This window comes from Ixodes scapularis, unplaced genomic scaffold, assembly GCF_016920785.2.
Source record: "Ixodes scapularis isolate PalLabHiFi unplaced genomic scaffold, ASM1692078v2 PGA_scaffold7__128_contigs__length_106722199, whole genome shotgun sequence".
Taxonomy (NCBI): Eukaryota; Metazoa; Arthropoda; class Arachnida; order Ixodida; family Ixodidae; genus Ixodes; species Ixodes scapularis.
The window spans coordinates 97,835,391-97,979,569 of record NW_024609882.1 but is presented as its reverse complement, the minus strand read 5'-3'; the positions used below and the strand labels follow the sequence as shown (position 1 = coordinate 97,979,569).

The following is a 144,179-nucleotide window of genomic DNA, read 5'->3' as shown; positions in this document are numbered from 1 at the left end:
GATAGCTTGATCTGGTGAAAACTGGCTGTAGCGTCGAGCTTGGAAAAGATCCGTGCAGGACCCAGACGTCCCAGGATGGGCTCCACCGATGGGAGGACGTGACGCTCCCGCTGGACCACCTGGTTAAGGCGTGTGAGATCGACACAGATCCGGTAACTTCCAGAGGACTTGGGGACGACAACGATAACAGAACACCAGTCCGTCGGATCGTCGACTTTACGGATCACACCGTCAGCTTCTAGCTTATCCAGTTCTTCGCGGACAATGTTATGAAGGGGGATCGGAATGCGGCGAGGAACGCTGAGGGAGAACGGCTGTGCTCCTGGCTGGAGTCGAATCACATACTCGTCCTTCAGCTCACCCAACCCTTCGAAGATGTCGCTGTGAAGAGGGCTCTGCTGGTTGAGACTGGAGAAGGCGTCAACGAACTTCACGACACCCAGCTTCTGGATGGCAGGAAACCCCAAAAGAGGCGGGTCTTGCGACGGCAGGACGTAAACCCGCTGCACTACCGACTTGCCTTTCCAAGTCAATGTGGCTTGGAAGGTACCGAGAACTGTCAATGGCTGATTGCCCGGTCCAGTGAGTTGCCCTTCAGGCTCTTGGAGACTGCGAGGTGCTCCGGGAAACGTGCTTGGCACCACCGTGACTTCGGCTCCGGAGTCGACTTTGAAGTCGACGTCGTACCCGTTGACGGCGACCTTGACAAACTTCGCTCGGCCCGCGGTCGAAACGGCATGTAGATGAACAGTGCTCAAACTTCGTTTCCGCTTCTCGCAGACATCTTCGAAGTGGCCCAGGCGTCGACAGTAGTGACACTTGGCTTGTCTAGCCGGGCACTCGTTGCGGGGGTGCGCTTGACGGCCGCAGAATCTGCAGTTCTTGCTGCCTTCTCTCGGCGACGACGCCGAGTCTCGCTTGAGAGACGTCTTGGGGGCCGGTTTCCTTCCTTTCTTCACACGTGCTTCATCCAGCTTGAGCTGCTCCGGTGCGACGGCAGCTGTCTCGTCCCGAAAAACGGTCGCCCGCGCCTTGACGGCGTCTTCGTGGATGCGTGCTTGTAGCCGGGCCTCGGCCATGGTGAGGGTCGGACAGCGGCAGAGCTTGTCAGAGAGTCTCGAGTCGAGAAGTCCTACGACGAAGCGGTCTCTAACGAGCCTGTCCTCGACCTCTGTGGACGGATAGTTGCACTTGCGGACGAGTGCTCGAAGGGCCGTGTAAAAACTGTCGACGGTTTCCCCTCGTTCCTGGACCCGCCGGTGAAAAAGCACGCTTTCGTACACTTCGTTCGGTGGATGTACGAAGTGCGCCTTGAACTTGTCTGTTACCGCAGCGAAGGACCGCCATTCCTCTGCGGTGAGGCCTAACGTCTCAAGAACACGCCGCGCCTCTTCGGATCCCATAGTGTACAGTAACGTCCGCACCTGAACTTCGTCCGACGCTTGGTAGAGGCCTGACGCAAAGCTGATGTCTTCGAATTGTAGAAACCATTGCGGCCACTTGTCGGGGTTTGCGAAGTCGAATTTGGGCGGTGGAACCAAGCTCGGGAGTGAGACGACGGGGGCGGTGGCGGCGGAAGCTTCCGTTATTCTCTCCTGCGACATGACGAGGAACGCAGCGACGGTGACGAGAAGACGGAAAGCGTAGCAGCGTGCGACGCGGAGACGACGAGAGGCAGGGCTAGCTGTGAGCATAGCAGTGATAGCAGCAGCATTAGGAGGACGTCAGACCGGGAGGCCGGCCACTTCTGACACCATGTTGTGACCGTGGGCGTCCGAGTGCGACCACATGGTCGCCAGGCAGAAGGAACACAACCACCCCGTGTGACAGCTCGCCAAAAAGTGTCTTTAATCTTAACTCAACAACCGGAAGAAGCTCCGCTTCCGGTAATCCCGCAGCACAACACATGTGGTGCCATCTATGGCCAGATGTCCTCACTACAGACAATATCATAAACGACCGCTTTTCATATATGACCAAGGGTCGTTTATAATATTAGCAAAGTTTCGAGATCAATTGTGCGTACTCTCTATGGATAGTACGCACATCTGGTCACGAAACTACCGGAAAAACCTTCGCTCTAATGAAATGCAGTTACAGGGCCATATCGTACGAGGGGCGTCCGTAAAGTTCGTTTTATTGTCACGAAGGAAAAGAGATTCAAGAATAAAACTTCAGTAGAAGTTTAGTCTTTCTCTACATGCAGTGCACTGTCCTGGGGAGTAATAAGTATTGTGAACCTGTTGTAGACGTGTCATAGAGTAAATGACTCGCACATCAGGATAAAAAGTGTCATCGCACCTGAAAGTACGCCCCGATGGTACACGATAGTTTAGATCCGTCAACAACTCTGCGCAGTCAAAACAGACCCGGACAACTTGGCGCAAACAATAAATATCTCTATCAATCCTTCGATAGTGCAGCGACAACAGACCGAGGTCCACCAATAGATTATTGCCGTAAAAGTGACGGCGGCCAATGTGCCTATCGTACAAAATTCGTAGAAACTTACGTTGAACATTTTCAATTACATTTCTGTGTGACATCACAACAGAGTTTCATACCACCGACGAGAATTCAAGGCGCGATCTAACAAGAGCACAATACAGGCTTAGAAGATATCCTTTATTACGAATTTTTTTCGTAAGCCGCGAAATACGCCCAGGTTGCGTAGTCCCTATATACCAATGCGCGGTAGAAGTTAGTAGGGCCTTTATATTAAGAAACCGTGGTAGGCGACCAAGAGAGTGTCACCATCGTGAGAAAAGAAGAGCGCCGGCGGCCACTCTCCGAACGACCTTTCGCGAACACATTTCGCGACGGCAAATTGTGCTTCGGTGAATGGCCGCTGCGGTATGGAGATAAAATTGAAGATTCTGATCTGTCATTGGCTTCTCCTTTCTTTCTTGCGGCGGAGCCCACTGATCTTCTGTGCGTGAAGTGCTACGCTTTTCTCGTAGAGAAGATTTAATAGGTAACACCGCAAGTAACGAAGGGGGACGCAAGATGGAAGTAGTTAATTCAAGTCCTATACGATTTCCGCGAGTCTTTATGGGATGTAAATTTGTGCGTTGACACTCTTTTTTCATGCGAAAGCATGAACTGTCCCATGGAGCGAGCCGACGTCATCAGTTTGAAGCGCACCAAACGGCACCTTAAATCCTTTCTGCAAGTAAAGTCAGCTCCCAGCTATGAAACCATGCGAAAAGCCTAGACAACGGTGCCGTGTATTGTGTGCGTGTTCGCCACGCACAGCGAACACGACCTTTGGTCCAGGCAACGGCGCGCGGGCTGGTGCAACCGGAGACGCCGGCGAGGGCGAGCGAGCCCCGGTAAAGAACGTGACGCCTGCGCGAAAGAACAGACTGGGCGCGGTCGCAGACCGAAGAAGACGTTGTCAACCGAATGTAATCTATCAGTTAAATAAATATATATCCTGCATTACCCTAAAATTACCGGTACACCACAATGGCGACGAGGATGGGATTTATGCAACAAAGACGGATATAAACAACTGAGCGACATCGGAACAAAGGAGACAGCGGTAACGTGAGTGACGCCCCATCTCAAACCTAAAGAATGCCTCGCATCGGGAAAATTGAAGAATTCGATCAGAAATCGGAATCATGGTCTTCGTACATCGAAAGGATCGAAGTGTTCTTCTCTGCGAACGACATTCCGGAATCAAAGCGAGCCGATGTTCTTCTCTCTATCGTCGGACGAGAAATGTACGGACTGATACGGAACTTGGCAGCACCTGCTAAACCAAGCACCAAGACATACGTACAGATTGTTCAACTAGTGCAGAACCACATCGACCCGACGCCCAATGAAACGGTCGAACGCTACAAATTTCATCACCGGAAGCAGCTGGAATCCGAAACCATCGCAGACTACGTAGCTGCGCTCAAACAGCTTTCACTGCAATGCAACTTCGGTGTTTCCCTCAACGACCGCCTTCGAGACAAGCTCATTGACGGCATTAAGGACAGAAACATTCTCGAAAAGCTGCTGGCTGAACCGACGCTGACATTCAAGGCAGCGGTGGATCTTGCCACTTCGATGGAGGTAGCCATCAAGGATGCGAAGGAAATAAGGAGCGAGACCGAAATCCAACAAGATGTCAATCGCTTGGTGCAAGGGCGGAAACACAAGACGTCACTTCCGAAAAAGGCCAGCGAAGAAAAAGGAAAATCTCGCACAAGCAGGACCTTATGTCATCGCTGCGGCAAAACCAATCACGACCCTGAAAACTGCTTTGCAAGGTACAAGACTTGTAAAAAATGCGGAAAAACAGGACACTTCCAATTGGTCTGTCGCGACAGGAAACGAGACCCACAAGACTCAAGAAAAAAGGACAAGCCAAACTTCACCAACCATGTCACTACACAGAACTTGGGAGACGAAACTCCGTTTTATTTCATCGACTCATGCTACCCGAAACCCATCACAGTAACTGTGGAGATTTGCAACAAACCTCTTCAGATGGAAATTGACACAGGCTCACCCGTGACTGTGATCAACCTGGAGACGTTTCAAGGAATTCTTCCAAACATCCAGTTGAAACCTTCGGGAATAACGCTGAAGCCGTACACCGGCAAGCCCATCGTTCCAGAGGGAATGGTTCAAGTGGAGATGCGGTACAACGCGCAAGTCAAGCGTCATGAAATCCAAGTGGTGAAGAATGGGGGACCTCCCATACTGGGAAGAGCATGGCTTCAGGATTTTCAAGTGAACTGGAAGGAAGTGCGCAACGTGCCTGCAGAAACCTTAACTCTCGCAGGTATGCTACAGAAACACAGTTCCATCTTTGAAGGTCCGGGAGAACTGAAGGACTACGCCGTGAAACTCTGCGTGAATGATGATGCTCAGCCAAAGTTTCTCAGACCAAGGTCAGTTCCATACGCCCTCCGACAAAAGATCGAAGAGGAGCTGGATCGTCTTGAGAAAGAGCACATAATCACTCCTGTGATGAGGAGTCAGTGGGCGACTCCAATCGTTCCAGTGATGAAGGCAAACGGACAAGTGCGCATATGCGGGGATTACAAGGTTACACTCAACCCAGCCTTGAAGCCAGATAGCTACCCACTACCAAAGACTGAAGACCTCTTTGTGAAGATTGCTCATGGGGAGAAGTTCACCAAGCTTGATTGTAAACAAGCCTACTTCCAGATCCCCTTAGCGGAAGAATCCAGAGACCTCACTGTGATCAGCACACACAAAGGGCTCTATCAGGTGAACAGAGTGCCATTTGGAATAACTCCAGCATCAGCTATCTTCCAACGCGTCATAGCAGAACTCGTTGGACACACAGGTGCATTTCAGGATGACATCGTGACATCGTTGGACATCGTGACATCGTTGGATGACATCGTTGGACACACAGGTGCATTTCAGGATGACATCGTGGTAACTGGCAAGAACGATCAACATCACCTGCGGAACCTTGACATCGTACTGCAAAAACTCAAGGAAAGTGGCCTTCGCTTGGGAAAAGAAAAATGCTGCTTCATGCAGGACTCCATCGAGTACCTAGGACATGTTGTAGACAAACAAGGAATCCACCCAAATCCCAAGAAGGTGGATGCGATCCTCCAAGCGAAGACGCCCAAAGACCAAAAAGAACTTAGAGCATTTCTAGGACTCCTGAATTACTACGGGAAGTTCATCAGCAACGCAGCCGACATCCTACATCCACTACATGAACTGCTGGGAAAAGATAAAAGGTGGGAGTGGTCGAGATCGTGCCAGAAAGCCTTCAACGAAGCGAAGAAGCAACTCACCAAGCAGAGTCTGCTAGTGCACTATGACCCTGCGCTTCCTCTGGAACTACACTGTGACGCATCGAGCCATGGCATTGGTGCAGTTCTTCAACACGTACTACCCAACAAGCAACGGAGGCCGATCGCCTTCATGTCAAGAACGCTTTCTCAAGGTGAGCGAAACTACTCTCAGATTGACAAAAACGCGTTGAGTCTAGTTGAGGGCGTAAAGAAATTTCACCAGTTTTGTTTGGACGCCACTTCACGCTGTGGACGGACCACAAACCCCTGGTATCGATTTTCAATCCCAGTAAGGGAATTCCAGGCACGGTCGCAGCAAGAATGCAGCGATGGGCAATCATCTTGTCAGGGTATGACTTCGGCATAAAGTACGTGTCGACTGATAAGAACGTAGTCGCAGACACGCTGTCGAGACTCCCAATGACTGACAAGGGCACTATAAAATCAGAAACTACAAGAATGGACGAAATCAAATGTCTCCATCTAGAAAAGTTTCAAGCACTACCACTGACACATAAGCAGATCAGCAGAGAGACACGAAAGGACACTGTGTTGTCTAAAGTTTTAGGACTCACCATGGATGGATGGCCGGAACAAGTGAATTCCGAAGACCTCAAGCCTTACTTCCATCGCAGAACCGAACTAACCATGGAGCTCGACTGCTTAATGTGGGGAACACGCGTCATCGTACCCTCGAGGTACCGAAAACACGTTTTGAACGACTTGCATCAAGGCCATGCGGGAATGACAAAGATGAAGGGACTGGCACGACACTACGTGTGGTGGCCGCTTTTGGATCATGACATCGAAACGATAGTCCGAAGTTGTCGGCCGTGCCAGGAAGTGAGCAACGAGGCACCCAAAGTTCCCATACACCCATGGGAATACCCAAAAAAGAAATGGCAACGCCTGCATGCAGACTTCGCAGGACCCTTTCAAGGAAGGAATTTCTTGCTGATCATTGATGCATATTCAAAATGGCCCGAAGTAGTGCCCATGACCTCGACGACTTCGGCAGCCACCATAAGAGTGTTTCTAACTCTCTTTGCAAGATATGGACTGCCAGAAAGGATTGTGACAGACAATGGCCCGCAATTCCGATCAAGCGAATTCCGGGATTTCATGACAAGAAACGGAGTGCAGCAGTCATTCTCACCCCCGAACCATCCCGCAACAAACGGTGCGGCAGAAAACTTCGTGGGAACATTCAAGAAGTCTGTCAACGCAAGCCTGAAGTCGGGGCTGACCATGGAACAGGCATGCCATAACTTCCTGGTGGCATACCGGACAACCCCGCGCACGACAACTGGCTCAACTCCTGCCAAGATGATGACAGGAGACGAATTTCGCACAAGGTTCGATCTTCTTAGACCATCAATAACGGATGTCGTGCGATCAAAACAGGCGAAGCAGCACGCCTCGCGCAACTCGAAAGAACGACACCTACATCAGAACGACCAGGTCTGGGCAAGAGACTACAGGAATGGCAAGAAATGGTCGAAAGGAGTCGTCGTACGAGTTCTGGGAAATCGAACATATGAGATTCGCACGAACGACGGAAATACCTGGAAACGGCACATTGAACAGCTGCGACATGTACCCAAGGAGGAGGAGGGAATATCTCCAAATCAAGACGATAGCCTCAAGGGCGGAAAAACATCGACAAAGTTCGCCCCTCCCCGCGGCATCAGCCAGCGAAACAGTTCATCGTCTCCGATTTCCAGTGACGACTTTCCAACCACGCAGAACGATCCTGCAACGCCGGAGGCAGGCACTCCAAGCTCGCCGCCCAGACCGCTTAATGGCACACGTGGCCAGAGGACGGAGGGCACCCCTCCTCTTCTCAGAAGATCATCACGGACGCGCCAGCCACCAACGCGGCTGGGCCTGTGAAAAAGTGAAGTTTGTTTTAAGGGGGAGATATTGCCGTGTATTGTGTGCGTGTTCGCCACGCACAGCGAACACGACCTTTGGTCCAGGCAACGGCGCGCGGGCTGGTGCAACCGGAGACGCCGGCGAGGGCGAGCGAGCCCCGGTAAAGAACGTGACGCCTGCGCGAAAGAACAGACTGGGCGCGGTCGCAGACCGAAGAAGACGTTGTCAACCGAATGTAATCTATCAGTTAAATAAATATATATCCTGCATTACCCTAAAATTACCGGTACACCACAAACGGCACCTAGTTTCCCCGTTCCCAAACGAGCGGAGTGTAGTAATCTCTTCTACATGACGGTACGGAAGGGGAGGACGCTAACAGCAAGTCACATGATGTGGCCGAGTAGGAAGCCGCGGCTGCCTGGTGGGTGTCCCGTAATTCTCTGGCTTCGCGTTGGTTTGCTCTGTATGTTTATACAGCCTTGATGGAGATACGCCACGACGGGTAATCGGTCTCTTAGCTTCTCTGGCGTCGCTCACGGACGGCGGCTCTTATATTAACATCTGTCACGTGACATGATAGATACATAAACACACCTAAAACAAGAGATGAGACAAACTCGATAGACCCACCATAAAAGCGTATGGGACAGGACACACGTTGCGCCATCTGGTGGCAAAATCCCTTACCGCCGATCACTACACGGAGTAAAGCTGATGGATTCCGCCTTCGGTCCCATTGGCTAGCGCCCGTCCACGAGGCACCTATTGGCCGCTGCGCGAACCAGTTTCAACGACCGCCGCCCCATGGCGTTGCGTGTCCGTGCCGCGAGCGCGCCTGGCTCGTTCACACACTTGTAACCAAGTACGACCGAGAGAGACAAAACCGGTTTTTAAACATAAAAAAAATAAAGCCGCTTACAACTCCCTGTAACGCCGAATTAGAGCGCAGCTCTTGAGGAGGAGGAGGGAAGGGCACGGGGGGGGGGGGGTAAACTAACCAGGGGGGGGTCACGTGACCTGACGATGCGGGTACCGACGACGTCATTAGTGACGTCACTGATGGCTTCACCAGTGATGATGACGATGACGATGCGAATGTCGGTGACGTCATCAGTGACGTCGCTGATGACGTCATCAGTAATGATGACGATGACGATGCGGATGCCGGTGACGACATCAGTGACGTCACTGATGACGTCATCAGTGATGATGACGATGACGATGCGGATGCCGGTGACGTCGTCAGTGATGATGACGATGACGATGTGGATGCCGGTGACGTCATCAGTGATGATGACGATGACAATGTGGATGCCGGTGACGTCATCAGTGATGATGACGATGACGATGTGGATGCCGGTGACATCAGTGATGATGACGATGACGATGGGGATGCCGGTGACGTCATCAGTGATGATGACGATGACGATGCGGATGCCGGTGACGTCATCAGTGATGATGACGATGACGATGTGGATGCCGGTGACGTCATCAGTGATGATGACGATGACGATGTGGATGCCGGTGACGTCATCAGTGATGATGACGATGACGATGTGGATGCCGGTGACGTCATCAGTAATGATGACGATGACGATGCGGATGCCGGTGACGTCATCAGTGATGATGACGATGACGATGTGGATGCCGGTGACGTCATCAGTGATGATGACGATAACGATGTGGATGCTGGTGACGTCATCAGTGATGATGACGATGACGATGTGGATGCCGGTGACGTCATCAGTGACGATGACGTCATCGGGGGGTCACGCGACATCGGCGGGGGTCACGTGACCTCGGGGGTCACGTGACCTCGAGGAGGGGGTCACGTGACCTTGAGGAGGGGGTCACGTGACCTCAGGGGAGTCACGTGACCTCGGGGGGGTCACGTGACCCCCCACGAGGTCACGTGACCCCGGTGGGGGGGCTCGCGCGGTGCATTATGGGACATTTCCCATGATGCACCGCGCGGTTACGCCGACGGCGACGCCGACGGCGACGGCGACGCCGCTCAAGCCGGAAACGGGCCCCTAAGAGCTGCGCTCTAAAACGAGCGTGTTGGTAAATACTTAAACAACCGGAAAGAATAAACACCAATTCGGGACGCAAACAGACGATACAACTGCAACGTCTTGGGACCGGATGCAATGCTGCGGAGCTGGTCCTAAGACGTCGAGAGAAGCTTAAAAGCCGGTCTTGTCTCTTTCCGTCCTACTCGGTTGCAAGTGTGTGAACTGCGCTTTTAACACGAAGCGTCCAAGGTCAGCACTGCGAGGAGAGCTGCGAAAACAGCTGGAAGAGCGCTCGAACGGCCCACGCAAATACGCCGCAAACAAAACAAGAACTGCACACATGCTTTCGCATTCACAACTCATAAGAAGTGCTTAGGTGTACCTCGAGCCTTTTTTTAAACATTTACATGTTACTAAAGAAAGTAACTAATTCCAGTTCATGATAATGTAAATAAATAGGCGAGCTGGTTTAGGTTACAAGTATATAGTTAAAACCGGAGACGACGGAAATAAGGGGGCAGGATGACAACACGTCCGAAACGCAGCTCAACCACAATTCAGACAGGGTGTTTCCTGTTCCCATATTTCCGTCGTCTCCGGTTTTAACTGTGTGTAATTGCCGTTACTCGTTGCTCACTCAAAAAAAAAAAAACTGAGTACGTTACTGGGTATGGTGATTCAAACGGAAGGCGTTACCTCAGCTTGAATGTAGCGCGTTATTTTCTCGTTACTTCGAATGTGTCGTTTCTATGAAGCAGTAGCCGCGCCGCTTCCGAAGGTTTGTCGTCGTTTATAAATCGTTACCTTTTTAACGCGATCATTCAGTGATAACTGTGGTTATACTTACATATATTCTACACACATATATATATATATATATATATATTTTTTTTAAGGTCTCCCTAGTTTTTTTCTCGTCGTGCAATTTACAGGCGCGAGCTGGCGTGAGTACGTGTCGCGATCCCTTCCAGGAGTAACTAAGTATTGATACTTGTTGCCTGATCAAAAGGTAGCGAAAAACACGTCACTTGTTACTTTTCTTAGAAATAAACTAGGTTGTTACTTCGTTATTAAAAAGTAAGTAGGTACCAGTAGCGCCTTACGTACAAAGTCTCCTTTTCTCGTCTCAGCTGTTGTACTCGGAGTGGGCTCGCCTGGAGGTCTGCTACAGGGAGCAGCCGATCCAGCTCATCAGGTGAACACGCGGCCACTTTTTCGCTTTCTGCTCTTCCCGCCCGCGTACAACAGCACCATAAATTTAATTTAAAAAAACGCGAAAAACTAAAAGAGAATATTTATCGAGTTTTTCCGTCCAGAACATCTAGAAACTGGTATTAATAACGGCCTTTGCCGGAATAAGTCTCGCAGTGCATCAGTTGCCGTTTTGTATGCCGCGAACCTTTATTAAGGCCCGTTCACACGATGCATTTTTCTCGCGCATCTAGTGTCGCGAAACGGTTGCGCCGTCTGAACGAGTCCGAAAAGGACGCGCGCATCTAAAAAAAGTTGCGCGCACACCTCGCTTCTGGAGTAAGCTTTTGCTGAAACTTTGCCGAGTCCTGTCAATCACTCTGAGGGTGCCGCCAATGGCCGCTCAGAAACGCTCTCACGTGGCCTTTGAGGGGGGAGCGAGCTGTTTGAGAAGACCACTTCACTGCCGGTGTTGTAGCCGAGCCAAATCCGAAAAAAACCGAAACCACGAACGATGGATACTGCCGGCGCTTCCGCAAGCACGTCAAGCACCACTGAAGGAAACGTGAGTAGCATATCGGAGAAAAATCCAGCGATGGACGAAGACGTAATTGGTGATGATGATAATTCGCGTCTATTTTTAGTCATCATTAAGAAATAAAACCTTGAGACAAGGAAACAAAAAGTGACGTACACAGTACCGTCTCAAAACCAGCACAGCGTACAGCTCTCATTTACTTCCACAACAGTCTTCTTCTTTGTCAACCTCCATCCAAATTATACATATTCAACAGTAAATAAAGTAAATGGCAGTAAATGACAATTCAACAACTAGTAAATGACAATTTAAGAACAAAGTAAATGGAAGTAAATGACAGCTGTATGCTGTGCTGGTTTTAAGACGGTGGTGTGTATGTCCCTTTTTGTTACCTTGCCTTAAGGTTTTATTTCTTAATTATGATTGTCCACCAGCTTGCCTGCGTTTTGACTCATGTGGCGGGAGATGGAGAACGGGACGCTGAATGGCTAGTGGTGATGATGATGATGATGGCTTTCAACTGAAGCGCCACTTTATGGTCAACACCCAAACTATTTTCGCGAGTCTAGACGTCATCGTTGTTGCACGTGTAGCGGTACGTGTGAACGAGCACATTTCGCGAAACTTGAGTGTCGCGAAACTGTTGTGCGCCTAAAAGATGCATCGTGTGAACAGACCTTTACACTTTTTAAAGAAACCAATCAGATCGCATGGGAAGAATTGGGGGAAATTAACAAGGGCGAAAAAAATAACCTCGGCATCTATATCGTTCACTACCAATCAAACAACCCCTGCATCCCCGTACCACTACCAATTACATTGCCAATGGTTTAAGTTGTTGTCGGGAGTCTTCGTAGTGCGTCCTTATCTAGGCTCAGAAACCTCAAATACAACGGCGTTTTTTTTTTTTTTGTTTTTTTTTTTCATGAGACGTGTTTACATATTTGGAAACAACGCAAATTGTGAAATAAGCAGATTACATTCCTTCGCCCTTTAGAAGCAAGCTTTGGAAGGTCCACCGTTGAATATGCAAGTCTAAATAAAAAAAAAAAAAAAAACTACAATTTAACTAAATTGTTCAAGTAACTTCTACTCGAACTACTAACTACTTTCGAAATCTAGTGCTAATTTTGCGCGTCACAAGAATTTGAGCACAGAAATAAATAAGACGCCGGCAGATGAAGCGGCATCCCCGAACAAGGGGCCCCATTACATTTACCGCTCACTGGGCGGCACCATTTTGCCATCTGCATTTTGCTTGAGAGCAGCGCCCTCTTCATACATCCAGGAAATTCAGCGGGTTCGGCGGGGTAAAACGAGAGAGAGAGGGCACGCGCCCGACTCTGCTAGCAGACGACAAACCGGGAAGTTGCCATTCTCCATCTTCGGGCTGTACCGGCGGGCTGTACTGAACATCGAACTCGCTCGTGACTGCCGTCGTGAAGTGGTTCGCGTTCTTAGAATAGTTATGGCTACTCCAAAATCAGCCTAGAACTTTCTGTTGTTCTATTTCGGTAAATGATCAACTAGCATATCTTTTTTCCGTTACTTAAATAGCATTTGAGTCAGCCGGCAGTACAACCCTCAACTACTGCGTGTATTGCGGCAGGAGAGCACGTTTTTATTTATTATTTCAGACTTCCACTCATGGTCGCTAAAGGCCTTACCAGTACAAACTTTGTATAGTAAAAAAGGTACAGCAACCGGATTTACTTTTCGCCGGAAAGACCGGCCAATCTGAAACAATTTTCCCCATTTTTTTTTATTTGCACGCAAGTAACAGTGCAATTGGACCCTGTTAGTCTTTTTATCTAGCATAGAATTGCACGATAACTGGCATACCGAAATCTGCGCATCTGCGCTTAAAATTTCTCAAATGACGCGATTGTTAACAGAGGTTGTACGCCAGCCGGATGCTAGGTACAGCCCCCTCGGTGGAGCAGACGACGCAAGGGTGAGAGGGGGAGGGCATTTTTTTCTCTTTTTACCCTCTCTGCTATGACCCGTAGAAACCGCATCACAGGCGTCCTTGGGCCAAGGTCACGAGCGGCGAGCCACGAGCCTTGGGTCAAGGTCAAGGCCACGAGCAGCCGAAACATTAACACCGGCGCGCACGAACGCCGGAAGGGATGCTTAACAAGTCTTGGTCGGGTATTGACCTAATCCGGTAATGCACGCAGGCGCCGCGACTCCAGCTGCAACCGCAAAAGACGGAAACACTCCGAGGATTGTTATTGTTTTCATGTTGTCTGCCTTTAGTGAGTTCTGTCTCAAGCGGTTTGGGGGTTACACGGGAGGCGCCACAAGAATGACCTCGCAGCTGGGTGCCTGTCCCCATGGTCGCCTCGTCGTCAGCGCATACTCCCTTGCAAAGCCGGACTCCCCCGCGCACAAACGCAGACACGAATAATCCGTTCATGGCAGCACGTTCTCGCTTCCAGCTGCAACTGTACGAGCAACGATGCTTGTTCACGTAGTTCAACTACGCGTCTTTCCGACCTTCCACTCCAGGGAGACCTCCTCTTTGTTGAAAACGATTTACTTGTCAGGCGCGTCAGGAAACCGTAGTCGCCGGCATGAATTGCGAGTCACCTTGGGAGATGATTCGTTAGACCCAGCGTCAGCGGCGAAGTACGTATACTTCGTTTCATCTTCTGTTAAACCAAACAATTTTTTTTTTTCAGTACTGTAGCACTGCACTAGCAATGTAACGAGACGCGCAGACGTCCGGATGATCTCGTCGTGGCGCGAGAACCTCGCGTTTGTCGAGAGAACACAGAATTTTTTTACTCGTCTGCTTAGTGCGATTGTTGTTGTCTTGCTTTCACGATTGCATATGCAGTGAGTGGGAGACAACCGTCTTCACTGAATGGACAACGGCGATGGTTATATATACGTTTACACTCCAGAATCCGGTTATATGCAGCAGTGGCGAAAGGCACGGACTTGAGCGGGCAGCTTCAGAAGGTGCTCTTTTGCCGCACTTTTGTGCAAACAAAGCACGGTGCTACGCCGGCACGTCCGTACACTGTTAGCAGAAATAACACGCCCAGACGTGTAAACCGTTGTCCCATAGCGGACACGTCGAAACGTAGTCGTTTTACACGAGGCCATCTGTGTTTTTCGTCTACACATGAGTTGCTGTGTAAACTTAACACGCTACACCGTGCCTGCCTTCCGCAGAACCGTTTCGAGCGTGTTCCTTATGAAGCATGGCGGCCAGCGGCCGAGAACAGGCGAGAGACTAGCCCAGCGAGCCGCGCGCCTTTCAGCCGAATTGAAAGCACACAGGGCGCGTTAGTTCTCGTTCGATGTCTTTTATACACAGTAAAGTCTCCAAGCGGCGGACGTAGCTACTTGCAAAGGTACGTACGTGTGTTGTCGGCGGTCGGCAATAGCTTCAACGAGCCGCTAGACAAAAGAAGAAAAAAACGAATGCCGAACTCACATGGATAAATAACTTGAGCAAACTATTTAGAATCGGGCGGTAACTTGCGCCACCTATCGAGATTTCTAGCAGCCTGTTTTTTTAAAAAAAGACGAGTCTGTTAACACTGGGAACGACCACGGACACACAGCAACCCTACATACAACTAGGGGTGTCGCGAACCGGCCGCGGTTCGAGTTCGACCAGGTTCGACTTTTTCGAACTTTTAGTGGAAATTTCGACGAACCTTCTATTGAGGTTCGACTCGTGTGCGCATGCGCGAAAGTCTGGCCAGTTGGCTTCGGATTGGATAATAATGGCTAAGAGATGAATTAAGTGCAGCGCTGATTGGTTATTTCAGTTAATACAGCACAAAACAATTAAGTTATTAACTTCTTCAGTGATTAGAATTGGTTTCTTTAATTGCAACTGTTCATAAATTTAAAAATAACCCTTCGCATAAAAAAAATTCTCCAAACTTAGACATGCTTCTATAAAAGTCTGGCCACACTGTCCACAAAGTCGAACCGGTCGAAATTTGGTTAAAAGTTCGAAGGTTCGTCGAACCGGTTCGACCCAGTCGAACCCCGAAAGTTCGACCAAAAAATCTGGTTCGACAAAAGTTCGCGACACCCCTACATACAACGCAGGCAACACAGCACACAGCTACACGGCACCGATATATACACAAACACAACAACCGACACAACGCCCGACACTTCCTACTCGATATCCATTTCTCCCCGCGGCGCATATAAGCTTGACATGTGCGGGTGAGCTCCTTGGTCACTGACCATTACAGATTTATAGAAGAATACACAAAACACGGCGCAATGGACAGCCGTGTGTTAGAACTGTTTGCATTTAAAAAGTATGGAGGCAAAATCTATAATGCTAGTCCGTTGCAATAAATAATTATATGTTAACAATAAATCTTAAACCGGTCATTAAAAAGTTCAAATTTTTGTTATTTTCTTGCTTGACCAGTGTTATGAGCAGTCCGAATAGCATGAATCAGATAGAAAAACAAATTATTGGGATTTTGTCATTACGTATACAATAATAAATGAAAATGATCCTTGCGCAAAGCATTTTTTATATATTTTTGTGAAGGACATCCGGACATCCGCTTAACACTTCATTTCCGCTAGTTGCAGCAGTTGCAGTACGGGAGCAGACGCCTTCACTCTTGGGGCGTTTTGATGCAGTTTGTTGTCGTATGTCGTGTCGGTGTCGAGAAGAGCGGTGGGGCTTGGGAGTTTGTGACCGGTGTTATTCGTGAACACTGGTGTGGGGCGCTGATGCGTCTTTTTTTTATACTGCCCCCACCCCGAACTTTGAAGATACACGGGCCCGTAGCAGTGTATTATACTGAATCGCGAGCTCCTTCTCTGTTGACGTCGCTTTCCTGGTACCACTCGTGGATACTGCAAGCGTTTAAACAGTGTGCACCGTCTCGCCTACATCCCCGGTGACGTACTCGACCTGTTGAAACTTATTGCTTCCGTCATTTTAGAGTACGCAAGGCAGTTATCTCGTTGTTCTGGTTTCGGTTATAAAAGCAGGGCAAAACGCTCGTAGTTCCCGCCCTCAGTACACGTTGGACATCTTCCACACTTTGACACCGGATAACTGAATGAACGAGGATTTACATTCACTTCCGAGGTTACTCTCGTCGCTTCCTCACCGTTGAGCAGCAGGATGAGCTGGCGACAAGCCGCGGATGAAAGGCTGGAGCATCAACAGCCCAAGCGCACTCGGTGCCGATGCGGGCGACACGGGTTCCTGTCAACCGGGAGGCCAGCACAAACCGTGACCATTCCAGCTCTTCGTCATGACACGGTGTTGCAGAGAGCAGGGTAAAATACAGCTACACAGATCACCGAAGCAAACGACTGCTATCTTAAATCTTGGCTTGTGATTGCGCCTTTGTAGTAGATCATCTTATTCGTTTTGCTGGAGAGACGCAAACGACGGGCGTAACAAAATCGCTTGCATATTCCGCATATCTCACAAAAGCATTTACCCTGTCACCTTGCGAAAAGCGCGAAACACGGAGTCCGCACCGTCCTAAGCTTCCCGTTTTTTACCTGCTTTAGAGCAGTTTGTACCTGCTAGTAGATATGCCTACTGAAACTGAAACAGGGCAGTGCCAGAGAGAAAGAGACAAAGTTGAGAAAGCTTGCTCGCTCTCTAATTTCTCAACTCTCAAGTGATTGTACCATAATAAATGCACCAACGCGTCTTCCAAAATAAAGAAAGAGCACTACGTTCACAACATAAAAAAATGGTCTCAGTACATGCATCTGTGGGCAGGTAGGAAACCTTGCCCTTATTTATTCACGCCGCATGATTGCCGCAACAAACTTGTTGCAGGACCGAATCATACTCGAGCAGTGTGCGTCGCTATGCAAACGCAGTCCAACACGAAGCATAAAAAACGGCAGATTTAAGACAACAATCCGGAGTCCATTATTCAATTAAAACAACGTAATTTTGTTGAAAACGCCCGCTGCTTCTTACTCACGGTATGTGTCGGGATACTTCCACAGTTCGAAACGGAACGAGGGAAGATTTACTTTTAAAAACGCTCGCTGCGTCCTCCCGGACCCGCTGGACCGGATCAGCTGACGACGACGGGACTGTACCCGTTGAACCTCCACCACGCAACAAACAATTTGCGCTCCGTGTTAAAAGCGTGGTTCAAACAGACCCGGAATACAAAGCGCCGCACCACACACGACGAATGTTTCAGCTCTTTTTCGCATCGCCGGGTTGCACCAAACAGAACGAGATCGCCGAAGTCAACGCCGCGCTGTCGTGAACCTTGGCTTGTGGTTGCGAACTCGTGGACCCTGTGACCCCCTTCGCTTTCAAAGCACACACGACGATTACGAATGCTACTTTCCGTCTTCCAGGAACATCACAGGGGCACTTCTCCGGTCACGTCTTCACTATGTGCTCGCAAACTCCGAAGCTCTATGCGAAGCTTCTCGCGTCCCGTCAAACCAAAACAGTAGCGACGCATGCGCACTTGCTAGATTTTCTCCGGTCAAACAAAAACAACGAAAGCCAACCGGCGCTTGCTTCAAGCGTACATCGGCGTTGCGCTTGCGCCGTGGCCAGATCGCCAGATCGCTTGCAGTTGAAGCAACCCCCGGTCACAGTCCCAGTTTCGCGGCGCTGACATTAGCGTCGCCACCATCAGCGGCGCTGTGCATAGCGTCGCCACCGGCAGCAGCGCTTAGGTGGTGGGGGGCTCTCATTAATACAAAAATACAAATATAAAACTTTGTCCGCTAACAGTAATTTCAACAAAACGTCTTCACCGCACCATGAAAATAAAATGCAATTTATTTTATATATTTATTTTTGTTCGTTCTGTTTTCGGTCTAAAACCAAAACTCTAAACCGACCCGCTGGCCTCGCCGGTGCCCTGGAAGGCCCCGCTGCCCCCCCCCCCCCCCCCCTTCGCTCTACCCTTGCCCAAATTTGAAACTTCGTAACGGCGGACGGCGGCGTCGCGTGGTTTTGTTTACCCAAGGGTCGTGCGAGCGTAGTTTCGCGCTCCGGCGTTCCGCGCGCCTGTCGAACTCGATAGATATTTTGGTGCGAACTTTCAGAGACTGTTGAGAGGTGCATTTTACGTGGCCATATCCCGATGGTGCACGAACAGCGCAAATGCCAAGACCACAAGTTTTTGTTTGTTCATTTTTTTTTTCAAGATAAGGCAGGTGAGTATGTATCTCCCGTACTCAGTTTTATTTGCTCAGCGAACTTACCATTAAACTTCTGCTGCCCATAGCTGTTAGTTTGCAGGCTCGTTCTCGCAGTAAAAACATATGCTTTCCCCCGAACAAGTACGGTTTTAATGAAGTTAATGGTATACACCTAGCTCCACTTCGATTTGTGCACAACTGCTTATTTAAAGTGTAACAATTGGGTTTAATCTTGAAAATGGTCTTTGGCGGTCCTCGAACAGACGGAGGATAATAAAACAAAAGAATGAGGCTTCCTATATATTAATTTGAAGTTTCATTTATTTCTGCATGGTTCCGGGTGCGACAATGGCATTATGTCATTAGTTTCTTCGCTGTAGATGGACATTTGTTTTGTTTTAAATCAGTTTAAAATTTTAAACATCATTTGAACGTCGTCTCAAGGAGGAAGAAAGCTTCGGACACTTCGTGGTTCCCAACAAGTTATCCAGCCTGTTGAGTGCCAACATTTTTCGAAGCTTTATTTCACATTTTCATCTTGCTTGCGTGAGAAGCTTTGAATATGTAAAAATGAAGGTAATGATTGCTGGGGGCCACCTAAGTAGCTTATATTTCTTAAATCAGTGAACAACTTTACTTTCAGTGAACAGCTGATCCAACTTGGCATGTTGAATGCGTAATTATGTGGGTCAATGTGTACACTTGTAAAGATATATGTTAGTGACCATTCCCAAGAAGTGATAGTGATAAAGTTAGTGATAAAGCCCATTCCCAAGAAGGTGTGCGGCCAAGCATGTAATAATGAAGTGATGAGATCGTGCACAGATGACAGAGAGGTGCTGGCGATGTGCAACTGCAGCTGTGGGCGAGGTTGACGAAATGATTTTGCCAATGTTTTATTTTTGCGCGTATGCAGGTGCAGTGCTGTACTTAATTCCGTTTTAGCATCTGTGCAATAAATGTGCCTCGAAATATTTCGGTCGCAGCTGTGGATTCCTTACTGGACGGCGGGACGCCTCGAAACAGAAGAACAACGAACACACATGACTACGCACCTTATACAGCTGAAAGCGAAATCGCACATCGTATATTACGTTAGGGACTTTTAACGAACTGTTACCGTGTTCCGCGTACTGCACTATCGGAGCCTTTGAAACATGCTTTATAGGCGCGCACCCGGAGTGATACCGTGACAGCGGGGCGCGCACTTAAAAGCATGCTTCAAAGGCTCCGATAGTGCGATACGCGGAACACGGTTTGTTAAAAGTCCCTATTATTACACTACCGGGACCGGGCGTGATGCTCAGGAGCCTGGATCCAGGCTCCAGCACGACCCCGAAGCGATCCATACGAGAACCACCCTACAAAAATAAAGAGACGCCATCTTGGATTCTTTACGGCTTGGCTTAGAAACGGCTTCAAAGTAGGCTACTACGTCCCAAACGTGTATATAGAAGTCGTTTTGAAAAGTAAGCCAGATATTTTATTATTAGCATGGTTAGCTCTTAATATAATTTTACAATTTACCGAATATAAAATAATAAGTTAACTCGTTCAAGTAATGAGAGCCCCCCACCACGGACGAGGAATTCGGCGCTACTGTACAAAACTCGACTCCATTGGCCCTATGGAATCCGTCCGGGGGTTGGTTGAAGGTTGAAGCAGAAACGAAACCAACTGCAATGTCACGTGTTCACATCGAGGATACGCTTTTTATATCCATTTTAACTGTTTGTAACGAATAATTAGACCCATAACTTTATTTGTGGTGTCTAAGAAACTGTTATCAGGACCCCTAAACTAATTACAAACATGGGCGACATGAAGCGAGCCGCATTGCCATCGACCAGAAGATGGCGGCGAGCCCGGTAAGTGTGGGTTTCGCCAACGTCCTGCGACATGGCGCAATTGCTTTTGGTGCATATCTGTCTCCGAGACATGTTTCTTTCCGCGGCATTTGTCTCGACGGTCCTTTCTAAGTGTGTCCCCAAGCATTCCGGTGCTTCGATAGCCGGCAATGCCGCGGTCGTCGCCGGGGGCGATGCGTGTTTTCGAGGTCGGCTACACGGTTATGCGTGTATGACCGAACCAAAACACGTTTTTTACAACCTCGCATGATTTCTGAACAAATTATCCGTTACTCATCGTGTAAATTTATGGTAATTTGTGTAAATGGCGTGTTTTTCACCCCAAATATTCGCCAAATACACGGGACTTGCTAACAGTGTACCTTTAACACTGCACGCAGCTTGTGCGAGAGTGTTCTCGATAGAGAACTGTTGTATCCCGTAGTGGTGGGTGCACACAAAAGACTACACGACACATTGGGAGTGATCGCTCCCGCACAGTCGGAGGTTGGAACATACTGCGAACTTCGGTGGCAGCTTCCGCGCAAACGATGAAGAGTCGTTTCACGTCGTCGTACACGCACATAAAAAACTGCTCACAGTCAGATGTTCCAATAGACCCTTTCCGAAATTCAGTGCCATCTGGTGGTTCGTAAAGCAGTTTAGGTTTTGCCATATCATGGCGGAAATGAACTTCTATCGGCACCGTCACTTTTGCAAGTCAACGGCACGCGAAGAATTCTTAAGTGCGAGTTCTTTCTCGATCACTCTCAGTTTGATGGTGACCAAGAACCTGCATTCAGAACAAAGCTCCAACCCACTGGGATGCCTGGGGAAAATTCTATACACCAAAATGCTTTAAAGCCGATTGTGTGCCGCCCGCAGATTGACTGAATCTGAGTTATTAGAAATAAACGCTTACGTAGCTCTTATGTTTCGTTATTACGTCGCGTCGTACCTACTCCCCAAATGTACAGGCCTCGCATCATCCGCTTAGAAGCACCTTCGACGTCTTCCTTCATAAGTCACTAGAAGGCCGCCGTTGGTATGGCACAGATGCCTTTCCAGAGATGATGATAACGATCAAAGTGGCCAGACTGAATTTTAGAAAGGGTCTATTGGCTTGCTTCTTTTTACGCTAAAATGCTTCCAGCCGCTTTTGGCGAGTGCACGAATCCCCCACCCCTCTGCCTTTTCGCCTTCATTGTGGGTCGAAAATAAAAAATGAAAGCCGTTTACAACTCCCTGTAACGCCGAATTTGAGCGCAGCTCTTGAGGAGGAGGAGGGAAGGGTACTGGGGGGATCAGTTGACCTCGGAAGGGGGGGGTCACGTGACCTCGGGGGTCACGTGACCTAGGAGATCACGTGACCTCGGAGGAAGGGGTCACGTGACCTGGGGGTCACGTGATGATGACGTCATCAGTGATGATGACGATGCGGATGCCGATTACGTCATTGGCATCCGCATCGCCATCGTCATCATGACTGATGACGTCAGCAGTGACGTCACTGATGACGTCATCGGGATCGTCATCGTCATCATCACTGATGACGTCATCGTCACGTGACCCCCCAGGTCACGTGACGCCCCCCTAGGTCCTCCCGAAGGAACCCGAGGTCCTCCTGAGGTCCTCCCGAAAGAGCCCGAGGACCTCCCGAGGTCCTCCCGAAGGAACCCGAGGTCCCGAGGTCCTTCCGAGGTCCTCCCGAAGGAACCCGAGGTCCTTCCGAGGTCCTCCCGAAAAAACCCGAGGTGCTTCCGAGGTCCTCCCGAAGGAACCCGAGGTCCTCGGGGGTCACGTGACGATGACGTCATCAGTGATGACGACGATGACGATGCGGATGCCGATGAAGCCATTGGCATCCGCATCGCCATCGTCATCGTCACTGATGACGTCCTCAGTGACGTCACTGATGACATCATCGGCATCCGCATCGTCATCGTCACTGATGACGTCATCGTCACGTGACCACCCCCCCCCCAAGTCCTCCCGAAGGAACCCGAGGTCCTCCCGAGGTCCTCCCGAAGGAGCCCGAGGTCCTCCCGAGGACCTCCCGAACGAACCCGAGGTCCTTCCGAGGTCCTCCCGAAGGAACCCGAGGTCCTCCCGAAGGACCTCGGGTTCCTTCGGGAGGACCTCGGGAGGACCTCGGGTTCCTTCGGGAAAATTTACCCATAATGCACCGCGCGGTTACGCCGACGGCGACGGCGACGCCGACGCTGCCGTCGCGTCGGCGGCGGAAACGGGCGCCGAGAGCTGCGCTCTAAAACAGCGAAAACATGTCCTAACCAGAAAACATAGAGATCATACATACTAACTCTAGAGGAAAAGGTCCGCCATTTTCCCATACATTCTGGCTGCCGCAAGCGGCGGAGCATGCAGGCAGACCCTCGGGGTCCCAAACACGATTACATCATCAGAGCAGTTTCGTGAACTTCAACAATCCACGAACTTACCGGTGGAAAGATATTCGCGTTCCTTTCGAAGCTTTCTTTTTGCATAGCGCGCAGATGTACGGCCTCGCGTTAACGCTAAACCGCTTAACTAAACCGTATACCCGGCTTCGCAGGTGGGACGCGGCTGGGCGCGGTTGAGAAATACGAAACTGCGCAACCCCCAGATTTCCGAGATTTCGACAGAAGGGAAGTTAATGCAGCGTAATGACTTTATTGCTTTTTATAAGCGTTAGAATAGCTCAGAATTTAGTTTACAACGTTAAATTATCACTGTTTATATTGCTGAGAGTTTTCACTCTTCGCGTTTACCATGGCAACGTTGCTTTCTTTCTCTCGTGTTCTCTCGCTCTCTTTTGCGATCGTTCACTCGGGACCCCGGGTGTCGGCGCACGGGATTCGCCACTCCTCCTCACCCACCTTTACCCCCCTGCCAGAAAAGGGCGACACGTCACGTACGGACGCTCTCTGATAGGCTTAAGCGCGCCCGTCGAGGGAAAAATTGGGTTCCGAGGCGTCGTCTCCCTGCGTCATCCTCCTCAGTCGGCGACTTTTTTCAATACAAATATAGGCAAAAAATTCACCCCACGACTTGCGTGTTTCCGCTGTGTGAATGCGCCTTTAGTGCGCTGAAAGCTATCACCGCTACGTTGCTCGCTCGACGCGTACGGCGCGAGGAAGCTAGTTGCTAGTAGCAGCTAGAGCGTGCGCTCAGCCAGTGCACTCTCTCCTCGCGCCGTCCGCACGCGTCGAGCGAGCACAGGGAAGCGTTGAGCGTGGGTCGTATGCACATCGGGATAGGCCACATACCCCCGCCCCTAGGCCGCGAGCTCCTCTGTTCGTATCTCATTTTCCCGCGACAGTACTAGAAAGAGAATATATATATATATATATATATATATATATATATATATATTTCGCAAGCTCTCTTTCCCTTTCCCTTACTTTAATAAAATAAATTCAATAATCACCCTTCTCCCCTCTTCGTTCACAATATTACTACGGCTGCACTTGTCAATCTTCACTCATTCCCATTATATATACGGTGCAGCCTGTCCCTATGGGGAGGGGTGGTTCCCTAGATATCTTGGAAGACGGGTCCTTCCCGACATTTGCAAGCTGAGATGACGTGCCACGTCACTGCCGCATGTCGGAAATAGCGCGGGCCTTAAATCAGCAACGGTTGTCGTCTACCCAGTTAAGCGAATTCAAAAATTCGAAACTAAACACTACGCAGAGAGCTGGTCAGAAATTGAGTCCGCCGAAACCAATGGCCGGGATGGTCTAACCAGTTAAAGGGGCCCTGCAACAACTTTTTGACTGATTCTTAATTTGCACTGATCCTGAGCGCACTGAACGTAGTAACTTAATGAAACTTTTCTTTTCACAAATTTCGCTTTATTTTAAAAGCTATAGGCAAATTACAATTACAAAAACAGGCAAAAAATAACCTCCTTCATGACGTCGTGGGTCCTGGCTTGAGTGGCCGTGAACTAGAGGAGGGATAGTGAGCTCAGCGAGCGCTCACGGCTGCGGAAATTCGTGTCGACGGCTCGAGAGGACGCCACTAAAGCACGTGTTGGATAGGCTGTATGAAGCGGGAGGTCAGGGCTGCTCGCATTGCATTTGCTGCACGATTATAGACTAGTTCGGCATAACACTTCATTGGCCACAAACGACAGCAAACAAGGGGCAACTATAAGTTCACAATGGGAGCCACTTCGCGCTGCCATACCGCCAAATGGCAAAATCGCCAGCAAAGCCCGCGCCGAAAGCCTTCGGAACGCTCGGAACCGGTCGGATCCTCGAGCCGGTATACGACCGCAGCGCCGCCGCGTATATCCGGGACTTTTCTACGCATGCTGTTCGTTGGCGCCTTATCCCACTAGCCCTTTCTAGTATGCGTCGTTTTTTTCGCCGCTTGGTGGTGGGTATGTCACAGGTCATTTCTTCCGTACTTTATAAACTGCATTTGTTTGTTTTCTGATCTAAAACACTGAACAAAAACTACTTTCATACATAATTCAAACGATTCGTGACACTTATATTTTGTATCTTGACTGAAAAAAAAAGAAGATTTTAGCAGTTCTGACCAGTAGTAAGCCCAGGACCAAAGACGTCACATATCGCGCGCTTTCACCAACGCGGGTCGCCTTCGTAGGTGGAGGAGGTTTCCGCGTCGTCCGGTTAAAATATGACGCACTAGTATTTAGTTACTCTCTCCGTGCCCGCTGGCTTGCCCGTACTCCAAGAGACCTGGAAACCGCAAAAAAGGCAGACAGTTAAATATGATTGCAGGGCCACTTTAAGGCTTCGCCCCGGACAGGCGAAGGTTGCGGGTTCAATCCCCGCTCCTGGCCCAATTTTTCGCCAGCTCCCTTTCCCTTTTCCTTTCTCTAACTTCAACGCAATAAATTCAATAATCACCTTCTCCCCTCTTGGTTCATAACATTACTACGGCTGCACTTGTCGATCTTCGCTCATTCCCATTATATATATTATATATATATATATATATATATATATATATATATATATAATCTCGTACCCGTTGCGTTCGAAAACCTACCCGCGTCCAGCGTTGCTGCATCTGTCTAGTCACGTGACTTGATCCGCCGGAATAACTCGGCGCCATTCGAGTAAGATTCGAACGCAGCCTCAGAGTGCCCATCTGCTGACCGCGATCTGGCCAATCCACTGATTTCTATTGTAGTAGGCTGGATCGCGGACCGCGGCCTCGGCAGCTGGGGCCGAGTGTCGCCACCGGCGGCCATTGATTGACACGAGCCAATGCGTGGGACTCTATGGGAAGAACGAGAAAAAGTGCCGTTTCCCCCGTTTCTAAGCTGTTCTCGGCACTGAAACTTTTTGGATGCTTTTCGATAAGCCCGTCAAATAGCTTGCTTACAAACATTAAAACTGACAGCCATCGCAGTTCTTCTAAATAAATATTTTGTGGTCGAGAGTGACTCCGCTGTAGTGCAGCTCATTAGGCGAGAGTTACCTGGAGTTGCCACCGAGTCGGTGGCGGTTTCGTTGAGTTGGGTTTAGCAGACGACAAGCTCGAAGGCTTTGCTCCGCGGAATTCGCTCTCTCCCGGAAAGCCGCTGTCGAGATGGAATTTCTTTGTCGTTCATCAACTTCTGGACTTCCCTGAGGACGGTCTTATTGACGGCAAGTTCCTTTGTTGACTCCACTACGAGGGCAAGCTCGCCAGCACAGCCGTTGGTGCTCCGGTACGTTTAATTTTTTTTTTATTCAGCGACCGGACGTTTGAGAAATACCGATTCGATCTCCAAACACCCGACATAAGGATCGCAGCGCACCATAATATACTCGCCTCCGAGCACAGCGTACATGCTTCAGTATGCTTACTTTTCTGCGTTTCTCCCATAGACCTGCGTGTGTGTATTGCCTGATGTAAAGCAATGGCCGCCGGTGGCGACACCGACGGGCTCTCGATTCGCGATCCAGCCTACTAAAATAGAGATCAGTGGGCCAATCTGATCCGGCCCACCTCTGGGCGCAACCATCTTAACGTCACGTGATCACTAATATGGCAAACAGGCAAGATGGCGGCAACCGGGGGGGGGGGGGGGGGGGGGGGGGAAGATGCCATTTTCGACCCCTGGTTTACCGCTCTATATATATATCTATTTGCCCTTTCAAATGCGAAACCACTGATCTCAATGACAATTGCTGGATCGGGCTTCTCCGCCTGCTCGCTGCAACGAGCTTGAGTAAACTTAGAGCAGGGGGGAGGGGGGGAGGGGAGGGAAAGGGAACGCGGCGCAAAGCGGAGGCTGCCATATTAAAACCGCTTACGGCGGACTGAGTTTTACTTTCTTTTTCGTTTTGGAACGACAATGTAATGTTGTTTTACATAAGTCCTCCTGCATACAGACAACGAAGTTTAATCATATTTGTCTTGTTTACTTGGTTTGAAACCCTAAAAACAGGTTTTTGACGACTTATTGCTTCCATCATTTTGGAGTACGCAAGGCAGTTATAGCGAGTTCGTTTCACACGCACTGGCACCGTTCGAGTTCTCCCCCGGAATGCATCGCACTCGCAGAGTGTTGCACGGAGAACTGGACTCAAACGAACTCGCCAAATGCACCGAGTGCAGAAGACTGATGCTGCCGCCATCTATGTTGTCAAAAGGTACCGACTTCAAACCGAAACTAGCGCCTTTCTGTTCAAAGTTATGGGTGTGAATGCGAGTGTGCAGTCGCTACCAACGTTTATCTTACAAACGTTGCTCGCTGCAACCTATAGTTTATAGTTGCGATGACTTCAAGCAACTCGGCTGTCGTAGAGATAGTTATACAGACGGCGTAAATTTTCGCAAACAGCAGTCTACAAAGCAAGCTGGTTGCAATCTTTCAACTCTTATAACCGTTTACACTGAAGAAAACCGATGACGCTGTCCGAGCAGAAGCTTGATACGTTTGAGCATGGTATTATGCGTGAACCTCTGAAAGGGTACGGCTTAAAACAACTCTGTTGGAACATCCAGCAAAACGTTTCGTGGGACTTTCGATTTCGATCGTCATTACAGGTGGATCAAATATTAGCCTTAGTGAGGGCGTCGAGAATGAGAGCTCTCTCGAACAAAATACGACGGGGCAAGTTAGCTGACGTAGGTAAATGTTAAACATGATGATGTTGCCCAATTCTCGGGTAAAGTCACCATCTTTAGCTTTCTCTGATGCTTATTGGGCAGTCAGAGGTGTCTGCTGGGGGAGTTTTATCGACAAATGTTAAATTTTTCACCCGCACACGGATGGTGATAGACATCTCGGGGGCCACTGTTGCGTTTGTTCTGAGCATTTCTTCACACACTGGTATATTTCAGCGTTTGTACGGCAACAGAGCGATTTAAAACCTGCAAATAAAGCACGGGTTGGCAATTGCATCCTTCATGAAATAGCAGACGCTCACAATTCAAGCTCGCGTTTGATTCCGTTGCCCGCGGGACGCGATTTCTCTGAGAAAATCTACTTCTTTCCCTTTCGGTTCCGCGACACATCGCAGCAGACGAACCCTCGTCGTCTGCTCCCGCTCCTTGCTGGCCTCGCCGGAGCGAGGCATGACGGGATTGCATTTCGGCGCACGCCCAATCTTCTCGGTGCAGCGAGTCGAGTGCATGCACGCGTGGGGTGCCGCAGCTGAAACGAACTCGGAGAGTGCAACCACTCGTGGAGTTCCCGCCGAAACGAACCCGCTTTACGCCGCGAGTGGGCACGCGTGGACACGAGTGCCGTGAAACGAACTCGCTATTAGTTATCTCGCTGTTCTGGTTTCGGTTACGAAAGCAAGGCAAACGCTCGTAGTTCCCGCCCTCAGTGCACGTTGGACAGCTTCCACACTTTGACACCGGATAACTGGATGAACAAGGATTTACATTTACTTCAGAGGTAACTTTCCCCGCTTCCTCACCGTCGAGCAGCCGGATCAGCTGGCGGCCAGCCGCGGATGAAAGGCTTGAGCATCAACAGCCTAGAGCCACTTCAACAGCCCAAGTGCACTCAGTGCCGATGCGGGCAACGCGGGCTCTGTCAACCCAGGGGCGGACCCAAGGGAAGAAAGGGGGGGGGGGGGGGGGGGGGGCGACGACCGCCCCCCCTCCAAACAGTCGACACCCTCCCCCCCCCCCCCCCCCTGCCCCCTTCTCGAAGGCCGATTTGACATGGGTGGATCCACCGAAATAAAACCAACTACCGGCCTGCCAGGTGGTAGGAGGCTCGGTACGCAAGGACGAGGGTTCGAAATAGGGTAGGTCGCACCCTAGCAGGCACACTTGTACTCTGAACTTGGGGGCCACTCCGTCGCTTCAACCGAGACTGAAGTCCGCGACGGCGGTTTCAAAGCACGGCTTAGAACCAAAAGTCGGCGCAGCGGCGCTCATCTAGGGGCCGTCGGCGCAGTGTGGTTCTGCGGCGGTTAAAAAAAAAAAAAAAAAGCAACCCGAGTCCTGTTTATCTTGCTTTAAATTTTCCCTCCCCCACCCCCCAAAAAAAAAAAAAAAAGCGGAGCTCTGGATCTGTTTTTGGGTCAACCGGTAGTCCAGCACAATCCGTGAACGTTCCAGCTCTTCGCCATGACACGGCGTTGCAGAAAGCAGGGTAAAATACAACTATACGGACCACCGAATCAAATGCACTGTTATCGTAAATACTGGCTTGTGATTGCGCCTTTGCAGATCATCTTATTCGTTTTGCTGGAGAGACGCAACCGACGGCATAACAAAATCGTTTGCGTATTCGGCATACCTCGCAAAAGCGCTTACCGAGTCACCTTGCGAAAAGCGCAAAACACGGAGTCCGCACCGCCCTGACTTAATACCAGTCTTTTACCTGCTTTAGAGCAGTTTGTACTTGCTAGTAGGTATGTCTACTGAAACTGCAACTTGAAACTAGGGGCAATGCCAGAGAGAAAAGAGACAAAGTTGGGAAAGCATGCTCGCTCTCTCCAACTTCTAAACTCTCAAGTGATTGTATACCATGATAAATTCCACAACACCTCTTTCCAAAATAAAGAAAAAACGCTATGTTCACTACGTAAAAAAATGGTCTCAGTTCAGGCATCCGCAGGCAGGTAGGAAACGTTGCCCTAGTTTATTCACACCGCATGACGAGCGCAACAAACTCACACGAGATTTACAAGAAAATATCGGTGGTGACTTAAGTTTCCCTGAAATTCGGCATGAACGGTCGTTTGCAGGACCGAATCATCTACTCAGGCGGTGTGCGTCGCTGTGCAAACGCAGCCCAACACGAAGCATAAAAACTGCAGATTTAGGACAACAATCCGAAGTCCATTGTAAAATTAAAACGACGTAATTTTTTTTTAAAACGCCGGCAGCTTTTTACTTACGGTATGCGTCGAGAATCTTCCACATTTTGAAACGGAACGAAGGAAGATTTTCTTTTAAAAGCGCTAGCTGGCGTCCTCCCGGACCAGCTGGACCGGATCAGCTGACGACGACGAGACTGAACTCGTTGAATTTTAACCCCACAATAACCAATTTGCGCTTCGTATTAGTATGGGCTTCTACCTCCAAGCACCGCACCACACACCACGAACGTTTCCACTCTTTGTCGCCATCGCCGTGTTGCACCAAACCTATCTCTACGCACCAAACAGAACGAGATCGCCGAAATCAACGGAGCGCTGTCGTGAACCTTGGCTTGTGGTTGAGCACTCGTGGACCCTGTGACTCCCTTCGCTTTCAAAGGACACCCGACGATTACGAATGATACTTTCCGTCTTCCGGTACCATCACAGAGCACTTCTCCGGTCACGTCTTCGCTACATGTGCCCGTAAACCGCGTCAAACGGGGTCAAACCGAAGCTGCCGAAGCAATCCCGGCGCCATGTTGAACGTGCGCTGTTGCTAAATTTCCTCCCACCAAACAAAAACAACGAAAGCAAACCGGCTCTAGCTTCCAGCGTACATCGGCGTTGCGCCGTGGCCAGATTTTCTCCGTCAGCTCTAACTTAAAGATGACCTACAGATACAGCAACACTGGCATCAAGTTTTACATGGCGGCCCTCACAGAGCGCCGTAAATCCTGAGGAGGGTGCACTGGAAGCGGCGGCACCACCTCCCCCCCCCCCCCCCCCCCCCCCCGACTTAGAGCGGTAAACGGCCAAAAATGGCACCTCCCCGGTTACCGCTAGGGAGCCTACATGCAGACTCCTGGTTTCCGCCATATTGCCTGTTTGCCACAGTAGTGATCACGTGACGTTGAGATGGCTGCGCCCATCTCTGAGGCATTCCGGCGGATCAAGTCACATGACAAGACAGATACAGCAATGCTGGACGCGGGTTTTCGAACGCAACGGGTACGAGCCCTTCACCCAAGAGTGAGATAGACGCTGCGTTCAATTTACTTGCACCTCCTGCACCGGTGCAAAAAAGTCAACACTTTTCTGAACCGGTGCAGGAGGTGCAAGCAAATCGAACGCAGCGTCTATCCCACTCCTGGGTCTATGCTCCTGGGTGAAGGGCTCGTACCCGTTGCGTTCGAAAACCTACCCGCATCCGGCATTGCTGTATCTTTCTTGACACGTGACTTCATCCGCCGGAATGCCTCGGATCTATTCGAGTAAGATTGGAACGCAGCCCCAGAGTGCCCATCTGCTGACCGTGATCTGGCCAATCTGATCTGACCAACCTCTAGGCGCACACATTTCAACGTCACGTGATCACTAATGTGGCAAACAGGCAAGATGGCGGCAACCGGGGGGGTGCCATTTCCGTTGCAGGCAATGGGTTCCGGCAGAGCCGTATATGTAGAGAGTTTGGCCATTCGTTGGGAAGTATAGGAGACAAATGAGGAGGCGCCATTGGCCGAAAGCGGGCTGGGCGTGTTCCAGCGCGGCTTAGGAAATTCAAATGTGACCAACCAGAAGCCGGAAATAATACCCTGGTGGTGGTCGCGAGAAACAAACCTGATAACTGCATTGGAGTAACTCTCGATGGCTGAAAATATGGTACACGTGATGTTTCAATCACGCTCATCCAAAATAATGGCGGAAGAGCGCGACCCAACGTTATTAGAACCAACTCAGTTCTGAAACTCCGCTCCGGAGGGGGGTCCCTTTGCGTGGCGCCTGCTAGAGGGCGCGTGCTCCGCATTAATACTCGCTATCATCATCATTGACGGCGCGCTTGTGACCGTTGCCATAGAGATCGTACATGGCCGTTGCATCTGGCCTACTGAGCTTACGGATGTTCGTGGCGCTTTTTCTGACAGTAGCAGACGACTTTCAGATTGTTTCTGCTGCAGTTGGTAGTCATCGGCACATCTACTATTACAGTATGTACAAACTTGCCCTGATTGTAGCCACCGGATTGTGGCGCCGACGAATTTTTGTTGTTCGAAACGCTTCGCGCTGTCAGCACAGCTAAGGCAGCAGCATTTCACAATAATGCAAAGCGTATGCCAAAACGGTCGTAGCGCTTTTCATGCTCAAATTGTAAATTTTACTGGCGAGAGGGCAAAAATTAACCAAAAACCATGCTGAACCTCGAAAAGACTTTTGGACTCGCAAGCAGCCGCGGAGCAGTAGCAGACGAAAACGCGTGGAATAATGCGCCGGCAGCGCCACCTAGCTGCGAAAAAAATCGGACACGGTTTCGGACCCCCTCCAATGTACAGCGTCTATGGGAAGTTCCACAACTGAGTTGATCTAGTAACGTTGAGTGCGACCAGCGGAACGATCGACATAATCCGTACGCCAAACGCCGATGGCCGGGAATTTGCCGTCCGAGCGGTCACACTCTGTCCGCGCAAAAGAGAGTTGAGCGGCGTATTGCTTTCTTACATCTTTCTGCATGACCATGATCAAAACGACACGTGAACCCTATTTTCAACCCCGAAGAGTTACTACACTTCACTCTTACGCACTTATTAAAACTATATATGAACATAGACCTTCGATCAGAACTGTTTCTCGCTACCACCACTAGGGGATTCTTTTCGGCTTCTGGTTGGTCAAAAGGGCATGCCAAGCCCTCTTTCCGAGTCTGCCGCACGCCCTGGCGCTGCCAACACCACCTGCCCGCGCCTCCCATTGACCAAACTCTCTACATATACACGAACTCATCTCTGTGACGTCACGGCGCGGTGGTGGCGCGTCGGTCGCACTTCCGGTCTGGGGCTGTGGGCAGAAGTCCCCATGCCAGACGTGTATTCCTGCGTTGTTTTGAAAGGAATCAGACTAAAACCTAACTTCTCGTCAAAACGCCGCGACTGGAACCGTACCAAAAGTGTCGAGAAAAGTTTGAAGGTCAGTTTTCACGTGCTCGGTTCGTCCGAGAATCTGGATATGTGCCGTGAAAAGGGAAAAGCAGACGCCGTCGGACAACGATTGCTTGGGCGGGAAGCACTTTGGGTTGAATTCACGGATACTTGTGGCCATCAGATTTATTTGTTTTGTTCCAACATGAACGCCAGAAAACTCTCAAGTTGTGCGGACCACCTGTGGACTACGTTCAGTGCGTCTTCAAGTTCAAACGGCCGCCTGATTGTTCGAATTGTCGTCTGCTCTTTCAAACGTTTCTGGTTGTCGTCTGCTCTTTTAGACGACGCCGGTCCGTAGACCAAATGTTGGCGCGGTACTTGCGATAAGAAGTGAGTGCAGGCCTCAAAAGACTTAAATTTGAAGGTTGGTAAGCCGGCTGGATGTAAACAGTAAATACGACGAGATGTTGGTCATTGTTACCAGTGACCAACACCGACTTGTTATGCCTAATTCAGTTGGTCCGATTTTGCTTGCGATTTTCAGTATTGTCGTCGACCATCTCAGCTACGGTTCACGCTTTTGCCGCCCTAGCGGCGTCGCGACTGAAAATTCTGAGCGAAATCTGATCATGCGAATCAGGCCTTAGCGTACAATCTGCGGCGTCCACGCGGAATGAATCGCCGCATGTCACATTAATCACGCGAATTTTTGCGGTGTAATGGGCCTCGGTAATTTCGCTTACGCCGCTCAAGTAGTCAGACATCGCCAGGAAGACGTAGAATCAACAATTCGAACGCGAAAAAGAGCAGGGGGACTCACACCGACCCCGACAACATCGCATTTCAATGGTTTGTTTATGGGCGACGGCGAGCGTCTTGCCCACACCCCCATCGCGCATGCCCGGCGCCGGTGGCGTCCGCTAGGGGCACTCCGGGCGCTCCGGTTTGTTTGTAAACATGAGTTGGTGTATACGGCTCTGGGTTCCGGTCACGGTGTAAGATACACTCTTTAGGTGAGGACACGGCGGGGTTGAACGCGCGGCGCGAGGAATCAGAGAGTGTTCGTTCGACGGGCATCCGAAAGGCTGCATTATTCCGCGGTCACCGTGCCCGCGGCTGACAGTGTCGTCGGCGGCCAGACGGCGAAACTGTGTGAGAGCGAGAAACATTATCTCGTTGCCATGACTACCCCGGTACACCGTGGTCTTTCTGCACGAACGACAACCTCGCTGGAGCTCTGCGCGTGTCATAGAGATCATAAATACTAACTCTAGAGGAAAAGGTCCGCCATTTTCTCATGTATTCTGGCTGCCGCAAGCGGCGGAGCTTGCAGGCAGACCCCCGGGGTCCCACACATGGTTACCAACCTGCCTACGATTTCACGAATATAATTATATCATCAGAGCAGTGTCATGAACTTCAACAATCCACGAACTTACCGGTGAAAAGATATTCGCGTTCCTTTCGAAGCTTTCTTTTTGCATAGCGCGCACATGTACGGCCTTCCGTCAAAACTAAACTGAACCAGATAACCGACTTCGCGGGTGGCCGCGCCCCAGGAATACGAAACCGAGCAACCACCAGATTTCCGAGATTTCAACAGAAGGAAAGTTAATGCAGCATAATGAGTATACTGCTTTTTATAAGCGTTAAAACAGCTCATAATTCAGTTTCCAACGTTAAATTATCACAGTTTATATTGCTGAGAGTTTTCAGTCTTCGCGATTACCATTGCGACTGTCGTTCTTCAGCTGGCAACATTGGTTTCTTTCTCTCGTGTTCTGTCGCTCTCTTTTGCGATCGTTCACTCGAGACCCAGGATGTCGGCGCACGGGATTCGCCACTCCTCCTCACCCACCTTTACCCCCCTGGCGCGTGTGGAGCCAACACCACCTAGAGCTGAAGGCCGCAGCGCTCCTCCGGTGACGTCACACGAGTCGGCGGGCGAGCGCAGCGGAAAGGTGCTGCACTGCAGAAGGCGTCGCGCATAGATTTATTGACGTAGGTGGCATTGATTGACCCAAACGCTTGTTAATCGCTCAAACAGGCTTTATAAATATCTATATATATGACTGGGAAACATAATTTGGTACACAGGCAGCATATTAGGACGTACCATTATTGCTATAATATGAAAGAACAAGGTTAACAACGTTTTGAGAGAGATGGGTTTTCCTTTTAGGCATCCAAATCTTGGGTGCTTGAATTATCTCTAGGAGTGAGAAGACACAAAGAAACAAAAAATAAATGCCCTGAATTGTTATTGTAAGTGATGGGACCCGCCAAAATGCATAACAGCATCAATCAAGTTGGTGATGACATGTGTGCTTAATGAATTCGTAAGTGAAGCTAATGAAAAGAAGATTATTAAAAAAATGTGGACTTTTGGAGCACGAAAAAATGCAACGAGTTGAAATGTACTTTTTACCAGAAGTAAACATATGATAATAGAAACAACTGCAAGCGAACTGGAAAATGTTTATCATAAAGTAAGTAATCCGAGACTGAGACACGAAGTCGAAAAATTATACGCAGAAAAGACACAACAGAGGGAAAGACATCCATAATAACCCTGAGACGAAGAAAAAATAAAAAAAAACGGACAGTACTTTGTTGTACTGTCCGTTTTTTTTTTATTTTTCCTTCGTCTCAGGGTTGTTATGGATAGCATTCACCAGCTCGCCTGTGTTTTTTACCTTTCTTCAGAGGGAAAGACGCCGCCTAAATTGAAGTGCACAAGTTTTGATTTAACCGAGTGCAGGAAAACTTAGCAAACGTAAAGCATAATTTTCAGTAAGGGACACATGCAGCTGTGGGAGCTTCATGCGCACATCTACCCGCGTTCATTCACACTACGAATAGATGCTTGTGAATATAAGTTCTCTCACCTTTGAAATCTTCAAATTGTATATCCTCGTGTATCCACACTTTCTTCTTGTATCCATCTTGACACAATTCAAACACAAGCAACTTAGATGCCGCTCTGTAGCGTTCGCGACACTAAGACACAGCACACGTACGGCATGTAGACTTTAATGCCGCTTCCCAATAATAATGCTATGACAAATGTTGCAATGAATATAAAATAATTATTTAGATTTTAGGATTTCATATTTTCTTTTCTTTGACTTGGAATCAGCTAGCCTCATAACCTTTTCGTTCACCCTTCCACAATAGTTTTTCATCACAATGTTCGTGCTGCACCAGAACAAGTTCTTCAGCACGAGCTCAATTGTGTGTCTTTCTTCACATGCGTCGAAGTCACAAGTCTCGTTGGTAGACAGCAGTTCCATTGTAAGGTCATTGACGAACTGACGCTGGATCGGAATTTTCAGAAACTCTGCCTGCTTGGAAAGTTCTTGAGCAACAACGTAATTGTGTGTCACGGCATTAACGGCGAACATAGTTGGATGAAAGAGCCCCCTCGATCCAATTTCTTGAGAAGAGTAGTTCTCCTGCGCAAGTAAGACTGTTGCCGTCTTATCTTCTTCAGTAAGCGCCGCCCTGCATTTTTGACATTTCGGCTTTTTCGAAGCGGCATAAACTGCGTACCCTGCCACGAAGACTAAAACTGGGAGGGTCTAATTTATCGCTTGTGACACAACTTCTTCTGTAACTATACTATGTTTCAGCTCGGTCGTGGCGTGTCTACTTGTTTTTCAAACTCCTCCCATCGCTCGCTTTCACACGGGATTTTCGGTAACGTACTCTGCAGTCTCAGCTTATTTTCACCTTCATAAAGCTGTTTTATAGATATGTGACATTGCGAGGCCAGCCTGCTGCCTGTACTTCCCGAAACAGTCTTCCAAGCTATCAGTCTGAAGCCTTCCCAGCAGGACATATCTCAGCCCGAGTCCAGTGAAGCAGTATTCGGCGATCTCTACAAATGCACGGGTTGTTTGACGGAGTGCTTCGTGCGTCTCCTTGGTTAGCGTGCCACTGGTAAGGTTCTCGCTCTCCCATACGTCAAGCCAGGCGTCCAGCCAGTCAAAAAGGCTGCACAAAAAATGTACATTGGAATAGTCCTCTGCAGAAGTCACTGGTTCTTGAAAGTCTTCTTTGAATCGCGTTCCTTTGTTCGGCGTCCATGTTAAAATTTTCTTCAGATTTCGAGACCTCGACGATTCAATTGATTCCTTTAATAATATGCGCCACAGATGTGGGAACAAGATGGGGACATAGAGAGAAGGCTACAGGCTCCTGACCGTGGTTTTGAAAACGTGAGCTTGCGCTACAAAGATACGTTTCTAAAATTAAAAGCGAGAGCTAGCTTGTGCTTGTCGCCTTCGCTGCCACGTCAGTGTAACATTCAACAAAATACATTCAATAATTAAAAAAAGAAGTGAAAAGATGTGAGAGTTCTCACCCTGGTATGCGTCGATAGAACCAGGTTTTTTTCGAGGAATCGCCCGCACCCATACTTTTCGCAGTTCTTCATCCTCCGGGAACTAAACACAGCACAAACACTTTCTTCGACGACGTTTCATAGTTCCCATGGCACCCAGGGACACAGCATTTATGAGGCATGGCTAGCCCGAAAGCTGCCCGTAACTTCACAACCACCTCGCTTTAACCGCCAAGCACACCAAACGCAAAAGACAAAAGAGACGGTTAGACAACGAGGTAGAGGGGCTTAGAGCGATAAACCGGGGTTCCGGTCTGCACTGGAAAGTGACCCCCATAAGGCCGCTGCCATTGTACGCAAATTTGACCACTCGTCACGTGACAAAACCAAATACGTGATGTCACAGGAAAGATGGCAGCGCCCAGGCAGCCGCTGGTCCCAGCTGGGCCGGAGCTTGTCGGACGCTTTGTTCCTTGTCGTTCGTGTCGGCGAGTTGATTTCAGACGCGGAAGCCGTCGCATGAGGTCGGTCGAAAGCGACTTCAGTGATCAGCGTGGTGTCTGACGTAGATATAACGTGAAAATAAGGAGGAACGGTGTGCGTTTCGCTGGTGACCGATGGGGATATTGCCACGAAAGAGACAATCGGCCCTACGTTGCTCGGACCTCGGACTTAATCGGATACCGCTAGGATAAGTTTTAAGGCGGCGTCTCTGTGTTCTGGTTGACCATGGGAATCTTCTAGGTTTGCAGTGAAGCGTGTGCAATATATTTGGATACACAGTTTAGTGACGGTAATTGCGTGAGTTGTGCTTGGCAGTGTGCAATCGTGGTGCCGCTTCGTTCAATTGACCGAAGGCTCACTTTGGTTGTGCGGCGCACCGGAGAGCTGCCTTCAAGCAGGTAGTTGCTGTCCTGAGCTTTAGGTGATGCTGTGGTGCTTCGTAAATTGTTGTGGCGTAGACGTGCACTTTCACGGAGCACAGGTGTTGCAGTTAGTATTGATTCCGCGTGTCTGTCGCACGTTTCGTCGACACACGTTTCATCAACACTCGGTACGCGAATTGCAAGCTGCATGGACATTTCATCACGGGTGTTACCTACCCAGTCCACCCGTTCACGCCGCTTTGCGACGACAGTCTGCAGCGGCTCATTAACAGAAAGGTGGTTCCACATTTATATCATTTCAGTTCGTCCACGGCAGTCGCCAAAGGAAAGGATTTATTCGGACGGAATGCCACTGAAGCAGTTCAGCTTCTTTAGTGGTCAGGATAGACACTCTTCTGTCAGTTTTGTTATATTGTCATGAATGCTTGCTCTAGTCCTATCTTCTTTCAATAAATATTTACTATTCTGGAAAGTTTCAGGGCCATGCTCAGCTGTCATCGTATGTTCTGGTGGAGGTGCTGGGTACTTTACCCATAGCCGTTCACTCTGTGTGCACCCTGGCGGCTCCTCAGCCGAGTTGCCCCATAACGGGACACGTGTGGCAGACTATCCCGCTTCTTAAACCCCAGGCGAGCTGTGTACCAAGTCCTAACCCGAGCTTGGCAGAAAAGCCGCAAAACGAGCGAGTACCACAAGGACGAGCCTTGAAAATACACCACGAAGAACCCGAAATCCGAGCCAGTCGCTGCTACCAGCAAGAACCACCGGAATTCTGTCTTTTGCAAGAAAAACCGAAGCTGACTAAGACAACAATAACAAACCTGTAGCAGCAAACCGTGTCCGCTCCCACCATTGTTTGCATACCTATCGCACCTCACACTCCGACGCCATTTCACGCAAGGTGTACACTCTAAAAACTATCACGCTGAACCTCACGCTAACCGCGAGTTTCAAGCGTGGAACCGCTGTCAATACGACGGGAACGACGTTTTAAGCACCACGTGATCAAGAATAAGCGTTTGTTTTCTTTATCTAAGCGTTAGACCAGTTCGAGAAATCCCGCTCGGCCTTTTTTTCGGACGTGATCAACAACGTTAGCGTGACGACCGCAAAACACACGCTTAGATTTTCAGAAACACGCGCGCGCCTCCATTCATCGTCACGCTAATATATATCCGAATGGATTGACCCTCCCGAAGATGCTCTTGCGCGTGCTTTTTTGTTGATTTTTTGTTGATGCGAGCTTTTCTGGGAACACAGAGAGCGCATGCGTCCTCTTTTTTGGCGGGAAGAGCGAGAAAGCCGTTGCGCTGTTCCCGTTGCTGCCATGGCTTGCCCGCTAAGTCAGTTCCCCACAGGCTTTGTTTGTGGCTGGGGCTGGACCAGCTTGACTGACTGCGACTGGCGAGACTTAGACGGTGCGTGAGTTCGGGCACAGTGTGCCATGTTTACCGCACTTGACGTGCGTGGAGTGCAGCGGGGTCGCTGCAAGCACAGCGAGTGCGAATGCCCCGAATTCCTGCGGGAGACGGATCTCAATGCAAGCCAAGGAAAGGGCTTTCCATTTGGCTGGTGCCTTTACTGCGGCCATTAGCCAGCAATTCGTGGAAGAGTGCAATATTTGGGTAAGAAGCCTGTTTTCGTTTATCCCCCATTACTGTCTTAATCCGCCGTTTTTTTTTTGTTTTTTTTTTTTTTGCTTTTTTGTGAAAGCGCAAGTATCAAGTTGCACAATCTCCGCCGTATTGCTTTTCTCGAAGCGATGTGCTCTTCAGCATAACCGTCACATCTAGGAAACAGTTTTTGCTGCTTGTGATTGAGCGCGGAGCTGAGACAAATGTTGTTTATTCGGAAAGGTGAAGGGGTGTGATTGAGCTACTCGGGGGAGTTTGTTCTCTGCTGTAGACACTGCAGTACATAGGTGAGCTTGTTATTACAAGTGTTGCATTGCTGTAGCAAAATCTTCGAAAGCATATTTTGCCTGAAGTCGCGCCTCTGCGTCGGTCTCCTGTGTTGGAAGTTTACGGTTTGGAATCGACGAACACCCAGAATATGGGTGAAGGAGGGAATGGGTACGTGGCAATGTGGCAAGGGAAAAAAGGTGGCAGCAAGAAAGAAGGGAAAGGGTACACAACGTTGCATCGTTGGAGGAAAAGGGTCGCAGCGGTGAAGGAGGCGCAAAGAATCACGGTAACATCAGAGGCAGCCGCGTGAATCTTTGCATGTTCCGGTGCTTGCAGGCATGTTTCATTTTGGTTTTGATCGGCCTCAAACCAATCGTTTCTTTGATATAAGCTTTGCAGAAATATCGAGTTTTTAGAGCGTAAGCGCCCTTTTCCAGCTTGAGCGGCGTCGCCGTCGCCGTCGGCGTAACCGTAACCGTAACGGTAACGCATCGGCGTAACGCTTTTTCGTGACGCGTCGCTGACGCCGTCGCCGTCGGTGTAGCCGTAACGCATCGGCGTAAGCGCGCGGTGCATTGTGGGAAACGTCACATAATGCACCGCGGTGACTTGCGCGTTGCATTATGGGACGTTTCCCATAATGCGCCGCGCGGGAGGGAGAAGGAGGAGGAGGGAGGGGGATGGTGGAGGACGGAGGAGGAAGAGAAAAGGTGGAGCAGGCGAGGAGCAAAGGAGTAGATGAGCAGTGAGGAGAGGCATACCGTCCCCTCCGTACCCTTCCCTCCTCCTCCTCAAGAGCTGCGCTCTAATTCGGCGTTACAGGGAGTTGTAGACGTCTTTCATTTTTTTTCGGCCGAGTTTTATAACACCTATTTTGTCGGCAGTTCTGGCATGCCTCGTTCGCAATAAATGACCACAGCATTGACAGCTCGCTCCATATTGGCGCAAGCATTGATGTGATAGGAATTTTCATTGCAATTGGTGTGCGATTTACATTTACTCTGAAAAAAAGCGAGGCAAGTGATGACACTGCATTTGGCGTTCATCGAAAAACAAGCTATAAAATCCAGTGCACAGTTTGTGTAGTGACAGAAAATAAAGATGTGATCGTGCTCCCTTTTGAGCAAGATAAATTTGGAAAAAGCAAATGTGCTGATGTGACCCCCCCCCCCCCCCCCCCCTTCGTAGCTCAAGATCCTTCGATGCCTGGTCAGCAGACTGGGACAGGACCACAATCTTGCGGCGAAGAACGGGAAGTCCAGACGGCAATGCATTGCGATGTCCCAACCACCGTGGATTGCGAAGGTAAAACTTTTGTGAACGAGAAATTTGCTTCATTTAAATCGTCGTTATTTACGCCGAGCACTTTTTAATTACACTGTTTGTGTCCTGCAACCAATTGGAAAAAAGAGCACATATCTGTTAAACTGCCATCTTCCACGGGGATGTTAATGTCCCAATTAAGAAATCATCATAATTTGAACAAGGAGATACAAGCTCGGAAGAGGCTGCTTGCAAGGCGCTATCAAAATAAAGTGTTTCCAGCTTAATGAAGTAAAATCTTGCTGCATGGCTGAACTCGCATTCACAACCCCATAAAAGAGGTTTAGTTTTTAAGTGTTAGCTTGCGCCGTTTCGATAAATAAAGTTTTGAAAATGTGCCTGATTAGCTAGAGTGACTGTCACCTGAAAAACCACAAAATCTTGGCACCTATCTTTTGTAGGGAGGTGCTTGGCCCCTGACGCTGGTCCATGTTTCTTGTAACTCTTCAAGTGCCATTGCTATTGCTTCTAAAAGTGTTTCGGGATGTTGCCATTGATCAAGTAAAAAATAGATGGACGATTCGGGATCCATGATTGCATCCTACCCCATGCTTCATACTTACTGAACGATATTCCGTCGAACACTTGACATCGTCATATCAAATATATAATTCTCATAGGAGCTCTATTTTTCGCAGTGTTTACTCAGCTGAAAGTTAGAAAAAATCTTAAAATGCAGTGCACTAAATTTTTTTGAAATGGTTAACAATACACTATTATTGTCCCATAAACGCAGGCCCTGGAGAACGTCTTTCTGATCTGGGGCAATCGTCGCTGCAGGGCATGGAATACTCGAAGGGCCACATAGCCGCCACACACATCCCAGCGAGCTCCAGGAAGAAGGGCTGAATGTAACCGAATGCGAAAACGAAGCGGTCAGTCACGTTCGTTGCCGTCAGTGCCATATTAAAACAAGTGAGCCAGGTATTCCTGCCGACAAAGAAAGCACGTTTTTGAAGCACTCATGTAATATTTGTGGTTCTAGGTTTAGATTTTTTTAAAGCATATAGTCGCCACCTTTCTCAGTGCAAATCAGTTCCGGACGAAGGCACTCATCCATGTCATGTCGAGGAAGCAAGCACTTCAGTACCGTCTTGCGTCACGGATGAATCCATAGATCTAGATTCATCTCAACCGAGACCAAAAAATGCAAGGTTAAGCGACCTGTGCCGAGAGCTTGAAGGGCGTCACAGGTGCTGTAAAGCAACAGTAGATGCAGTTGTACATGGTGTAAACAGCATACTTGTGGAACATGGTGTTTCATTGAACACTGACTGCTTGGCATCTGACCGCGAGAGGAAAGCTCACTACACGAAAGCGGGAATTTACGTGCCCCCAAAGCAGGTAACGCTTTCCTCGGGCCACAACGCGTATTTCGTGCCGCTTCAAAATCTTTTGACAAACTTGTTAAAACATCCCGAAATTGCCACACATGTTAAGGCACGCCTTGAACCGTCGGAAGACGGTGTCATGTACGACTATAAAGATGGTGCATACTTTTCGTCGCATCCAGTTGTTGAATGCCACCGGAAGAAAGTCCTTGCGCTGAATATCTACTGCGATGACTTAGAAATTGCCAATCCTATCGGAGCTAAACGAGGTAATAAAGGGAAGCTGACAGTCTTTTATATCTCCATCTTGAACCTTCCAACGCATTTGCGTTCTGGTTTAAATCAAATATTCTTGCTGGCTGTTGGGCACGCACGTTACTTGAAGTCATCCGCTGCCAAGGCGGAGCTTCTTGAGGATGCCATTGAAGTTTTGAAGAGACTAGCAACCAGTGGCATTGAGTTCCATACGCCAAGTGGCAATGAGATGTTTTATGGGTTTGTAGCATGCTTCACTGGTGATGCGCTCGCAGCCAACAACATGGCTGGATTTAAGGAATCTTTTGGTTCCAATGTTCTTCGTTGCTGCAGGACATGTAAGGCACTGACAAAAGAGATATCTACCTACAAGTACCATTCACAGTGCCCTCTAAGAAGCGACCATGAAATTGATATGCAGTTGAACGAGATCAAAGCTGCTAGAGACCTGAAGGAAAAAAAGAAGTTGTCTAGCGAATACGGTTTAAATGGAGACTCGGTGCTGAAGCAGTTTCCACACTTCGAACTTACGAAGGCAGTCTTGTATGATCCTATGCATGTCCTACTCGAAGGTCTCGTCCCGAGGGAGGTCGCTCTGTTCTTGCACGTTGCAGTGAAGCGGGAAAAGTGGTTTTCTCGCAAACAACTGAATGATGTCATACGAGAGTTCAAGTTTCACTCTTCCATCTCAAAAAGTGACTACCCTCGGATGTTTGAATGCGACCTGCAGCTAATTGCCTCAGCAAGTGGGGCTCTGGTTTTAATTTTGCATTTTCCATTTATTTTGCTCCCATTGTTGCCACCGCAGTCCGAGAAGTTTGTGAGATGCCTGGTATTTTTAGGCCAGATCACACAAATGTGCCTATCACCAGTTGTGCATGCCGACACAGTCTGTGACCTTGAAGAGCTGATTGCAGAGCATCAGCGCCTATATTGCTTGTGTTATGGCTCTGATGCGCTCTTGCCAAAGCACCATATGTTAGTTCACATTCCTGATCAAATTAAGCATTTTGGTCCCGGGAGACATCACTGGACGATGAGGATGGAGAGCAAAAACTCTTTGCCTAAAATGAAGAAGTTCTTTAACTTCAAGAATATTCCGTACTCAGTAGCAAATTACTATCAATTCAATCAGTCTTTTGGGCTGTGGCATGGGCATGGCGAGCCGAAGTCGCTTTGCTCGCAAGAAAAGCTGTCTTTGAGCATAGGAGGACCATTTGTTATTGATAACAGGTTTTTAGATGTCGGCTTACAGGACCAAGTTGGACAATCTGGCTTCTGGCTTGAGAGTGTCCACGTGAACAATGTAAAAATTCAGCCGCTCGACACTCTCCTCATCACATCGTCCAGTGGAGCTCTTTTATTTGCAAGAGTTAAAAACATTGTCACGTACCAAAATGCTTCATTCTTTGTGTGCATGATTATGTCGATTGTAAGACACAACAACGCAACAAACGTGTTTGTTCTCGAGGAAACAGGTATCACAAAGGTTGTTTGTGCCAAAGAGCTTTTACACCCATGGCCTGCATATACATACTCCACAGATGATGGATTGTGCGCCATACCTCCCTCCATTCACTTCTCTTCGCACATCTCTTTGGATTATGGCTGCTAAGTAGTATATGTTTTCAGAATGTCACTGAACGCTGGTATAAAAATTAAAATGTTTATTTTGGGCCGAAAATTGTGCCCGCGTTTTATAGCAGTAAAATACCTGATTATTGTTGTTTCATCTGCTTGAGGAACGGGTAGATATCAGGACGTATTTTGTTTCGATGTTTTGTCTATATGTAAACTGACTGCTAACATTCAAGTGCTATGATGTCCAGGTGAACAACGTCAGCTAAAAGTGTAAGTTCCGAGCTCATGTGATATACTGTTATTGCAGAAACAATAAACTGAATTATATAACAGGCTCCATGCGCCACGTGTTTATCACTAGTGTCTCAAAAAATGCTTGAAATTTACAGCTCTCCTTCGTCTCAAAGAAAAGTGTTGAAAAAAACGCATGGAGCACAACGCATGAACTGCAGAACTTTTCGCATGCCTTACGACCACTTTTAGAGGGAGAGATACTTCAAGAAACAGCACAGTACAGACAGTTGTGCAGGCAGATGCGTCATGAAGTTATTGCTTTCCTCGAGTAAGTACGCAAGCTGTCATGTAGGCTTTTTAATCTGGCAGGATAGGCGAGATTTTGTTCTAGAAAAAACATATGCTGCCTTTTCCAGTGCCCATAATCTGATCAGTGACGCCTCTGTTGCTGTTCGTCGTTGGAAATACAACGATCTTGGGCGCTGTCTTGCCGATGCGTACCCCGCCATGAAATGGGAATCTGCAAACCCAGGAACCCGTCTACGCTACACTGGAAATCAAGATTGGGCATGTTTCTGACACGGTGCTAAATAGTGTAGTGCACAGGCCTTGTTTTATCGTCACAGAGTATCTTCATCGCTTGACTGTCTGAGGCGAGAAGGGGCCTTAAGTACAGGAGACGCCGGAGCACGCTCAAACAACAGTCAACTCCATCTGATGCCGAGATGGTCGAAGAGTATACACCAGAATCGGCACTCGCTACTCTCAAGGTGAGCCACCCTTGGCAGAAGTTGCGCAGGCATTTGGTATTTCAATGCAATATTACAGAAAAATATTTTCTGTATCTTCAGTTTATTGATAAGCGGAAATCAATGCTGTAAATATTTGACTCGGACATTTACATCATTGTTTGTATTCTTCGTCCCTTACATACTTACATCCATGTTCGAACCGCAGGTGTTACTGCTCTCAAAAAGAATTAAAATGCGCTGCTCAAAAAAAAAAAAATTTATTTCCCGATGTAATTTGCAAAATTATGACAGTATTTCGCATCATTGCTGCTGGTGGCTGGCATGCAGTGGTGCGCTAAGTTATTTTTGCAAGAAAAAAAATGCTTTCAACGTTTTTGTTTTGAAACGGCCGCCGTGGGCCTAACATTCCTCCCCCCGCCCTCCCCCAAACCCATGCTGAAACACTGTCTGGCTAAATTGTACGCACAGGCACCGCCAGGAGACATTGCGATGGGTTGTGGAAATAACCCAACGTATGAAACAGTGCTTGGCTGAAATAAAACTATGCAAGAACAATGCTTCTCAAGCAGGCAGTGAGAAGCACGCGATGGTAGGCGAATCCGATGTAGCAAGTGCTTATCCTCTTCGAACGGTCTTTCGTGCTACTTGAGCTATCTTTGAAGCCGTGCCAGTTAAGCTTTCTTAACATTTTTTTCCGAACCACCAAAGCTGATATAGTCTTGCTTTTGTGCAATACAAAAACGTACTTAATAACCAAAGCAGTACTTAAATGCACTAAAGATGTGGTCGCTATAAAGTTACCAAGCTTTCCGAAGCATTATGGAGTGTTCATCATTATCTGACGAACCACGCCTTATAGGAACACATATGGAACTGCGCCAGTTTTTAACACTTTTAGAGACGTCAATAAATGACATGCTATGCTGCTACCTGTTAACGTTTTATCGAGAAAAAAAGAAATGCATAAAAAAGCATTTTCTTATTTCCGCAGACCATGCATAGACGAGGAGGCTGACTCACATGCGCAGCTTAGTGTTCCACATACAAAGGGACTCCTGAAGGCTTCGTTTCAGCTAAGATGCAATGTTCCGCTGACTGCACTTCCCTTCTACATGCTGAACGAAGAACTGGTAAGAAAAATATTTAAGGCATTTAAAGCGTGCTACAAATTTACAAACAAAAAATGAGCGTACAAACAAGCTCGTGCAGGTCAAGCATGGTGAATTTACCGGAAATAGGAGTTTTCGAAAGGACGAGAACACAATGTCATTCTGAGACTTCTTTGAGCTTGTGTCTTTCTTCGGTAAAACCCAGTCTCTGGGAAATCCACGATTTTTACGAATTTAGCACGCAGCTATTCTCTTATCTGAGGCCAGTACAGCATGTAAAAATAAATTAAAGAGTATGTGTCTGGGTACTTTAAATTGTGACTATTATTGACGCAACGAAAGAAAATTATTTACGATCATGCAGATTATCTATGTTTGCGTTAGCTACTGTCGACGTGTTGCACAGTTATTTGCTTAGAAATAATTCATGTAACAAAATAGTGAACTGCTAAACACGGAGAGGAAGTTTACGTGACTTGTCTAGTTGCTTACGCACGCAGCATGCGCTGACTATTTGTGACTTAATCACTATATATATGAGCGTGTTTCTGCAATAATTGTCTTTTGTACAAGTTGGCGCTAATTCACCCACCCATGCAGCTGAAACAACCTGCTTGGGGCGACCCTAGCTGTTCTTTAACTTACCCTGATATGCGCAGAAAGTGCAAGTCTCAAGAATCAAGTCTGCTGAGCTCCCATAACGAACATCTATAAGCATAACGCCACGATTTATGTGAACATATAAACTAGAAATTGCACAAATAAGTTAAATGAAAGCTGGAATTATGACTTTGTTATCACTCACACTGAAGGGAACACGTTATCGCGATTTTCATTTACATTTTGAAATAAGCCTTTTGTTTGATGTTTTCAGAAATAGCTTTCATTTTTGGTCCTTGCTGTAATTAACAGAAAAATTTATAAGAGCTGTGCTTAATGGTGGCATGATAGGGGAGCTTGCATATATGGTGCCAAACCAAAAGCACCCAGTAGCTGATAAATAAATAAAAAGCCTCCAAAATGTTTTTGATAACTCGGAGATATAGCGTTCACTTTCGAGGCAAGACTCTAACAAGAACACTAATGCTCACAGCCAATTTCGCTTTGCATTTACCTGACCTTATGCAAAAAAAAATTTAATACAAGTATATTGTTATGTGCACACTCCAACATGGGCCTGGGAAGCTACAAAACATATTATCTTTCAGCTTGCTTTTGAAAGTGAACTGAGGTTTGAAGCAGACATTGAAGAAAACGAAAGACGCCTGAAGAAGGTTCTCCTAGCGGCAACAAAGTTGGCAACCTTGGAGCAACAATCGTTCGTCGGCCTTGACATATACCTGCGGCCGAGGCTCGCAAAAAACGCTCTGATTTCAGCGGTGAGTAGAGCACTTTCACAATAAAGAGAATGCTTAAAGCACGCTCAAAGCGCACCTAATGTTACGCAGCTTTACGAACTAAAAACAGCCTGTTATGAGCGCCTCAGTTAGTGCAACGTGGACACTGTTAACATTGAAGTGTTTATTCTCATTTTTTGTAAAACTAAGTGTTTTTAGGCCATAATATCTTAATCTTATTGTTAACAGGTTGCACCGACGGATATTCTTGGACCCTGCATTGTGTGGGGCGAAACGAGACGGCTAATCTGCGGCCGAACCACGAAACGAAATCGACCTGCAACCAGACACGTCTCTCGAGAAAGCGCTGGTGCTATGCCTCTGTGTTTACTACTTAAAGAACGTAACATACCCAACAGCATTTGGGCAGCTGCTTGGTTTTGTACAGACAGTAGTCAAACCAGCAAGCAGGTCTGAGGTCGCGTGGGGCCAGAAAAGGTTGCGTGATCTTCTCTCGAAGTTGCACATTGTTCAAAAGCACAAGTAAACTTTTATCGCGCAAGGTTGTTTTTTTTTTTTTTTTTTCATACTCGTCTTTGAGGAATGGTTGGAGGGGAGGTTGGTACACCAAAACATTAAGAGCTCTAGTCAAAAAGTGAACGAAAGTGTTCTTAATCATGAAAAATCTAACGTATGTAGAAAAAATGGCAAGTGCCACGTGGTCGAATGTGCCAAAACTAAATCTAATCATTACGCCAATTCAATTTTTGTTAGCAAATGTTAATGTTCCTAACGAAGTCAACACTTTGCTCAATATAACTCCTTTAATTTTTATGCCAGTTTGACCTTTGTTAGTGAAGTGTTGACGTTGTTTAAACTGGCCGTGTTTCGTTACGAACCAATTTTATAAGGAAAGAGCTCCTTCTTATTCTGTGAGTAATTTCTTCTACAAAATCGCAGACTTGCCACCAAGCACAATTTTCTAATATACCGATTGTTCTAGAAAATGAACCGCAAAAAAGTACGACACGACACAATTATCACTGCGTTGCTGAAAAACATATGGTAACGAATTATATATTGATCTTGTTGCTAACATTTACTGAAAAAAATATATCCTGATTCAAATCCGCTAAAAACTCAAAATATTGGCATTCGTTCATAGTTGTTTCATGACACTCATAATTATTGCAGTTCTTAGCAGTTAATATGCTTTATACTTTTAACGGCCTATTTGTACAAACAAAAATAGATTTTTAATAAAGAATTTAACCCCGAAGCTGAAATTTGTTTGCCTTTTTCTATTTAGTTCCTTTTGGACTGTTCCTTCTTGTAACTGGAGCCTAACGATATTTCTCTCTCCCTTTGAGTTTTTAGACGGCAAAGATAAATTTTCTAAACTCTTTATACAAGTTGCACGGTTGTAAACAGCTTGCAGCTAATTAGCGCAATGTACCAGGCGTAACATGCATTATCTACGTGATGCATCGGGACAATTTCCTTTGACTCACAACTGACATTTGTATATGTGCGTAATTATACATTAAGCAGCACGTTGATCTTCCTTGCACTACTCCATTCGCCTAAAGGAGTAACTAGGGAGATACAGTAGATCGTTTTTGAGCTCCTATAACAATATCCGATAAGAGTATGATGTGTGTTCATACGCTTATAACGGCGTGCGTTTTCTCCACTCTTAAATAATGACGCCTTCTAGGTGCGTGAAATGTGCGTCGTGGTTGAAACCTCTGGCCGTGGACATTGGGCTTTCTTCCATTTAGTATGTCGTACCAATAATCTTAGTTATTGGGACGATATACTAAATGCGTGACAGCCAAATGCCCACGGCCAGAGGTATCCACCGCGACGTGCATTTCACACGCCTAGGAGGCGCCATTATCTAAGCGTGGAGAAAACGCACGCCGTGATAAGCGTGTAAACACAAGGGCTCCCTAACGCCTGCCAAGCGTTAAACCATAGCACAGTTCATGCTTAGGGAGCGTGAATTCTAAGCGTTGAAAAACAGCACGCTTAGAACAAGCGTGTAAAAAATCGCTTTGCGTCACGCCTGCAAGCGCTAAACCTATGCGCAGTTCACGCTTAGGGAGCGTGAATTCTAAGCGTTGAAAAGCACCACGCTTAGAAGAAGCGTGCAAAAAATCGCTTTGCGTCACGCTTGCTCTGCGTGACCATTTTTAGAGTGTATGAAGACGTTGTGGGCTGGATTGAACAACATGGCTGTGTCGCCCGCCACAGTGGGTGGACAGACAACCAGCTCCTGCAGAACTTAATTATACTTCTTGTGGAAGCAACTGTCAGGCACTGGTTTGAGAACCACAAATCTTCCTTAACATTGTGGGAAGTTGGCAAAATCGAGGTGAAGTGCACGGTCATTAGCCAACATGAACGAGAGAGAGCCGAATTCCTGATTTTGTCCTGGACACGACCCAACGAGAGCGTCATTGCCTTCGTGGAGGATGTTTTGCGCCTGATCGAGCGCCCACGCCGACCGGGAGGCTACAGAAAACAAGAAGGCAAGAATCCCTTGTCCCTCATGTGGGGGCCAACGCCCTCGGCAGCCTTGTCCGCAACCCCACAACAACAGTCAAAGGGTTCATATAACCGACGCTTCCAACATTAAACGTGTATTGCACGCCCGAGCCTGTCATATTCAACAGCTCCCCAGCATCTCGACACTTTAGTCGTCCACCTGCAACTTCGACGCCAGCCTCCCAGGCATCCGCGACATCATCCACGACATTGTCCTGGAGGAGATCAGGAAGCTACTTCCTGCCATCAGTTGCCCGGCTTGTATTTTGACATTGTTTCGAAAAAAGTTCGATAGGAGTTTCAACCGCAGACTTCTGCGAGCGAAGCGTCATCTGACGAACCGAAACTGACTTACACCACAATGGCACGATGACCGCCACCGGCTGCCCCTTAGTATTCAGTGCCAATTCAGTGAAACACCCAAACGCCGAAGCATTCTCGACATCGGGTGTAGGTCTGCGCTGAACAAAGTACACCGAGGAAAAGGTGTTGCGAATGGCCAACCGCAAACCACTCTGCTACCGCTGCATGAGGCCGACCATGTCCATTGGAGCTGCTTATAAAAATGATTTTGCTTGCAAGGGTTTGTGCCGAACGACCCTCGACCACGTCTCGAGGAGCGACCGCAGGACATTGAGGATTATGTTTGGCAGCCTTTGGCCTTGGTGCCGACATTACCCCGAAGCTCCTGATCCCCATCACCTCGACGGGAGGTAAGCATGACAAAGCAGGTGAGCGAGAACGCAATGACAGCTGATTTGGTGTCAGTTGTCATCCAAGGACAATCCATAATATTTTCTGGCACCAATTATCTGTGTCCACGCCACGAAGCACACAATTTCCAACTTTGAGGGAGAATGCCGCTGAGTGACTTGAAGAAATAGAATGGTTGTTTGCTCTCAAAAGTGGACACCAAGGACCACCCGACTTCATTTCGCCACACAAAGACTCACACAAGTTGCAGTGGTGGCAGGATGCAGAAAAAATCGCCATTACGAAATGGAAGTGAAAATCTCTTGGATAGCAAGCTAACAATTTTGCGAGCCATCAAGACAACGGTATAGCAAAAGGCACATCCACGTAAGCCATACATGCCCGAGCTTGCTGCATTGACGCAGAAAACTACCAGGAAAATTCGCGGATTAGAAGCCAGCCCTGCAGCTTCAGTGCATCAGATGTCAGTGGCCGCACATGACGTATGGTTACAAGACGGCATCAGTCAGTCAAAGTTGACACTCGACCAAACTGAACACCGACGTGCCAGGGGCGTCATCTGACAACAGGGAGCACAGGTACTACGACTGAACGCCTGGCACGAGACTGTCGCAGAAAGAACTTGTTATAGAACCATTTGCTAAAAATCAATGATTATGTAATCAAGTGGAAATTAACCTATTTGATACACTAATTAAATTAACATCTTTCCGCTTGCCTTTACGCCCAGAGTCTACACACCAAGAATTGTGTTCCCGGCATGCGGCGGAGCTTTTGAGGACACTTGCATCTCTCATTCTCTAATATTAATAAATGGGACAAACCAGACTGGCAGACTTGTTGCACTGGGCTGCACTCGTTCCACCTCTCCTGAACATGTGTACACCGAAAGCAAACTCCAGTGATGTGAAAATGTTATTTATTAATTTGCTCCCCTCAAAGACCCCTGGAAGCATTGCAAAAAAGGATATTTAATACTATACACACACTATAATACCATCATAGCACACTGACGTTAATGAGCACAGAACGGGCCCAGCTGCTGAAAATAAATATTACACTCATAAGAAATAATTATTGCTGTAACCTGTTAATTACAAAGATGAACACACCTCCGAGCTTCTAGTTTAATAGTATGTGTTGATGCATTCTTATATAGCAGGACACTTTCTACACATATGACACAATAGACCCTTTGCAAAACCCCACTAAGCAACACACAACTTCTTTTTTCGGTGTAAAGCACACGATTGGCCCTCGATTCATGTCGAACGCTAAAGCATCCTTCGAGTCCAATAGGCACAGAGCCGAGTTCACAGTGATGGCTGGCATAACATTCTTGTCGAGCAAATGCCCGAAGTATGAAGGCCTTGGCTAATTAGAGTAGTAGCTACTATAATTTGTTTCATCAGAATTTGGCAAACGGCAAAGGCTACAGTCTCGGTGAGTCAATGCGCACGTTGGAGAGAGGCATGTGACAACATATCAGCAGAATGCTCGTCTGCACAGATTTGTCACACACCTTCGCCCCGTCTCTCTGATTGGCTCGAAGGGGCTGTGGCGGTTCCCCTTTTCTAAGTTGCGGCAAAACGCAGTAGAGGCAGCCTATACTTTTGAAAAAAGTCTATTGAAGAGACTGAAAGGAATGGCAGTAAACATTTTTCAACAAGACTGCTCTTCGGGCAAGGGATGAACACAAATAATCATGTTGTCCAGCTAATCAGAACAAGTAAACAATTGACACACTAATACAATGCACTTTTGATGAAAAAACGTATTGCTGCAATAAATCCCACAAAAGAGAAAAATAAGCAGTTAATCTCCTATTTCTGAGTTGCATTACATTTAACGAATTGCCGACATGTGTGGTCCTATCTCTGGAGCTCTAAAAAGTGGGGCTGCATTTTTTTTTTTTTTTTAAGATTCTAGATGTTAGAATGATGGATTAGACAGCCATCTAAAAGGAGTATGATTGTACACATAGAGCTGACTGTGGAACATTCATAACGATCGGCAGGGTAAAGAGCAGAGCTGGCAGTAATGTAATTACTGTAATGAAATTACAGTAATTTAATTACTTGTTCCAGTAATTAGTAATGTAATTCATTACTTTTTGTAGCAGGTAATTTAGTAATGTAATGAATTACTCCAGCGACGGTAATTGTAATTAAATTACCTAATTACTTTTTCGCACCAGGCATATATTTTTTGTGTCCACAATACACAAGAGCGCTTTTCTTTTTATTTTACTTTTTTTTTTCCTCTACACCTTTCCAAAAAACGCTCTTTGGCCGCCGCTATGTTGCTGATGCTAATGCGGCTGGTGCGACTCTCGCGCCCGCTATCAGCTAGACATTTTCTGCCACTCTCTTGAACTGTGAAAACCCGCTCAGCGCGATTCTCTACCTATGTTTTGCGGTTTTGCATTCGACGTTTTCTGGCCCCTCTTGAAAGTTTCCGCTTACTTTTTCTCATGCATACTGCGTACCCTCTCTGTGTTATCGTCCACTGTGAGAAATAGGGCTGGTAAGTGCCTTCCATTCAAGCTTTTCTGCTTGACATTCTCGGGAAACGAAGGAGGGGAAGTAGGTCGAACCAAGGCCCCTGGTGGAACGGCCCTCGACGCGATTTTGCGAACAATGACAAGTGTTCTCCCCCTCCCAGAGATAATCCGCGTATGGTCCTCAGTCATTTCCAAAAATAGTTGTCCGGGTTGGAGTGAGAAACGGATCAGTCGCGTGCGTTCCTCTGTCCATCGGTAAACATGCAACAGAGAGTTCTAGCTGTGTGCCATGAACTGTGTAAACAATGTAAATAAAGTTATCTGTAAAAGGAAGTTATCAATAGCTCCTTTATATTTAAAAGTATTCAAAAGTAATGCAAAAGTAATGTCATTACTTTTAAAAGTAATTTGTAATGGTAATTAATTACTTTCTGGCTGTGGTAATTTGTAATGTAATTTAAGTACATTTCAGCAATTTTCAGCAAAGTAATTAGTAATGTAATTTAATTACAAAATATGAGTAATTTGGCCAGCTCTGGTAAAGAGCCTACTAATACTAATATCTAAGGGACATCGGATGCAACGATTTGTGCACTGATCAATCAAGAATGTGAAGACTTGCTGTGTTCCGAGTTCCAAGGGGACAAATAAACGGTTTTATGAACATAAGTAATGAACGTTTTTCCGAATGATTGGTACGAATGCTTTGTAAGAGTTCGCATGCAAATAAATTAAGCAAACGCCAGGTTTTCACTTAAAACAAAAAAGTGAAAGCCGTTTACAACTCCCTGTAACGCCGAATTGGAGCGCAGCTCTTGAGGAGGAGGTAAGAAGGGTATTGAGGGGAGGGTAGATCCCTCCTCCTCCTCCTTCTCCTCCTCCCCTCATTCTTTAATATGCTCCGAGGTCACGTGATCTCAGGGGGTCACGTGACCTCGGGGGTCACGAGACCTTGGGGGTCACGAGACCTTGGGGTCACGTGACTTGGGAATCACGTGACTTGGGGGTAACGTGGCCTGGGGGTCACGTGACCTTGGAGTGACCTTGAGAGGGGTCACGTGACCTTGGGGGATCACGTGTCCTGGGGGTCACGTGACCTTGGGGTGACCTTGGTTACGCCGACGGCGACGCCGACGCCGCTCAAGCCGGAAATGGACCCCTAAGAGCTGCGTTCTAAAAGTATTGCAATCGAATGTAAAATCGTCGATTAGCACAAAAGGTTAAAGATCGTAGGAGCTTCCTCCCTAAAAGTTGCTATGGTTATTCGGTGACGCAGGCCTGAAACAACTTTCCATAGGTCCTAACGCGACGTACACCTTTCGCTTCGATTCTCAAACATTCCAACGTTCAAACGAAGCTAGAAAAACGCGAATATTTTATGCTAGAAGTTATATCGTAAGATTGCTGATAAGTACAAAACGTAAACGCTAAAAGTTGCTGTGATTATGCAGTTACCCATGGCTGAAACGAATTCCCCTAGGCCTTACGTCCGACGCATACATTTCGTGTCGATTATCAGACATTCCAACGTTCAAACAAATCTAAGAGAATGCGAAAATTGCATGCTAAAAGCACTCAAAGTTCTATCGATCCTTGAACACATCCGGGAATCCGAACACCGGTACGGCGATGCGAAGCTGATGCTGTCTTACAGGCGTTAATATCCAGATTATCCAGAGCGATCTTCCGCAAAAACGGTATCAAGTCTCATTCCTTCATATTTTCACATTATACCTGCGTCAGCGAGCACGAAGAAGCCCGAAGACGCCGGAAAGCAGCTGCGCATCACGGCTATCGCGCACCGAACAAACTGGCATCCGCCAGCTCTGGGCGCTGCCATCTTACCTGTGACGTCACGGCTCTTGTGAGGTCACGTGACGAGTGGTCCCATTTGCGTAAAATATGGCGGCCACCGGGGGGGTGCGCCACTTCCGAACTTCCGGTTTATCACTCTAAAGCCCTCTTCTCTGCCTTGTTGCGGTTATAGCAGTTCGCGTACTCCCGCCGCGAGGCTTGCTCAAGCCACCGTGCGCAAAGGAGACTAAAATTGTCACTGCGCAACTGCCCCGGAAGAACCCTGGCGCCCTGGATTCGGAGAAATCTAAAAAAAAAACAAAAAAAGGCGGGAGCATGCGCCGCTTGGCGTCCTCGGGAAAACACGTATAAGAAAAAGAAAAAGAGAGCGTGTGTTCCGGAGAAGCTTTCCTCTCAGGTCGGCCCACTCGTCGTGAATCTGTGACGTCACAACTCCGAGCGCTGCGGCCTTTGCTCTAGGTGGTGTTGGTGGAGCATGAGGCGGCACGAGCCGTCTTTGCCGTGCACACGGATCGACGAGCCATCTTCTGGCGCCGCTTGAAAGCATAGTGAGAGAGAGAAAGAGAGAGAGTGAAAAGCGAACTTTATCTGCACTGCGCGAGGAGCGTGCTGTCCTCACCTGAGGAGTATTAGAGTGTTTTAGTAGATCGTTCAGTCACTCCCGCTGTGCTATCCGCTAGCCGCTATGACCTCCGCTATATGTAGCGTAGCGGAACTACCATTTTAAGTTTTAGTAGAACGATCGTAACCCGCTACGGATTACAACGTTACGAGAGCTAACGCAACGCCACTAGCGGCTCTTTCGTACACAAGGGCTCGCGTAAAACAGATTTGTAAAGCAATCCTTCGCAATTGTTTTTATTAACGTCGTTATCTTAATAAAGTATTGTTTTTTTATTGAATAACGTGCTAATCGTTGCTTCTTTTGTAAGTAGGTGACTATTATGTTTGTAATTGAATACAACTGTCAGCCAAGCTGTCCAAGCCAATCCGATATGAGTCAAGTGCCAAAGCCACCGAGAAAAATCTTCAAAAATAAAGGACAACCACTGTAGCTCATCTGTTGCGTCGTTGTTCACCGAAAATGAAGCGCCACAGAAATCCCTCATATCCGCCTGCTCGCTCCGCTTCCTTAGTCGGTTTTGTCTTCACGACAAAGCGGCCGAGCAGGGGGCTGCACCTTTCGCTCACAGCACCAAAAACTGCGAAGCTTTTTCTTTTCTCTTTTTTTTTCTCCTTTCCGTGGCCGCGTTTAGTATATCCGCCATGAATCGCTACCTGTTGCAGTCGTGGAACGGCTTTGTCGCGGGTACTTCTCGCAGCAGCAAGGTATAATCCACCCCTTAGAACGACGATTGCGAAATGCACAGACCGAGTAGACGCGGCGTGGCGGCCATCTTGAACAGCGTCCCTCGCTGGGTCTCCCTTATCTCGCCAAGACTCGTTCTCGCGAGAGCCACGCTAGCACGCCGCGCTACGCCCCTCGCTATTTTGGCCCGCTAGCGCGCCTCCGCTAGCCTCCGCAGCTCCGCAATGTTTCCGCTAGCAGCGCGCATGCGCAGTAGCGTCGTCGCTCTAGCATATAGCGTAGCGGGAGAGTCAAAACGATCTACTAAAACTCTCTATTAGGGAGTTTTCGTAGATCGTTTTCGCCGTCCCGCAAGGCCCTCCGCAACCCGCTACGATAGCGGGAACTCCACAGTCAAGGCTATCGGCGCGCAGGCGCAGTAGCAACTTCTTCGCTGCGTAACGCTTAGCGGAGGGGGCAACGCGGTCTACGAAAACTCCCTATTATCTTACACCGTGGTTCCGGTTGACCGCTTTAAGGAGGTGGTGTTGTCTAAGGTAAGACTCAAGCTCGTTGATTCGCTGCAGCGCGAGTGAAGCCACCGGACTTCAGTCGCTTGGGATATGATTCGCGAGTTTGCTAGCCTTTGCTGCGGTTTTCCAGCGTGCTGTAGACACATTTTCTACTCGTTCGTCGTCATTCGGCGAAGAAGTTTTTTAAGACTCTGTGTATTGTTGAGAGTTGTTGTTGTGAACACACGGAAAATTTTACGAAAGCGCAGTGTCGCAGTGGCACAACTCGTTGCAAGCAAGGGTCTGGCGGCGTGTTCAAAGCTTCCTTGGCACGCCGAAGTGCCGTGTCTCTGTGCCTTTGCACGCTTGGATACCGACCAAGAATCGACGCCGTGTGAATGTTTTTAGCGAGTGCAATGTGCGTGAAGCTTTATGTGACTCTGGATCAGCGTCTTACTTCACTCTAACGTGCTTAGCGTCCGCTTGCGACGGAAGATGGGGGAAGGTACGTCTTTTTTTCGTCCATAGACGATTTACACAACACCGTGCACAACAGCTCCTCATCACTGATTAGTGCTGATTTATTATCAACCTACTTAATTGCACTTGACGTTTGAGCGCGGCTCGCCTAGTTGTAATTGGTCAACAGATTGCACACGACCATATCGGCCGTGCTTCAAAGCTTTTCATTCTCGCCGTCTTGTACTTTTGCTTTTGAAAACCCTCCTTGCTCCACAGTGTTGCCCTATTCGTGCTCCCACGTAATCCATCAGAGTAGTTAGATTTGGAACATAGCCATGGTTAAGTACATAAGAACACGTAGATCTGCCCCCTTCCCCCCCTTCTATTAATAGTAACTCACCGGAACAGCTGGACGATCCAGAACTCCGTGAGTATAAATGATCTAAAGGCATCTACGCGCGACACACGTTCAGAACTTTGGTGTGGCGTCAATTCTTGACCGGTATCCAAGCGTGCGAAGGCACAAAGATGCATCACTCGGCGTGACAAGGAAGCTTTGTTCACGCCGCGAGACGGGCGACACTTGTTTTCGACGAGTTGTACCTTTTGATACGGCTTCACGCACATTGCACTCGCAAAACACATCCACACGGCGTCGATTCTTGATCGATATCCAAGCGCGCGAAGGCACAGAGACACGGCACTTCGGCGTGCCATGGAAGCTTTGAACACGCCGCCAGACCCTTCTTTCGACGAGTTGTTCCTTTTTCCTGCGACACTGCGCTTTCGTAAAATTTTCCACGTGTTCACAACGGCAAGTCTTAACAATACACAGAGTCTCAGAAAACATCTTCGGCGAATGACGACGCACGAGTAGAAAACGCGTCAACAGCACGCTGGAAAACCGCAGCAAAACGCTAGCAAAACCGCAAATCGCATCCCAGCGAGGTTGCGTCCGGTGGTTTCACTTGCGGGAGCGGGAAGCGCGATCCAGCAATTGTCATTGAGATCAGCGTGCGAAACAAGTGTCTACAAATGCTTTTTTTTTTCGCCGTTTATAAATGAATAGACTGCCAAGCGATATTGTGGAAACCACAATGTCCGACCTGCTTTTTCACGAGGTTCAAGACCACTACAGATTTCCTTCCCTTTGCTGCTTTTATTTTTCAATGTTGCATATTACTTCATATAAATTTTTATTTTCATTTGCTGTGTAAATTTCGTCCGTAGCTTCCTACTAAAGCTTCTTCGATCGATGTAGGTATTCTAATAAATAACGTTAGACCAACCAGTTAGGCTAAAGCCTCCTTTTTACGACACATAAAAAAAACTGAATTTTCCTCACTGGACCCACATTTGTCCGAAATGTTTCACAGCTTCCTATCCTGAACACTGAAGTGGCGGTTTGTTTGCCCAGTCACGGGGTGGTTGAATGTTGCAGTCTCGTTGCAGATTAATCCTTTGTTCAGGGGAAGCTCCTCCCACCCCTTTAGCAAACCGAATGCTTGATAGGAGGCTACCTCCTCTCCAGCGTTCACTCGGTTAAAGTAAGAGCAGTTTCCACTTAACCCTTAACCTGTGACGGACTGTAAATTCAATAGGCCACGTTACATTGGTTTCCACCTGCTAAAGTCAGGGGTGTTCAGGCCACGAAACGTGAATTTTCTTGCTAAACTAAGCAAAGAAAATTATCTGATGTATAGGTCTCAGGACATTGATTTCTCCACGTGAGAATAATTTCCTCGTGTGCCATATTTAACAGAAGACACACGGAAGAACAGACAAAATGCTTAGTTATGTTTTAAGAAGGAAGCAAAGCATTGGAACACTGCAGTGCTCCAACTGTTTAAAAAAACGAAACAAACAGAATTTAAGTGGTTTATTTAACATGACGATGATGAAATCTCCAGTTGTTCAGAGTCTGGTGGCTGCGACTGGTAGTGGATCAGAACAGCATCCCCAGCTACATTGATGAGACACTGGCCCTGAAGGAGAACAAAAAACACCAAAAGCAGCAGAGTTATTAATGCAGAACCGATAAAAAAAATTGGTGGACTTAGGAACGGCCATGAAGGATCCAGCAACAAAGCTGAACCCATCTGAGCCATAGCCCGGCAAGAATGAATGGAGGCACAAAGTGTGTGTGTGTGTGGGGGGGGGGGGGGGGGAGGGGGGGGGGGCGGTGAATTCCCTCAGAGGGTTGCACCTAGTTCAATGACATCAGATAGGGATCTATGGGTCAGCCACAATGAAGAGTGAGATTGTGTCAGATCGTGAGTTAATCTGCGTGCTATAAAGTTTGTGGCGTTCATTACTTTTCTTTTTTTCTAACCTGCGCGTTAGATTTTTGTGGAATGGTAGGACCAAGAGCTGTTTTTCGCATGGTGTGTCTAACATCACGGCGCTTACATCGGGAGAAAGAACGGATTTTTGTCAGCTCCGCGCCCACCTTTGGCCGTCTTTGGCCGAATATGTCGAATATTCAAGTGACCGAATACTAGGAATTTGATTCGCGAATCGAATTATTCGGGAACTTTCTATTCGATTCGAATTTGTGTATTCGAGCGTTCGCACACCCCTAATATTTACATTTGTAAATTTCTAGAGGGTATTCCCCGAAAGCTTCATTTGTTTACACTTCATAGTTATTTTTCCATAAATTATTTTCAGTCCACCGACGCTAAAGAAAAAGTAGAGGTTCAAGCACTTTAAACACGTTTTTCTCGGTTCCACTTTTTAGTGTAAATTTCACTTAAAGGGACCATGAAATGACCTTTTTACTTTTTCCAGATAACTTTTACATTAAACCGTCAATGTTCACTGAATGCCGAACAGGCATCCGTTTTCGTCTCCGTTTATTAACTTCTACACAAAAAATTATTGAAATATCGACTTTTTCATTCTCTCCAACTGACCGCAAAACAAGCCGTGACGTAGGCCGTTTCCGGAACCGGAAATTCTCTCGGCAGTAGGAGAATGGGAGTGTTAGCGGCAACGAGTTGGGGTGTGCCGGTAGGTTTTACTGCGCTGATGTCACCGACGTATTTCCTGAATCGGCGCCTCTCATCGCCGCATCGCAGCTGAGCGAAATTCAATGAGATATGTTGCGCTACAGCGACAGCATGGGACTAGTCCCATACGCCGGTATGCCTGTTGGGAAGTGCAGCGAGTCTTCCGGTGAAGACTCCAGAAGTCAACCACCCAGTCTTTGTTGGCAGAGGGGCCGGCCCGTGTCAGTCGTTTGCAAAGCGACGTAGATGGCGTTTTTCGCGGCCTCGGAGATGCAGGAGCGAGCCGACGTTAAAAAAGATACGTTTGAACTACGAGGGTCAGCAAGAGCCACGTAAATACCTGTCTACACTCGGAGCGGACGCGCGCGCTTGATGGAAGTGCTGTATTCGCGCTGTTTGTAAGCGCTTCGGGACCGTTCTTTTACGATTGCAACTCGATACTGACGCGACACTCGGCAAAGAAAGGTTGGACCGGTATTGCACGTATACCTCCCACGAACTGTTACAGCTCGACAGTGACGTGCAGTCTGTCAGAATAAAAATGGCATACCAATAACAAAGTGTACATACCGTGTTACGAAGGTAATCCATACGGCGTTTATTTCAGCTCTATATCACACGAAACAAGAAGATAGAATCGACGAGAGTCCCTTTTCGACGAGTGTTTGTCAACACTGCCTCGGAAAACAAGGGGAAGAGATTGACCTCACCTCTTAATCTAGAATTTAGGTCAGTGATCAAACTATAATACGGGAAGGGTCCACAAGGGTCGCGCGGGCATATTCCATTTAGCACGCCAGCCGGTCGTAGGCAGACGGTCTTACGACGAAGCAACGCAGCGCCGAGTCGGAATGCCTGCTAGGCCTATATTCTGAACAGCTCGCTTCGTCGGAGTCGGTGGATCCAGCGTTCTTGTTCGTCGTGGTCTGTTTTAAGTACTGTTTTCTTGCTGCTTGAAGTCGGCACGCGCGGGAAGAACACGCAGAAAAATAAACGTTCAGTCAGTCAGAGTTTTGAGAGGAAGGAAAACAAAGAAAATAAATGTTCGTCCGGTCGCCGTCACCCAAGTAACTGTCGGCCCTGCCCTACTGCGCACGCGCAGTAGTTGCTTCGTTTACCACACGATAGATGGCGCTTGGCTCTCAGCATTATCAAATTTGGCAATTTTCGCCACACATCTCTAATTATGCTACAAAATGTGGATCTGAATATTATTTAACAAAACTTTTAGGAAACATTCGCCGGCTATTTATTGTTTACGATCGCGGTGCTGGTGAGGTAGGCTCTTACCCAATAGGCGACCTGGATTTGGCTGACGTGCTCCATTTCCGCGGATGCATCGTAGTGAACAGGCGAAGGAAGGAAGGCGCAAAAGAGTCCAGTTTTCTTTTAAAAGTTCTATAGCAAATAATTTTTTTTGGCTCCCTATTTTTGTGTTTTTGTGTTTCTTTTCACACCTTTTACGACGTGCGGTGGATGAAACTCGATTTTAAAATCATTTCATGGTCCCTTTAAAAGACACATGCTAAGGAAAAAGGCTTTTTTTTTTTAAACAGGTTAGATGGAAATTGAACATTATAAAGCAAATTTACAACGAAGAAAAAAAATTAGAGCTATATTCACGGCGCAAAACAAATTTGTAGTTGGCGCCCACGGGAGCCACCGCTGGTCACGAGATGGGCCCGTGCGCCGCCGCGCTGCGTCGTTGCCGCCGCACAGTCACGCCGCCGCCGCACGCTGCGCGTTGTCTGACGCAGCTTCAACGCGTTTCTCAACGCCGCCGTCGCCGCCGCCGCACAAGTTCGTCTGCTTCGGCGCGTCGCCGCCGTCATCTGACCGGCGCACAGGTCTATCAGGTTTCCTTTCGGCTGTAAAAGTTACTTATTAATCTTAGTTTTTTGTTATATACTTCAAACAAAGATGAATAAGTTACTTTTAGAGGCCATAGGAAGCTTCCGAAAGAGCGCAAGCACCACGTGATAAATAAGGGCCACTTTTCCGCGGTGCCCGCGGGGCCAACTACAAATTCGTAAGGGGCCGTAAATATAGGTATAAAAATGTTTTTCTTCGTGGTAAAGTCGTTTTATGACATCCTCTCTCCAAATAAGCTGTTTAAAAAAATGTTTTTTTTTCCTTTGCATGTGTCCTTCAATAAATCTACCGTTTCAGCATGAAACAAGCGAGACTTAATTTTTGCGGCTAATATACCAAAATCTTATGGAGCCGGATACTATGAACTTATATTTTGCATTTTCATGTTCCTTTATCATGAAAACTGCATTTTTCAAACCTTAATAAACGAAAAAACAATTTTTTCATAACTTTTTTTTTAAATTTTGATAATGCATGTCTTCTGAATTTTTTTATTACAGCAACCGGCAACAGGTATTCCAGTATGTATTCCACCAGAAAAATATATTGTGTTCAACACCATTTCTCAATGATAGATTCATTGGGCAGATTCCATGCAAAGCTACGCTTTACTTCGTTCTGGGAGTATACTACCTCATAAAACTGGTTCACACGGCTAAAACTTTGCATGCACTCCTTCTAGTATATGGTTACAAAAACCATCTGCAGATATCACGCCGATTGAGTGAGCGGTTCAAAGGTTGAAGCGGTTCAAGCGGTTCAAGTGCAAGCGGAATGGCCGGGCGTGTTGCCCGGCCATTCCACTTCCACTTCCGACGACTAGAGTTCCTGTATCGGCTCCCTACGGGAGCCAGAGTTGTGCATTTGTTTTACCCGCGCCGCCACGCCGCTATTCGCCGAGATCCATCACGTGAAGAGCAAAGCATCCGTTGGCGTGCAAGAAAGCCACCTTTACGGTCGCTCCGCCGACGTTTCTCTTGCCCCGTCGTATGTTTCCCTGCTTTCCGCCTCCTTTTCCTCCTCTCCTCTTTTCCACGCGCGGCGGCGCGCGCAGCGCCGCTATTCGCCAAATTTAGTCACGTGAGGAGCAAAGCATCCTGCTCGTGCGGCAAAGCCGGCGCTACGGCCACGCGCCGAGGCTGAATGCGCAACTCTGCTAACTCTACCGACGACTAGAGTTCCTGTATATGCTACCTCCGGCAGCAGAGTTGCGCATTCAGCCTCGGCGCGTGGCCGTAAAGCCGGCTTTCCCGCACGAGATGGATGCTTTGCTCCTCACGTGACTAAATTTGGCGAATAGCGGCGCCGCGCATGGAAGAAAGGAGGGGAGGAAAAGGAGGCGGAAAGCAGGGAAACATACGCCGGGGCGCGAGACACGTCGGCGGAGCGACCGTAAAGGTGGCTTTCTTGCACGCCACTGGATGCTTTGCTCCTCACGTGATGGATCTCGGCGAATAGCGGCGTGGCGGCGCGGGGAAAACAAATGCGCAACTCTGGCTCCCGTAGGGAGCCTATACAGGAACTCTACCGACGACGGCACTTCGGTGCCCTCTGGCGGAAGAAACCTCGCCGATCGACCGATGACGCGCCAGGGGTGCGGTTTTTTCTCCCCGGGAAGTTGGCGCGGGACTCGGGAAAGTGTGAGGTTGCACAAAGGTGGCGTGTCGATGGCCGACGGGTCTGGCTCTGAGACGCAAGACAATCGTCCCGCTTCCAAAGTTAGCGCGTGCATTATCGCTAGACGTAGCTGACATTTATTGAACGTTCGACGAACAGGAGAGCGACTGCGCTCCCCGGTGGTTCCGCGTGTTTATGCGTTACGGTTTAAACGCGTAGTCTACAAAAAGGCCCAGTTCGGTGTGCTCAATCATAGACCATGTGGAAGCCGGCTCGTTGGCAGGTGCACTTCCCCTCAAAGGTGAGCGGGAAGGAGCTTCGGTCGCCCCGCAGCGCAAGCTTCCTACCTTCAACGACGTCTCGCGCACCTCGAGTGTGCGTGCGTGGCCCAAGCTGGGCAGAGGCCATAGAGAGCGTGCTGGAGGCATTCCCCCGAAGACGTGCCCCGTTGTTCTCAATCTCTCGGCGACTACCAGAGTGATACGGGCTTCTTGCAGTCAAACTGGGAAAGAAAGCAGGCAGTGAGGACGGCCAAGGATCTTTGGAGTAAAAATGACAACCCATCTTTGTCGCAGTTGATCTACGAAGCTACTCTCTGTCTTTCCGGGTTCGAGCCTTGCCCGGTCGCTTGTGGCTCGACGGCCGAGAGCGCGAGTGTCCGAGCACACCGGCAAGTCCTGAGTCTCCCCGGAGGGAGAGAGTGCAACGATCTGAGAGCTCAACTCGAGTCCATGTCGTGGAGACTCGAGCAACTCGCTCGGGGTGTTCGTCAGGGCGCAACGACCACCTTCGCGTGTGGCGTGCCGCGGAAAAATTGATGCAGTGATGTGATTGGCAATGCAAAACATTAAGCAATGCAAAACGTCACGCTTGCATTGCTTAATAGAGAGTTTTAGAATAGGGGGCCCCAACGCTTTGGGTAACCCAAAGCTTTGGGGTACCCAACGCAACGACACCTCACGCAGCGTGCTTATAGAATAGGGTTTGTGACGACGCAACGCGGCACGCTCGCCTTTTTCGCATGCAGCGCCATTGTGGACAACGAACGAACTTCTTAACAGTGAAAAATTATTAAAACGCAAAACATTTGCGCCGAAACGACACTTTATTGTGGCTTGCGGTTCAAATAATAGGGAGGGTAACACCAGTTGGAACGGCACAGCAAGGCCCATCTGCCGACCGTCTCTGAATCAGAAGATTTACTTCTCTGGTCACCAAGAGAGTGCACGCCCTCAAATACCTGGCTATCATGTGAGCCAATGGAATTATCTGAGAACTGGACGGGCCATTCCACGGTCACAGGCACGACGCTGGTAGGTGTAGCTTGCTGTTAGCTCATCCTGTAGCTGAAGCAGCACGACAGTTATACACCAACTCATGTTTACAAACAAACCGGAGCGCCCCTAGCGGACGCCACCGGCGCCGCGCATGCGCGGTGGATGGTGGGCAAGAAGCCCGCCGTCGCCCATAAACAAACCATTGAATTGCGTTGTTGTCGGCGTCGGTGGGAGTCCCCGTGCTCTTTTTCGCGTTGGAATTCTTGATTTTACGTCCTCCTAACAATGTCTGACTACTTGAGCGGCTTCAGCAAAACTATCGAGGCAAAACTTTGCGTGAATAATGTGACGTGCGGCGATTCATTTCACGTGGACGCCGCAGAATGGGCGCTAAAGCCTGACTCCCACGATGAGATTCCGCTCGCTATTTTCAGTCGCGACGTCGCTCGGACTGCAAAAGCGTGGACCGTAGGTGGGATGGTGGATATCGATACTGAAAACCGCAAGTAGAATCGGGCATTACAAGTTGGTGATGGCCACTGGTAACAATGATCAACAACTTCTTGTATCTGTTTACACTTAGCCGACTTACCCCAACCAACCTTCAAAAGTGTTTTGAGGCCTGCACTTAGTTCTTATCGCAATTGCCGGGTCAACGTTTGGTTTACGGGCCGCTGTCGTTTGAACGAACTGACGACAAAAAGCAGCCAAGTTTGAAAGAGCAGACGACAGTTCGAACGCACGCGCAATGGAGTACGGGCAAGAAACACCGCGTCCCGCGTCAACAAACCATTCGAATGTCACGTTGTCGGCGTCTGTGTGAGTCTGCATACTCTTTTTCGCGTTGGAATTGTCGATTCTACGTCGTCATCGCAATGTCTTACCACTTCAATCGCCACAGCGAAATTATCAAGGCTCGTTACGCCGCTTAACTTTCCATAAATAGTTTGACGTGCGGCGATTCATTCGCATGAACGCTGCAGAATGGACGCCAAAACCATGATGAAATTCTTGTACTATTTTCGGTCGCGACGTCGCTCGTGCTGCAAAAGTGTAAAAGGTAGCGGCGATGATCGACGTCGATACTGAAAATCGGAAGCGGGAACAGACCAAGCGTAACAAGTAGGCGATGGCCAACGGTACCAATAATTAACATCTTGTATCGACTGTTTACACCGAGCCTACTTAAGTCTTTTGAGGCCTTCAATTACTTCTTATTGCAATCACCGGGTCAAAGTTTGGTCTACGGGCCGCTTTTGTTTGAACGAGCAGACGACAAAAAGCACACAAGTTTGAAAGAGCAGACGAAAGTTCGAACGATCAGGCGGCCATGTGAATTTGAAGACGCACTGAATCCGTGAGTGGTCCGGACAACTTGGGGGTTTTCTCTCGTTCATGTTGGAACAAAGCAAATACATCTGGCGACCACAAATTGTGGCCCGCACACGCAATCGTAGTTCGATAGCGTCTGGTTTGCCCTTTTCACGGCTGCTATCCACGTTCTCGGAAGAACGGAGGGTGCAAAAACACATGAAAACTGATCTTCAAACCTTTCCAGACTCTCTTGGTAAAGCCCCCATCGCAGCATTTTGACGAGAAGGCAGGTTTTTTGTCTCGTTTCTTCCGAAGGAACACAGGAATGCATGTCTGGCACGGCGACTTCTGCCCACCGCCCCAGACCGGAAGAGCGTCCGGCGCGCCACCACCGCGGCGTGACGTAGGAGAGTTGAGTTGGTGTATAGAGAGTTTTATAATCGGGGGTCCCAAAGCTTTGTGGCCCCAAAGAAATAGGGGCTCAGCACTGCGCATGCGTAGAACCCAAACTCCGTTTGGGGTTTTGGGTTGGCTCGCGCCCCCAACGTGAAATTCGAGAAATAACGTGGGGCCCCCAATTGCTTGGGGCCGGGTTGTATATCGGCAAACATGGCGGCGCCCTTTTCGCTCGCTTCGGTGCAAATTGGTCATGGTCGCTGCAGTATTAGCCAATTTCATTGCCAATGAATAGTGCAACCGGCTTGCGCTTTGCTTAATCTCGCTCCAGTCACAAAGAATGAGGGGTGGGCTCGCCCCATTTTAAAGATCGTACCTGATTCTGGCCGCTCCTAAGCCTAAACATACGTCGTAACTGTTGACATGGTGACGTATTGCTACTCCGCGGCTAAAGGCTCGTTCACACAGACCCGTTTCTTTCTTTTTCTTTTTTTTACGTTAAGTTACGAAAAGTAACCGGGAAATCTGTGCTTCGTATTAAACTGTGCCAGCAGCAGGTCGACCCGGTCGCGGTTGGCCCGCGTGGGGAAATTTCTTCCGATTGCTTCGGGGACCCTTTCGGCCATTCAAGTCCATCTCCTGGAATCCTGGAATGAGTTAGTGGCATACTCTTCGCGTAGCACATAAATGTCATCGTCGATCGAGAAGCGAACGCGCGCGGGAGCCTTCTCTTCCTCCATTTTCTTTGGGCCTTGGATCGGCCTCGATTCGTTCGGCCATCCCATTTCGGGTGTAGCCGAAACAATCCAATCCGTAGCGCTCTAATTTGGCGCTTGTTCTCGTAGTAACATAGAGAGTTGAGCTAGCTTGTACATAGAAGACATACCTAAAACAGCGCACAAGCACAGGAGGAAGATAACAAAACACAGGCAGGGGCGCTGACTCCCAACTTATGTATTGTGAAAGAAAGAGAAAAAGGAAGCTTCAGATATGAAGCCAGTGTTGCCAGATGGAGAAAAAAAAAGTCAGCAGATTGATCCCCAAAAAGTCAGTAGATTTGCACAAAAATCAGTAGATTCCACGAAATATGTGTTTTGCCATGTTTTGCTATCTCCATTAATACGCACTTCAAAGAAATAGTATAGAGTAACAAATAACATGGTAATAAACACAAATAAAAATGAAAGAAAAAAACAAGACCAGTTCTCAAGTAACTTTATATGAAGGACAAATTAAAATGACACCATAAATGTTTTTGTTTTAGTCATTATTGACTGTTTCGAGGATTATTCTTTAGAATCGAGACTGAGGCACTTTTGGGATCACAGATGAAGGCGACAGTGCGACGTTCACCTGTCGCTATTATTGAAACAAAACCGAAACAAGACGCTCCGGCAAGTGCGCGCGAACATGTCCAATGGAAGTCCTCTGCATGCTGCCATCTTTCCTCACTGGGCTGTGGAAGGTTTTTGAAGCAACGCTGTTGGTCCGGAGCACTGTTGAGGCTACGCGTTGTCTGCTACGTTCTTATTTCTTTTTCGCCTGACCCAAAGTTTGCGTTCAAACGTGGCGAAACTTCATTCGTTAGCTTTTTAAGCCACCGAGGAATAGGATTATATCATTTTCTTGCCACAGCCTGCCAAATAAAAGAAAATAACTGAAATTTGGATGTCGATCCCATGCATTCCGCCGAACGAATGAATGAAAATTGCGGCTCTCTCCGCTCAACTTGAAGCTATTCTAGTAGAGTTCAGGCGCATGCGCAAACACCTCTCGCTCTGCGCCGCGGGCTGATCGGCTCACTCGGGAGAGGGACGTTACGGCGAGATCATAGACTAGCCAAACTCTCTCCATATATGGCTCTGGCCCGGATGTCACCATCGAACCTGCCGAACCTGCTCTGGGTGAATAGATAGATAAATATACGACTACGTCACTCGAATAGAACGGGCTTCTGGGCCATCTTGCCAGTGCTTCGTTCTTAATTCTGGGACATTATGAGTTTCCTTTGATGGGCTGCACTGGGAACTGAAGGGGCCATATAATAAATTTTTAATATGTTTACTAAAAAAAAAGTCAGTACATTTTCTTGTTTTTCAGTGAATCAGTAGACCCAGAACGAAATCAGTAGATCTACTGATAAATCAGTAGACCTGGCAACACTGTATGAAGCCCACGTTGTTGTTATTTTTCCTTCTTTTTTCTCATCTTTTTTTTCTTCGTGACCTTATAATGTCAGTTTTCTCCTTTTCTACTGCAACTTAGTAATTTATATGTTTTTATTCTTTCTTCTTTATACCTTGTTTGTGCGCGTGGGCTTCATGTCTGAAGCTTCCTCTTTCTCTTTCTTTCACAATACATAAGTTGGGAGTCAGCGCTCTTTCCTGTGTTCTATTTTTTTCCTCCTTTGCTTGCGGGCCGTTTTAGGTATGGCTCGTTCTCGATATTTTTGGGTGTGCGCTTTGAGTTGACCATATGCAGCCGAAGATTTTGGCCTTCAACTATGCCGAGACTGAGACGAACGCGAGCGCGCATACTCTGCGGGCAGTTGCACTATTTAGATCTGAGCTGGAGCGACTTTGAAGCCTTGAAATACTTGTTTTCAAGATGCAGGTGTCGTGCCACCGAGTAGCAATACGTTGCCATGTCAACGGTTACCGCGTATGTTTAGGCTTAGAAACGGCCAAAATCGGGGACGATCTTTAAAATGGGGCGAGCCCACCGCTCATTCTTTGTGATTTGAGCCAGATCAAGCAAAGCGAAAGCCGGTAGCACTATTCACTGGCATTTAAATGGGCTAATACTGCAGCGACCATGACGAATTCGCTCCGAAGCGAGCAGAAAGGGCGCCGCCATGTTTGCCGACGCAACCCGAACCCAAGCGCCAACCCAAAGCCCCAAACAGATTTTGGGTCCTGCGCATGCACAGTGGTGAGCCCCTATTTCTTTGGGGCCCCCAAGCTTTGGGGGCCCCTATTCTAAAACTCTCTAATGTCACAACTCGGACTTCGTTTTTTGGTCTAAGCATATGTTTCGGCATAGTCATTCGCTGAGCCGCCTCCGTAAGTTGCGGTGATTGGCTCTCCGAGTGTTGTGCGGGAAAGCAGACGCACGGGCTTTTTTTAGAGTGCATAGCGGCTAAAAGTCGAATTCCGCGTGGTGCGTAATAAAAGAAAAAAACAAGTTCCGTGCCGGCCGCTGGGTACCGGCGCAAGACGTGCATGCATCGCTCTATATCTGTTCCTTGCTCGTGCAACAAGTCGTGCTCGACATCGCGCGAGTCGGACACCGAGGTTGACGAGGCTGGCCTCTCCGGCACCACAATTCACGTGAGCGGACGGCGAGTCGGTCGGGGAAACCGGACTTCGGACTGTTCTACGGGAACGCGCGGGAGCAGTAATATTCCAAAAAGGATACACTACAGGCTCACGCAAACCGATAAAACGAAACAAAAAGACAGCACAATGAGAGAACCAGCTCTAGTCTCTACTCTACATAACGAAGGCCAGTCACGGTAGAAGATGCAACGCCACGGTGACGGCGTTGCATCTTCTACCGTGAAACACTCGGGAAACTCGCCGTCGAAGCCTGCAGGCCGCTGGCGTCCACCGAGACCGAGCTAAATACGACAACAGCGCCACTCTTTATCATTTGTCTGTACTGTGGTCACCTTGAGCTTTTACAAAGCCTGTTTTTGTGTAAAAACAAACGGAAAATACTCTTTTTGTATGAAATTTGTTGGAGTTTAGTACAAAATAAAGGGCGCGCGATGTTTTTTTGTTTTTTTTTAATCTTTAGTTTGCAAGGTGCGTCGGCTGGGGAGACGGGGGTGGCACCGCAGTAGCCTCTTCCTGCTTCGGCGCCAAAATGGCCGATTAAAGCCATAATAGAAGTAAAGTGCAGTTCCTCGAGTGGCCGCTGCTGGAGAAATGGCGGCGCTGTGTTCGCCATTAGCTCGGGTCCGGAGGACAGATCGGGGCCGCTTTTTCAGAGCAGTCTCTATGGCAGTTTCCCAACTGAGTGGTTCTAGTAACGTTGCGTCAGGTTACGTCATCGCCCAGCGTTGCTTGACTAAAAGCAAATTGCTCGCTACCTGCTAAACAGCATCTGGTAGCGTCTTTAAAATCCCTTTCAGTGGAGTATGCGGCTTCACTTTGACGTAATATTTAGGCTGGCATCGTAATTCGCGCACCCACTGAAAAAAGTCGTTTATTTTTTTCTCGTTTTCGACCGGCGTTGCCCTTTAAACCTAGCACCTGCATAAAAGCATAAACAAAATTTAAAAAAAACAACTCACCTAAGGAACGCTGCAAGCAGTAGAACCAAGACCGCTGTAAACCCGAAAGCAGCCAACATTTCTACTTCTCTCTTCAACTGGCCGGAGGACTAAGACACACTGCTTGAGCAGCACTCACCTACCCATGTTGAAATACAAACTTCTTGTCGTCCAAGACCGAATCAGTGCTGTCAAAGCAGAGTGCCGTATGGTTCCATATTTTCCACTGGACATCTGAAGAAAAGAACGCTTAACTCTGAGACATACGTGTGACATCCGACTCAAAACGCCAGCTTTCGCTTTTCAAGCCTCCGGCGATAGAATTCGCTGTACCGCAACAGCTACCACGGGAGCCACTCACTTGATCAGATGACGTTTTAGCGAACGCCCACGTTTCAGTGAATGAAACTTTAGCGAATAGTCGGCCGCCGGGAGGCTGTGTTTAGGGGTGGGCCATGTGGGCTCCCATTTTTTTTTTTTTTTTAAATCAGCCGTTACAGACTGTCGCCGCGAAGCGGCGTAAACGCAGCGCGTGGAGGGAGGTTGAACGCGCGCCACCATTATTCTCTAAAACTTTGATTCGCTCAAATGTTGCTGTTCGTGAAAACGTCATCCGATAATGTGATATCGACCCAGCCACCCCAATGTCAAAGGAGAATGATAGTTAGCAGCAGTCAAAGGCGAAGTAAATAAACAATCAACAGCCGCGAAAACCTGGCCAGAGAACAGTGAGGTAATGGTATCTGCTTCATTTTATGTCCGATATCTATAAAATCCTATAAAATAATTAAAAAAAATCTTCACATAATGTCAAGATTGTTTTATTCTGTAACGTTGGATATATTTGCAAAACTTCGCGTGCGTTGTGGCGTTAGAAATTCACGCGGCTACCACGCGGAGGTAAACGGTTTCAATCTCGCCAGCCTAGTTCTATTATTAGCAATTACTCTCCTTCGTGAACTGCCTGGTTCATCATTTAGAGCATTTCTCAGCATAGCGCAGGTAGAAAACAAGTCGTAGCAGGTTGCTTCGAAATAGTTACCCTACTGTCGCCAAAGGAGCGAGGTCGTTGTACTCGTTGCATGCACAAGCTATCCTTATTGAAATCTCGATTTTAATTTCTTAGTTTCATTTGTGGCAGTATTCGCAATTTGTAATGTCGACAAATGACCTCATGCCCCAAATATATATAAAGTAAACATGTACCCGTCCCGATCGTGCCCGTTGCATGTTTAGGGAAAAAACAGCGGCGACCGCCTGACGTGACTCTTTAATACTATAGATCAGAAAGACAATACGATAGGGTGTTGGAGCGGGTCTGCAACTGGTGTGTCCCGTTCCGCCCATTCATAAAAGCTGGTCCCGAAGTGGCAAGAAATGACATCACAGAAGCAGGAGTGCCATATTGTCGGACGTCGCGATCCTGGCGGTTGGTTGAAGAAGTGCTGGCGAAAGGCACGAGTTTAACGCGAGGGTCGCTGTCGTCGCGGCGTCCCAACTCCTAGCTGCCGAAGCTTCCGTGGAGTCACACTGGAGAGAGAACTGCTGCAAAACAGGCATCCGCCACACCCACCATCGCTGCTGGGACACCGCCAGGATCGCGACCGGCGACAGCATGGCGCTTTTATGACGTCATCCGACAGAAATTAAGGAACTACTCTTTGGGACGAGAGGTGAGTGCAACAGACGAAAGCGCGTCTGAGGCACCGAACTATTACGCACGCCTTTCTCATGCGGTGCAACTCTTTAGATTCATATATAACGCAGTTGGGTGCTTTTCGAATAAAATGGCGGTCCAAGGACCATTTTGGCTTAATTATTTTGCAGACGCTAAACAAGGTGTTGGCGTACCTTCATAGTAAACCAAAACAAAACAAAAATGCAGAAAATCCTGTTGTGAAGGAAGTTGAGATCAAGGAACCATGTGGAATGCCGTTCACACTCGCAACATCAGAACAAAAGCAGAGAGGTTCCGTACGGCAGCTCCGCTATTTGCCGACTAACAGGAAGGAACAGGAGGGTTTCAGAAATGTTTTCAAGAAAAGGGTTTCGACCTTTTTTTAATAAACATGATATGTCACATAGATTTCAGCTGTATATTACAAACAAATTTATCGCGGGAAAATATCTTGTGGGATCTCATTCTGACTGAACACGCTGATTTATAATTTTTTTTTTATAATTTGATTTATAATTTCCGGCTTGAACGGCGTCGCCGTCGGCGTAACCGTGCGGTGCCTTATGGGAAATGTCACAAAATGCTCCGGAATCGGGTCACGTGACCAGGGTCATGTGACCTCACGAGGGTCACGTGACGTCACCAGGATCAAGTGATCTCACGAGGGTCACGTGACTCACGAGGGTCACGTGACGTCACGTGATGCCAAGGAAAAGCGAGGAGGACACGAGGAGGAGAGGGTACGGACGACGAGGAGGGACATACAAAGTCTTTGGACATACCGTCGATCCCCTCCGTACCCTCCCCTCCTTCTCCTCAAGGGCTCCGCTCTAATTCGGCGTTACAGGAAGTTGTAAACGTCTCACTTTTTTCGTTCCAAATTCATCGGCTCCTTTTATTGATGACAGCACTGCACCAGGCGGAAAGTGTATATAAATCAACGCGTAAAAAAGTATCCGCTTAAAATACATAACCTGACAATCCATCCTCAGATACGTCTACGAAATCAACCAGAAATAATAGCGTACGTTTTATGCCCTAAACTCACAACAGTTATTTCTGAAGGCACCTAACTGTATCGCACTCCAAGTCAAATATAAGAACTATATAAATCTGCGAAATGACTTCTGCCATATCAGTGAAAAGTTCCGCTGTGCTTTCTTTGTTCGCATAATCGCCATTAAATGGTAAGGAAGATGATAAAGTTATCAGTACGTTGCAACCGCATGGCACTCTTTATCTTATTCTTTTGTTATATATGAAGTTACCGACTTCTTTTTTCACTCGTCACACACAACACATCGGCGGGAATTCGCACATAGCGCATATGTTTAAGGTGGTTACGCCGGGTGGAGACAGATAAGTGAACTAAAAGCGCCTGTAGCCAATTTCCGGCCATAAGAAAACTGAAGCGGTTCTGTACATAAGGAAAAAAACTTAAGGTCGTTTTCCTTTGGCCTCCAGAATCACACACATCAAGATTACATTTTTGTTTTAAATTTAATTCACGGAGCTTGCAACAAAATCATTTCTTTTTACATACTGCAGCCCCGAAGGGGCTATTGCAGGAGTCTGTGTGTGTGTGTGTGTGTGTGGGGGGGGGGGGGGGGGGGGAGGGGGGGGGGGGAAGGGGGGATCACAGTTAATATTGAATAAGACAGAAAAAAACATAAAACATCGCAAAATAAGATCAACGACTGTCAACCGCACAGAGAAACTCGCCTGGAGGTAATGAAGGGATGTTACTGAGTAGCAGATTTCAATGTTCACTTAATATCTAGGGAAAAAACTGAATTTAAACATGTCAGTACGTGCATAAAACTGGGAAAAATTTAGATCATGGTGGCTCCTTGTTGATGACGCTATGTGAGACCTTATGTATGCGTGTAATGAGTTGAAACGTGTCGAGTTAACCAGACCATATAAGACTTTAGGGCTCTCAGTGTTTATTGGAAAGAGGACTTTCCAAGAGACGACCCTATAGGACTTTAGGGCTCTCAGTGTGACGTCTATTGGAAAGAAGTCTGTCGTAGCGACGGAAAATATGACGTGTTGCTTTCTTTTGGGCTGATTCAATTTTGTTTATATCACATTGTTTCCAGGGATTCCAAATGATTGATCCGTACTCGAGGAATACAGTTTCAACGTACCCCCGAAGCCCCTCCTTCTCCGAACGTGACGTCTCATCCAGATTGTTCGGAATCGCCGCTTTCTTGCAACTACAGCGCCTATCAAATCTATGCACGCGCACTCCCGCTATTTTCAAAAATGTCCGAAAAAGACTTCACGATTGGTTTCAGTGCGGGAGAATATACCTGGCAAAGGCTTGTTATACACCTTTCTCGAAAGTCCGCGCCAAGGCCTGTCCGCCTTTGCCTGCTCACCTACTCTGAGCACGTATTGGACACGAGTGCTGACGTCAGCGTTCGGCGGGGACTCGGATCTAATCACGCTCGTCGAGTCCAAACAATGGCGACCGCCAATGTTGCTCGATGAACTTAAAAAAAGGACTATTGCACGCGCTACTCACACGAGCGACACCCGTTTGGCGGCAGAAAGGCCTGCGAATGACGTGACGACTGGTCAGTGGCTTTTCCTGTTTTCTCGCGTTTAGTTACATCTTCGTTGAAAGCAAACGTAATATTCAGAATCAAGGGATTAAAATATTTTCTAAAATTCACCTCCAACTCGTGTTTTCTTCTTTAAAAGCCTTCTCAGGTTCTTTTTTAAGCTGCCAGAGAATTTTTTCGGGGAAGTACGTTTAGTATGTTGTACATAAGCTTACGGTGTCATGTGCCACCCTAGAAGCATATACGGCAAGCAAGTGCTCCGAAATACTGTCTTTGGAGCGTCGGAACCCAAGGAGGCATCAAAGGCGCTCCGTCATTGTTTGAGGCCGGTGGGAACGAAAACCACGTGGGCGCATTTATCGAGTGAACAAACGCACGAGGCGAACAAGAAGCAGATGAACTTGCACGCCGTATAGTGTGCTCTGAAGTTTATGTACCCGGTTCCTATGTTTGCAACTTTTGCGAAGTTATAGAGGGCGTCTATTCGCAATTTAAACTGTTTTTGTTTGTTTTTAAGTGGGTAAAAATTAGATTAATATCGTTTTTACCATGTGTTTATCAGGCTCGGCGGATATTGGATGAGGGGATAATCGTTGCAGTAAGTTGGCTAGTCAAATCAAATGAGTCGATTAACTTTTCAATTATTGGCTTAACAGGGAATGCTGCAGTTTCAGTATGGACGGCAGTTACTATTAGAGGCAAAACAATTTAAAATATTTTGCGAAGATGTAACAGGTTTGGAGATATCATTTCATAAATGTTTCGCGTTTTTTAGAGTGAGATACGCAGCTCATGTTTGACCAAGAAGGTCAAACATGAGCTACGTATTATGGAAATGTATTATTGTTTTTTACTTTTGCTTGCATATGTTTTTCTTATTGTTTTAAAGGTGAATTATGGGCAAGGATTTTTTTTCCTGACCATTTTTTATTTGTCACTGTTTTAGATTGTCCTTTTGACTGACGACCATACAATATATGGTATTTTTTTAATCGGGTAATTCTTGCCATACACAAGCATTATACTCATTTTTACACTATGTAGTTCATGCTTATACTCATTTTTACATAGTGTACATTATAGGTCTTTTTTTTCTGTCTTATTTCCAAATCGAGTTTCTTCTCTCTCACTCCCTGACAATGTCTAATGGCGGGTGGTGTGATTTATTGTACTTCCTTGTGTTGTTTGTACGCACATGTAATTTTTTTTTTTTTTACCTTGTATGAAGTCTGAGTGTTATTTCGATATTGTGTTCTAGGTTTCTGCATGCGCAGATTCTTTTTTTTTTTTTTTTATTCGCCGTTAGATTTTGCAGTCCTTACCGGCCGCTGGCACCTCGTCAGGCAACTTGTTTGTCTTTTGTGCCAGCTTTTTCAAGTCAAATACAAATTCGACTTGAACGGTCCGTTCAAGTCGAATTTGTATTTGACTTGAAAAAATAAAATGATTGATTGATTGAAGAATTGAGCGCAAGAAGAGTGGTTCCAGCTTTGCCCACAATGACGCTTAGAAGAGTGACGGAGTTGTTTCACTGACGTCGTCACCTGTGTCGCCAGTGCATCCATCAAGGAAACGCGGGCACGACAGTGACGACTTCACTAACATAGCTACGTCACTCTTCGAAGCGTCATGTTTGCAGGACTTGCGGCGCTCATTTGGCGTACAATATTTAAATTGGTCTAGAAAAAACTCGTATCATTTAATATCTCGAAACTTTCTAGATCTTTGTAAATCATTTCAAACGGTATAGCTTCTAATAGTATTTGCCGTCAATACTGAAGTTTTAGCCTGACACTTAAAACAAATCACTCAGATTTAAATTCAATCATGCGAGGTAATTAACCAACACACTATGACAAGTATTCCTTCACCTAATGTCCGCCTGGCCCGATGGATGCCTAGTGAAAACGGAAATTCTTCAAATCTTCACCACTTTTTTCTTTAATTTGTTCGAATTAAAATTACACGTACGGTACACACCAGGTCATTTATCGAAGACTTACGAAAAATCCTACTAATAATTATTTTTCTTTTAATTGTAAGCCACGGCGCACGTCAGGAATTGCAACAAAAAGGAAACAAGGGATTCCAATCCACGCTGTGAAGAATGCTGGCCAGCGAAGTTGTGGCCAACCACATTTCACAGCGCTGATTATCAGGTAGATAATAAAGGTTTCTCAAAGGTTTGTCGCTGAGCGACCCGCGTCGGCCTTGTCTACGCTCGCACCGGCCTCTCTCTGTCGCCGTTCCTTGCAGTTGCGCGCTTAGCTTCCTTTCCGTCCGCTCTCCCGGGGTGGCCTTCCCGTCGCGCGTGTCTACTTTCCACCGGGTGGCGGTCTCGTCGCGCGTGTCTACTTTCCTCCTCCGGGCGGCGATAGTTCTCACCTTTCTTCAAATTTCTGTGTCATGTTGGTGTCGCGTGCTAAACAGCTTCGTTGGTCATCCACCTTCATAGAGTAGAATGGCTCATGATTTTTTTACAGTAACGGCATTTACGGTCTGCGTTGGCACGGGGTTGCCTCTTGAAAACAAGTGCTAAGAAAGGACGTGAAAGGCCGAGAGGGCGCCTGTCTGAGTTCCGCAGATCCCGTGGTTGCTTCCGAAGATCAAGCATGGTGACGAATTAGCGATGCGTGTCTTTTCTTTCTGTTGTTTTCCTCCGTGCCCAGTTTTACGTTTCCTTCTTACTTCTTTTTGCTCGGTCACGGTGCAATAGACCTTATTCATTTTTAGCGCCATCTCTCGGCGGCCATGGGCACTATCAGAGGTTCGGTGCCATCTTTGAGGCTTCGCCTCCCCGCTGCCCGCCCTAGTACGAACCCCTCTCCACGTTCGTGCATGTTCCTGCGTTTTTTTTTTATATTGATGGTGTTAGTTGGTCGAGAATAACTTGCGAATATTAAGCTCAAGTTTGTTTTCAACGGTTTCACTAAGATTTTTTTTTTCTTTTTTTATAAAATTGAGCTTCATTCCAGCACCAGAGCAGGCCGACTCACGCACTTGTTTTAGGATCGTGCGTTAAGTTGCCTGATCAGCCGATTATGCCTGTTCGCACAAAGACGATTTATATGATATATTTAGCAGAGCCTTCCGCTACTGTGTGACAGTTTGTTCTTATTTGACGTTTGCGGCTACGGGTGTAAATAATGCGAGAAGTTCTTCATCCAGTGCGCATCGACCCAGCGTGTGCAGACCCGAAGTGAAGAATTCTATGATTGCGGCGTTGAACATTAAATTTTGGTTCCCGTTGTCTTAACCTTAGGAATATTAAAGATATGATTCGACACACACACACACGCACACAAAATGACATTAAGATAAATATATTACATCGATCTTTATTTAGTTTCTTGTGAAAATCACCGAATGGTAGCTCAAAACATCATTATAAGGAGTACGTGTGATACATCAGGAATTTACGATAGTAGTATTTTTTATCGCAGGTAAAAAATTAAAAAAAAAAACAACGCTGAAGGTCTACACTAGCATGCTCACCAAGGCGTATGCGAGGCAGAAAAGCGTAAAAGGAAATGACCGGCGTGTCACGGCAATGCAAGTACGCGGAATATAACGTAACAAAAAAAAGAAAAAAAAAAGAAAAGGATTTTACGGAAAATTAGAACATTTTTCTTTTATAATAATAATAATAATAATACTTACAAATAAATTCAGTACTAGCGCATATATACTCCTTGGCCCCTTGAGAGAAAATGCATTAATAAATGTCAGCGACATTTTAATGTGCTTCTCCTGGTAGCGGGGTTACATAGAGTTAAATTTCATACTTACTCGCAATAGAATATGACCAGTGTTCATAAAAGTGGCTGCTTGCAGTATTGGCTACAAAGAAAAGAGCTTCTCCCGCAGCGCGAACCTGTTTTGTTGGGAAGCGAGCAAGCGGGACTGTTAAACACGCCAGCAGGTCCAGGTTAGCAGTCAAGAACCCGCTTCTATGCTTTTGTATGCATCTCGAAAATTTTTCTCGAAATATAAGAGTCGCGTGATAATAATGATACAGCGTAAAGTAAGCGGGCGTTCACCTTTGCTTTTTAGCACCGTTATCTTTATCATTCATGTGTTCAACGCAGTTGTTACGTTCCCAAGCTCTTCTACACTTTGCATCAGCCTTCAATCGAATGTAAACGACTTACTTGAGCAAGAAAAAGAAGAAAAAAACAATCTCGAACCAGTGTATCTGAGTGATGTTGACTGGAGCTCGCCGTTCCTCTGCGCGAGCGAAGCTACGATGCTAACCAACATCGAGCTCCCAAAAAATCTCATGAAGTAATAGATGCTCGCTGTTGTTACATGCAAATATCATGAGCCCTTCATGCCATTGTGGAAAGTGTCATATATTAAAAGCGGTGTAAAAGCCTCGTAAAAGCACACGACACTAACGCACGGGTGGCTCTTGTTAGGAGCATAAATAGTGCAGGAAAGCGCTACGGCTATTAAAACGATGGCTATAATACCTTTAACTTGGAAAAGAAAACGATAGGATTCGAATCTTTACATCGGTTGTTTTTCATTTTATTTCCTCGTTGAATACGATAGCGGAAGAGAGCAGTCGTGCGGTCGCTGCGCGTCGCTTTCACGCGCCGCAAACGGCCACGGCGCTTTGCCAATCGCCTCAAAGATGGCGTCGGAAGGAAGGTTGGCGCCACGACCGATAGATGGCGCGCGAATCTGAATAAGGTCTATTCTGGTAATTCCTTTTTGCGGCTCAATCGCTGTTTTTATTACGCGTATACAGCCGCACATTTAACGGTCATTTCTTACAGTGTAGCCCAAAGATCACTAAAGTGTCTACTCGTAGTTAGCTGCGGTGCTTTCACTTGGCGTACGTACTTGGGTGTTTCTGAACATCCCACAATGCGGCACAAAAACAATTTTATTTTAGTGTCTCCTCGTAGTTAGCTGCGGTGCTTTCACTTGGCGTACGTACTTGGGTGTTTGTGAACATCACACAATGCGGCACAAAAACAATTTTATTTTCGCAACATAAAAAAGGTAATACAGGAGCTTCACCAAGGCTGTCCCTGTGCACAGATTGCTCTAGCGGGTATTTTCGAGTCCGGTTCCAATCTGTGGCTCGGTCTTTTCAGCGTTACTGATGCTGCGTCATAACCTAAAGGCCCGTTCACACTCTGGGGACCGAGTAAGACCGAGAGAGACCAGACCGCTTTTTGAGCCCTTTGCGACTTCTTAGGACCGGATCCGCTGCAGCGAAGCTGGTCCTAAGAAGTCGCAAGAGGGTTAAAAACCGGTCTGGTCTCTCTCGGTCTTACTCGGTCGCAAGAGTGTGAACGGGCCTTAACAGAATCACGTAGCGTGTAGCTTCAACCAAAAAGCTAATTCTGGCGTATGGACGCAACGGAGAAAGTTGTATATTGTTGGGCTTGCTCTAGAGTTCATAATCTGTGGAAGACAATCCAAGGTCCTCTTCCCGGAGTCGCCACCATGCCGTACTGTCCAAGAGGCATTTCTCCCTGAAATAATACGTACATTTGGTACCAACAAAACAGTTCACATTTGATGAGACATTCTAAAAGCCCGAACTTGTTCATTTGTGATGTTGATGGTCTCAGCTGCAAGCTGCAACCCTTTAAGCGACCCTTTAAGCTGCAAGATACTAAAGTCTCTTGCAGCTTAAAGGGCCGCTCAAGTGTTTTTTGTAGAAACGCGTTTTTGATGGCGTGTTGTTTTTGGGAGCTTTTGTCAATAAAAATAATCAGTTCTAGAGAGCAAGATGTACTAGTAAAGTCACGACAATAGAAATACTGGGGCACTATTGTCTCTGACATAGGTGGTCGTCATCGTGTCCTCACCACCTTCAGAAACTTTGACCAATGAAAATAGTTAATTGGCTAGTTTCGTCGAGATTCCGAAAGTCACTATTTGTGCTCGTTTGAGGCGCCTTGTTCAATATATTTTGGCAAAGACGTCAAAACTTTGGGTGTAGGAGATGTAATACCGCCATTTTTTCTAACGCCGTCCGATGGAGTTTTTTGGCGTGTTCTCCAAGGCGAAGAAAGAGGGGCTTGTCAAGATCTGTCATTAGATTTTTAGTAGGGAAATCGGCGGTCAAGAGTGGCATTTCGTTTGTTTGTTTGTTTTTAGGATGCCTCGAACTCTAGATTGAGTAAACCATAAATAGGCGATCTCAAAATCCATTTCAGTGCCAATTTAAGAAACGCTGGACGTCGCTAAAGTTTTTTGCCTGTGCAGACGTGGGCTTCTTTGTAAAACAAAGTGTTGGCGTATAAAGCGGAGAAAATTAACTGTAGTATTACGCAAGGCTACCGCTGAACACAATATGGAACTGATCGTGCTAGAGAGCCATAAAGAATCACGCTCAGCCGTCTCAGTGACATCATTTACTTATAAATAGCGAAATGAACATCAGACAAAGAGAGCCCTAACTCTTTCGGCTACGATCGGCAAGAGGGTCATTGATCCGCGCATCCGCACGCTGAAAGAGGTCCAACTCGACTGATCTCAGCTCATCCAGTGACAGAAGTTTCCCAATACGCCACCCGCGAAAAGATAATGTCCACGCTGCAATTGCTTGGCGAGCTCCTCATTTAGGGGGCCTGCAGCGCTATCTATCAGAAGAAAGCTCCACCATTATCGAGGCTTGATCGGCTGTTCAAATTTTGTCGTCGCCCCCCTCTTAACCAGCCCTCGCTGAGCCCGCACTTATTTCGCCCAATACAGAGGCGTTCCGCGAAAAAGAGTCAAGCACGGGTGAATCCACAGGATCTGCAGATTTAGCTGTCGATTTCTGGGCGTTAGATATTAAGTTGACTGAATAAATGACGATGACCTGTTTTCATTTTATTTTACCGAGCACTACTCCCAGTGTTGATTCAGCAATCGTTAGCCGACCAAGTTAGGACAACTTACAAACATAAAACAGCCGCTAACATTCTGCTTGTTCTCACAATAAACTGGATAATTGTCCAGCTTTCAACCGTTCAATAGCGCTGGAGCAAGAGCTCGATAGGTAACTTTTCTATTGTTCGAGAATGTAAGTACACGCTTACAAATAAAAGTGACGGGCCAACACCTAGTAGGTAACAAAGCCTATTGTGCAGGAGTTCTGACGTAATCTAAAGAAGACCAACGCGGGACACTGCTTCTGTCGGCCTTCTTTAAGTAACGCCGAAAATTCAACCCAATGACTCCTAAAGTGACTGGCGTCGCGAATCCCGAGAAGGGGTTGTCGTTCCTCTACCGTGACAATAGCTCCATATAAACCAGCAAATCGCCGAAGAAAGAATCTATAAGCATAACGTTTGCACTTATTAAGGCACATGCCACATTTCTTTTTTTATTCTTTTAATTTCAGTGTTCATGGGAGGTGTTGAATTGACTCATATCACTTTCTTAACAGAACAGTAAACGCGCTGGACTTTTACTTAAAGGTGTGAAATCACTGGGAGGTGCCTTCGGCTATTTTACGTTACGTGCCATAGCTTTGCCTGCCACTTAAATTCCCCACAAAGCAAAAGTGAACCATATGATATAGATGAAACCGCAAAAAATAACCCGGCTGCTATTGGCGACGTGCGCGACCGAAAGCGTCGCTGTGGTGGAGCTTCCACGATTGGCGTAACGCTGACTATGACGTCAGAAAAGGATTTATCATCGACGGAAATACGAGGAATGAAAGAACTTTAATTTTGACGGTGTTGGCAGTGCTCCTTTGAGAGCGCAATGATTTCAAGGTTCCGCCATGCTATTTACAAACACCATCGAACTTGTTGTTTGCAAGGTAATGACGTCACAAGGGGGAACCGTAGGAGGGCGCCACAAAAACATCTCGCCGCTAATACTTAGATTCTTGCTCCGGACATTTTATCGAACGCAGCTTCATCGAATACCGTTCGATCGAAGCTGGTTTAACACACGCCATTTCATCGAACGTCATTTCATCGAAGCCGTGTCATCAAAGGAGTTGCGTCGAACACCACCTACCATGTGGGTCAAAAGGATTGATGGCCATTTGAAGGGACAAACTAAATCAGGTTCGTAACGTATCGCGGTAGAATTTACTACAGAAGTGTCTAAAGTTGATGCAAGCTTTCGCTAAGATTGTGTAAATATTGGCGCACCTTAGCAAATTAAGCAAAATCGAAAACTATGTTTTCCCAATATTTGCATGCACACTAACAAATATGTGTTGCTGTGACGCTCATTAGGTCCAAATAAAGTGAAGAACAGGTAAGCCATTTACATATTTTTTTTTTTCAAACATTTTTCAATCATAGTAAACCCCGAAATAGACCTAAACAATTTTCTGGTTATTTCGAGATAAAAGGCTTAGTGATAATTTTCCCATATACAAAACTAGCTTTTATTTTCACCCTTTTTATTCCAGAAGTGTCATGCACTCATACCCTCAATTAATTAATGCCCAGCTTCGAGCATCGCCGTAGTAAATCCCAGCGCGATAAGTTATATACTGATGTTTACGATTCCTTCAAACCGCTATCAATACATCTGAGCCACGCGGCAGTTCAGCAGTAAGACGTTTTGATCTACGAATTAGTTTTCTCTTAACGCGAGTGGAAAAGCAGACCTTTTTTTTCCTACAAATATAAAAACTAATAATAATAAAAACTTTATTTTCTCAGCTACATATTCTATTTCCACTTGTATTATAGCAACTGATGAATTGTGCTGCCAATGTGGCTAATAATAAACGAGAACACCGCCTTGACATCTCGTGAAACCTGCGACCATCGGGCGCAGTGACGAAGGTATACACACCGCGACTCTGTTTGCGCGAACACGACAAAGGCACATTTTCACATTTTACTTCTAAATAGTATTAGCGAGCACGAAATATTATCGCTTACGTCATAGAACTGAATGAGCTCTTTCTGTAGCAATAATAAATTGGATTGCATCCTTTGGTTCCAAAGATAAATACTGGAAAAACCGGCGATCGCTTGTTTGCGCTAACAGTGTCGTGCTCTGTGCGTCCCTTCAAGGGCGTAACCTCATTTTTAAAGAGATGTATTTTGTTCCCAGCGCGAAACTGTCCTTGGAAAAGTTCCATGTCTCCTTGTCGCATGAAAGAGAAAACAATACGTGTCTCCCCTTTTTTTATTTTTGTAGTTGGCAGAACCGTGGACCTGCGGAATTTTCAACGTAATTCCAACGTAAGTTCTTGAAAAGGAAGATATTCTCCTAGCATATAATGAAAACGCTAATAAATAGATACATACGCAACACAGAAAGCCACGGCAAAAAATAGTTATATTCCATTTAGGAAATATGCAACAAAGTGTATGGTAGGGAAGAGGCGCATAACTTACCTGAAAACAGTAAGTCGTACTCGTATACAAACTCAAGCTTTGGAGTGTTCTATGATTCACTAACCAAACTTTCGGTGAAAAAAGCAGGCAGGTAGTTTTTTTATAATTATTATTTTGTGGTAATTCAACACGAGCATGAAAACAGCATACAAGCGAGAGCAGACTGATAAATACACTATAATGCTCTAAAATTCGGTAAAGTAATATTCAATAAAACGGCGTCAAGCGATTCGTTGAAATTGGCGCTCAGTGAATCGGCGTTTGGTGGAATATATAATTGTTCCATGAAAAAGCGTTCGATCAGATGTCCTGTACCCCCTGGCTTCGTCGTAAGAGTAGTCAAATAATGGAACACATTCAAACACAAATACATGCTTAAAGCGGACGTTCAGAGCGCATTTGTAGCGCTTGATTGATTTCGTCTATAATAGAACGCTCAAAAAAGTGTTAGGAACGTCTTAACCTTGCGCTTTGTATGATGCTTTATAAGTCCTATGGCTCATGACGTCGGCTGCGATTCGACTAAGAATGAAACGAAGGATAATCCCTTCTTTCAACTGTTGCCACACCATGGTGCAATAATCGTCCTGTCGTTTCTTTCTATTTCGTCCTCACCTTCATTTGTAAATCCCGGACAGAAGCTTACCAGACAAAAGCTCAACGAACCGAAGCTCACCGGACAAAAGCTCACAGGATTTTTTACAGACCCGGAAAAAAACCTCACCGCTTTTACTCGTGAACCCGGACAATAGCTACCCGGATAAAATGGATTCCTCTCTTTACATGAGCTGAAATAACATGACAAACTGGGCAGCGAGTTTTAATAAAAAGTGTCTACGACTCGCGGAAGGTTCGTGTCTTGTTTAAGAAAACGAAGCTTATTGCTCAAATCTCCAAAAGCGAATACAGCTTCCCTCTGCCTCCATCTGTTCCAGTATGTCTGGCATTTCTCTGTAAACGCAGATATTCATTTATTCAGTTTCTGGATATGTCTTACAACGCGCTTGTGCATTGGCCCATACGCAAGTCGGGCGGCCCCTTTGATGCAGGCAAAGCTCCTTGAAATTAAACGAAGAAGGTTAGCATTCATCGCCAAACAACCCCTTTATTCTCACTTCTACGCCTTAGACTCGTGAAAATCGAATTTTGGAATGCAGTCAGTGCGTGGACGAACTGGTGGAAATTTATCATAATGATTTTACCCGGGTCTGAGGCAGAAGGAGGAAACCAGATTTACAGTCATAGAGAAACGAACGGACAAACGCGTCTCTAAATATGCTGATTATTTTATTTAGCCACCCTCCTTATATACAGGACGGCTACGTCACACAACTGCAGAACATCCTGCCTTTTTCAAGGCCAACGCGCAGAACCTACACCTACATCACGAAAGAATAATAAAAAAAAGAAGAAACAATTGGCAGCGACTTTTTCCTTCAAAGTCCTATAATACGGTGGAATTGGTAAGGGAGTTGGGGTATCACTTGACGGTTATTTTTCGGCTAAATTTAAGGGGAAAACTGAGTGGTAGTATAAATCACGTGATGTGAGGTCACGTGACGTCGATATTCACCGCTGAATGTAGCAGGAAAACTGGGTTGGTGTCTAGTCCATGAGACGTGAATTTCCTTGTTAAATTTACGGGTAATTGAGTTGGTGTACAGGTCACCTGGCGTCAGTTTCCAGGTAAATTTAGCGGGGAAATTAAATTAGTGTTTTGGCCAAAAGTTGTACATTTTCGCGCTAAATGTAGCGGGGAAATTGAGTTCACGTGCAGGTCGCGTACCATCAATTTCTCCAAGGTGTATAGTTCACGTTCCGTCATTTTTTTCCGCTACATTTAGCTGAAAAACTAATTTTGTGTATAGGTCTTGTCATATCAATTTTCCCGCTAAATTTAGCGGAAACTGCGCGAACGGACGAACTGGCAAAGGTTTGGGATTGGGGGTAGTTTTAAGAAGCATATCAGGCTTTAAACCCTAAACCCGTAAAATCTTTCACCCTTTCCACTCTGGTGAAGAAGGAAGACCAGCGGAGCTGTGCAATGGAATGTAATGGCCGGACGCAAGTCGGCAAGCCAGACTGCCACAGTGGAAAGGCTGCCGCCATCTATGAGCGACGGCGACAACCAGATACGTGGCTTACCACCGTCGCTCATAGATGGCGGTAGGTGTTCAGAGTTCGGTGTCTCCATTTCTCTGCGCGGGACCCGATCCTGGGGCGACTAGCCCTGAAGAGCTCCGCTGTAAAAGCAGCCTACAGAGGACGAGCACAATTGAACAAGTAACTTCTGGACCGTTTCTCTTCTATCTCATGAGGTCCCACTTCAAGATAAGAGCACAGTGCTTTCTAACTGTGCCGCAAAAACAGGCTGCAAGGTTGACCCTTTCCTCCCCACCCCTACCTCTACTAAAGACTTGTCTAAAAAGGAGACAAGCATGCCGAGCCAACCTTACTACAAATATATCAGATTGCTTGAAACGCGACACAAAACCAAAGCCGCGTAGTGACCCAGCACAGTCTGGCCGTTTTTTTTTTTCTGCAGCTATAAAGATTATTTTCTTCTTTTGCTACAGTCTCGGGTTAAAGTTATTATGACAAACTTAGAGCCTAAGTCCACGGAGCCCGCCAAGTAGACTCTCAGGAAGATGACGCCCCGCTTTCGTCCCCGAACTTCAATCTGCGCTCTCCGCAAACTTTAGGCTCCAACTTGCTGTTCGTCAAGTTTAGATCTTCTGGACGTGGTGTGTGCCAAAAGAAGAGCAGAGCGAAGTGATCTAAGGGGATCTTCCTTGGATTACCCAAAAATCGGCGTCAAAGAAGTGACACGACGGGCAAGTGTTGCGAAGTTTGTCTTCGCCGCATGGGAAGGCAATTGCCTTCCGAGAATGGGCGTGTTCGTCCTTAAAAACGAGCACATTAACCATAGGGCAACATAGAGAATGCGCGATGACGAGACAACCAAGCGCAGGCTATCGTTGGTTTAGATCGGATGGAAACAAAAGCAGGTGTGAGCGTTTGAGTATGTAAACCAATGAATGAGGTGCGCAAGGAACAGACAGCTCGCACGTCATATAGGCCTCTGATTTAACTTGCCTTCTGTGATTCTCCGAGTTCCCAGCGGAAATTCTGCGCCATCCTGGCAACAGTGTAGGCAAGATCGAGATAAGCAAGCCTGAGTCCCAGGCAGTTTCGAGGACCCATTCCAAAAGGCTGGAAAGCCAACTTCGGGATACTGCCTTCGTTCTCCTCGCTGAACCTGCAACACACAGTGAAATGCTTTACGTGTGAATTCAGCTTCACACGCGAAACTTGAATGTCCTTGGCGCAGACAGCTTTTCTGTATTTGGCAGTAGTTCACGATCGCAGCCTCCTTCGAATTCGGATCACGGGTGTCCATGACCATCTATCGTCGTCGATACCCATCGAGACGGCGGAGACGGCCGTCTCTGCTGACTCGCCAAATCAGGTATCTTGGTGCGTCCACGGCAGCCCTCTACCTCGGCACAGCGCGAAGGCACGACAGCGTGAACTGAGCGATGCTCAATAGTTCTCCCGAACACGGGAGTGCCACCCGCTAAGAGAACATTTGGCACTTCAGATGTGCTGTCTAATCAAAATGAAGAGAGTAGAATGTAAGGTCCTAGTAAAGCATTTGACACGGTGATCACCGAGCACCGAACGTTTTATGACGGATGAGGGAGCAGGGGTTAATACGGCACCAAATGCAAGACGAAACTTCAATATCCAAATGCTCAATAAATTTGAGCTTCTACGTTGAGAGGTTGTTGCGTCCCGTTGCGACAGCCCATTTACGTTATACTTCTTTCCCGACTAAACTGATCGCGGTGTGAAAGATACGCAATCGCAGGGTCAATCAACCGCCTCGACCACCTGCGCTCCGCTCTCTGCGCGTGGGTATTGGCTGCAGTGCCCATCACCCGGAACAAGATAGGCACAGGACAGGATCATCGCGCGCGTAGCTTTCACCGCACTGTCAACTTAGGGGTGAACGGAGTACAGTGGGTGCAGAGCTCTTTGACGCACACCAGTATAGACACCGACAAGTTAAGAAACTCTGGGCGTGGAGAGACTGGAGAATTTAATTGTCACTCAGCAACCCATTAGATTGTGAAAAGAGCGCAAAAGAATATAACGAGGCGAGAAGTGTCAGCATTATAAGCCACTCGTACATTTCATAAGCTGTAAATGACTGTAGTCTCTTACAGCCTAAAGGGGCACTGAAGTCATTTTTGAAAAAGGTCATTTTTGATATTTATTGGTTAAAATGTGTTAGTTCCCACGCATACCAAGTCCTATACTACAAAATCGCCTATCCATCTTAAGGCAAAAGAAAAACATGTGGACTCCTTTTTATCGCGTGTTGTGTGGATTAATGAAAGCCTTACAATACCCGCAGATTTCTAATGAATTTATTATAACTAGTTTCGAAGAGAGTCGGATAAGACTCCTCTTTTTCACCGCTGAAGGAGAAACCATCGCGTGCAACTCACCGACAAGCGCCCTTCGTCGCCCACTACAGTCGAAAGAAACGACTTCCCAAAAAGGGCGTGTCGCGATCTTTGAACACACTTTTAACGAGGAAAAAAGCTACGCACGGTTGTGCTTTCGGGTTTGTTGGGATGCTTAGAGCGTATAGATTGAGTTGTCAGCACAAATGGACGATCTCAGAATCGACTTCAGTGCCCCTTTATAGAAAGATGAAGGAATAGACCCTTTCTGAAATTGTGCAATGATGCATAGATTATGCGCAGCCGTCAGGTCTCGTCGCTTCAGACGTGAAGCCGGTGCTTGGTTCCGAGTGGGTGCTAAGCACTGACGCAGCTCTCGTGGGGGATGCCTTACGATCCGAGTGCACTTTGAACATCGGCGAAGCACTCGCGTTTAAAGCGCGCTCACGCTGCATGAATGGTGGCCACCAAGAATTTATGCATCATTTCAAAATTTGAAAAAGGGTCTATTCCCGAGCGTCTTGGTATCCGTGCGCTGCCAAAGAGCTTGTGGCATTAGCCAACAATCGCAACCTTGAACAAGGAATCGCGATGCCAGATGCGCGAACATGGTCATCAACGCCTGCAATTCTCAAATTGTGAGTGACTGTGGGCCAATGGAAGAACTAATGTTTTCGGGCAAATGCAACGTGGTATAAAAAAAATTTCTAATCGGCTCTTAAAGGAGCTGTGCAACAATTTTTGTACTTTGCGCAAATACCGCTTAAAACGGATCCCTAATGTTAATGACCTATGAAACACGCGTTCGTTTTTCACCCCACGCAATAGAAGTCCCAGAAAAAAATTAAAGAAAAACGAGCAGCGTTTACCCCCTCAACTCGCAGCCAGAACAAGCGGCCATGTGATCTGGAGCCGATTATATGCCGCCAGTGTTGATCATAGCCACGCGCTGGGGTTGGCAAAGCGGAGGACACGCGCTGAGTTCCAGACATTGTTATGGCTCGGCTGTTGTCGTCGTTGCAGCGATTGGACACGGGTCACAACCCGAATGCTTCTCGAGCTAGCAATTGTCACGAGCCCAAGTCGAGTGCCCACGCAATGCTCGGGTCCAATCTATGAACCGCATTCAAATATCGTCACTTGGGTGTACTGCGATCCCCGAGTTACGTCATCAAATTTTGCAAAGGAGAGATTGAATGGAAATGATCGCTTTTGTCCTTGAAATTACACCGCAACAAAGGAGTTTCTTGGCCAATGGCGTTGCGTGTGAGTATCCTTGAGTCCCAGGTGTGCCAGTAAGCTCGTGTAGAGAGAAAAACATTCCAACTGAATATCGTTGCACCGCCCCTTTAAGGCTGGTTCACACATTTGCATCGGTTGCGTTCGCATGCAACCGAAACGACTGTAACAAGGTCACCCGGACAAGTGTTCGCCGTACGCAACATGGCAAGCGATGCAAGAGGTAGATTCGCGAAGCGATCAATGAGTCACGTTTTTTACGGTGTTTTAATCGTTACGGTCGTTTCGGTTGCATGCGAACGCAACCGTTGCAAATGTGTGAACCAGCCTTTAACACGAAATATGTTTTACCAACCGATTTTTTCGGAGTTCTGTAACGTTTGGCTGTAAAGGCCCGCTGTAAAGAAGACCGACACCCAAAAGCGTTGCGTCCGTAGGGAAGCGTATACAAATACTTCAGCTCCCGTTAGGATTCGAACTCATCTATAGGGTAAGACAGGTTCTTTGATCACTGCGCTATCCAGGGCCGGGGGTCGAATCACGCAGAAGCAAAGTTTTTGGCGTAGCGAGTGAAAAGGCGCGAGCGCGTTACGTCCTCCTCGTTTTTCCTAGATATATATATAGGCCCAACACACGTTCGGTGTTTACCAGTCTTTGCCTGCATAACGAACCTCGTATAACCTTTCTTTTCTGAATTTTCTTCACCACTTCCTTCAACGTTGCTTTAACATTCTAACAGTGAATGAATGCCACGGACGGTTATTTAATATTGACATTTGGCATCGTTGTTGAGATTAAAGTTTGTCTGCAACTTTATGTTATTTCGTGTTTTAAAAGTTGCCTGATGCTTGGGGATTGACCAAACCACAAATAAACCAACTCGGCTCAATTATAGTAAAAACCTTAAAAATAGTTACCAAGAATTCCAAATGCACCTGAAGGGTGCTATTAATGACCAAGATAAAATTATCACACGCCATAATCGACATCACAAAAATATAGTCACTATTTTCTTCGACACGATAAACCTCCTCGTTGTCATCAGGATCCAGACGGCATCGTGTCACTAATACCTGTCAGGGTCAAACTTTGTGGGATCCGGAAAAAACCTCTCGTCCATGTGGATCACGGCCACTGGAGACATGATGCAAGTCCCGGCCTTGTATTTGATGCCCTGGTACTCAAAATCTTCCCTCGCCTGCCTTGTGGTAAACCTGTGGATGAGGTCGACGACCTTTTCTTATGTTACAAGTTACAACACTTGACAGGCATGCCCGTGCGGAAACCCGAGTAGTACAAAAATTTGGGGCAAAATTGGATTGTTATAGGGAAAGTTTGGGCCTTAAAAACCCGAAGAAGCCTAAGTACGCGCACACTTGGCCTTCTTAAGCCAGAGTCTTGCTGACTTGACTCTTACCTCGCCAAAAAAATTGTCAAATTCGGGCTTCACCGCTGGTACTTTGGCTGTTATCTCGTACCTTTGGTCGAAATCACAAAAACGGTGGTAGAGTCAGGCGTCACTTCTAGTTGTTCCGTTTTCATGTGGAATCTGGAGATGTAAATTTCTCGACTAGTGCCAGGGTTAGGCTACACTGCTGCTGGTTCTTCGATTTATACGTGCCATCCTTGGCTTAAGTTTGGCACTCTGGTGGTTATGTTGTGGGCCAGAGAAAAATCATAGAAACTCAAAAGGAAGGCACTTTGTCCTTGGAGCAAACCCGTGTTAGGATGTTAGGCCATCTGGGGTCGCCAGGCTTGTGCCAGGTTTGCGTTTTTCTGCCGTATTACAGGAGAACGCATGTGGTAGACTCCCTTATCGTCAAAAGTTGAGGCTGGTTCGCATAGGAGCATTTGAGGCTGCTAAAGTGAATTACATTCCCTTGTAATAGCTTACGACGACAAGACCACAGTGCCGTACTAGCGCCATCTGTCAAAGAGCCCTTAAGTGCCTCTAACTATAGTCAGTGACCGGTTAAGAAAAGTTTTCGAGGAAAAAGGAAGGCTAGGAGGATGAAGCAGACGGAACGCTTAAGCGAAGAGGAAGTTTCCTCCTCTCCGGTATGACATTCGCTTCCTCCTCTTTAGCCCTTCTTTACCTCGAAAACTTTTCTTAACCCGTAACTGATTACAGACTGGAGTTTGTGCAGTATTCGCGAAATCGAATGTAAGCACACTCCATGAAAAATGGTTGCCCATGGTGCTCATGGCGCATAAAAAAAGGTGGCGCGAGTGTACCAGAGTATTCCGTCATCGCAAGCTCTTACCAGAAAACGTAACGCACTCAATGATAAGACACGAATGTACGAAACTACCCTATGCCCGAGAGTGCAGTCGGTCAAATGACGAAGCGAAAACATGGAAAGGGTGCAAAGGAAATTGTAATGCATGTTACTTGTACCAGCACGGTATCGAAGTTGCCTTTTGTTTTGTTCAGCTTTCCCCCCGTAGAATATGTTTCGGCGTGACGCGGAGACGTGTTTTCCAGTGTGTTCTCACGCTCTTAAGGGCCGCAAAAAAAAATAGAATAAATGAGCCAATGAACTGAGGGCATTACAAATTTAGGCTTGCATTTAGGTGTTTGTATTTATTTACCGTAATCTAGTTTTATGACAGTAGATTTCAAAGAAAAAAAATATTCTGCCTAAAAATACCTCTTTCTCCTGCGCACAAGAAAAAAAAAACGGCAAAACAGTTAGGGTTGAGGCTGCTACCCACAGCTGGCGCTATATAAAGCAAAAACGTAAAAGTTTCTTTGAGATGAAAACCCTGAAGCAGTCCAGCAGATCCGAATGTGTGCGGTACTATCTGTGAGTAGCAGCGTCAACCAGAGTTTTTTTTTTTTTTCGGTTTTCCTTTTTGTGCATTAAGAAAGAGGTATTTAATGCGAAAGTATCATATGCCCCATTACGTGAAAATCCGACGTCGTTGGCGGCGTGACCGAGCGATGTAACTAAATATGGCCGACAGAGCCAAGTGAAAGTACGTCACAAATGCTCGGATTGACGTCAAATTGTTCAGGGAGGTTCCTGTAAACAAAACAAATTGATGGCTTCAAAACATAATTTGGTGCATTCTGGTATGGATGGGAATCGAACCCAGGCCTTCGGTGTGCGAGAAGAGCACACTTCCCCGACACCACGGCGGCTCGACGGTTCTGGTGGGCCAAAGGTGTGTCTAGTGCGTGCGTCATACTTTTGCATTTTCACACGTAAGCAGTCTTGTGTCTCTGCTGATTTTTGTGTGTTTTTATTTGTTATGTTCCTCTGTCATACACTCGTAAATCTTTACTACAATAAATGCATCACCTAAAGACTCCCTTTTGAAAATTTTCAATGTACTCTGGTTAAATTAGTTTATTCATACGGATGTTTGCGACCAAATAGCCCTTGAGAACACACTGTACAAGAACCACGCCTCCCCAAGAACCAGGCTCGATGACTGAAGTTTCTGCGCCACATAAAGAGCCAAGCGCAGGGCACGAATTGTACACGAGGGCTGGGTCACCTTTCGCCTGAGACATGTCCAATCCACGCCCTGCGTTTACTCTTTCAATTGACGTCGAAATCTCAGCACTACAGCCTTCTAATCAAGGAGGTGTTGGGTCAACACTTATTTCGTTCTCAGCTTCTTGAAGTTCAACGCGTAATTGTTATGACGCAGCCGATTAAGGGAATCTTCGCCAGCTCATCAAAGAGAAGGGAGGGTTTACTTAAAGAAAGTATAGACGCGTACAAAAGTTTAGTTTGATACTTGGTTTCTGTCGTCTTACCCTACACTGAACTGTTCTCCTGCATCGCGAGCCCACCACCTCGCATGTTTTATTTGTTTCTGTCATCTTTGTTTTTACATTGAAGTGCTTTCGTTTGCTGAAACTATGGCAAATGCTGATTTGAGCAGAAAAAACCACGACTTAAAACCTTAAACCGTTTTTGGTTAGCCTATAGCTATCTGCAAGACAATTAGGTTCTAGAAAGACCTGTGAAATGTTAAGGTAACTAATGTTAACGTGAAGTATTAGAGTTGCGGGTGTAACTGATATAGGTTTACAATCCTGATGAATTCAGTGGTAGCTTTATATACAGTTCTAATTTAATTTGGCTTTATTTTCAGGTTTACATACAACAAAGCGAAAACTGCACAACAGTTAATATAAAGGCAAATGCCAAATGATGTCAGTATTTTGGCACTTCCGCTAAAAAAGTCACTTTCGTACTCACGTGAGACCGGGTGGCCATATCCGCATGGCCTCATTGATAACCTGTATGACGTACTTTAGTTTTCTTGTAACAGCCTCATAGTCCAGCGACCCCTGGAAGCATGAACCTTATTAACAAAAAAAACTCTCTTTACGTGTACAACACACGTTTTAAATGTTATTGTGCTAACAAGTATAAACTATTTACTTATACAGTTGTATATCTCGATAACTAACCTAATAACTAACCCCCCTGGTTGACCCTGGTTGACTTGTGTTTTGGTTTTGATTAATTTCGTTTTAGAGCGCAGCTCTTAGGCGGCCGTTTCCGGCTTGAGCGGCGTCGGCGTAACCATGGGGTCACGTGACCGACGTCACGTCACCACCTGAGGTCACGTGACCCCCCAGTGGCCCCAGTGAGGTCACGTGACCCCCTTGACGTCACGGAGGTCACGCGACCTCACTGGGGCCATGGGGGGGGGAAGGAGGATGAGGGAAGAAGGAGGGAGGAGAGGAGGAGGAGTAGCCGGCAGGATAACGAGGTGAGGAGGGAGGAGGGCTGCACCCTCCCCTCAGTACCCTTCCCTCCTCCTCCTCAAGAGCTGCGCTCGAATTCGGCGTTACAGGGAGTTGTAAACGGCTTTCCTTTTCTAACTTATGTGCTTCATTTGTGCGTGTGTGTTTCTTTTGCAGACTTCCAGACGCTGCCAGACAAGCCCAATGAGGATTAGTCAGGTCTGTTTTTGTATGTTTACTTTACATGCAATAAACATTATTATAGAAATTTAGTGACAATGGAAAATTATCATTATAGAAACTTGTGACAAACTTTACACCGCTTTTATTAGCGGACATGTCTTTTTTTCAATAGTTTTTTTTTTTATAGCGGCATTACACAAGCCATTGTTGGACTTGTTTGCCCCCGCACTCCTGTTGTGCTTTTATGAATATATCCTGGATACAAGTTTATTACTATTATTATTATCTATTATTATTATTACAAAGAAGGATGAACTAACGTACTTAACTAGTGAACCCGAACTGGAAACGAAAGGACATTCAGAAACCAGATTATATCTTTAAAAATGAAGTTGTCTATGACCATGTTGCAAAAAAATATTGTGAAAGCAAAAACACCAAATTAGAATTTTATAACGCAATCAAATGCAAAGGTGCAAGCGAGCTGGACAAGAATGATGAAAATAATCCCTGGAGAAGGGAACAAGAGGGACAAAGGACAAACAGAAATATTCAAACACAGCTAGGTGACTGGTGCGCGACCGACAAAATCCGCCTGGTCCGGGTATTGGAGGTTTGTGTTTGACCCTGTGCCATCTTGTTCGCCTTCTCTAGGAATTATTTTCGTCAAAACCAGAACTGTTCGTTTTGCTTCGGCTGGATTCATAAATCATGGCATCCATTCTGAAAAAAGGGTGTTGGCTTCGTGACAAGGCCCTTCGAAATTAACTACGTCCTCAGCTTCCCTTGAAGCACTGAACACGATTCCTGTTGAATACAGTTGTACTGTAGCTGTATCATTAGAATAAAAGCCAGAAGGCAGAGAGTTTGTTGAGTTACCATACGCGTGAAGTGTGTGGTTGCAATAGCACCACAACAGAGACCGTAAAATAGCGCGTTTCGGTCACGGTTATGGCTACCGTTTTCTGGTGACATCGGTTTCGTTTCTGTGTTTTACAGTTTTAGTTACCGGCCACACGTTCCTAAAAAACGTCTTTTTTTTTTTCTTGTCGCTATTTTTAATTGTTTTTCTTTATTCAGACGCTAGACAGCCGTTTTATAATAAACGGAGTAAAGTGTTCCCAGATATACAACAATGGGACATTCATAACAACAAAAAATCCAAAAAACGTCTTATTATTTCTAGTTGATCAAATCTGCACACGTTTCTAGCTCCAACACTTGTTCACTACATCTATTAAGATTAAATTGTTTGAAACGCAAGCAAACAAGTTACCGCCGCAACTCAGCGATTATCGCTCCTGTATAAGAAAAATAAAGAAAAATAAACATCGCTACTTTGTTGTTTGCCAGCGTTTGTAAGCAACCTCCCGAAAGTTTCCATTGGGTGCTGAAAGAATCATTCGCACGTCCTCGTCGCTATAGTTTGTTGCAACCTAAGGTATGCATAAGAGGCTTCGTCCACACTGATGAATTGAAGGAGCAGACCTATAGCCATCCTCTACTAAAGCACTCTTAAGTACCATAAAGTATAATAAAATTGACTTTGGGCTAGTTGGCGACTATTAAACATAATTTAAACGCAATAGCGCAAAACAAGGAAGACTACGTAGAGGAACGAACAACACAGTAACCTGTAAAAATATGTTGCGTGTTCGTTCCTTTCACAAGTCTTCGTTATTATGCGTCTTTACACCTCAGTCTCGATTGCTATTTTCAAGCAGATGCATTTGGTTATAAAAGCGCACGTTTCTTACTCTCAGATTCTGTGACGCTTGAAAAACCATGCATTTATATATTAGCGCCATTTTTTCCGGTTTCTGGAGCTAAAGTTTCTCTTACAGATATGTTGCAACTAGGGATGGCACGAAATTTCGTCGTGGCGACACGTACTGGATACATGTAGCAATTGAAGGCGTGTGAAATATTTAGAAATAACGACATCATTATAAGCTCGACCACTGATTCCAAATAAGTATTAGATTTGGATTGAACAGAAATATATTAGCATGATGCACCGTTCGGTGACCTTAACCCTGTTAAACGGCAATGACATTTCAAAATCTCTCCACCAGGCATTCTTGGGAACGCTAATTCTCTTATCTTTTATTAATATTGGTTAACAGTCAATCATTTCCAACTACGCTTACCGTTACGGTTTATATAAAGCTCAAATAAAGGTTTCGGCCCATTACGGTTACTAAACAAATTTCGTTAATAAACGGTTTTCAGTTCCGGGTACGGATATGGTTTCAGTGCCTGCTTCACACACATCATTTTTACTCATCATTACACACAGACAGCATGCCCAATCCAAACACGTCCAGCGTATGGTAACTTAGCACATTCTGTGTTCCGCGGTTTTTGACAGCATGATTAAAGCTAGTGTAAAATATTTACTTTACAAACCAACCGTTAGCTCTTCCCACGCCCTATTCTGCTTAGCACAGCCAGTTTAGTGTGCAGCTTCGAAGCACTTAGGCTCAATTCCTGTGGGTCTTGCATTTATGTTTTGCAATTGCACCATGGTGCCTGTATTTGTTATATCTTTAACACACGTATAACGGTCGAACGCGGTAGTCGAGCGCTACAATATTTTCGTAGAAAACCACCGCACAAACACATTCCGAGTAAATCAAACTTACACCCTCGTTGAGCACCTCGTTCACTTCCTGCCTAACCTTCTCCTGGACGTCTGGGTACTTGCCGAGAGCGTACGTAATGAAAGAGAGGGCGGTTGCACTTGTGTCGAAGCTGTGAGTGGCAGAACCACGCATCAGTGTTAGCACCTCAAAAGGTTCTTATATCTGAGCAAAGATCGTTATGGGCCTAAGCAGACACCCACGAAATGACGCATTTACTTGGTATTGAAAAATCTAACGCTTCAAAGGAAGCTGCCTTATACTGGGTGCCTGAAGAAAATGTGTACAGTGATGTTTCTAACGCAAAAATAAACTGCGCATTGCAGAAGGGTCGATGCACTTCCCACAAAATGTAGCATTAGTGGTCCGGATCAGCAGGGAAAGCTTCTGAACTTGAAGTGATCGGACCATGCTAAGGGATTTTCGAAAGCTGTTGCTCGCTGAACGCCTGTACTTTTAAAGCCTTCAGCTATATAGTTGAAATAACATGGTTCAGGGGGACCATGATAAGAATACTCTTGGCTCATTACGCTAGGACTTTCTCAGGTTTTCTTAGTCGCCAGATGCAAGTTGTCGAGATTATAAAATTAATTCTTCTTATTACTAGAGCTCTCATAATCATAAAACTCAGTGTGCATCCTAAGTAACCTATGAGCGTTTCATGGCAAGCGTAATCTATTTGTTCTTATTTTTGTGTATTATCCCATTTAACATGCACACAAACATACTTTAATATATCACCTTACAGAACATGATTGACTATTGGTAAGGCCGTTATATTCCACAGGGTCTTCATAAAGTGGTAAATGGCCGAAGTTTTTTTTTTATACTTAACAAACTGATAGTTTTTCGTCTAAGCACTAGGAGGAAGTTTTTTTTTACTTTCTTATTTTTATTGGAGCTAAATTTCATACATGAATTCTCTTCAAAGCCACGCAATATAAAAATAAGTGTTACCAAGATTGAAGTTGACACTACGTGCTCGAAGATCGGTTTCTAATAGGACACCATCACGGAAGTTCTTGGACTACGAGCTAATATAGAAGCTTGGTTTGCCAACTCACGTTCCACTAATGAAACGCGTTGATGAATTGAAACGAACAACCGAATCAAACTCACCCTCCAACGAATAAGACAGTCGAGTTCATGATTACTTCTTCCGAAGATAATGCCCTGGTTTTCCGAGCAACTGCAAAGCGGAAATAATTTGATATCACTTTTTATCGCTTCTCCCGTTCAAGCCCGACGAAATGCGGGTACATAGATAACAAAAATAGTACAAACTGTCCTTAGAAAAACCGAGCAAACATTATTCAAGTGCAACGATCTGAACATGTTAGTCGGACGCTTATACAATATCAGGGTAATGGCGGGTTCTGTACAACAAAAAAGAAATACCATAATCCAACTACTTTTCAATAGAAGTTGTTATAGGAAAATCCCATATAGCACGTGCGTTTACCTTTCACAAAAATTACGAAGTTTAAATTGTATGACATTGCATTGCACCCATTTTTCAACTGTGCCAGAGCAATACTACCTAGAAGACAAAGCCGGCGCTTTTCTCCATCCCCCTCCCCGCAAACACGTCATCGTTATGTGGAGCGCAAATTTGTCCGCTTCTAGCACAGGGGTTGCCATGATGTCGGAGCGCCAAGCTCATTTTGGAATACTTTAAAAAAAAAATACTCGGTAGACCTAAAATCATCTAGCGTCGAGGTCTACCCACTATTATTATTTTTTTGTTATTTGTGAATACTGTTCACCCCAAGTACGGGGCTTTAACAGGTGTCGGGTATAAAAGAACACTCAAACATAGAACATCGGTACTTTAATACAGTACACATTCAGCGACATCTACTCATAATAAAGGGGCTGAAACAGCACTTGAAATCAACTACTTAGCAAAAGAACTAGAACTACTACTTATCGGTCCAACTTATACACATTCAGAAGGGAGCCCTCAAATTCAACTAAACAGTCCGATGACAAAAATATTTTTCGGGGAATTATTCCAATCTTTTACAGTTATAGGGGTAAAAAAAAACTTATAAGCGTCTATATTACATTTGGGCACTTCAAACTGATTAGTGCTAACCTATTTTAGTTCTATCGATGCAAGATTCGTTAATCTATAGAATCCCGGTTATTATTAGACAGGTGATGAGAAAACAAAGAGAAAAACTTTTGTCGAGCAATTTTTCGACGGATCGAAAGTAAGGGGAGACTGAGGCTGTGCGGCATTTCTGTGACAGAACCGAGTCTCATGCATTTGGAGACAATAAATCGCACCGCCTTCCTCTGAACTTTTTTGAGTTCACTAATTTGATCTTTTTTGTAGAAGCCCCGTACCGATGCAGCGTACTCCAATGTAGGCCTAACATACGTTGTAGAGGTCATTAACTTCACTTCGGGTGCAGCACTGTTTAGATTCTTTCCATCAAAGCCAATCGGAATTCGGCGTCGTTCTGTCGTCACCACCGCTCCTGCGCAAGGAGCAGGCGACTCACTCGCCCCTTATGTCCCCGACTCAACCCCAGAGGCAAAGTCATCCCCGAAGCTGCAGACGCGTCCCTAGTGGCCTCGCCGTGGCGTCTCATGAGCGCGACGCTTGTAGGCAGCGACGTCACGCTTTCCCGTTACTCTCGTCAAGCGTCTGCCTGTTTGCCACTTGGAGTTGATCGGGTGCTACGTCAACGTTCCACTGGATCGCTTTCCTTCACTGATCGGACACTCCAGCCGAACGCAGACGGAACGCACGTGTCCATCCCATGCACCGCGCTGGCCTTTGGCAGAGCCGTATATGTCTCTGGCCTATGGTAGGTGACATAAAACCTCTAGCCCCACGGCTTTGTTAGCTATACTTCGTTTCAGCTTCGGTCCGAGCGCGGCCTATGTTATGAGCCGAAGGGCCAATCAAGCAGCGAAAGAGGCACAACGTCATGGCGTGCTCTCTGCAGTTGATAGGGCTAGCCGGTATTCGCCGTCTCTCTGTGCGTGCTCCTCAGCCGGCTAGTCCTATCCAGCGCAGAGAGCATGCCATGACGCTACGCTTTTTGCGCTCTTCGATTGGCCCTTCGGCTCACAACATCGGCCGCGCTCGGACCAAAGCTGAAACGAAGTATAGAGCGTGTCGATTTTTACAGAATGTGAACCCCCCTCACCATCCCTCTAACACTGTTGTTGTTTTAAAGACATACAGCCGTATTCACCAGACGTGACTGTAGCGCTTGTGTAACCGCTGACTATAACTACGTAACCGACTAAAATGGTCACGTGACAGGTAGCAGCTACAGCTTAGTAAACACTCGGTATTCACCGATCATGTCTTTGTCGCCCCGAGCGACTTAGAGGACGGCTAAGAAATCTTAGTCAAGGGGTGCGTCTAGTTTAGCCGGTGTCTATCGGAGCGGTTAAGCGCCATGGCTGACGCCGCTGACCGCCAGGGGTAATTGAGACCCTGAGGGACACATCCAGAAAGAATCTCAGCAGAAAATATTGTGGGAATAGACATGTTCAGGAATCAGAGACAGCGCTAAAGCGACTAAGGCGCTGGACGACGACAGAGTCCTTATTTACTGGCGTCTCCATATGGATGCGTTTTTTTCGGAGGTGCAATGGGGGACAGAGGGGCTTGGGCTGCCGGCGGGGCACCGCGAAGCGGCGTGTACGGATGGGCCAGGGGGGTTACTTATTGTTTTAATGAGCCATGCGCAGACTGTCGCCGCGAAGCGCAGTAAACGGGAGAAGGCGGGTGGGTTAACACGCGCCCCAGTGATACACCCGTCGCCCCCCATTGCGCCTCCGAAAGCCCTTCCATAGTCGAGGATGCCCTTGGCAACGAGTCTTCCGTATTTTCTGCCCTGAGCTTTTTTATTAATAATTTCCTTTAAAAAACTTTGTCCCGGACAATCCGCCTCTCGTTATAAAAAACTTTTTTTTTTGCCAAGAGATATTTAAGTAATACTTTTTTTTTACTTTTGACTTAGACCCCATCCACGCAGTGGCGTCAAAGTACGCGCATGCGTGAACTATCGTTTTGCGTCACTTCCGCTTGTTACTTTCCAGTAGATAGTCACCCGATTGCTTTGCGCTCTTGCATACCGTAAGACCAGTCGGTCCTCAGTCGCCGATTCTTCGCTTAGCTGGCGACTACTTAGACGTGCTACTAACTTTAAAACAACGCTAATTAGTTACGAAAGGTGGACATGGCTGATAGCTCTTATATAAGAACCTCTCGCCTTGGTCGTACCGTTAGAGGGAGGGGGCAGGGATCAAGGTGGAGGGGTGAGGTGGAAGGGAACGTTGGGGGAAGGAAATGTTGCTGCGCTGCTTTTACTCCCTACCTTCCTCCTACGGTACGAACAACACGAGTAAACCCCATCCCATGAGTTCAATCAAGTGCTGTCGCAGCTTCCCTGCATTTGACGGTACATATTAGCCAGGAAAATATTTTTTTTTTAAACAAAAATACGCAGCGCCGAATCCTCAAACTTCGTTCGACGCAGTGCTGAGGGATCAAATACAATGGCACAACAAAAGTGGAAATGTAAGGTTACAGTACGCGACGCCTTAAGAAGCGCACTGCGCGGTGAGTTCTTGTTACCTGATTACCGCTATGGGGCCTAGGAAATTGGGACGTCAGCCCTTAATAACATTGCGGAAGAAGAAACAAAACTAGAAGCGCAAACATAATAAGCCACATCCGGCATTTTTTAAGTTATAAATCACTATAACAAAATATTTTTGTGAGAAAGTGACCATCCGCAATAGACTTAACTACAAAAAATGCTCGAGCTATTTTTTTTTTTTTTTTTTTTGCAAAAATGGCATTAGCTTACACATGTGCATACCTTTAATACTGCCGTTTGTTGCTTCACCCGAGGATGTCTGCGCAGGTGCAAGATCCTCATACTCCGCATCGATGAGATTCTGGAGCAAGTCGTTTCTTCGTAGCTAATAAAGATAATTCAAGAAGTAAACGAAACTGTGCAACTCGTTTGTATGTATATATTTTAAAGAGCGCGCTATTCATTAGTTGCTGCGCCAATAGACTAACTTCAAAGCTCCAAACGCTTCATCGCGGCGCAATGCCACGCTATGCATTGTGGGAATCGGTGGGCAGCAAAATACACACGCGCTCCGCTCCTGGCCAGCAGGTTCCCAGAATGCAACGCCCGGGGTGACTGATTTATGGAAGTAACCTGTTATCTGAGACTGCCATACTTTTCGAAAGCATCCTAAGCACGGATTGGAACCCGAAGACCGCGTCAGCGTCTGGCAGGGGCTTGGATTCTCTCTCACGCTTTTTGCCTCCAGAAATGGCGATCGCCAATAATGCCTGACGGAGCCTCGAAATGGGTCAAGCAAGATTCCCCGTTTTCATTTTGTTTAATCTTCAATTTCGTCCCAGCTTATTTATTGACTCTAACCCTGATAATATGCAGACATACTAAGCTCTTGTCTCAGTGCCTCTCTCTCCCACCCTTTGGAAAAAAAGAAAAGAAATAGATGTAATCTCGAACAGCAGAGAAACGAGATAAAGCAAAGATTGGTATTCGCCAGATGAACTGATTCAATAAATCGCAGACCTGGACGAGCTTGTTCGTTAATGCTAAAAAGATGGTCTGCGATGCTTAAAGGAGATGGTACGCTTCTGTTTATAAACGAGAGCTCTGGCAATCTTATCTACACTAACCGTGTCTCCACTGCAAGGCGCATGCTACTTCTCAAAGTTAAGACCATACGTTTAGACACAGTTTTCTCTTTGCCTTAGTAGGCAGACATATAAATAGACTAAAATATTGGAAAATGGCTTGACGACGTCGAAGCCATGACGTCTTCTTCAATGCGGTTGAAGCAAATAGCTCAGGTGACAGATGTGATTCATTCTTGGCTTCACGAAAACTGCGGACCTGACATCGTAGCAGATAAGAAGAAAAAAAAAACGTTTCCAAGTATTTTGGTCATACCTAATAAAATCATCATTGTGAAATTTCTAAATCCTCGTGCGGTCATTTGTGAACCAAGACTCGAACTGCAAGTTTTAACGATTGGACGCCATTGGTTGTCGCTTATGTCAGCTAATGGAAGCCCTGCTGCACCGGTCTCTCTTTCACAGCGGCCACCAAAGCTCGAGATGTTCCAAGTCAGCTAAACGCTCTGAATTTGGAGGGCTATAAAACGCCAGCCAGATTCAGTAGACGCTGGTCAAGTGACCAAATGACAAAATAGGCACGTTCACGTTATGTCTTGTGATCACGTGGCGCTGATAACGTTCTTCTGACAACGTAACTCTCAGGTCGCTTTTCTCGTTTCGGTCAATTTCTGATTTCAGTCGTTTCCTACATAACAGACTTATAACGTACCATAGACCAACACGCTGTTTACAAACAAGTCCGCGTTTGCCCACACCAGGTGTGGGCACTGCGCATGCGCAGAAACCGAATTCGAGTGAACTGAAGCTTCTGCGCATGCGCAGTGCCGTTGACAGCGCCACCGCAGCTGCGTGACGTCAGGGAGGCGTGTTCGTCTTATAGACGAACACGCTATTTGCTATTTTGTGTTGTTAACGTGAATTGACTAAAAACCAATATTGGTATAACGTTACAGGGAGAATCTTATACTAAACCGCTTGGAAGTTACTGAGCAACGTTACTAAAACACTCCGTTGGGAAAGTCCCATAGAGACAGCTTTAAAAAAATGGCCCCAATCTGTCTTTGAGCACCAAGCTAATGACGAACATTTCTCCCGCAGCGGCCACTCGAGGAACTGCACGTGACTTCTATTTCGGCTTTAAGAACAGATACTGCGGTAGAGGTTACAGGGGTGCCATCCCGGTCTCCCCAGCGGACGCGCCGCGTTCAACTACCGAAGTTAAAATGCACCTAGGTCCGGACGCGCTACCTGAAAGGCCCGCTGAGGCATGGTTGTATAAAAACAATATTAATTGTTCCGCAAAACCTTGCAAACTAAAGATGATAAAAACATCACGCGCTCATCTTTTGGTACTAAACTCCAATAAATTTCATACAAAAAGAGTCTTTTTCGTTTGTTTTTACACAAAAACGGGCTTTCAAAAAGCTCGAGGTGACCATAGTACAGACAAACGATAAAGGGTGGCGCTGTTGTCGCATTTAGCTCGGTCTCGGTGGACGCCAGCGGCCCAGGTTTCGACGGCGAGTTTCCCAACTGAGTGTTTTAGTAACGTTGCCACTGAGGTTCGCGTGACATTTTCAAGCATTTTTGGGTAAGACCTACAATCTTCTCACAATTAGTAATCGACGTAATATAAGGCCAAAGCATAACCAAACCCACCTCTGGATGTTTTTTACGGATCTCAATCACCTTCGCCGTCTGTTCGCCAAAAGTCTTAAACGAGAAGTTTCCAAATATCCGGCTCAACCAAAGGATTGGAGCAGCTAGAGGGCCAAATGAGGTTGTACAGTCTGAAATAAAGAACACAACGTTGTCATACTTCAATATTTGAAGTGACCATGTGCAACATACCCTATTCAAAGCTCTATAAAGCATATATACTCCGCGACAACTTTTCTTGGCAATGCAGTGGAAGGTACAGGCCCGCGTCCCCTCTCCCATTTTGAGTGTACGAAGGCTCTCCTCCTCTCCCATTTCCGGGGAGAGGAGGAGAGCCCGCGCACACTCAAAATGGGAGAGGGGACGCGGGCCTGTACCGTCCACTGCATTGCCAAGAAAAGTTGTCGCGGAGTATAGTAATCATACTCCTCAAATTTGAAAACGGAACATTATGATTAAAGGTATGGAAAGGAAAAAGAAAAAAAAAGCAAGGTGAGAAAAAAAAAAGCTCTACTACTCTTCAGCTTACCGTGAAAACGCACACTTTTTAGAATTTTTCTTTTTTTGTTTTAGTTGTAAAGTACACCGGGACAACCTTTCTTACAAATTCTTCAAACCTTAGGTATGCTAAATATGCTCCGTACACGAAAGCGCCCCGTACACAAGGCTGTGCGGAGAAACCTCATTGACAAAAAAAGTCACAAAAGAATATCTCAAATATTTTCTCAACTAAGAACCCATTTTTCTACTCTTCCTTCTCAAACACTGTCAAACGTAATAGTTTTAGTGGTTTTCTTCCACTCGCCTGGTCCTGATTTTGCGAGCAAGCTCCCAAGAATATATAAGCGTCACCGGAATGCTGGCGACTTTCGAACACATCCTACATTCCTCTCTATTGTTATTTTACTTAGAAACGTCGCTCGTTTTTACACACCTCCTGTGAAACACAGGTTTGGCACTGAAATATAGCGAAGTTAAACGTCGTTTACTTCTGAAGAAATATAAGCCGGCTAAAGGAGTTTATAAAGATACATACTCTTCAATACTACCCGAAATTAAAAAAAAAAAAAAAACTGTGCTACGTTATTTTCCGATGAAGAGACCAATTACACGCCCGTTGTCCCATCGGAAGGCCAAGGAGCAGCGCAAAAGCAGACAGACTGGTTGCTGTCTGCTACAATTCGCCCCCGAAGTCGCCCAGGCACTAGCGCCAGTCGAACCTCTAGCGTACATTATAATAACTCAGTATGTCCCACCATTCGTTCTCGATGCGAGCGGGGCCAAGTTTGCGCCGAACTCTTGCCCTCCCCCTGATGCAAGCTCCAAGCAGGTGCCCGAAACAATGGCTGACTCGGATAAATGGCGCTGAAAAAGGTCTATTGAGGCTACGCTCAAACACGTCCTTTTCTAGCCGGAAGAGTTCCAACTAACACTAACGCTCCGACGTCGCCACAAGCGCTCATCTTCCCTCCCTCAGTTTCACTCCTTACAGGGGGCACTCACTGGACGCCATATTTGAGAGCGAGGCTTAGAGCGCGCGCTCGGAACAGGCTCTCACAAATAGCTTGCCAAGACCGGCAATCTCGATGGTGACGAGTACGCGTTCGAAGAGAACTGCGGCAGCTCACTCTCGCCACGCGCTCAGCGGCCGTGCACACAGGTGTGGCTCCCAGTGAAGAACTGGGGGCCATACCTCCAAGTTGCATGAAAGCGGCGCGGCGCAAGATAAAGATATTCGATCTCTATTGTCTTGCGAAGGGTTCGGTCTTGTTTCTTACCCCTTCGCGACACTGCAATACTCGTCGGTCGGCGTCACGGGGTGTAAAGATGGAAATAGAAGGCGACAAATCCTGAGCGCTGACATCGGTGTCCCGAGGGAAGGAACGAGGAGGAGAACCACAGGAGAAAAGAAAAAGAATGCAGACGAAAGGTTAGGCGTGTTCATTAATTGGCGCGACGAGTCGAGGTTGCTCGAGCGCTTCTCGGCTTCATTTTGATTTATACATTACGCGATCCCGGTCTTTTTGTGCAAATTAGGCTAGAAAATAACTAGGTACAGACCTTACAGGCGATGTTTTGCTGCTCCTGTCTGCGTATTAAGGCGTCGCAAGCGATAAGGGCCCACCGGGACCATGAATTGAGAACACTCATGTTCGTGTCTACGCCCCGCCGTTGCAAAGCGGCCCGAATGCATGGGATATTTTCATTTAAATGAACTGAGTGAGGGAAACGAGGGGACGCGAGCATGTGAGGACGTCAGAACGCCGAGCTCTGGTTGGAAATGTTCGTGGCGACCTGAAGCTAGGACTCCTTGTCCCCGCAGCAAACGCAGACGTCTGGCGTCTCTCGTATTCGAACGCCTTCGACGAGTCATTCGAGTTCGGCGTTCTGATGTCCCCGTGCACTTTTGCCACCTCCTCTCCCTCAGTCTCTCGGCGCGTTACATTATCACTGGCGCTCACGGAGGTGGTCTTCCATCGCAGGGTCGTGAGCTGTAGAGCCAAGCCTAGAGGAAGTGCAATACCCGTTGGTCGGCGCTCGGGGAGGCGTGAGGCCGCATCACCTCTGAAATGCTGCTGCGATATATTTAGTATTTCTTTTAACACCGTCCTATAATAAATCGTAAGTACCAATCGATAATTTTCCTCTATGAATATCAAATGTACCTCGCGTTTCGAGCTGCGCTTGTTAACGCGAAAGCATTAACTGTCCCATGGAGCGAACCGATGTGTTTAGCTTTTGAAGCCGCGCCAAACGGCACCTTCCGCGGTCCCAATGGAGCGAAGGCTGTCGTCTGTAACAGAAATCTGATGGATAGGCTCCCATTGGCAGGCGCTCGTCTTAAGGAACGAGGCTCCCATTAGCTCTCGCGCGCCATAGTTCCAAGGAACGACACCAGCAAAGCCCTTTCCATGGCGGCGCCGCCCACGCAGCGGCCCGGCCGCCGGTAAGAGGAAGCAGCTGTCCGCAGAGCCCGCACGGGCAAGCTCCGGAGAGGATGCACGGCCGAGCTCAGCGCAGCGCGGACACTTCACCATGAGCGCGCGCTCGGCCGTCGGCCTCCATCGCGAAAGTAGCGAAACATGGCTGTCCACGGCACTACGCGGCAGACGAACTAAGGGAGCGGAAGAACGGCATTCCTGCTTTCGCATTCACAACTCATAAGAAGTGTTTAGGTGTCCTTTTTAATTTTCATTCAGACGTCATAGAGGCCTATGGCGTCTGAAGGAAACTCTTGTGTTTTGACATTTGTTTCATTCGGTTTCTTGTGCATCACTCTGTAGAGTACGTTTACCTTGAGTTTAAATATATGGTTCTTTCGTTTGATTTTTGGAACTAACCTCTATTAGCTCCGTTACTTAATAATAATATATTTTTTTTACATTGAATGCTTGCGTTTTGTTTCATTGGACTCTGCTCGCCTAAAATTTGCAGCCGTTTCGTATTCACAACCTGCTGGTTATTTCCGGTTTATCCAAGGGATGTTCATTGGTCCCGCGCGCTATCAATTCCACCGCTCCTTTCCGCTGCTGATACAATATTTCCTTGCCTTGTTCTGGTGTTACCAATGCCAACACGAGCTAGCGAGGTCCATTGAGAGTTCCCTGCCTGTTAAAAAAAAGGTGCTTACGGGCCAGCATGTGAAAGGGACCGATCATGACTTCCCTCAGTGTGCGCTGCGCCGCGATGAGAAATGGATTGTTCAGGTCCTTCTGAAAACTTGTGTCGATTCCGAAAGCTGCGCGACCGATGTAGTCCATCGTGAGACCCTGGAACGGCTTCAGCATGTTGATCTCTTTGCCCTGGTCGGCTATCTCGCCGAGGACGCCCATGAAGACGTCGCCACCCTCAGCGATGTGATCCATCATCTGCGCACACGAAGCCAAAAACAATATCGTGCATATAAAAAAGCGCTCTGGCGTTGTTGTTTTTTAATTTTCCAAACGATACTTTTTTAAAAAAATTTTCACATTTCAACATTCACATTTTACCGCAATCTTTAGTCGAATGACGTCACAGGTAGTATAATTTTTTAGTGATGCCTGACAGTAGTTCCTCTCAGCCTCTCAGACGAAACTTAAAACGTTATGAAAAATAATTTAGTGTCACTTGTAATTTCCTTTATTACTTTGGATATGGATATCAATCTGTTCAAAACATACCTTGAGGAACTTGCCTACCCGGTTAGAAAATATTAAAATAGAAAAAAATGAGGGTTAGTTTTTTTTTTTTTTTTTTTTCTCTCTTTCTGTTATACTGATATGCTGTAACCAGGTAGACGTCTAGCGCAAGATCCACTTCTACATTTTTGCTCAATGACTATGGCCCTGCCGTGATCCGACTTGCCAAATGCTCTATTTACCGGACTACCTCTGTCTCAACCGCCAGAGCCCATGGAATTTTCATACGCACCAGACACTTCAAAAAAGATGACACCTTGAACATTCGAAGACATCAAAGACATAAACAGTCACCCGTGATCAGGGGTCCGAGCTGGCCTTGACACGTTGGGGTTTCAAATTGCATGTGCTTAGAAATTTCTTTCTTCTCTCTCTTAATGTGTAGAACCAATTTTGACCCAACTCGATTTCTCTAAAAATTTCGCTGGACAAGCTAAAAAAATGCGGCAGATTTCTTGAGCCAATTCTGGCCCGGTGTAAATCGCCCATGTCTACCTTTAAAAATATGATTGTGGTTGAGCATATGGGAAAGGGAATTCAGCGAAAAATACAGCTGTAGCATTATATTTTTATAATATGACGTATGTTTTATTATACATTATGTTGTAAAAAGAGTTCGTTTGTAGAAAGCAATTGCACTTGCATCCAGAAAGTTGCGCAGCTCCTTTCTAATCTGCCAACTTTTCATTAGTTGTTGGAAGTCACAATGATTCGCAACTAAACAAAATAGTCTAAATCTCATTACAGTACTTTGATTACGTGAGCCGAACGTGGAACTCGGCGCTGTAACCATATTCAAAGTCAAATAGGGCGCCTCTGAGCCAGAAATATCCCCTAAGACTGTTTTAGAAATGCAGCACAACCTATACACTACAACCGCCACTCGGCCTCAGCTTGGGATGTTTATAAGACGCACTAAGAACGAATGCACATAATAATGTATGCATGGTCGAACGTCATTAAAGCGGTTTCTTGATATATCTGAACTAACTAGGATCTTGGAACAACCAGGCCTTACTCTTCCTGGCCTGCCATTTATTACGTCTAAATTCCATATAGCTATTCAGAAAACGACACATAAATGTGAATCCAAAACCGACATCTAATTTTACCCGTCGCTTTCCAAGGCGTAACATGTCGCAAAACTTTGAGGTCAAGCTGGCGGCCTAATAAACGGACTTTGTTGCATTTTTCGCTTCTTTTATTTGAATGAAGTATCCATTTCAAACGTTCATTTCCCATCGTCAATCCCCCAAGCCGTCGGGAACAAGTCGTGCTGCACAAAGGTACATATGGCGTCACGTTTAGAGCACCATTACTAGAACAAATCAGTTGGGGAAACTGCTTTGAAAACGTAGCTTGGATCCGTACTCAAGAACTGACCTCTACACGCTTGCAACCAGTGTTGCCAGATTGGGCTGTATATGACCAAATTAGGCTACATTTTTTTCTAGATGGCGTCAAAACTTTGTGTTTGGCTATGTGGCTATTTTGGGCTATTTCTAAGAATGCGGCGAACTTTTGTCGAACTTCGAGTTCGACGCCGAACTTTAAGGTTCGGCTAGTTAATTTTCGAACTTTTAATCAGTTTCGAAAAAAAATTGTTTCTCTTTCGGCTAGTCGAGAGGAAAGAGAGGAAGGAGAAAGGCTTCAAACTTCTACAAACTTCGGGGTTTTCACAATGCGCAGTGAAGCAATGCTTGCAGAGTTCATGCGGTCTCCCTACAGTGCAGTGGAGCAAGCCAAACAGATTGCACTATTACCTCAGGCCCGGCAGCGTGCCTTCAACCCGGACGCATATGGCTCTGCCCGGACGTAGACTGAACTCTCCAAATGCTGCTTTGGCGCCCATTGTGAGAATTTTCAGGCACCCAAGTGTGTAAAAATGAAATGTCCGCAGTTTTACCGCGAAACAATTGACTACCTTCCAGTCGTTGTCCACCCCAAGAAAGGGCACACAATTAAAAATAGCGTGAACATGAATGGGTGACACCAATATTCTTCATAAAGAAAAAGGGATATCGTAAGGACCTCAGATATTGGGGTTCTGTTTTGAAATACATAGTGCTCTGACTGTTCTGCGTCTGTATTTTGTTCTTTCACAGTATGATCATACCTCCCGGGCTTCACAATAAACCTGTCTGTGTGTTTTGTACTTCTGAAAACCTACGAACGAAGGTCCAGTTTTGTACGGATTTTCATTCTATCGAAGCTTTTCTTGACAAATTCCCAAGTAACATAATGTACACAAAAGGAGGTGCATCTGAGGGTTGAAACAAAGATTGTAACGTGTATTGGATGAGTGTGAGAAGTCATCAATATAAGGCTTAAAACCCATTGTTTTTAGTCTTGGCTATTTTGGGCTATATATTTTTTTTACGGCTTTGGCAATATTTGGGCTATACCTCCCAGTCGTTTGGCGGTTTTTGGTGGGATCATCTGGCAACACTGGGTTCGACTGGGTCGAACCGGTTCGACGAACCTTCAAACTTTTCACCAGATTCGACCGGTTCGACTTTGTGGAGTGTGGTTAGACCTTGATAGAAACATGTCTAGGTTTGAATTATTTTTTTTCTATGCAAAGGGTTATTTTATTATATGAACAGTTTCAATTAGAAGAAACCAATTCTAATCAATGAAGAAGTTGATAACTTAATTTTTTGCACTTTATTAACTGAAATAACCAATCAGCGCTGCCCTTAATTCATCTCTTAGCCATCACCATCCAATCCGAAGCTAACTGGCCAGCCTGTCGCGCATGCGCACACGAGTCGAACCTCAATACAAGGTTCGTCGAATTTTCCACTAAAAGGTCGAAAAAGTCGAACGTGGTCGAACTCGAACCTCGGCCGGTTCGCGACACCCCTATTCAGGACGAGCCGCGCAAGGACTGGTGGCGCCATCTCGCAGTGCCATCTCGCAGCAGCTATATAAGTGAATTTTCATGTTTTCACTCGCCTCTAAAGGGTGGCGCTGGATTCGTATCCAGAATGCTGTCGGTGGACGCGAGCGGTCGGGGTTTCAAGGGTGAGTTTCCCAACTGAGTATTTTAGGAACGCTGGTTTACAGACATGCGCAGATCCAGAGTGTTCCTGAGCTACCCGTCAGATGTCGCCATTGTGCTAGAGAGTTTTAAGTGGTTGCAAGGGAACAAAACACACCCGAGCACACTCAAACACTAATATGTGAACCTGCCTTATACGTGTGTGCTTTCCCTTCAGCTGTTGTGTTTGTTCTTGCTTTCTGTGACGAATTTACACCGAACAATGTCATCGTGCCAGCTCAGCCTCCGCGGATAACTTGAATGGCTGTGATCAGGGCCGTAACCAGGGGGGGGGATAGGGGGTTCTGACCCCCCCCCGAAATTTTTTTCTGGGTACGGCCCTGGTCGGTGCGCTGGCAGCCAGCCGATTTTAATCTCCACCTCTGCGCACGCGCAGTGGCGCCAGTCGGCTACCGGGTACCAAACCGGGACCGGTTCTCCGGTTTGCTGTAACTCTCCATTATATGCCACCGATGCACATGATTCATAGGCGAAAATAAGACAATAGACACTTTCAAAATGGCCGCCGTTGTCCCCGAAAACCCCCCCCCCGAAATTTTTTTCTGGGTACGGCCCTGGCTGTGATGACTCGGAATTGAAACGCAGCCTAAACCTATTTTGGGGCGCTCGCTAGGGCCGCTGCGCCAAACTTGATAGAAACACGCCTCGATCGAGTCGATCGATCCAACTCTTACCTGCTTGAGCTTGAGCGAGGTGAAAGCCGATGTGACGCAGGAACGCATGTTCTTCCACTCGGAGCCCTTCACGTGGATCAAACCTCGGCCAACAACTGGGTGCATCTCGTCGGTTCTCATGGTTACCTGCGTGAAAAATGGAATTAGTTTTGCCTTTTGGGGCCGAAGTGAAGACACCTGGAACACCTAGCCCAGGGATGGGCAGTATTTCAAATACAAGTATTTCAAATACATATTTCAAATACTTTGTGTATTTTGCATTTGTATTTCATTACAAATTGGGTAATGTATTTGATGTGTGTATTTAAATACTAAAACGTGGGTATTTCAAATACAATTGCAATTAAATACAATTTTGTGGGCGAAAATACATCCCTCAAATTTATTGCCACTGTCCAGAGCAGGAAGAAAACTACGTTCTGCACTGAATGCAGTGTTTCTCAATCAAGCACAAGCGTTTAGTGACTTTGTGATTACGGTGCTAGTCCAGGGCAAGAATAGTGACGAGATCGACGTTCACAGGCAGACTGGCTAAATAAGTGCCTGTGACAACTTGTGATGCTTTCCAGCCTCATTTCCATCCATATTTTTGCCTGGAACATTCTAAATGCGCGGGTCGTCCAGATTTTCGTAACTGGTGCGAGTTGCAACAATAAAAGAATCTCTAGCTAGTGCTGCGTGTCTTGGTCGTCTCGGTTCTTTGTTGGTCTATACCAAAATGTAATCGACAAAAAAGCTGCTTGAAGCTCTGTACTTTTTTCACCTATTACGTCCAAGCTTATTACATTTTTTGTGATTATATTTTATTACGTTAATACAGCCTCGCACACTAACTCCCGAGTGTGCAATGCAAAATTAAAAGGAGACACCCAGAAACCCGTTGCAGGTGTCCTGAAGTCGCTGACGCAAATTTTGAGGAATGTATTTGGCTAAATACATTCCTCAAAATGTATTTGGAGGAGACCAAATACATTTGGTTGTATTTGTATCTCGTACTTAAATGCTTTTTTGGAAATGTAATTAGATTTAATTAAATACATTTTTGACGAAGTATTTTGTATTTGTATTTCGATACATATTTTCATGTATTTTGCCCATCCCTGACCTAGCCTAAATGCAACACGATTTATTTTTCGGCATTTTGCCCTCTCCTCCATATGTTTCCTCAAAGCGGCAGGTTTTTCTTTTTTTTTTTTGGTATTCTAAATAACCAAATAAATTTAAGTGGACCTTCTTTGTTTATACACTATTTGGTTGCGTCGCGGAAGAGAATCTAGAGGGCCCATTTATACTTCAATCCAGAAGACGCTCTACGCTGAGAGTAATCACTAATCAGATGACAGCTAAAAGCTGAAGAGGAATGCCTACGACGAATGACGAAAATAATCCCTGGAGAAGGGGAACAAAAGGGACAAAGGACAAACGGAAATCTCCAAACACAGCTAAATGACTGGTGTAGGACCGAAGAAATCCGCCTGGTCCGGGGAACACGGGACCTCTCCACTTCAATTGGAGCTCTCTACCGACTGAGGTAGCCAGGGGTTAGACGAAAGCAGAGCAAACAGGTTTTATCAGCTGCCACAAGCCTAACACCAACAAGGATGAAAGCTTGCATTTTAAGGTTATGATTATAATGCAATTTAATGCAAAGGTGCAAGCGAGGGGGACAAGAAGGACGAAAATAATCTTTGGAAGGGGAACAAGAAGGGTCAAAGGACAAACACAAATTTTTAAACACAGATTTGGATTTGTGTTTGTCTTTTGTCCCTCTTGTTCCCCTTATCCGGGAAATATTTTCGTCATTCTCCAGCTCGCTTGCACCTTTGCATTTAATTGCATTATATTAAAAAGGGATGCCTACTTTGCTTATTTGCATTTTGTGATGTCTGTATTGTTCTTCGGGTTATTGACAAAATCATTAGAGAAGGCAGTTCAGTAGCAGTACTCTAAATCTCCTTTTGTCCACCAGGTTAAATATAATTAGACGTGAACGTGGCACCTTTCGACTGCTTAAGCTGTTCGACATTACAGACCACACTCTGGACAAAATATAGCCTAAACGTCATTAACTTAGTTTGCAGGAAATTATAGCTCCTCTTGCAACGAACGAAACACCGCCTCGCGGCTCTGACATCAGGCCCCTACGGTGGCGTGGTTCGCCACACGGGTGCTTGTGCAGAAACTTCACATCCCGCGAATCTTGTTTACGTGCTTGCGCAGTGGCCAAATCTGGCGTGAGCAAACGCCGACTTGTTCGTAAACACCATGCTTGCTCGTAAAACGTCAAGGGACCCGGAGCTGCCAGCTTCAATCGCGGACCAAAGGACAACCACGTGGCATAATGCTCTTACCTGCCGATTTTAGTGACCTAAAGAGCGTGCACTCGCACGGACATCGGTGGCAAATGCACCACGCGGTTTCAAAGTAACTCCCAATTTAATCTGGCAGCCTGTATTTTTTTTTTTTTTTACCACTGCCCATTTTAGAGTAAAATCAGATATGGCTTTCGTTTCCTTTTGAACCTGAAACGTTCATTCAATTGCTAAGTTGATGTAAACTGATCTCGATTTTAAATTTATTACGTCGCTAACTTAGGACAGATTATATTGACCTGCATTGCAAAGCCAGGAAACATGAATGCCGTGGCCTAAGAAACAACCTTTGCACCATCGTGCGGAGAAAAGCTTTTAAGTTGAGTTCGTGTCTCGGAATAGCTGGGTAAATGTGAAAGTTCGTAATTAGATTTACTGCTATCTATGCAATTTGTATATTCCCAGTCAATCTCAGACTGCAAACAATACTTCTGATACCAATTTCGTTATACGGAAAAGGAAAACAAATTAACAGACTTGTAGTGCTAAGACCGTCGTCCTCGCGACCTCGCAATCAATAAAATCAACCTAATATAAGTTAATTTAACGAAGTAAAACTCTAAATATCCTGCGCGAAACAAAAAACATACTTGATTTCGTCGAAATTATTTCAGTTGCAAATGCTTCGCAACTGCTATAGTGTTGGAGATAATCTTCTGAGCTGATATATGGGGTGGCCTTTTGCACTCGCTTTCCTTGAACTTAACCAATATGTTTGTTTGTTTGTTTTTTGTAGCCAAGCGATTCTTATGAGCGACAGTGCTTTTTACATGCGAGTCTTTTTTTTAGCACTTCATTGAAGATTTATCGGGATTTACAAACGCGCGAAAATTTACAGACTGCCATAAAAAATATTAATAAATAATTTCGCCATAAACATACACTCTCAGAAAAAAAATGAAGTGGATATAAATAGGTATTTGAGTTACTGCCGAAAATGACACTTACGCCACGGTCAGTGAAGTTGGAGAAGTTTTTGACAAAGACGTACTTCAAAAATTCAAGGTCACGCACCACGAGCATTGGAACATCTCCATTGTAGAAGCTGTAAGAACATTGACAAAGAATCGAAAAAGGTACGCTTGAGTGTAGCTTGGCAATGGTCCTAATTTGAGACAATATTTGTCCTTCTTCCTAAGCATCATCATCTGTTTATTTTGTGTAATCATGAACATCTAGATGCCCGCTCATGATTACTGTTTCCCGTTTTGAGAGTTCATTCTTTCAGAAGTTTCTTAGAATCCTCGCTGATTCGGTGTTTCTCTGTATCAATGATCGAGGTCGGAGAACAATAGGATTTATCGAGGCTTCTCTTGAAAACAATAGGGCACAGGTGTGGGATTTTCCGACTTGCAGGGAACATAAAGCGCGACATATATACTTGAGAAACGCCCCGTACCGATAAAAGATAGAAACGAGATAAAGATTGTGATTCCGAAGAAAGAAGCAGCCTCGCATGCACTTCATGTGGGGAGGCTTTCTAAATCAGCGCAAAAACATCCAGATGAAAATTGTCTTCTCGTGAAGCTTCAGATTTTCTTATTCGATAAGAACTCAAATCAAGGTTTTTTGGTTTTTTCCTATTTTTATAAAACCGGCTCAGGGTTCAATTTTCGAGGTTTATCCATATTCACAGAAAACACCGAATACTAATTATGATACACATAAAAAGCATTGCACGCATCGATTCCCCCAATGGTTCATAGACATGCTGTCATAAAATGTCATTGCACTTTAAGCAATTTGTTTAAAAACAGTCTTAATGTATAAGATGAAACCTATATCGGCTTAGTTTATCAATTATTACAGCGGGTGATCGTACACTTTCAGGTAAGTTGAAATGAAAGTTCATAATCATGTCCGGAAGACTCACTTCCAAACCTGTGAATGCTTCATGTCAGAAATTGCCTTGCGCTAAGAAAGGAAACGGTATGCAACGAATTGCCACAACCTAGACTAAAATAGATGTGTTAAAAATTTAGTACTACATAAAAGTTTGAATTGAAGGTAAATGTTTTGAGATCGTATTTCCTCCGCACTTTTTTTAAAGTTGACAATTGTGGTAGTCTTACCCAAATATGTCACCATATTGCTTGCACCATTTTTTCACAGCCTGGACTAACTCCTGTTGGGAATAAATATGCCGAAAAAGTCACCAAGGGCTGCATACATCGTTCTATGCAACCTTTTGCATAGTTTGCAAGTTGGATTTTTTCTAAGTTAATGCTTTGAAACGCAAACAATTCACTCCTTTTGAAGTAGATTAATTAATTATTGACTAAATATTGTTAGGAGGTATAACTAATTCCGACAAAAATTATGTAGCATCATTCGTGATGACAGTTTGCTTGGCTATGTTCATGTTCAAATAATATCTGGTAAATTAACTCTTAACAACTATAAATGTCTTACTTATTTCAAAATGAAATCTTAATATTTTATTAAAGACAGGTTGCAACTTTCCTGGTGAGTCAAATTTCAATGCAATCCACAGCTTACAAATTTTTCGAGCTATCGGGCCTTCAACTTTTAACTTGATACATCGTTGAAACATACTGGTAAACAAACGTTTTCGGGAACATGTAAAATTACTTAACTCCACTCAGCAATAAAGCGGACGTTCCTTTCTAGTTCTATACTACGATGTGAGACAATTATTTAAATATATTGTCACGAATGACAATTGATGAGGCTATGACAACTGAAGAAACTAAACATTTAATGTGGCGAGCTTGTGCCCACAACATCAAAAAAAAAAAGGCCGCATCACCGCGTGCCGAATGATGTTGATTGGGGCGAAGCTCTGGTGGTGCTGATGATACTGATTTTATTGTACATTGGTACTGCTGATGGGGCTGATTTTTTTTTTTATTTCTCATAGGTAGTTCTGAGTTCCGGGTTGCGTTTCGACTTCATTATTACTGCTTTATGGTCGGTCAAATGCAGAGCCAGTGGTTCTTCTAGTGGATCAGCTTGGATCCGCTAGAAGCCGTGGGAACGCATCTCCACCACTTAAGTCAGTGGTCCATGGTAGAAAGAGAATGCGTGGTATGGAACGTGGTTATATACGCATTTGAGCATTTGACCGCAGTGCCCACGCGTCTATAGACGTTGAGCCAATGCATGCAAAGTTTAACACGATTATATACGCATTTGACCGCAGCGCCCTCTCCTGTATAGACGTTGAGTGGCTACATGCAACGTTTCATCTATGACATCCCAGCTCTTGAGTTACTACCACATGTCAGAACCCCCTACTCGTCCCCCAGTCGTGGCCGAGTGGTTATGGCGATGGACTAGAAATCCATTGGGGTCTCCCCGCACAGGTTCGAATCCTGTCGACTGCGGAAACAGTTTTTCGTTTTATGTGAGCACGGACGCCGGACGGACGGACGGACGGACGGACAAGGTTAGACCCTAAGGAGCTTCGCCCCTAAAAGGGAGCAGAAGAAAACAGCAGTGCGTCGCGGGCGTCGATGTCGGAGAAACCGCAGGATCGAGCGCTGGGGCGAGACTGACTTCGGCTTGCCAGGCGGAGCGTCCTTTTGTAGCCTGGGTTTCCGGAACATTCGGACTAGAACGTTCGGCGCGTAGAACATTCGGGCCGTGAACAAGCAAGAGGATTCTCAAATTTACCAGAAAACCAAATTCCAAAAAAAAGAAAAAAGACGCTTCACTGCCGGGAATCGAAACCTGGCTTTTCGCGTGATAGGCAGGCATAATACCCGTTAGGTCACGCGCACGCTGCCTACTTGGCCAGCTGTGCGCGCGGCAGTGTGCTTGCAAACATTCATGCAGGTCTAAAATTATAAAATCAGGAACTAGTCAATCAAATATACAATGTATTATTTTTACACGTCTTTAATATAAATAAATATTACTACAGGCTAATACAACACACAAGATATCATTGAAATATAGAAAAAGTGGAGATATTAATATTTGGGCAAGGACATTTTCAAAAAAGCAAATAATCGTTCTAAGCACTACATTTTCTGTCATGTCAAACAAACGCATTGATACAAAATAATAAAAATAAAAATTGAAAGCCTCAACGTTAATTGAGCGCGAGGCCATATCTTGGCGTATAAGTATGTTCAAATTACCGAAGGTAGGGGCAAGGATGCATGCGACTCAGCAACAGGTATAAGTTGTTCCTGAGGTAATAGAATGGTAGTCAACAGGTGTGGACTTTGCCTGTTTTTCTCCACTTTGGAGGCTTAAATTATAACACGTTTCTTTTCGAAGCGTTCACGATTATCAATAGCTCAGAGCTTAGGATAAACGACTACGTTCACCTTTTCATGGTATTCCTTCAGGTTTCCCCAAAGCAGGTTTGGTTTGGGCCCAGGAATTCCGATGTCTTTGAAGTAAGAAAAGGTCTTCTGTCTCCATCTGTGGAACGAACACGGTGATCTTAATTTTATTATTTTCGAATCTGGAGTTGCGCAAACATTCAAAATGAGAGCGTTTATTGATGATTACTTCTCAGCGCGCGTTTGAGAACACTCGAGAGAGAGTTTACAATCACAGATATCATTATTTGATTTGTATTAGTTTTACTTTGATACAAGGCTCATTCAAGGGCGCCAAAAATGTTTTGGTGAGTGTTTCTTAAAAGAGAGGTCAAGTTTTCCCTGAAAAAGCACACATCATTATTTCAGCATATGAGCGTTTCTGGACACTTTAAAAGGCCGATTAGGTTCTTCGATAGTGCAGAAATAGTTTTATATATTTTAGAGTTTTGCGATACAAAAATTATTTATATACACCAGCTCACTTGCGCCCTAACGTTCTCAACTAGTAGCTTTGTGCGAATCGTACTTCTTTTATAGTTAATTGATTTTACAATGAAATCATGGCCAACTCGTCTATAAAATTTTGAATAAGCAGCGCCTGCAAAAATTTTTATTATTACCTTTTATAAACTGAAAATATTACATAAAGGCCTCTAAATAAACTGCCTAATCAATGAAACATACCAGAAACTTGTCATGGATCTTTATCTCACAAGACTTCAAAAACATCTAAGGAGAGCCGTATTGCTTCGCTGAAATATCGACTGAAATTTATGTTAGACAAGGCTACATAAATATTGACACGGTGGTTATTTTTACAAAATGGTTCTCCTACATTACAATTCACTGCAGAAAGCTGCCTAGGTGAACCTCGTTTGTATTGTATAATTCGATACTTTTGAATCATTGCTAAACAAATTTAGATTAATACGAAGTTCAGCCACGCATCAATATTCTTTATTTTCTTCGTTACTCCAACATCGTCACCACTCGACTGCAGCGCCACCCTTTTTGCCCGCAGCGGCGAATATCTTTAACAAAAGTTACGAAAGCAACCGCAGCATGCAAAAAAAGGCTGCTGCAAAAAATTGGCAATAAATATTGGACGAAAAAGAAGGTGCGCCCTCTATTCACAAGCGTCTTTGAAATGCTGCCAACGGAGAGTATTGCTTCCTACATTATCATCGCTAAAACCAACGACAATATTGAATTTTATCAGTGAAAAAAGTTGCCCTTTTGCAGTTTGCCTTATCGACCGACGAGTGCTGAAATATGTCCCTGACCCCCGACGAATATTTGGATTAAGACTGATAAAAAAAAAACTGATTTGTACTAGTGAAACGTTCGCTCGTTTTTCCGAGAATTATTGATAGATCTCGTATTAATCTTGTTGCGTTTGCACATGCCAAGCAATTTATACATTTTCCTGAAGTGACATATTGTCAAGTGATTCTTCCAGCCTTGTTAAACAATCCGTAAGCCATTATTAACTCTTCACTAATTTTGATTAAAAGATTTCTGATTAATCAATGGTATCAGTCTGCCAAACAATTTACCTTTTAACAGAAATACCGACGAAGCGCAACAGGGCAAGCACGAAAAATCAACCACATGTCTTTGTCGTCTTTTTCTGATAACCAAGAGACTGCTGGCAATATTGCAATTTAGAAGATGCCAATTGATTTTAAAAAGTACCATTCCTACACAAAATTAAAAAAAGCACTGCTGTGTTCGCATAAAAGGTTTCGCGCATTTTTTAAAGCTTTACCACGACGGCATCACTTCTATTGCCGTAGCAGAGTGGATTAGACTATCCGCCTCAGCACTATTTTTGAGCGCTTAATAGAGTTGAATCTCTTAAAATAGTTTTTTTCAATTAGTACGTAACTATTCGCTGAAAAGATTGCTTTAAAATAAATTCCTTGTAAGTTGTAGATACACCAAGCCTACGAGGTAGAAGTATTATCATAGTCATCACCAGAAACAGCATCATGGCATATATCTTCCGCAAAAAAGCTATTCCTAGTGTTTTGTTCATGTTTGGGTAGGCACCTGTATAAAGCTGTTTTCTCTCTTTACAATACCGTATTTACTCGAATAATAGCCGCACTATTTATGAACAAGCCCCCGTGTCTAATTTCCCGCAAAGCACATATACAGCCAATCATCTCGTTCCGCATAAATAACATAGCGAATAACTAGATCAAGAACACGAAACTTCATACAAATGAAAACTTCGCATATGGTATCTTTGCTCGAAGACGTTATCTCTGTCCAGCTGGAATCATGCTGTCGATAGCGGTGATTGGCAATCCGCGTGCTCTCGGGTTGTCTTCATAAACAGTGCGGCTATTAGTACTCGAGTAAATACGGTATTGTCTAATATATGGTTTTCGAAGCCTTGCAAGTATTCTTTTGAACTTCCGCGCACTTTTACAATCACAAAATAAAACGTTAATTTACTCTAGGAAATACGACCACCTTACGCGTATAGTCTTCGGTTTGGTTGTACTACTTAATTAAGCTAATGAATATGCACTTCAAACATTATAATATTATTTTCTGAACGGGTTTCCAATAAGGCACAGTTATATTTTGGGATCTATACCGACTTTGAAAACTATTAAGCGTATCACTTTAGTATAATTACAACTCTCCTATTTTAGTACAATCTTTACAAATGTTAAGGAAATTAGTTTAGTTTCTAGGTTACTTTTATAGTTCAGAATATACTTTTAGATGCAAGTGAACCAAACTTTTGAACATTCTACTTGTATTTTAATGCAAGTTGAAATAATTTTTGACACCGGGTGTTGCACGTCTATCCTCGCTATACTACTGCGAACGATGACTATCACTTTTGTTACATTTCAGAGAACAATTACAAGCCTGCCGATCTAAAGATGCATTTCAGTAATTCAACCCATGAGTGTTGCCTTTGATGGTACAGACACAACAAACGCCTGAAAAAATATAGTTTTTTTCACCGCAAAGCAAAAACCTACACATCGCCAAACGCTCACTCGCCTCCTACATGTAGCGCTACCAGTACGGATCAGATTACCCAAAGTTTCAAACTAGCATGTTATCTCATTCAATATTTAGAGGTTATATTTCGACTTTTTTGATGGAAAAATGGTGGCCGACAATGCCCACAAATGAATCAAGCTGAATGCCGACAGCTGCCGGAATCACGCCCTATCTTCCCAAAAAAGTTAAACAAAATTTTGTTTGTAAAGCTTCACCAAAGTAACGGTTCGCTCGGAAGCTTTGGCTTCTGGTCCGGACCACCAACTGCTTTATTTGAGCAGGGACTGAGAAGTTTGCTATGTGTAGTCTCCATTGGGCGGTGAAAAACAAAATATGTAATATATTTTCAGGGATACGCGGTACTTCTCTAGAAGCAACAACTCACCTTAAGAGTCTGATTCCCAGAATGATCAGGACGGCAAACAAGGCAACGATGGGCAGCATGTCTGTTTCTTTCCGGTATCAGTATTTATGATGAACACCCCAAGTGCACAAGGCGTTTTCGGTACCGACCTAAGGGAGACTCAATTTAAGGGCAACTCAAGGGGACTCCTACACTGATACCCTATCACGGAGCGCATTAGTCCAGCTTAATCTCTAATCGGACTCACGGTTCATCTTGGCACAAAGATGCTTCCTATGTAGTTGAGAATTACAATACCTTGCGTGGAGAGCTTGAGATTATAGCTCTGACCGAATGTTACACTGTGCATGGCCTTCGAACGTCGATTTGGAAGGTGACGTTTTGACGTTAGTCCTTCCCTACGAACTTTAAATACTTCTTGGGGGTTTGTAAACTAAGCGTGAACATTATATGAGCTATGTGTGTCGGCTTCGTTTGTGAGTCTTTGCAAAGTTCTAAAATCATTGCTGAAATCCAGCAAACGTGATTTTTAAACATGTTTTGAAAATAATTTAAGGCAAATTGCTATGCAATTATTCCTAGAATGACTCGATAGTACCGCTAATTAGCTAATAAACCTAGCTATCTGTCAGAGACTTCCATATGCCCAGGGTCCTCTCCCTCATTGTGCACAGGTGGTTGAGCTCCTCCTCACCCACCTCACTTCTCCTGACCAGGGATGGGCAAAATACAAGCAAATATGTATCGAAATACAAATACAAAATACTTCGTCAAAAATGTATTTAATTACAAATCTAATTACATTTCCAAAAAAGCACTTAAAGGGACACTGACACCCCCCAAAAAAATTTTTTCATTTTTTGCCAGGGGCTTCATTATGGTGTCGGAGGACTACCCAATTAATATTTTGCAACAGAGTAGCGTATTTTTTTAATAAAACCGAAAGACGCAACTGCTCGAAACCGAAACCGAAACCCGACGGAGGTTGGAGAAGTGGAGAGAAGAGTGTGAGTGGCGGAAGTCACGTGTCTACACCCGACCGTGCGTTTTTTTTTTTTTTTTTTTTTGTTTTTTCTTCTCTCCGTAGCAGACGACGCGACATGCGGCGTGCGATGCGGCGTGCGGGAACTGCTCGCCGCGCGATTCTTTTGCAGTTATGTTTGTTACGCTCGTTGTTCTGTACTCCAAGATGAGTTGTTTTGTACATTGAGGAGTCGGAGATGAGTAGCGAGTGCCCGTGGTGAATTTCCATGATCGGCTCCGAAAAGAATACACCCAAGATGTTGCGTGAAGAGCTGGCTCACATGTCCTGCGTCCGAAAAAAAGTGGCATTGTGCGACAGAGTTTCCGAAAGATCAACGGGATCGGGACCATTGGCTGGCTGCAATTCCTGTAGAACATATACGGGCACCTCGGAAAGCGGACGCTACCTGATTTATATGCTCCTTGCATTTTGTGGAAAGTGATTACATTGAGTTCGCAGGTGTCAAAAAGGAAATCACATACCATTTAATTCAGCGAAGTATCGTCCGCAACATTTGTTTGTTATTTTTTGTATGTTTCTTCAGTGATGATTGTAAAAAAAAAAAAGATACGTAAACATTAAAAAAAAAAAAAAAAAAAGTTTCACGCGGGATCGAACCCGGTACTACCGCGTGCGAACCGGACGTCTTTCCAACTGCGCTACTGGTGGGATGTCTTTTCTGGTGGATCTCTTTCCTTTGTAATAATTAAGCCGGTAAACTGTAAGTTGGAAAGTTTGTTGTCGATTTTTCTCTAGCAAATGCACTCCCGAGTCGAAGTTGGGAAGCACCACGCTCTGGGGACATTCGCACCTAGTAAAGAAATCGTACGCGTGCATATTCAACTCGAAGTAGACACGTCGTGCTTGACGTTTGCGCAAGCGATGTCTTCAGCCACGAGAAGGGAGCGACGGCTCGGCGACGTCTTCGTGTAAATCGGCTTGGTGGCCGGGCGTGTCGTACGGGATGAATACCAATTCTTTTGATCAGTCCCAAATTTCTCTTTTAAAGGTAAACAGAATTCGCCGGTACCGCGAGCGACAGTTCTGAAATAGAGGCCCCACGCCCGTCGTCCGCTGCCATCGCCGTCCCCGCGAGTCCCACGATACGCGAAACGACGAACGCACAGAATGCTTCCGGTTGTCTGTGGAACTTTTTTTTTCAATCAACGTATTTACAGCTTTTTAGAAGCCACAAAAAATTGGTTTCATATTTTTTTCTATTTTTAATATTGAGTGTGTGCCTTCAGTGACCCACGACTTTGATTAAATTTGGTGGTCGCATCGATACCTTAGAAAACGGCCCGTGACCTCGAAAAAGAGAGTGAGCGAGACTCGAACCGGCTAGTTCTTGATCGGCGGTTTTCGGGCGGAAAGAAACCGAATTTCGAGCCGCAAATTTTGTTCTGGGTAGTTGAGCTCTCATATGACACGTACAACTAAAAACCTCGGCGAGCATAAATACCCTGTCAGTGTCCCTTTAAGTACAAGATACAAATACAACCAAATGTATTTGGTCTCCTCCAAATATCAGTAGATACAGCGCCAAAAAACGACAGGACAAAGAGGAGAGTAAACAGGACGAGGCGCATTCGCAACTAAAGTTTATTTAGGAAAAAACACATAATATATAGGCCGTTAGAAACGCCTATTTATTCCATCAATCTAGAAGACCTCTTGATAAAATCAAACTCTTTCCCTGAGAGGGCAACGGAAGGCTCGCTAACGCATTCATCTCCCTTTGCTCTAATCTCAAACGCCTCGTGCACTTCTCGGCATATTTTATCTTTATATTTCGCCAGAACCTTCACATCATGCAAAACTGGTGAGCACGGGCAGCGACTACAACGAACAGCTAGATTACCAGACGGGCTTGCTCTCATAGCTGCCGCATGTGCCCGTGCACGATCATTGACACATCTGCCAGTCTGGCCGATGTACACGGAGCCGCAAGTCAGCGGAATTTCGTAAACCACTCTGACGGCACACTCATCATATTTGGTTTTGTGTTTTGTGCCGCACTGCCCCATGTCTGTCTGGGGATTAGTGATTCTACGGCACAAGCGTGCCATCTTTTCCGGAGCTGAAAATACTACGGGTACTCTAAACCGCTGTGCAACTTTCTTTAAATTATGGGACATGGCATGCAAGTACGGAATAATTACCGGTCTCGTTTTTGGATTCTCTCTTGCCCGATTAGTTGCCCCTTTGCATTTTTTTTAAACAATCCTTCCGCAACCTCAGTTAGGCATCCTTGTGGGAAACCTGCCTTCTGCAGTCGTGAAATCTGTAGATTAAAGCTGTCTTGCACAGAATGTTCACAAAATCGTTTTAGGGCCATCTCCAAACACGTGCTAGCAATGCCCCTTTTTACTAATTTTGAATGGGCAGACTCGTACGGCAGGATGCGTTTCTTAGATCTTGGCTCGTACGCCCAACATATGTGGCTCTCCAGAAAGCGTAGTTTTAGGTCAAGGAACTGTAATGTCCCTTCTACCGGCTTCTCGTGCGTAAACCTCAGACCTCCAGAACACGAGGAAAACACATCGAGCATCTGGGTTACAACGCCATCCAGCGATCGCTCTGCCAATTCGCTGAACACAAGGTAATCATCAACGTACCTATAAATCTTTATGCTGTTCTCGTGCCCCAGCTTCTCGGCTATGGTGTTGTCACATTGGCTTAATAAAATATCGGATAGCACCGGCGCGACACACGACCCGATACAAATGCCCTTCTTTTGGACGTACATATCATTTTGAAAGGAAACATACGTGTGCGACAGATAAAACAACAACAGTTCCAAAAAAAACTCACCGCACTGATGCCACTCGAATTGGCAAATGACACCTCACCGTTCCGTTCTATGCATTTTCTAACCTCCGAAAAGAGATGGTCGTGCGGGATAGAATAAAAAAAGATCTTCCACATCCAAAGAAAAAGCACTACGCATTCCATTAGCGTCTCCCTTCAAATAATCAATAATCGTTTGCAGGCGTGAAATCTACAGATTTCACGCCTGCAGAAGGCAGGTTTCTTACAAGGATGCCTGACTGAGGTTGCGGAAGGATTGTTAAGAAAATTCAAAGGGGCAACTAATCGGGCAAGAGAGAATCCAAAAACGAGACCGGTAATTATTCCGTACTTGCATGCCATGTCCCATAATTTAAAGGAAGTTGCACAGTGGTTTAGAGTACCCGTAGTATTTTCAGCTCCGGAAAAGATGGCACGCTTGTGCCGTAGGATCAATAATCCCCAGACAGACATGGAGCAGTGCGGCACAAAACACAAAACCATATATGATGAGTGTGCCGTCGGAGTGGTTTACGAAATTCCGCTGACTTGCGGCTCCGTGTACATCGGCCAGACTGGCAGATGTGTCAATGATCGTGCACGGGAACATGCGGCAGCTATGAGATCAAGCCCGTCTGGTAATCTAGCTGTTCGTTGTAGTCGCTGCCCGTGCTCACCAGTTTTGCATGATGTGAAGGTTCTGGCGAAATATAAAGATAAAATATGCCGAGAAGTGCACGAGGCGTTTGAGATTAGAGCAAAGGGAGATGAATGTGTTAGCGAGCCTTCCCCTGCCCTCTCAGGGAAAGAGTTTGATTTTATCAAGAGGTCTTCTGGATTGATGGGATGAATAGGCGTTTTTAACATCCTATATATTATGTGTTTTTTCCTAAATAAACTTTAGTTGCGAGTGCGCCTCGTCCTGTTTACTCTCCTTTTTGTCCTGTCGTTTTTTGGCGCTGTATCTACTGATCATGAACCAACTAGCCCAAATTTCTACTTTCCTCCAAATACTTTTTCCAAATACATTCCTCAAAATTTGCTTCAGCGACTTCAGGGCACCTGCAACGGGTTTCTGGGTATCTCATTTTAATTTTGCATCGCACACTCGGGAGTTAGTATGCGAGCTTCTGGTAACGCAATAGAAATATAATCACAAAAAAAATGTAATAAGCTTGGACGTAATAGGTGAAAAAAGTACAGAGCTTCAAGCAGTTTTCTTTTTGTCGATTACATTTTGGTATAGACCAACAAAGAACCGAGACGACCAAGACGCGCAGCACTAGCTAGAGAATTGTTTATTGTTGCAACTCGCACCAGTTGCACAAATCTGGACGACCCGCGCATTTAGAATGTTCCAGGCAAAAAGATGGATGGAAATCAGGCTGGGAAGCATCTCAAGTCGCCACAGGCACTTATTTAGGCAGTCTGCCTGAGAATGTCGATTTCGTCACTATTCTTGCCCTGGACTAACACCGTAATCACAAAGTCACTAAACGCTTGTGCTTGATTGAGAGACACTGCATTCGGGTCAGAACGTAGTTTTCTTCCTGCTCTGGACAGTAACAATAAATTTGAGGGATGTATTTTTGCCCACAAAATTGTATTTAATTACAATTGTATTTGAAATACCCACGTTTCAATATTTAAATACACACGTCAAATACATTACCCGATTTGTAATTAAATACACATGAAAAATACACAAAGTATCTTAAATACGTATTTCAAATACTTGTATTTGAAATACTGCCCATCCCTGCTCCTGACCTATCCTTCTGGTCACATGACCTCCCGTTAACCAATCAGCGTCGAGCACCTTAGTCCTCTATTCCCACCCGTCAACCAATCAGTTTCGAGTCTCGCCACCGCGGTTTTATCTGGGCTTCAGGAAAGGGTGGCACTCAGTTGGTCGAAAGACGTTTTAGCGAACGCCGACATATTCATCGAATGACACGTTAGCGCACGGTTGGACGCCGCGAAAAGGCGTTTACGGGCTAACATTTTTGTAATCAGTGGGGCAACACTTTTGCAATCAGCCGACACAGGCTGCCGCCGAGAAGCGGCGGTAGCCTGTGTCGGCTGATTACGACATCAACATGTCGGCTGATTACAACATGTCGACTGATTACAACATGTAGGCCGATTACAACAATTACAACATGAACACGCGCCCCTTTATTTTCTTAAACATCTATCCGCTCAAATGGCGATATTCGTTAAAGCGTAATTTGCTCATGGTTATATGGACCCTCAGAAAATGCCGAACACCTAGCCAAAGAGCGTTTCACAAAATTTATTTTACTGCGAGTTTTAATTTTCCAAAACATATGAGCGCTTCTAAAGACGAATGCAAACAGAGCGTCTGGCGGTCGCCATGTTCTTCCTCATGTGAGCACGCACGTGCGATTGTGGCCATGCTAAAGCTATCTTAATGCGCACGCTGCACGCGCATGCCCCGCAGAAGGAATCTGCGCTGCCAGATGTTTGGTGAGTGGCGACACCACGGATCCTGAGCCAAAAGTAGCTAAGGCCCACCCACGTCTGGCTGTGCGTGGCGTACCCGTTTGACACGGACAAAGCAAAGGACTAAAACAGCCGTAGCATCTTACCTGACTGGTCGGAACTGCTTTTGCGACTAGGCCAGTCGTACCTTTTGCGGTGCCGAGTTACGAACTTTCCGTTGAACAATGGCACGCCATAATGATTTCATAATGCTCGAGCCGGCAGTTTTGGTTTGGCTGTAGACCCCCGAAACAAAACTTCGAGGTATGACTACTACCAAACTACGCATGGAATCTAAACAAATGACACCTCGTACTTCAGGGACGCATCCTTCACCAAAGACAGTCGTTACCCTAAAATAGACTAAACGAACTGAAATTACCCTTTGACTTCTCCTGAATTCAAGCTCACAAGCCTGAAACACTGTCCCTATATAGACCAGTGTTCGAATTTCTAGCTCCTAGCGATTAAAGTGATAAATAATAATCTCAAACACACGCTCTGTGAAAAAAGGGCTGCGCACAAAACAGTCCCTTTCTTGCTTTTTACAGCTCTTCTGGCTTCAGTGTTGTTTTTGAAGCTTCGTGACGATGCATTTCTGACCATCTTGCACTGCAATATTGCGAAGGTTCATGAAAAAACTAGTCTTGCAAAAAGCGCAGCCCCTCACTGTATCATGTCGTCAGCATGAACAAAAATGGCGGCGCCCATAGAACAATGCAGATACTGACCTTTTATACGAGGTAATTGTTTACCCAGACAAAAGCAAAGTAGAATGCATTTGCGGTCACTCACCTCGACAGTAAATATCCGCAAAATTCGAAAGTATCCAGGGTGCGATACGTTGACTACGCCGTGCCCGCGTCGGACGGATATGGACGGTGAGCAAACACGTACTAGAGTGACACAATTCAAACAAGAAAAACAAAAACTCCCCCCTCTTTCTTATATCAAAATCTGCATCAGTAACTGGTTTGAATGGGGTCTTTTGCAACCGGCCAGGTGTTTTTCTTCGATAAGAATAAACGTCATAGCCTTAGAAGCTCAACGTAGGTAACGTGACGGACGTTTCGTAATACTCTCCGAGCACGTTGAACACGGGTGTCGATGCCGTTCCCGCTTCATTTGAGTAAAACGATCGGTCACAACTATTATTGCAGTCCCCGGAACGTCATGGTGACTCCACGGCCAGCTCAGAATGTCTGCGGAGCCCTTGGAGGAGTTACTCTACATGGAAAGAGCGACTCGCCCTTCCTTCGGGGAAGGATTACAAGTCAGTGGCCCTGAATTACAAGGTGCTCTGTAACTTTTTCTGTCGTTTTCTTCTTTGCGTTCATTTTTTGTTCACGGAGACCGACTTTCTTTCCTAGGCCGCCTTAATACCTTCACGAGAAGGAAAACTTTGCCGACTCGGCTCTCCGCAAGCCCGTCACGTGAGAGGTTGTTTCGATTCCTCCCGCTTAAGCGCCTCATTATTCTCGTGATATTTTTTTCTTCCCGCAGCTTTATGGTGCGCACCGAAAGTTTCCTTTTGAGAGGAATGCTCGTCTTTTGAAGGTACCACAGCTTTTTGACTATCCTTATTACAAGCACTCTCAGCTGCGTCAAGCGTAACGAACCGCTAGATACACTGCGGTCACGGATAGCTTAGGAAACGCCTGACGTGGCCAGTTCCAGGCACCTTATTATCGTCCTGCAGCCGATACGATTGCGACATTACGTAGTTTTAGAGAACCGTTCTGAACATCCACTACTCTCTGGATGGGCTCTCCGTTACGCACTGCGCATGCGCAGAAGACTCGCGCGTGTGCAGCTCGTACCGGAGGGCCCGTCGTATTGTATCGGGTGTTCCGAAAGCGGTTGCCTGAAACTCTCTCTCACAGTAGATGCGAATGCCGTAGAACTGATCACCAAGCGAGAAACGTGCAAATAACGAGCGAAACTCTTCCTTCTTCAGCTGTCGAATAACACAGTCCAAGCTCTCGGAAGTTACGAATTTGCGTGGACCACATCCAGAAACACGTTTTGTCGAAATTCGGAGGAGCGTTTCTTGTATAAGTGCTAAGGAATTACTTGAAAGAAGCGAAAACAGCGCACACTGGCCATACTGGGTTTTCCTTCAAGAGGTGTGGTATAAAAATTCCGTAGTTTCCCCATTTAAGTGGATAACTAAGATAAATGTAGGTGCATTGTATATTATATATGTGTTATCTTATCGAGACGTACATATTCTACACTCCCAAAACATGGCTTCTTACTCTGACAACGAAATATTTTAGGAACTACTTCGCGCAGCGTATAGACAATGTGCATTTTTTTACTTGAGTTGAGAAAGAATATAAAATATTATCAGACAGTTATTTTTAAATAAATATAAATATATATATATATATATATATATATATATATATATATATATATATATATATATACATCACCGTAGAAACTTGATATCTGCTATAAGCGTATGTGGTCAAAAACACACGCTCTAATATGGGTACGAATCACCTGTGCTCCACGGAAAAAGAAACTACACGTCGGCGAAAACACACGCTTCAGCAGAATGCAGCCGATAACACGCCTTTGTCTCGTTCACTGCGCCCACCGATGCAGTCTACGGAACATTGCAGAGCACGCCACAGGGAAATCCTTCTGGCGGCCATCAACCCTCTATGTCTATCAAAAATCTTTTATCAGGATGGCGCCGTTCGTCAACGTTGGAAAGAGTCGCCTCTTAATATGCAAATAAAGCGTCGCAGAAGTGGACGAATCTCGAACAACTTCGTCTATTATTGATATCATAGATAACACACACCTTACCCTCTCTCCATGGCAACCGTGGAGAGAGGATGAAATGAGTTTCATGAATACTTACTAGATGTATCAATGTTGTACCCCAGGTGGCACATTTCTTTGGGCAATATGGTTTTTGTCGCTATTTGGGGTTTTGAAGTCAGAAGAAACCAGACAGAGCCAAACTTCATCTTCTTTGGCGATCCTGGGTATTTAGGCCGTAATCCAACAAACAAGTGCCTATGTCAGGCTTCGCTGCTGGTAGATTTATGGACCTAAATTGCCAAACAAGTGTCAGAACTAGGCTTCATCTCTGGTTGTTCGGCATTGATATGGACACTTTGGGCCGAAATTGCAGAGCATGTGTTAAATTTGGGCTTCACCGCTGGTTCTTTCATTCATACATGGTAGCTTCGCCTCAAGTCTGGTAATTTGAGAATTATGTGGCGAGTCACATAAAATCCCATGAAACGCTTGAAAATGTACCTTATTTCTAACTAAAGCCTTAACCAAAACTGTTTTAGGCCAAGACTTGAACGTAATCCGTTAGAAGAAACGCAATTAGCTGTAATCCTTTACATTTATCAGTAATTTTGTGAGTGAATAGTTACATATTTTATAAAGTGATTGTAAGGTAATTTTCTTACTTATTTACGTAAGGTAATGATTGAAATCTGTTACGTTTTTATTTTCTTTCACGAGAAAAGAAAAACGGGAATATAAAATACCAACAACCAAAAAAACCGTTCCTAAAACAAAACAAAATCTTCTTTTTTTCTTTTTTTTTGTAAGGGTAAGTTTTATAGGAATAACACTGTCAACTGGCATTCATCAGAGGCTGGAAACCTTTCTTCACGTCACCTAAAACCTCAATCTTTATCTTTTTTCTTCTCTTCCTTTGGTGGCTTGGTTGTCCGTAAATCGGAACTCGTCAGCGAGCTCGCCCAGGGCGAAAAGGGGAGAACATTGATATTAAGAACCCGACTCTCGGTGCAAACCATATTAGGCAGACCTCGAAATCAAAATGCTCCCTTTAAACAAGACAAAAAGAAAGCTGACAAAGAGCGCGCGAGCTGGTGTAAAGGATCTGTGCGCGCATTTTATGTTTGTTTGTTCGTTTTTTCCTTGTCTGCTTTTGAAGACGCGGAGACACAGAACGAACGTTCACTGCGCGTCTTCCATAAGCTCGACTCAATTAAGGCCTTCCGCAGTTAAAGTGACAGCGACAGTTTGCATAATGTCAGAACCAGAAGGGACGTTCTTTTCTCCGCCGAATAAACTTCGACACATGAAATCGACTGAAAAGGAGGTTACATTAACTGCCATGTTGCTCAAAAGATATTAGAACACTTATCATCTCTGGGAGATACGAGTGTTTATTTGAATGTGTGCTGCTTTTCACCTAATCTTCTAAAAGCCTCAGGTTGCCTAAATTCCTGTCATCCTTTTCGTACGTCATGTGTTTTTCTTTTACAATATGAGGACACGTCGTAGGTAATATATGGCAACTTTGAGTCATTGTGGTACCCCGGTGGGAGAGAAGGAATGTGCTTGCTTACACCTTCCAGACGCGGAAGTATGAGGTAAGCCTGTTATATAGCTCGTATTTAACAAAATTATAGATACTGCTGTCTCTGGAAAAGGGGGGGGGGGGGGGGGGGGGGTAGGGAGTCGGGGGTACGCCGCCTTTGCCTCACCAGACATTTAGCTGAAGAACACTGAGCTGTCTTACGGCCCACCTGTGCTACATCCGTTTTGGACGGCACCAAGAAACGGTAGGCACGGAATGCGTGCGTCTACATATCTGTTTTAATCGACATATTTTTTCTGAGAATTCTCTTGATGTTTTTGCTAGTTATATATCCTAACCGCTCATCCTCTTATTCACCAAAGCCTCAACCAAGGAACGGCTTGTGTTCCTAATGTAAGATTTTAATTTCATTTCATTTCATTTACTGTTGATCAAAGACATCCTTTCGGACATATTACATGAGCGAGAATTTGGGGAAGAAATCATACAAAATCACAATGCATATAAAACTTTGGATTCAAAAACGATCAAACAAGAAAGAACAAGATCAGGGCGGCTCTTGATTGACTCAAGTCATGTACACAATGCCAAGCACATTCAAACCGAAAACAAATTATTATCCCGAAAATTACTTCAACAATAAACCGTCACATTTATGCCTAAACAACAACGCATCACGTTCTGTTGCCACAGAGTCTGGGAGCGCGTTCCAATCTGAGATACACAAAACTTACGGAGATGAGAGGAATAGATTAGTGCGTGATGCAAAGGGTTTCACTTTCTGGGGCGTTATCCCATCGGGCCGAAATATTGGTGGCAGGCCTAGAGAACGGTTGTCTGAAAGTAGAGTCAAGTCAGAGTAATAAATTTGATGAAAAAACAAAATCGTGAAAGTTTTGTTGTTATCTCCATATACGAAAGACCCAGATTTTGCTTTAAACTCGTGGCACTGGTTTGATAAGAGTACTTTCCAGAAATGAAACGGGCGGCTCTATTTTGCTAGGCTTCAAGATTTTTAACAATTTAATTTTGGTACGGCTTCCTCATTATATTTGCATATTCTAGTTCTGGTAGAATTATAGTTTTACAGGAAAGCAGGCATGTTTCTTGGGGTGCCTTGTACAGCGTGCGCCTTAGAAAACAGAGTTTTCTGGATGCATTTAATATGATGTGATCAATGTGCTGGACACCTAGGTATTTATACGACTTGGCATCTTCGAGAGAAAGGAGGCTGTACTAGGTCAATATCATATTATTTTTATTGGTAACTCTCATTAGCCGGCATATTTTATGTTAATGTTAAGCTGCCATTTCGAGCACCAATTACCAATTTTGTAAGGTCAATTTGTAAATCGTGACTATCATCTGTACTAGTTATGTTTCGGTATATAACACAATCGTCTGCAAACAACCTGATTGCTGATGTTAAGGTGGATGGAAGATCATTGATATAATGTAGGAACAAAAGCGGACTAATTACGCCACACTGAGGGATGCCTGATGTCACGGGAAGATTTAAGGAGTGGGTATCGTTGAAACCATACTGATTGGGTTCTACCACGCAAAAATGCTGCAATTCATTTGCGATAAATGTGTTGATTTGAAAATGGGACAATTGTAAAAGTAGGCGACAATGGGGAACTGTATCAAATGCCTTTGTAAAGCCGATGAAGGTAACGTCAGTCAAGGGGCCCGCATGAATGTTCAAGTGCAAATCCGTGATGAACTCAAAAGTTGGGTGTCACATGAGTCGTTTGGCCTCAAACCGTGCTGATTCAAAAAAATGAAGTCATTGCCGTTGAGATGAGGCATAATAGCTGAGTTGTAAAAATGACCTGTTCCATTATCTTCTCCGAAGCGCTAGTGAAGGAGATAGGCCGATAATTGGATGGGTCGGACTTGATGTCAGATTTGAAGATTGGTTTGACGATTGCAAAACCTCAGTCAGTTGGAACAGTGTCAGTATCGAGACTTGGCTGAAATATCAGAACTAAAAGAACAGAGGCGGAGTGGTTTAACACTTTTTAGTACCTTTGAATATACGGCATCATCGCCGGCGGCGCAGTGGGACGGGAGTTTATCAATAAGTTTGGCGATACCGTTAATTGTGAATGGAATCAGAGACATGGGTGCAAATTGAAACTCTGGTGACGAAGGAAACGGGAATGATTCTTGAGTGAATGCCGTCGAGAAAGAGCTATTGAGCATATGACCCGCATTGCTATCGGACAGGCAGTCACCCTCTTGGTTTGGAACAAACATTCACGGCGAGTTTTACTAGAATTTAAGATTTTCCAGACCTTACGAGGATCGATTCTTAACACAAGTGGCAGTTTGTCTCTGAAAAAAACTCTTTTCTTGCTTTTATAATTCCCTTTGTTTTATATTTTGACCAAAGACTACGTGCGAGCCAATCATCGTCTCTGTTAGTTCTTTTTGCTTTCTGCAACAGCCTTTTCTTTTTCTTCAACGTACGTCTGAGGGAATTTGTGAACCAGGGTGAAAGATAGTGGGATGCTATATTGATTTTAGGAACGTTGGTTGACATCAAATTCTGAATTTTGTGTTCAAATAAAGTCCACTTTTCTTCGACGGAGCGATCTTGATAATGGGCCAAAATTCTTCCAAAATACATTTAGAGAGCTATTCATGGCTTCCATATTTGTCCGAGCATAGTTAAATATTGCCTTGTGATCGTTTGCTCGGTTTCCGAAGGTAACGGTAGTTACAACGTGAATAATTGCATGAACACTGACGAAATCTAGGGCATTCATTGTGCTTGCTTGGTCAGGGTTGTTAACAAAAAAAATGTCTAAAACCGTATTGCCTTGGGTAGGGATGGTTACTAATTGATGCAGCCCGGGACCGTCATACAAGACAAAAAAATCATTGCAGTGACCCTGGTCTCCTCACTGAAATGAGGGACTAAGCGTCGCCGAGCCTACACCAGGAAAATTGAAGCCGCCTGCTAATATTATGTCGTCGTTTGGGTAAGCTTCCTCTAAGTGCCCCAGACACCTTTGCATGGCATCTTGAAATTCGCTGGGGTTTGTGTTTGGCGGACAATACCGTGCGCCGATTAAAACTTTGCGAAAACCCAGCTGCGGACGTATCCACAACGTTTCGAGAAACGTGTCATAATTAAGTTATTAACGTACATTATAAATTAGCTTTAACTGCAATGAGTACACCACCGCCCCTTGCATTCGGGCGGTCTTTACAACACAAGTTCGTGATTTGTTCAGTGTTTATTCTTTATTTTCTAAGCTTGACGTCAACCAAGCTTCAGTTCCAATGATTATACGTAAGGTTTGCAAGAGGTTTGCAAGATATACATCTTGCTTTGAAAATAAACAACGAAAATTTGCAACAAAAATGGAAAATGTCGGATTAACAGAACGTTGACGTACATTCCGGTTTCGTCAGTCGTCTGCACGGACAACTTCTGGTGGTCTTTGAACAGTTGCAACAGTTTTGGTAGCATAGCAATACACATACGTTTTATTACCAAGATGCAATTTATCGAACGAAAGTTTGTGCCTAATATGTTCCCTAAACCGGGCAGCAAAATCCAGCAACTTTTTGTTTTGTTTCGAAACGTACTATCAACGAAAAACCAACAAAAAACCCATACCCTCGGTGACACTTTTTTTTGCTTTTAATTTGGCAGGGTTTCGGAGAACGTTATCTTTGGCTTTGAAGCTGAGGAAGTGGACAATTATTATACGGTTAGCACCTAGAGACTTTGGCTCCAGTCGATGGGCTCTTTCGATTTCGCCAAGATTAGGTGTGTTTTTCTTGGATAAAGTTAGATACCAGATCTTCTGTGCCACTCGAGGTTTGGTTTTCACGTTCCGGCAAACCGCCAAAGGTAAGATCGTTTATGCACATCTGCCCATTCACGCCATCCAGAAAGTTTCTTAACCCAGAAAGTTGCTCGTGCGCACTTGTAGAATCGCGTTCCACAATACCAAGTGTTTCGGTGACGTTAGCCTGGTTCTCCTTTATTTGGCCGATTTCAGCAACTCTGACTTCCAGGTTGGACACACGAGTGCCCAGGTCTGCAATCCTTTGTTGATTGCGTTTAATTTGGATACGCTTTCCCTCTGGTTTTAATTCCTACTTGCTATCAGGCTATCAATGGATTCTTGCAGCTCATCTATTTTTTCAGCGTTAGTGATACATGGGTTTAGCTCAACATCACCAGCTGAAGAATGTAGTCGGGAAAGTACAGTCAGGACAGCGAGCAGTTTGAAATGACTAAATGCTACCAATCCAGAAATGTTGAACTGTTCTGGTGACAACTTGTGAGTCCTTCTTTTCGAGCAGGGCGAGAGCCTTCCGACTTGTATTCGGTACGCCACAACGTCAACAACCATTTATACTCTAGGGTGAGATTCGCAGCCAAAGTAACGCAAAAGATACGGCAAGAACTAAGGAATTACTGGAGTGTACGCAGCTGTGAATGATTCGCGGCACGTTTAGTGCACTGGCAAAGCTTGGCAGCAGATCCCAAGGTGGCCGTCTTGCCGATTCTTTTTGTAGCCTTCGGACAAGGTCACGTGGCGGTGACGCGGCTTCAGCTGACAAGATGACGGTAGAGATTGTGGTTCCCAACTCTGATGACGAGGCTCGGGATCGTGGCGGCTTGTGGCAAACAGAAGCATTGCCCAGCCGGCAACAGACAATGCTCACTCAAGGGTGGGCGATGCTCCTCTGAAAGATTCGCGACACGCGAGACGGTAGTCACGGAATGCGTGCGTCTACATATCCGTTTTAATCGGCATGGTATTTTTGTTTTCTGAGGGATCCCCTGATGTTTTTGCTAGTTATATATCGTAATAGCTCGTCGTCTTATGCACCAAAGTCTCAAGCAAGGAACGGCTTGTGTTCCTAATGGAAGGTTGATATAAAAGCCTATTCTATGATTTAATTGTTTTGTGTAATTACCGTGTCTCGCTATTTTTTTTTTTTTTTTTCTATCACCCTTGGTTTTATTCGAGGTTTAATTACCTGTTTTACAAGAAAGCTTTGCGCTTTCACTAGGGCAGAGAGCTGTTTCATTTCTCTCGAGAAACATGCAATGCATTGCGTTAGGTATTTTTTAGTGCCTGAATTGAAAGGGTGTTCAGCGCAGCGGCAGACATCTTCACTTAGAAACGAGGCAAGACGTCCGACGATGCTTTCGAGACTCCTATTGCTGAAGGTGAAAAAAGTGTGACTTGTGGCGACAATAAACGCTTCTATAACACCATTGTGCTTTCTGTCTTACCCTAGGACAGTAAGGTAGAAAGTAACACACGGAAAGTAACGGATTACTTTCTGTGGTAACGGTCAATTACTTTTATGGATAGGTAATTGTAACTGTAATTAATTTCAATTTATTATTGTGTAATTGTAACTGAAATTCTTTCCTTTTTTATAAAAGTGTACAGGTCTGTTTAGCCTAATGATGCAGTGCACGAAACTTAGTCCAAAAGGCGAGCCAAAGGCAAACTTTTTGTGTAAGGTGTAGTAATAAAAGAAAATGCGGACACCCGAGAAAATAAAGAAGAGCAGTGCCTGCGTGAACCTGCGGAAAAACGAGGAGTCTCCCATGCCGAAGTGGTGACCGGCGGGCCGGGCGCGGGAGCCCCGGACGGAGAGAGAGAGACGTCCGACGCGGTCGGTGGTTGAAACGTAACTTTTTATTTAACGGTCAGCAACGTGGGGTTGAGCGCCACGGGGACGCCACCCTGATAACACAGGCGCAATGGTGGAACAGTGGCGCCATCTAGGTACTGTGTATACAACTAGTGAAAATTTTTAAATACTACATCTTTCCTTTCCTTAAAAAAAAAAATAAATACCTATCCTTCCCTCTCTTAGGAAAAAAAATTGAATGGACTCTTTTCCCGAAAACAAACTCACGCCAAACTGCAGGGCAGTTGGGAAGTATGGAAATGCACTGAAATGAAATGACATCTGACAGCTCTATGTCAAGACACTGGAAAATGTGAAATTAATGAAAAGGAAAAGCACCTCGCAAAAGATTTGCGGAAAGCACTTCACTGAAAAAAAAGGCTGCGCTGGGGCAGTAAGCTGAATAAAGAAAAATTCACTGAATGTTCACACATATCTTGAACCCAGTCCAAAAGAGTTAATGAAATAGTCCTTCAGGACGTCTGGCAGCCGCCGCCGACACTCTTGCGCAGAGACGTCTGGACCCTGGGGCTCTGGTGGCTCCGGTCTGGGGAACGGCTTGGGCTGCGTTGTGATGGGTGTTGACAACACTGGTACCGGGAACGGAACTGGCACCAGTACTGGTGCACCTTCTAAGGAGGTGCTAGAGGCTGCACCCTCAGTAGCAGTCTGTGTACAGCTGGATGACCAGCTAGCTTCTGACGGGGCAGCAGCAGGAACTGCAGACGGGACTGCAGCGGAAGGGGTTGCGGCTGACGGGGCAGCGGCAGGAACTGCAGGCGGGGCTGCGGCAGGAACTGGAGCGGTAGGGGCTGCGGCTGACGGGGCAGCGGCAGGACCTGCAGGCAGGGCTGCAGCAGGAAGAACTGCAGGCGGGGCTGCAGCAGGAACTGGGGGCTCCGGGGGCAAGGTACCTCCCCGGGGCCGGGACCATGGCGCTCGGGGCGCCGAAGGGTGACTCAACTTTCGACGCCTCCGGTGGTCGGACGCGAACACGGTGGGAGGGTTGCTAGGCCCCCACGGTCGAGTCGTGGCCACCGGGGTCGACTCTCGCAGACACGGTCTAGATGACCTTGCTTCTGGCAGGAGAAGCAGCGACGGTGGGCAGCCGGACAAAACTTCCTCGGGTGGCAGGGGCTACCACATAAACGGCACCGCTCCGGAAAATCATCGGGCGGCGCGACGGTGTACATTGCTGCTGGGAGCTCGTAGTCCGGGAAGGTGACGCCTCGTACAGGAATCCCTGTCGGCTCCGCTTGCCGACGGTAGTAGTCGCGGACGGAGGAACGCCGTCCAATAGGAAAGGCCAGCTGGTGCTGGGTCGCTTCTTGGGCGACTCCGGCAGACGTTGGCCAAGTGGGCTGCACGGCCACACGAGAAGCACGTAGCTCCGGATGCAGGACAATCTTGCCGCGCGTGGCTCTTGCGGCCACAAAAGAAACAAAAATCGTACGACGAGCGCGCGCGAGTTTTCAAACAGACCCGGACTGCGAACCCGGGCGCCGGAACCCGTAGTGACGTCAGCGCTCCCTCCGTACGGGCGGCGACGTAAATACGGCTTCCGGCACCCGGATTGAAGAGTTGAAATTTTTTTCAACTTTCTCCTTCCCGGGTCGTGACGTAGGTTTCCGTATTTTCTCCGCGGCCAATCAGCGCGGCGCGCTTCCCTCCTCCGCCCTCCTTGCCACCGGCGTTCACGTTGTTCCGCGTGCGAATGCCTCTCAGTCGCTCCGTGCTTGCTTGCAAGAAAAGCTCCGGCGATGAACTTCCCGCCCGTCTCCGACGCGAGGAAAGCAGCTCAAGCTGCAAAGAAGAGTGCCGCTGCGTTTGACGTACCCGAGAAAGCCTATGGACTAGTTAGCTAGTTCAGCGGTACCCCTGGATCTACGACAGGTACCGTACCGACCACAAGGACCGGGACAAGTGAAAGAACTCGATACTGCTTTTAATAATTTATTGACACGGTTTCGGAGACACGGGAGGTGGTTGCAACCCGATGAAACGGCCTCTTCAATGCAAATGTGAGTGGCCTTTAGAAAGGCCGTTTGTAGAGGCAGGCAGTGGTTGGCTTGCTGGCTGCAAAGAGACCGGAAAGGCAGTGGGATGTTATTAATAATCAAATGTGCTAAGATTCCAGCTTTGAGGGCATGCTTGTTCACTACAATTGTAATGAAGCAACTCATTTGTTCTTTTTTTTTTATATAAACAATGTTTTACCAGCCTCGGGCACTCTGCGACCGACAAAATCTCCTCCCCCCCGAAACAAAATCCTGGCTACGTGCCTAGCTGCAACCATTGTGCCTGCTGGATACGTCTGACATTTAAAAGGTTAAAGAGGTCAACGACACTGATACGCGCTGTAGACCAGTTTTTAGGCAGTACTGTACGACCGCTAGCCTAGGGTCTTTAACACCCGTCACGCAGTAGTGAAACACGAACGTCTGCTGCTACGATGCTCATCCAGATCGAAACGGGCAGGGGTGGGGATTGAACCCAATATCCCTGGGTTCTGCAGCGCGAGCTTTCGTGCAAAAAGCTTGTAAGCACACATCCTAGCTAGCACAAAGGACAAGGAAGCACAACGGGCTTCCCTCATACATGCACTCAAAGGAGCACAACACCGTGACGCAGTAAAATTTGACAAGCATGTGACTGTTACAAAAGCTGCTCTCGTGATCCTGCCGCGTTAAAAATGATATAAACGTGCTTTCACTGCGGGAGCGCACGCTGCAGGTGAGTATTCCTAAGAGCGACGCGCGGGCCCATGTGGAACGCCACTTGATATATAACATGAAAATAATCCAAAATAAAAAGCAGCACACCCTACCTTGCTCGTGACATTCGGAAGCACTCAAAGAATTCCCGGTTGTCGGGGTCTTCGAACATCTGTCTCACAACACTGAGGACTGTAGTCTCACGATGGTGGCATACTCGTCGAGCATTTTTCGAGGCTTCAGTAGCTCGCGGACGGCCTTTCGCTTCTTTTTTTTACTTCACGTTCCGTAGGTACTGCTCACACGCAGCCGCGAAAGTAGTCAGCCGACGCCAGGTGATAGTTCTTGCATTTGTGACGCACCTCACTACACAAAGGTTCATAAGTGAGGCAATTCGAGCTTCGTAGCCGGGATCCTGCCGAGACGACGCCATCACGAAACAAAGCGAGTGCCGCGGTGCCGCCGGTGCCGCTCTAGACGGAGCGCGCCGCGCGCCCGGGCTGCCCGGGCCCCCGGGCGACGACCCGGCTTGACGACAGCAAACCGTGACGTCAGCTCCCGTAAACGGGAGCCGGAAGTGATTACGTCAGTACGGGTTCCGGCTCCCGGGTTCCGTATTCCGAGTCTGCTTGAACCGCCCGCGGCGCGAACGCCGGCGGATGAATGGGGGAGATCTCAACTGTCTCAACTCGCGACTCGACGGGGAAGGAGGAGGCGGAGAAGGAGGCTCACGTCTTGGGGGAGACGAGAAAGGAGGATGCTGGTTCCTCCGGGAAGATTATGCCTCGCCATCTTGGGCAGGCTGACCGCTCAACGGTTGAAGATCGCGGCCATCTTGGACACGCCCTACCACGTGCGACGCGTTTGGACCTTGGTCTGACAAACGCCAAAAGAGATCGCAATCTCGAGATGCCCATTCGAACTGCTGCGCTAGTTGGACAGCACGAGCTAGGCTAGGTGCGTTAGCTCCGTCGGACTCTCGTACTAAACGATCCTGCATTTCTGTGCTGTGGATCCCCGAAATAAACATCTCCGCGGCGCGGCTTTCTAAAGCCTCGCCGTAATCGCAGAAAGAAGCTAGGCGTCTGAAAGCCCCAAGGTACTCGAGAACGGGCTCTCCTGGACCTTGTACTCGATTGACGAACTTCCTACGCTCAACAACGATGTTTGGAGCGGAAGCGAAGTGGGTGTCCAAAGCGGGCAACAAAACTTGGAACTCACCTCGAGTCGAGCTAACGGACAGACTTGCCAAGTTGAACGCATCTACGACGCGATTGCCTTCATCGCCGAGAAATGACAATAAAATCACCCTCTTGCGTTTTGGCGGAAAATCCTCGGCGTCAATCGCCCTGAGGTAGTTCAAGAAACATCGCTTCCACGTGAACCACGGCATTGACGGCTCGCCGGGCGTGGGAAGAAAATTGGCGGGAACTCTGCACGACGCCATTTCGAACGTCAAAGGATGACGCGAGAATGAAAAAAAAAAAAATTACACGTCCAGTCCGTCGGACGGGGAGTACGACCACCCAACCGCTCGGACGCTCAAAAACGATGCTAAGAAGAGTAGAGCCGCGACGAAAAGCGGCGAAAACGAAGCCTCAAAGGCACGAAAATTCGAAATGCGGAGAAAAAAAAAAAATCCCATCCTCAGTCGTCAAAACGTAGTAATTAAAAGAAAATGCGGACACCCGAGAAAATAAAGAAGAGCAGTGCCTGCGTGGGCCTGCGGAAAACGAGGAGTCTC

General features: G+C 46.2%; 1 protein-coding gene and 1 pseudogene across 4 annotated transcripts; both read right to left on the bottom strand.

The window, feature by feature from the left end:
- Positions 1-80,839: 80,839 nt before the first annotated feature.
- Positions 80,840-139,698, bottom strand: LOC8042544 (cytochrome P450 3A14). Of its 4 annotated transcripts, XM_040212493.2 has the most exons (16): positions 134,774-134,876; positions 132,591-132,783; positions 123,418-123,545; positions 120,003-120,099; positions 117,777-117,829; positions 116,653-116,749; positions 113,333-113,458; positions 109,045-109,282; positions 105,414-105,544; positions 102,949-103,051; positions 99,215-99,284; positions 98,099-98,207; positions 94,777-94,868; positions 91,633-91,773; positions 87,945-88,107; positions 80,847-81,011 (listed from the first exon to the last, which is right to left on the bottom strand). In XM_040212493.2, the coding sequence occupies exons 3-16, from the start codon at positions 123,474-123,476 to the stop codon at positions 80,934-80,936; spliced, it is 1,557 nt and encodes a 518-aa protein (XP_040068427.1). In that variant the 5' UTR covers positions 123,477-123,545; positions 132,591-132,783; positions 134,774-134,876; the 3' UTR covers positions 80,847-80,933. The 4 variants fall into 4 exon arrangements, with proteins under 4 accessions (XP_040068430.1, XP_040068427.1, XP_040068429.1 ...); XM_040212496.2 differs by lacking the exon at positions 87,945-88,107 and having other exon boundaries at positions 80,840-81,011; XM_040212495.3 differs by lacking the exons at positions 132,591-132,783; positions 134,774-134,876 and adding an exon at positions 139,636-139,698.
- Positions 139,699-140,577: 879 nt separating this feature from the next.
- Positions 140,578-143,657, bottom strand: LOC115328538 (annotated as a pseudogene).
- Between the last annotated feature and the right edge of the window lie 522 nt (positions 143,658-144,179).

Coding starts and splice junctions, on each gene's coding strand:
- LOC8042544 (XM_040212495.3), bottom strand. CDS start 123,476: ATGCTGCCCATCGTTGCCTTGTTTGCCGTCCTGATCATTCTGGGAATC. Junction 113,459..116,652: donor CCAACTTCACTGACCGTGGC/GTAAGTGTCATT, acceptor TTTTTCACGCAG/GTAACCATGAGAACCGACGA. Junction 98,208..99,214: donor ACTGTCTTATTCGTTGGAGG/GTGAGTTTGATT, acceptor TGCCACTCACAG/CTTCGACACAAGTGCAACCG.